At 41.6% G+C, this 144,179-nt stretch overlaps 5 protein-coding genes and 1 long non-coding RNA gene across 12 annotated transcripts; 4 read left to right on the top strand and 2 right to left on the bottom strand.

Annotated features, from left to right (window-relative positions):
• Positions 1-12,997: 12,997 nt before the first annotated feature.
• znf831 (zinc finger protein 831) lies at positions 12,998-26,917 on the bottom strand. 4 transcript variants are annotated; one of them, XM_037768208.1, is made up of 5 exons: positions 26,707-26,917; positions 26,245-26,390; positions 20,890-24,946; positions 16,709-16,974; positions 12,998-14,459 (listed from the first exon to the last, which is right to left on the bottom strand). In XM_037768208.1, the coding sequence occupies exons 3-5, from the start codon at positions 24,896-24,898 to the stop codon at positions 13,665-13,667; spliced, it is 5,070 nt and encodes a 1,689-aa protein (XP_037624136.1). In that variant the 5' UTR covers positions 24,899-24,946; positions 26,245-26,390; positions 26,707-26,917; the 3' UTR covers positions 12,998-13,664. The 4 variants fall into 4 exon arrangements, with proteins under 4 accessions (XP_037624136.1, XP_037624127.1, XP_037624144.1 ...); XM_037768216.1 differs by lacking the exon at positions 26,707-26,917 and having other exon boundaries at positions 14,074-14,249; positions 14,372-14,459; positions 26,245-26,682; XM_037768199.1 differs by lacking the exon at positions 26,707-26,917 and having other exon boundaries at positions 26,245-26,680.
• Positions 26,918-33,290: 6,373 nt separating this feature from the next.
• On the top strand, positions 33,291-41,666 carry cstf1 (cleavage stimulation factor, 3' pre-RNA, subunit 1). 2 transcript variants are annotated; one of them, XM_037768328.1, is made up of 6 exons: positions 33,291-33,419; positions 34,598-34,815; positions 35,333-35,610; positions 35,704-35,901; positions 36,080-36,470; positions 41,007-41,666. In XM_037768328.1, exons 2-6 carry the CDS (start codon positions 34,647-34,649, stop codon positions 41,264-41,266), a joined length of 1,296 nt encoding a protein of 431 aa, XP_037624256.1. In that variant the 5' UTR covers positions 33,291-33,419; positions 34,598-34,646; the 3' UTR covers positions 41,267-41,666. The 2 variants fall into 2 exon arrangements, with proteins under 2 accessions (XP_037624256.1, XP_037624265.1); XM_037768337.1 differs by lacking the exon at positions 33,291-33,419 and adding an exon at positions 33,797-33,847.
• A 3,965-nt stretch (positions 41,667-45,631) lies between these two features.
• Positions 45,632-62,854, top strand: cass4 (Cas scaffold protein family member 4). The gene is made up of 7 exons (XM_037768289.1): positions 45,632-45,870; positions 56,091-56,504; positions 57,695-57,778; positions 57,870-57,986; positions 59,595-60,911; positions 61,034-61,108; positions 61,908-62,854. The coding sequence occupies exons 1-7, from the start codon at positions 45,868-45,870 to the stop codon at positions 62,325-62,327; spliced, it is 2,430 nt and encodes an 809-aa protein (XP_037624217.1). The 5' UTR covers positions 45,632-45,867; the 3' UTR covers positions 62,328-62,854.
• Positions 62,855-67,072: 4,218 nt separating this feature from the next.
• Positions 67,073-90,854, top strand: LOC119487406 (constitutive coactivator of PPAR-gamma-like protein 1 homolog). Its single transcript, XM_037768264.1, has 17 exons — positions 67,073-67,785; positions 70,765-71,011; positions 71,097-71,179; positions 73,201-73,329; positions 75,065-75,155; positions 75,962-76,053; positions 76,132-76,376; positions 78,688-78,775; positions 78,854-79,075; positions 79,266-79,437; positions 80,609-80,858; positions 81,030-81,144; positions 84,448-84,657; positions 86,803-87,001; positions 87,562-87,700; positions 87,780-87,876; positions 89,704-90,854. Exons 1-17 carry the CDS (start codon positions 67,345-67,347, stop codon positions 90,034-90,036), a joined length of 3,153 nt encoding a protein of 1,050 aa, XP_037624192.1. The 5' UTR covers positions 67,073-67,344; the 3' UTR covers positions 90,037-90,854.
• Positions 90,855-95,888: 5,034 nt separating this feature from the next.
• On the top strand, positions 95,889-136,787 carry phf2 (PHD finger protein 2). Of its 3 annotated transcripts, none has more exons than XM_037768239.1 (22): positions 95,890-96,339; positions 112,393-112,478; positions 115,066-115,180; positions 115,544-115,704; positions 116,791-116,932; positions 117,031-117,217; positions 118,590-118,752; positions 119,451-119,538; positions 119,866-119,972; positions 121,212-121,303; positions 121,410-121,499; positions 122,448-122,822; positions 123,734-123,850; positions 127,013-127,128; positions 127,326-127,504; positions 129,065-129,132; positions 130,137-130,303; positions 131,693-131,988; positions 133,889-133,984; positions 134,068-134,177; positions 135,298-135,616; positions 136,420-136,787. In XM_037768239.1, exons 1-22 carry the CDS (start codon positions 96,242-96,244, stop codon positions 136,506-136,508), a joined length of 3,261 nt encoding a protein of 1,086 aa, XP_037624167.1. In that variant the 5' UTR covers positions 95,890-96,241; the 3' UTR covers positions 136,509-136,787. The 3 variants fall into 3 exon arrangements, with proteins under 3 accessions (XP_037624177.1, XP_037624167.1, XP_037624162.1); XM_037768234.1 differs by having other exon boundaries at positions 131,672-131,988; XM_037768249.1 differs by lacking the exon at positions 123,734-123,850 and having other exon boundaries at positions 95,889-96,339; positions 131,672-131,988.
• Positions 97,915-98,394, bottom strand: LOC119487498. The gene is made up of 3 exons (XR_005206711.1): positions 98,350-98,394; positions 98,174-98,193; positions 97,915-98,068 (listed from the first exon to the last, which is right to left on the bottom strand). It is a non-coding gene; the product is annotated as an uncharacterized LOC119487498 (long non-coding RNA).
• Positions 136,788-144,179: the final 7,392 nt, after the last annotated feature.

Raw genomic sequence — 144,179 nt, 5'->3', positions numbered from 1 at the left:
AGACATCAAGCAGCAGAACTGTAATAACCTTCTACAGACACACAGCTGTTCAGAGGTGCATCAGCGTATTGAGACTGAATTAAAGGATTTGAAGGCAGGTTTAGAAAGGGTCTGGCTTCGTTCAGCCAGTCTCTATTTAAGCGGCTCTCTACAGAGTTAATGATAAACGCTCCATCACATTACAGTCAGTCATTTACAGTAAAATAAAGCTGGTCATCAGAGCAGCTGTAACAATAGTTATTTAACATACAGTAAGTATTCTTTAGGATCCAACCTTAAACTGAGATCAGGGTATAACTGAGTTTCACACCTTCACAGGAGGACCAACTGTAGGATTGTTCAGAGTTCAATGACGGATATGACTCAGCTGTAAACAGCCGACACGTCAAAAACACTTCAGGACTTTGTTGTTGTATATTTTTCATGCCTCAGCAAGACCAGAATACCTTCAGACTGAGTAATCTGTCAGTGTGTCTGTGTGAGCCTCACATACGATGTCGAAACACACGATATGCCCTTATATGTGTAGCTGTAGACGTGGCCGTGGATCCAATCAAGGGTTGATGACTGTGATCGGGACCACACAGGTTCTGATGGGCCGGTGGGCTCCACACTGAGGAGTGTTTTAGTGGGATTATCTTCTCCCCCTTGGATCTGTGAGGAATGGGGGGGCTCTGACTGCAGGCCGTGCACTCACATGCTTTTCTAGTTAACCTGTGAAAGACATTCCTCTATTAACCTCATCCAGCGCTGCACTCCAGATTCATTACCGCTGAGTGTTTTCTGTCTAAACACCGCCGGCTCCAGCGTGAGCCTCCGGCTGACGGAAAACAAATGCAATTGAAGATAAAATCCACAAATCCTCCATTAGTGAAAACGTAGCTCTTAAACGATTAACTGACTGTGAAATGATTACAGTTATAAACGGTTTGAATTGGACGTCTCTTGACCTGCAACTGGCCTCATCATCATAGACACACGTTACATTAAAGCTGCAGCGGGGAGAAATTAAATGAAATTTTAATAGTTAATTTTATAAAACGCTATATCGTGACAGTCGTGCATGAGACGGGTAATCTCAGGAAATCACGTTCCTCTGTTTCCTCCGGTGTCCTCCGGTGTCCTCCGGTGCTCCTAACGGCATCTGCAAGATTTCACAGACCGGAGGAAAACAACCAATCGGAGCTGATCTGGAGCCGGCTGTCAATCACTCTGAACTCCGACCAAACGGTGAAACTAGGCAGCGCTGATCAAATATGAATCAATATTCTGTTACGTTAATGCCTATTTCTCTCCTCACATGTTCTCAGAATCATCTTGTAGTGCACAGTTTAGCTGGAACATGAGAAAGTTTGTGACCCGAAAGACATGTTGAGATCTGTTGAGGAAATACCAAGCACCGCCCACCAGTCAGAGCTCAGCCAATAGAAACGCTCTCTCTCTCTGAAATGACCTGTGATTGGTCAAAGTCTCCCGTCCTGGGCTAGATGTTCTAAAGCCTGAAAACAGAGCCATGAGGAGGAGCAGAAGTCTAGTTATCTCTCAGAATACTTGAATTACAATATGCTGAAAGGTTATTATGGGATTTTTGCAGAATGATGCAAGACTTGGACTATTATCTCGGTGTATTACATATTCGTTTCATTCTTAATACTGTGAACCTTTGTACATGTTTAATATATCTCCTTTCATTTTTCAAGTTATATTATACATATTTTTAAAGGTCCCATATCAGCTCATTTTAAGGTTCATGTTTGTATTTTGGGTTTCTACAAGAACATGTTTACATGCTTTAATGTTCAAAAAACACTTTATTTTCCTCGTACTGTCTGCTTGAATATACCTGTATTCATTCTCTGTCTGAAACGCTCCGCTTTAGCGCATTTCAACGGAATTGCGTTGTTAGGCAACAGCTTGGGTCCATTTTTACTTCCTGTCAGCTGATGTTATTTACATACACTGCAACAGGAAATAAACTGGGACACATTTAGAATGTTTACGTTTAAAACTGTGTAACGATCTAAATATTATATATTTGTGACATCACAAATGGACAGAAATCCTAACGGCTTGTTTCAAACGCACAATTTCTGAATACGGGCTGAGTGTGTTTCTCCATATATTGAGCGTTTTGATATTTTAACAGTATTTATATAGCACTTTAACCTGCTTTATAATATTAAAGCCATGAAAATGTCACATTTTACACTATAAATAATTTTAAATATTGTTTTCTATTCTATATTTATGGAACTTTACTCCTACACTTTACATTGTATATTTATAAAAATAAAACATACTGTTTTATTTTTCTGTGGAGTGAATGTAATGAGTCTGCCACCTCACTGCCCACTTATTATTATTATTATTATTATTATTATTATTAGTGCTGTGTATAAAAGCTGGTGTCTCTAAACTGAAACAGTTTCCTCACCATCCTCTCTGAGCTGTTGCTTCATATTAAGGAACTGAACCTGGAGGGTGTTTGTGTGTTTTGCCCAAACAAGCCTCGAAGAAATGGGAGAACATTTCACTTCACAGAATCGACTGTCTTTGAGTGCTGCAGTGAGATTTTCTAACATGCTACTGTTTGCACTGAGAAGGCTTCCCACTGGGTCTGGATCAGAAACCGCTGCCACATGAGCTCTTTATCTGGAGACTAACTCCTCCTGTCCTCATTGCACGTCAAACCTCTCCATACTCCACTACTGGAATGTCTGATTTCAGCCCCAATGACCCCCAAACACCATCAGATCCTGTTTCCCTCCCAAACACATCCAGTACAGCCTCAACATCCTAACCTGGACCCCCTCAGTATACCTGCCAACAAAAACACATCTGACCTCTGAAGGGCTGATTATTTAAAGAAGGAAGCAGAAAAAGGAAAAAGAGCGACTGCAGCAACTATGAAAGGCGAGCAGAAAACCAGGAACCAATCAGGTGCGTTCAGTGAGAGGCTACGTCACCGCTTTAACGGCCAGTTGAGAGGAGCAGCGCGTCCTCTAGTGTCCTCACCGGACCTGCTGGACATGTACCGCTGGATTTAACATTATAGACACGACCACTGACTTTAGTGGAACTAACTCACAGACTGACCAACACGGTGCAGACAGACACTCAGTTTGGACCGAGGCTTGTTGTTTGGTGGAGGTGTGTTGCTTGGCGTGGCGAGGATGTTGCCCCCACTTTCTCCAGTTGGTAAAGGATTTTCGTCCATAATGTCTCTGGTGTAGTCTTGGTGTTGCGGAGGCAGTGGTTGGTGTATTTCTGCTGTGTTCCTGCTTGTATATTCTGGGCAACATTGTGGAACCTTTTGCATTCCCTCAGGAAGAGCGCCGGTCGTCGATCCCAACTTTCGTAGTGGCCAAACGGCGGTACTACAACTTCCGTGTCCGTCAGGTGATGCCGTTGGGCCTAAAAATACTTTTTCCCATAGACTTCTATTGGGAAAGAGACATCTGTAACTCAGAGGATCATTTATTTTGAGGTGAATCAACTCCCCAGCACGAACACTCTAATAGCCCTTATTTAAATCATTACGTTCTTAAAGTTGTAAAACGCACTAACAGCTGAATCCAGAGTTATTTCCCTTCCGCCATTCATGTGAGACCCAGACCGAGGCTGGAGCGCCAAGCCGTGACGATGGCGTGATGTTGGGACCCCGTGACTGAGCCGTGTGACTGAGCGGACGCTACTGCGCATGTCCGATGTGCCCAATGGATGTGGAAGATCGCCAGAAGATACTGAGGTTACTTTTCCGGACGGAAGTCGAGCCATTTAGGCTTCATTCTCCACTGAGACACTTTCACAGGAATGACCGGGGCCCCGCCTCCAACGCTGGATCCAGTTCTCTTTATACATCCATGTTATTTTGTATCACCCCCCCCCCGTGACCCTGTCACTAAGCAACCATGACAAAGTATTAGTCTAATGCTGCCTTCAAACGGGGTGGTGTTTACCGTGTTCACCAGAAGAGTCCACATGAGTCCACCTCTTGTCGTATTCACAACCTTTGAAGTGGAATGTTTCTGAAAGCTCCGAGTTCACCAGTTGTGACTGGTTTGTTGACATTATCAGAAATGACGGAGGCAATGGAAGTTCATTTTTCAGGGTGCATAATAAGTGAATATATTGTAACTTTAGTCCTAGCCGTAATAAGCACTGCGCGTCGGGGTGCAGCGTCGCTCTGTCCGGGATTCTTTCACAACAATGACCCGCTCGCTGTACATTATCTTACAAACTTAATGCACAACAGGCCTTCAGTGCTCTCCCTCTGCTTACAGTGTTACAGGGCTATTGGATTGCCAACTAGACTAATAAAGCTAGAAGGGAAAATTATTTTTTAATTATTGCGTAACAAGTGCCAACGGCATGTCTGAAATGTCCTCATCTCTCAGGTGAGAAGGCTATGAAGGGCAACAACTGCATACCTCCGTCTCCTCCAGAACATCGTTCATGTTAAGGCAAAGATTGTGTCGGAATGCACAGCGAGAAAAGATGTCTGGTGGAAATGTGGATGGACCTGCAGGGCCTCCGACGGTGTGGCACGCCAACGTGTTTCCATCAGAACAACAGCAGAACGAGGCCTGGAGCCATGCAAATGATATCTCTCCTGGACCCGGTGCTTGCACGGCAATTGGCGTTTCCAGGCACGGATAACCATCCCCCAAGTAGCCAGCTGGAAGGTCGCCTATATAGGGCCTGGCAGAAGATGGGACTGTTGTTCAGAAGCCTGGCGTCATGTACCGAGCCTGGAAACACATCTAGGAATCTTCCTCTTGTATCACATGGCCTGCATCTGTACAGACAGAAAACGCTTATAGTTCATATATTCAGCACGGTGCTGGTTCCCCGGAGTTTTAATCCCTATGTGGCATCCATCTGTGGCTCCAGCAGCATGGGCAAGAATGTACTAATAGCTGAATCCAGAGTTACAGCCGGTAAAATAAGTATTGAACACGTCACCATTTTTCTCAGTAAATATATTTCCAAAGGTGCTATTGACATGACATTTTCACCAGATGTTGGTAACAAGCCAAGTAATCCATACATACAAAGAAACCAAAACAAACAAGTTCAGAAATGAAGTTGCGTGTAATAATGTGAAATGACACAGGGAAAAAGTATTGAACACGCTTACTGATATTTATTTAATACTTTGTACAAAAGCCTTTGTTGGTAATGACAGCTTCAAGACGCCTCCTGTATGGAGAAACTAGTCGTATGCATTGCTCAGGTGTGATTTTGGTCCATTCTTCCACACAGACAGTCTCTGGGCCTCTTCTATGAACTCTGATCTTCAGTTCTTTCCATAGATTTTCAGTTGGATTCAAGTCAGGTGATTGGCTGGGCCATTCTAGCAGCTTTATTTTCTTTCTCTGAAACCAATTGAGAGTTTCCTTGGCTGTGTGTTTGGGATCATTGTCTTGCTGAAATGTCCACCCTCGTTTCATCTTCATCATCCTGGTAGATGGCAGCAGATTTTTATCAAGAATGTCTCGGTACATTTTTCCATTCATCCTTCCTTCAATTCTGTGAAGTTTGCCAGTACCGTATGCTGAAAAGCATCCCCACACCATGATGTTCCCACCTCCAAACTTCACTGTTGGTATGGTGTTTTTAGGGTGATGTGCAGTGCCATTTGTCCTCCAAACATGGTGTGTATTATGGCATCCAAAGAGTTCAATTTTGCTCTCATCTGACCAGACTATATTCTCCCAGTATTTCACAGGCTTGTCCAAATGTTGTGCAGCAAACTTTAAACGAGCTTCAACATGCTTTTTCTTCAGCAATGGAGTCTTGCGTGGTGAGCGGGCATACAGGCCGTGGCGGTTGAGTGCATTACTTGATTTCTTTGAAACAATTGTACCTGCTAATTCCAGGTCTTTCTGAAGCTCTCCACAAGTGGTCCTTGGCTCTTGGACAACTCTTCTGATAATTATTTTCACTCCTCTGTCAGAACTGTGAAATGGTCTAAATATTGTATCACAAATGGCGGCTTGTTTCAAAAGCTCAGTTTCTGAATACGGGCTGTGTGTATTTCTCTGTGGATTAAGCGTTTCGATACTTTCACAGTATTTATATAGAACTTAAACCTGCTTTATAATATAAAAGCCATGAAAATCTCACTTTTTACAATATGGGACCTTTAAAAGCAGTGGGCACAGAATACGTGGTCGGCTCCGACTCAATTACATTAATTCATTTAACAAACTCAAAAATGTTCCAAACTTCGTCCTAAATCAATTTCATGAAGAAACAAAACAAAAAATCCATTGATGTCATAACAAATAGTCAAATAGTGGTCGAAAGACTACGACTACTACTTCACTGAAATCGTAAGTCAAAGCTGAAGAGTCTTAAACCTGCATCCTGTCTACCAGCCAGCAGGGGGCGACTCCTCTGGTTCTATAGAAGTCTCTGAGAACATGAGTCTACTTTATGACCTCAGTAAACATTGTAAACATGAGTTTATGTTTCAAGTCTTCTTCAATACAGCATGATGTTCATTTAGTAACTGATGATCCCATTTAGAGTCAGATAGACCATAAAGCAGGGGATGCTTTAGGGCGGGGCTACCTGCTGATTGACAGGTCGCTACCACGGCGTTGTCCGGTCTGGCAGTTGTCCGTGTTTTCATCTTACAACTTTAACCCTTTCACAGCGTGTTTTCACTTCATCACAGTTTATTGTAACTTTTTTGGTCGCCCAAAAATGTCTTATTCAGCGTTCGGTTGCTCTTAGCTCCACCCTCTCGTGTCACTCGTGCCTCAGTGGGTGTTATGTAGAGTTTTACAGCTGAGATCAGTATGAACTGAGTCAAAGTTAATGTCAGATCAGCTGTTACTGCTTGTTTTGTGAAATCTTGCAGATGCCGTTAGGAGCACCGGAGGACACAGAGGAACATGATTGTTTCAGGTTACTTGTTTCATGTTCTACTGTCACGATATAGCGACCGTTTTATAAAAATAACTTTTTTTAATCATATTTGCTCCAATCTGCCTACTGATGCTTTAAGTTGGCAGTTTTATGTCAGTGTTGGTTTGTAATGTGTCTCTTCAGAACTTGGTGGTTTATGTTGGTAATTAACCATTAGTGTTACACCAGCTGCATTTGGCAAAGGATGCCTACAATTTGCCCCCCCCCTCCCACTTCACAGGTGAATCAGGTGTCTGATATACAGTTTTGGGTTTTGGTGTCCAGACTCTGGTAATTCTTCCTGAGTCAGATCCTGCTGCAGTCAACTCCCGGTGTGACGAAGAACGTCAGGATAACATTCTGAACTCTCACGAGACGCCGTCAGCGCTCACTCACTGTTTACAGCAGAGGTTATAATTAATCACTCAGCGACTCCAGTGACCACAGTGGGTGTTATAAAGAGTTTTACAGCTGAGATCAGGAGTTAATGTCAGAGTTGCTTTGTTGACACTTTCCAGAGAAACATTTTGTTTGTGAGTAACAGTGTTTATCTGTCCTCTATCAAATACAGCTGCAGTTACAGATGTGTTCATCCTGTTGGACTAGTAATGTGTTTCTGTAGTTCTTGGTGGATTGGGTCCAAATTAACATGTGCATGCAAGTTTAAATTAAAGGAATAACTGAACAACAGAATCCAGCTCCCATCACCTCTAAAACATATACTCTATATCAATATCTCATTTGTTTAATTCCATAATTCCGTTTAAGTCCAAAGTTGCTGGCGCAGCCAAGCAATAGTCCAACAGATAACCCTCCGTAAAACCACAACGTGTCGTTTGTACATTTTGGGTTTTGTACAGATTAAACAAACAGAATGGGAAGTGTTTATTAGTGAGCTTTAGGGCCTAGACCGCTTGCGATTCGAATGCAGTGAGAACACAATCCGACCCAATTGCAGGAAGTGAACCAAAACGCAGGCTACCTGTGCGGGCACTTGTTGAGATGGACACAGGTAAACGACAGGTTAACATGAGTGGTAGCGGACGGACTTGGACTTCTGCAGAAGTCTGATGTTGATTGACATCTGGGCCGAAGAGAACGTACACAATATTCAACATGTTCTCATCTCAACTCGTCATATACTGATGCTTTGTCAGAACCATGACGGTCGGTCGGCTTAATGTTGTGAATCAAACAAAAACACTTGCTTAGAATTAGGCAACAAAGCCGCTGTAGTTAGGGTTAGGAAAAAAACACATGGTTGGGCTTAAAATGACTATGTTTGTTCAGTGAAAATGTGACTTGATGTTGTGATCATGGGACACAAACGATCAGCTGATGAAAAAAAAGTCTGAAAAAAACAGTCTGAAAAATGTTAAAAAAAAAAAAAGTTCTGAAAACATTTGAAAAATAAGTCTGAAAAATAAAGTCAGGAAAAAGTCTGAAAAAAAAGTCTAGAAAAAACAGTCTGAAAAAAAAGTCTAAAAAATAAAGTCAGGAAAAAGTCTGAAAAAAGTCTGAAAAACAAAGTCAGGAAAAAGTCTGAAAATAAAGTCTGAAAAAAGTCTGAAAAATAAAGTCTGAAAAATAAAGTCAGGAAAAAGACTGAAAATAAATTCTGAAAAAAGTCTGAAAAAAAGTCTGAAAAATAAAGTCAGGAAAAAGTCTGAAAAAAAGTCTGAAAAAAAAGTCTGAAAAACAAAGTCAGGAAAAAGTCTGAAAAATAAAGTCAGGAACAAGTTTGAAAAAAATGTCTGATAAAAACAGTCTGGAAAAAAAAGTCTGAAAAATGTTCGAAAAAAAAAAGTTCTGAAAACGTTCGAAAATAAAGTCTGAAAAAAAAGTCTGAAAATAAAGTCAGGAAAAAGTCTGAAAAATAAATTCAGAAAAATAAGGTCTGAAAAATAAGTCTTAAAAATAAAGTCTGAAAAATAAGTCTTAAAAATAAAGTCAGGAAAAAGTCTGAAATTTTTTTTTGAAAAAAGTCTGAAAAAAAGTCAAATTCTTTGAGGTGAATCAACTCCCCACTATGAACACTCTAATAGTCCTTATTTAAATCATTAAGGTTTTAAAGTTGTAAAACGCTGAATCCAGAGTTATTCTCCTTCCTCCGTTCATGTGAGTGAGATCCAGACCGAGGCTGGAGCGAGGAGTTAAAGGAAACGCTACCACGCCTGTTCTACAGGTCCAATGTATGAGGAAGATCGGGGTCATTTTCGCCACTGAACAACTTTCATAGGAATGAACGGGGCCCTGCCTCCAACGCTGGATCCTCTTTATACATCCATGGAGCGGACACGCCACGCTAGTGTCTCGGTTGAGTTGAACAGCATACTGATGTTTAGCAGGTATAAAGTTGACCCTGTTCACCATCTTAGTTTAGCGTGTTAGTGTGCTGAATTTGCTGATTAGTTCTAAACACAAAGAGCAGCTGAGGATGATGGGATGGGAGGTATCTGCTCATAAACCAAACTATTCGACAAATTGTAACTTTAAGCCAAAGTTATTACAATTCATCCTCACACGCGATGCGTAACAGGGTCATTATGCACCCTATACGTCTCTCTTGTTCTCTGGTTTCTGTGATTACGCTAAATTGATCTGGTTACACTTTATTTTTTTACTGGGAGAACCTCCAAACTCCACGATGTGTGAAGTTCAGAGCCCCTCCTCCTCCGTTTCTTCTTCTGTGGTCCCTACTGTAAATCCCCTTTAGTTCCACTCTCCTGAAATGGCAGAGGTGGGGGTGATTTCTTTTGGCTGATCTATTATCCTTATCCATCCCATTATTTATCCTACTGTTTTGTTTATATTTTTGTTTCTTATAATATTATAACGTCCATCCCCACATGTCAATATATTGAGTTCAACGAAGTGCCATTTAGGAAGAGTTGTTTTAAGAGTAAATGCTGCTGAAGCTTAAAGTTACGGCGAGTTAAGATAACTTCCGTTTTGTATTCGTGTGTGTGTAGGAGCTGGAGCGGGCCGTGGATTTGACACGGAGGTTCTGTTTCCCTGTCTGTGTTTATCAGGTATGTTTTACTGTATATTTGACTGTATTCTATGGTTATGGTTCATATTTTGCCACGGCGCTCGGCCCGTCTGTACAGTTATCCTGTGGGAGAGGAGCTGGAGCGGGCAGCAGATTTCACACGGAGGTTCTGTTTCCCCGTAACGTGTTCATCAGAGAATAAACGGAGAGCGGAAAAATCATGCAAATAGTAATACAAGCAGCAGATTTTCTCCTGCTGGTTTGTCTCATAGAAATTCATCCAGTTGGTCGATCTGAGTGATCTTGGTGTCAAATGATCTGTTCTCTAGCATGCTGAATCTAATTTTGATAGTTTTAACAATTTTTAACTGTAATATGGCGTCCATTCTGTGTCTGTTTACTGTCTGCTTCCTCATGAGAGCATGGGGGGTCACAGCATCCAGGGGTTCCTATTGGTGCTGATGGCTTTGTCTCTTTGTGTCGCAATGACCGTGCAACATATTTCAGCTTCACACACACTTTCTCGGCGGGAAAATGAAACCGCTGGGTCTTGATGCTTGATTCCCTAGCCGCCATATCGCAGTTAAGAATTATCAAAACCATCAAAATTAGATCCAGCATGCTAGAAAACAGATCATCGAGCCAAATTTGGTGCTTGTATCAGTATTTTCACAATTTGACTAAAAAGTTGATGTTATCCGCTCCACTAAGAGGCCGACCATGCAGAGGTCACGGCGTCACGGCGTCTTTACCATCTAACCAACACAACGCAGAAGTCCACCGGTTACAAATGCACAGCTGAGGATGACGGGGATGTCAGTAGGATTCATCCTCTGGGGACCATGAATGTCTGCACAAAATCTCCAACAAAAGTGGCGGACCGACCGTCCGACAACGCCGTCCCAATGAGCTCGGCTGCTAGCGTAGCTTCAAACTCAGAAATGTCAACTCTTTCTAATATCCTGTCTCCTGAAACAGAACACGAGACCACTGACTGAGTCACTAATACGTACGACGGGCTGTGAAGTGATTTCTGTAATGTACTGGACATGTCTGTCCAGAGATTCAGGATCAGATAACATCAGTACATCAGCTCCCTGCAGAACGTTAACTATCAGCTTACCAATATGTGAATGTCAGCTCCGGCTCCAGACTGTTCAGAGGAATGAGGAACAACAGCAGCTCGTTGTATTTGATAGCTCACCTGTGCAGTGAGCTCTAATTATAACGGAGAACCCTACAGGAGACCTTATAGCGATGTGGACACAGCAGCAGTATTTCATCAAGGATGTCCAGCGAGATACGTTCACTCAGGCAGAGTAAGTTAGCACCGACAGATTTAATAAAACATATTGTTTCTTATCAAAGCAGCGCCGAGATGAAGAAAAGAGTACACGCTCTATGTAAGGTATGGTGCCTTCATCTGTCAACGTATAGCGTGAGGAAGAACACATGAAAAAACAAAGTAAAGACCTCCTGGACCCCCTAAAAAAAAGACAAAACCGGGTGTATTGTGGGTCTCAGAGGGTTAAAACTCTGACTGTAATCTGAGAGGAAACTGAATTGAGATTGCAGTTTAGTTGTACGGGATTGTAATGTTGTTGGAGCCAGAGTTGGATGACCAGACGCACGACTGGACCGTTAACTGCTAACAACTTAATCAGATAACTACTTCAAGACTGCGGCAGCATCTATGAGCCACCTCGGACCAAGTCAGAGGTTTGAAACTGAAGAATAGACCCACACATTCAGACCAGGAGGGAAAAACAACGGTTTAATTTACCTCTCAGGTTGTTCAAATGGTTGAAAACACAAAATAATGTGCAATAAATTGAAGATGAACTCATTTGTTCTGTCAGTGACGGATACTTATGCAACTGAAGGATATAAAATTAGAAAACAAAACACATATTCATGACTCAGCTTGCTCTCCTCCTGCACACACACATACACCTGTCGACTTTTACGACCACTAATCGGCTGCAGATTGACAAGCTAGTCAGCGTGAGCCATCGCTGGGGAATTATGTACAGAAATGTTCACTTCCTGTTGCCGTGACAGCCGCTGCCTAATCCCAGCTGCTGACTCACGACTAGAACCCAGACTGGGGAAGAGGGTCACGCATCCTCCAGCCGATGCCCGCTTCACCTGGCTCATCTGAGATCTACTTAACGGGTATTTGGCAGCAGTGTACGTGAGTCACACACACACAGGTGGTGTCTGGGGAGGTTACGGAGTGATACAGAGAGAGAGAGAGTGTGTGGGAAGGTAGACACAAATTATGGCAAATTATGTGTGTGTAAGCATGTGTGTGATTGCAAGTGATTCCTAAGTGGTGACTGTTGGTGTCAGGTATTCACTCTCTCATGAGTTAAAGGAACAGTGTGTAACATTTAGAGAGATCTATCGGCAGAAATTCAATTCAATATGTTTAATAAGAATGGTTGTGTTTTGGTTACCTGAGAATGAGCCGTTGATATCAGGGCTGTCCGTAGTTACAGTTATAGTCGTAGTTATGATTGTCCATAGTTATTCGCAAATTAATCGCACATTTTTCATCTGTTCAATCGGGTCCGATGCTGTGCTCATGTGCTCATGTACTCGTACTTGCAAAACGGCTCCAATACCACTTTACGGCAGCGTGACGTTAACCTCTCGTCACCATCTTTCGGGTCCTATCGCACACGCTCACGCTCCACCTCAGCCGGCGCGCACCGGCCCTCACTTTCATTGCGCCACGTGGTTTTGCTTGCACCCTCTGACTCGCGCGTGCGTTAGACTCATTGGTCCGTGTTTCAAGACGGGCCGGGTGGGTTGCCAACATCACCGCAGACCCCCTGGCGCCTTTTACGTGAGAGGACGCAGCGAGCACTGTGGCCACGGGAAGCATCTTCGCCCCGAGCCTTGTATTTGACGTGCTGGGATTGAGACCATGTCCCATCTGCTAATATGGATTTATGAGCTATACTGCAGCCAGCCACCAGGGGGCGATCCAGATGTTTTGGGTTCACTTTTAGGGATCTGTCACGTCGTTCATCTTCATATTCAATCTATGGCAAGTCCCTGCATATATAATTCTGCAATCATCTGCATTTGTCTTAATAAACTCGGGAAAAAAAGTTTGTAAACTTGTGTTTGGTGGATTATTTCTCTGTTGTATCAATGCTAATGGTCATTGTATTTTACATCGTTGGAAAGCCTGTTTATTTACCTTCACAATGATGTCCAACTTGTAAGGATCATGCATTTGTGGGATGAGCATCATTGTGAAGGTAAATAAACAGGCTTTCCAACGATGTAAAATACAATGAGAGATGATCCACCAAATGCTAATTTCCTTACTTTTTTTCAGAGTTTATTTGCTTTTCTTTGTTTGTGACTGCTTTGCAGCTGTTTGGTGATGGCTTCAGTGATTTCTTGTGGCTTTTGTTGCCATGTGGGAGATATCAGATCTGTAAATTCCTGACATTCACACTGGGAAGAGGCTGACCTGAGTGTTTTTTTTCCTACTTGGCAGCTTGTAATTACACTTGGTGGTACAATAGGACATGAATGCAGCATTAGCTTACACTTGACCTACACTTTTCATGCAAAGTTCCCTACTGACCTTTTAAAAATGAGTTATGCATAATGAAAACAGTTAATTTTGTACTCATATTTTGACTTATTTTGAGTTAACACATGTGGTTCTGCATTAAAAAAAAGTATCTGCAGCAGATAGAACTCCAAATAGCTTATGTGTGTGCGTGTTCCCCTAAAGCTCGATGATGAGCTTTCCTTCGTCGTCACTACTGCTGGTGTCTTCCGTGTAGTCCTGGCAGCTTTGCACCACCGGCCGTACTCCAGCGGGCAGACACTCGGCCGGCTGGTAGCCGTGCAGCTGGCCAGACAGGAAGAAAGACTGGTATTTGTTGAAGTCATTTGGTGCCTTGTCCTTGGTGTCCTGATAGTCACCAGGTTCTGGGTACGTAAAAGGCTCCAGTGGCGGCGCAGTATTATTATCCAACGCTGTCGATCCGGCAGCAGCTCTACTGACGTGAACAGAACAAGAGAGGTGGCCGGGGTGAGCGGAGGGCGATGTGTTGACCTGATCAGGGCTGCCACATGTTAAAGCACTACAACAGCTCACTGCTGGGATGTTGCTCCCTGCAGCAGCATGTTGCTTTTGGTCCTGATGTGGGAATGTTTGCTGAGAGCTGGACTGAAGCTGTGAAAAAGTATGTTGTGTTTCTGTTAACTGGGCCGGTGCTGTGATACGCTTACTTGAATGAGAGTCACATAAGATGTGAGTTTGTTGGTTATGGAAGCTGCTGCTGCTGCTGCTGCTGTTCTCCCAGTGCTGTTGAGAGAAATAGAAGTTGTTCATCTCCAGGCTGGTCTGGCTGCAGCCGGCGGAGGAGTTGAGGTGGTTTGAGGTGCTCGGAGTTGGCTGAGGGCTCTGTGGGGGGTATTCAGACATGCCTGAGTGCGTCTGTGACGGATGCTGAAGATGATGCTCAGATAGCCAACAGTTTTTAAAGGAATCCACGTTTGCCGTTCTGTCTTCTCCCTGTTAATAAAAGAAGAATATTACTATCATAACAATACAGTCATTGTCCTCCCTTCACTGAACCTTCTCATTAGCTTCCTGCATTGCTCAAATACCAACAAGGGGGGAGGATTTGGTAGGGACGGTGAGGACATGTCCCTATGGTTTTGAAATATTATGACAATATTATTCTCATAAAATTAAGTAATTATCCTCATAATATTACAACTTTTTTCTTGAAATATTTTTACTTTATTATTTTAATTAAATTGCAAATTTATTCTTATAATATTACAATTTTATTCTTTAAACATTATGACTATTATTCTCATTAAATTACATTATTCTTGAAATATTACAACTTTTTTCTTAAAATATTACGAGTTTATTATTCTCATTAAATTACAACTTTATTCTGGTAATATTACGACTTTTTTTTTAAATATTGTGACTTTATTATTCTCATTAAATTGCAACTTTATTCTCATAATATTACAACTTTTTTCTTGAAAGATTATGACTTTATTATTCTCATTAAATTACAACTTTATTTTTGTAATATTACAACTTTTTTCTTGAAATATTTTGACATTATTTACTAAATTAAATTACGACTTTATTCTCGTAATATTACTTTTTTCTCAAAACATTGCGACTCCTCGGAGAACACAGATATTTGTAAAATGTTTTGAATGTGCAGAGAGTTTTGAAGAAGAACAGAAATCTTGCTGAAACACAAATTAAAAGCTATTAAAGTCCAGGAGTTTATAAATTAATTAAAATGCATTAATGCATCATTGAAGTGAGTCGGTGGAGGGAGTGAATCACGCCTACATGGGTTCTGATTCAGCAGAGATAACATTAAATGAGAAAAGGAAATTAAACTTTGCAGGGGGAGGACGTCCAGACCCCCCCGCTAGCGTGTACGTCCTCCAACACCACAGAGCTCAATGTGTCCAGTGAGTTATTGGGATGAAACCATCAGCGGGGAGTTGATGATGAAACCATCTGGGAGTTCTCTTTTCTTATAATGGATTGCTGATGATTCAAATTTTGGCAAAAGGTTCATAAAGCCTCATAATTTATACCTGACTTGCCACCGTGTGTGGTTCTGTAATGCATTTACTTACGCAGCATATCTATTCTGTTGTGCAAATCTTTTTCTTTTTCTAACCACATTCTTCTCTATTAAACACGTCTTGGGGATCGTATATTTATTGTGCTGCAAATATTTCATGAGAAAAACACAAACTCTGGCTTCTGGGTGTCTTTAAAGAATGAAAAACAATTCTGTAACAGAACCGCCCGAAACCTGCATCCACACATGATCCCCAGATCAGCTCAGTCTGGATCTATCTGGCTGGGAGGGATTCGTGGAAAGTTTTAGAGGAGTTTAAAAATAATTAAAACAATAAAAGAACGTATTTAGAAAGAATGCTGGATGGGAAAGAATCCTGTAAATGTTGAGTTTGTTTTGAGACATTCCGGCGTCATTTCACGTCAGCCTGTGTAGTTTAGAGGGTTTATACGTGTGACGAAGGAGGCGGGGGGGTTGGTGTGTTACAGTCACAGAGTCAGTGAGGAACTGAGTTTACTTGTTGTGTCTGGGCTGGACATTTATCTTATAAAGGGACTGTTTGTAAGAATCAGAAATGTCTTGTTAACAGCTTCACCTGTGTCCGTTAAGTCAACTAAAGTCAGCGTCCTGTTGCTGGCGCTTGTGCTCGTTCTACATAGACATGAAGGAGTATTGCTCAACACAGTGAGGAGCTGCAGCAGTTATTTCTGCACAAACGTCCACTGAACATTCACTAGATATTCTCAGAGCTAAACTAACTCTTCTGCAGTGTGGAGTGAGCAGCATGCACGTGAGAGGTGGAGAGAGAGAGAGAGAGAGAAGGAGCGCGGTGTGTGAGTGAAGGCAGGCAGAGGAGCAGAGGAGCAGAGGAGCAGAGACTCCGGTCCTGGAGACCAAAGCTACGGTCTCCCCCGCGTCCTCCGACCGCGGCCAACACTGTTTAACAGCTTCACTAGATACAACCAAGAGGTTTTGGTGCTTCACTGGAGTTCGTGTTGGAGTCTGAGTCTGAACAGCGGAGACACGCGAGAGACCATGAGACACACGAGAGACCATGAGACACCTACCAGCAATGATTTATACCTGGAAGAAGTTACAAACAGTCCCTTTAATGATACCAGTGTGTGGAACGTAAACACTGAAACAGAGAGAATAAAAGAATGATGAACATCCAGTGAGCGGTGAATCTCACCTCTGGCGTCGTCATATCTGGTAAACACATTGTGTTCGTGCAGTTAGATTCGGCCTCGTCCCGCCGTCCCGGCACCTCGTCCGTCCTGATTCCTCCGCTCGGATCCCCTCCACCTCCACCACCTCGCCCCTCCATACATTGGAGGTTTGTGTTTCCCGCCTCTCGGCTCTGCTTTGACCTCCAGTCGGTGCTGTCGGGCCGCCCGGGGGTCTCTCCATGTCCCGGTGTCTGCAGCTCCTTCTGGGCTGCACATCCCTCCATGAGCTCTACAGGAGGAAGACAAACAGATGACAAGCAGCTGTTTTCTTTAGATACAGTGAATCTACAACGTTAATGTTTATCAGTCCGGAGACCAGTGTTCTAGTACCAGACAATCTCAAGGCCACTTTTTGAAGGTCTCGGCCTTGTCTCAGAATCGACCACATTTTGACTCTGTTTTGTCTCGAGACCGACATGTTCTCATCAGGGCTGTCAATCGATTACAATATTTATTTGTGATTAATCGCATGGTTATCCATAGTTCATTGCAATTAATCACACATTTTTTATCTGTTCTAAATGAACCCTGAAGGGAGATTAGTCAAGTATTTAATCCTCTCATCAACATGGGAGTGGACAAATATGCTGCTTTATGTAAATGTATGTATATATTTATTATTGTAAATCAGTTAACAACACAAAACAATGACAGATATTGATCCAGAAACCCTCACAGGTACTGCATTTAGTATAAAACAATATGTGATTGGATGTGATGCAACCAATAACTCGACTCATATCTAACTTGAAATTGTTCACACGCACTCCAAGAAAGTGATCGTAGGAGAAGTCAGCTACATCTTCTGTAATCAAATCTAGCTCCTTAAACCACAAAGACTTCAGCGTTCAAAAGAAAACACACACAATCCACTGCTGACTGAGACAGCTGGAACCAAACATGCAGCGACACCTATTGCTCCACATTTTATCAGAAGTGTGTCGTGCAGTGTGGGACTCGCTCTGGTCGGTCTTGACTTGGTCTCGTTTTTGGTCACGACTCAACCAAATTAAAGGAAGCAATACTAATATTCTTGTGGTGGACAGATGTGGTCCGATATGATATAGTATTGTCTTGCATATGGGCTCAAAGACTTTCTCCAATTAGAATTTCTTTGGTCTGCCAAGAAAACCCATATGGACCAGCGCCACCCGTCCTCCTCCTCCCCTCCGTCCACTCCCCTTAAATCTGCACAGCTTCCATGTGGCTTCCGTGTGACCAGACGGGCCTCTCCAGGACAACTAGAGACTTAGTTTGTTGTTTCACCAGCCAGGAGGCGGCGGGTGGAGGTCACTGCCCTTCTGAGTAGTGCTCCACATGACGGCTTTTTAACGTAGTTAAACAGCAGATAAAGTGGGTGTTGAGTGACACAGTCAAATATTGCAGGACACTACCGCTCTCTGTGATGGCCCGGGGGGGGCAGCCCACCGGGGCGTTAAAGGTCCAAATTAAAGCCACATGGACTGTGAGGTTTCACCACGGAGAGATCTTTAAGAGAACCGTCATTTGATTATTTTGTCTATAATTAAAATTCCTGATGCATTACATTTCTCAAATATTAGAAAAAAAGACCTCCACATGAACTGAAGGTGATTCTGCAGAATACATAAAAAGACAGGTTCAGGTTCAGACGAGGCCGACGAGGTTCTGCAAAAACCAGTGATCACATGCTGCCATCTCCTGGTGGAAACTGTTAGTAAAAACAAATCCAGTACAGTCTGCACGTATTAGATTAGACTGGAACCTAAACAACGACTATGAGGTTCATTCACATCCACCAGATGAACCAGACCAGGGCTCAGCAACCTTTACTATCAAGAGAGACATTTTAGGCAAAAAAAAAGAATAAAAATCTGTCTGGAGCTGCAAAACATGTGATCATTGTGATGAAGGTAACACAGTTTATAGTCTGAGTATATAGTATATAAGTCTAATGCAGTGAGGGCCAAAGAGACAATGTAATATGGATTATTAGGGCCACATTGAGGGAAACAACATCTGAGATTTACACAATAAAGTCGGAATATTACGAGAATAAAGTCATAACTTCACGAAAAAAAAAAAAATAACACGGAAAATTACTACTTTATAATATAACGACTTTCTTCTCTAAATCTCAGATTATTTTTTTTTCCTCAATGTGGCCCTAATACTCTGTCGTACCAAAGACCTACAACAGCTGAAGAGCCGCAGGTTGCTGACCGCTGGTCTAGATGAACCAGATGAACAGTAATTGTGATTATTTTTACACATAAATGTTTTGTACAAGTTATGATGAATGTTGTTAAATCATATTTATGTTTAAGCAAATCTTTGGAGGATACTTTGGGCCAGAAATGAGCTGCGGTGGGTCCCTGCTGACACTCTCAACTAAACAAGTTTATAATATGCTCCATGTCAACACAATATGAACATAATGAAGATATTAAAAATAGTTTTTGACACAAACAAATGTGTAATAACAGAGGACCCCTGTATAAAAACAGTAAACAACCGGCAGCAGAGTTTCCATTAAGTTACTTTTTTTTAGATTACTTTCACAGTATTTTACAGTTAACTGACTTGTTTAAAATACATCATATAACTGATTTATTTTTTTTATTTTTTATTTTACAGTGTCTTACAGTTGACTGATTTGAATGTACTATTTAGTTATTATTTTTACTAGAGCTGTTAATGAAATAATAAGGCGTTAACTTGTGATTTTTAGGTTGTAGCGGCTCAGATTTAAAGTTAGAGTGAAGATACTGGTATCATAGTAAACTATAGAACCTGATGAATCCATCGGTACCAACCATGTCAGACCAGCTGGTCATGAAGGAGGATAAATAACGCTCCAAACTAACACTAAACTTTGGCGAGAAAAAACGGTTCTATGGGTACCCACGAGTCTCCCCTTTACAGACATGCCCACTTTATGATCATCACATGCAGTTTGGGGCAAGTCATAGTCAAGTCAGCACACTGACACACTGACAGCTGTTGTTGCCTGTTGGGCTGCAGTTTGCCATGTTATGATTGGAGCATATTGTTTTCTGCTAAATGCAGTACCTGTGAGGGTTTCTGGATCAATATCGGTCATTGATTTGTGTTGTTAATTGATTTACAATAATAAATATATACATACATTTACATAAAGCAGCATATTTGTCCATTCTCATGTTGATAAGAGGATTAAATACTTGACTTAAGTTTTAAAGATTCTCAATGAAGTCTCTCTCCCTCTGTGTGTGTTGTAATCAGAGCTTCTCTGTGCTTTGTTTACATAGGCGTGCACGCCTTTAAGTGCATGTTATTACATGGCTGTGTTGAATACTCGATTCTGATTGGTCAACAGACCGTTACTATGTATAACAGACTGTTGCTACGTATAACAGACCACCGTTGCTATGTATAGCAGACCGTTGCTACGTATAACAGACCGTTGCTATGTATAAAAGACCGTTGCTAGGTATAGCAGACCGTTGCTAGGTATAACAGACCGTTGCTACTTATAACAGACCGTTGCTACGTATAACAGACCGTTGCTACGTATAAAAGACCGTTGTTAGGTATAGCAGACCGTTGCTACGTTTAACCGACCGTTGCTACGTTTAACCGACCGTTGCTACGTATAACAGACCGTTGCTATGGATAACCAACTGTAGGTATGTATAACAGACCGTTGCTACGTATAACAGACCGTTGCTATGGATAACCAACCGTTGCTATGTATAGCTCGTATATTGAAAGAATCCCCTTCAGGGCGTCACCCTGTCGTGGTTTCTTTCACAACAATGACGCGCTAGCTGTACATTATTCCTTACTTAGTGCATGTGAGCGTGTCCCATCGGCTAGCTCGCGGCCGCCGATCTCTGCAATGCCTTCATACGGCGGTTACAGTTGACAGCGCCGTACCGACCGACGGCATCAACATGTAGGCGTAGCACCCACCCTCCAGTTCCCCCCCTCAGGTTAGCACTGTTAGCTCTGTCTGCACTGTTAGCGCTGTTAGCTCCGTTAGCTGTCGCTATGCTCTGAATTTCATATTGAGCACCTTTAAATTCAATGTGCTGGACTACAAAATGACAAATTCCCACACTGCCCTGTATATCATCCAGATCATATGCAATATGAATAATATAATTCAAATAGTCATATATACCTGTGGTCGGACTCTGAATGCTCGTAGCCGGGACGTCTCCGGGTCGTTCTACCGGGACGTTAGCAGACTCTGAAATAAACTGTTGTTTTTCTGAGTGGGTTGAACCGATCACATCCGGCGAGTCACTTGGAGTCGTGTCCTGTGACGGGGACGAATCGTCTGGCGGTCCCACCGTGTCACATCCCACGTCTGCATGTTTAGATGACTCCAGAACCTCCGATGATGTAGATTCCACTGGATTACTGCAGCAGATGGACGCGTGTGGGTTCAACTGTTTGCATTTATTGATGGAAAACGAAGACCCAGAGAATTCATCGGCCTGACCGAGCTCCACCTGCGGAGGGGGGGGTGTTTCTCCACAGGCTTCGGCTTCCATTGTGCCAGCATTACACGGAGCTGCCTGATTTTTAACTTTGCTTTCTTTGCCCAGTCTTTTGCCTCTCGCGCTGTCGTGATTTGCTGTGCTGGGAGAGAGCGAGGTCACGCTGAGCTCGGAGAGCGTTTGAGAGATCGGTCCAGCCCGGCTGACCTGACTCCTGTCTTCAGCACAACGGTTCAGAGACAGTTCACGTTCCTCCTCTGAAGTTTGGCTCCTTCCTGACTTTACTCCTTCATCTGACATAACATCGCCCGTAGAGCTCTGAGTCACAGCGAGCGTGTTTACATGGCCGTATTTGTGTGGGCGTAGTGACGAGCCTTCGGGAGGTGTAGATTCAGCTGTAGCCTGAGTGGAATTACTGAGTTCAGTCAGGTGGACATTTGGCTCTGCCTTCCCAAATTGTACAGACGGTGGAGGTTTAAGTGTGGGAGAAGTCTCGCTTTGGTCCGCCTCCTGTTGGTGGTCCCTTCCATCAGTGACAGATTTATCCTGGATCACTTCCAGGGCCGACGCGTCCACGTCACGCCGCTGCGAGAGGCCGCTACCTGCGTGCCTCTCGATCTGGGGTTCAATGAGAGCCAGCTGCTCGTCAGATATGATCTGGAGGCAGATCTGGAGGTCTGCTGTGTGAACGTGAAACACATTCTGAGCATCTGGCTGCATCTGGTCAAACGGTGAAATGTGACACGGTACGACTGAGCTGTTTACAAGGCTCAGCTGCTCTGATGCTGACGAGAGTTGTGTGTGGTTATGGTAGGGTTGTGAGAAAGCTGTAACAGCAGCAGCAGATGACTGATTGTTTGCTCTGGTTATGGTAGGTGTAGCAGAGAAGTGCGTAACCACGGGTGCAACAGGTCGGGGCGGCTGCACAGGCGCCGAGCCCCCTGCAGATTTCGAGGGCTGTATCAAAGCGCTGCACAATCCTGCCTGATCATTTTGTCGGCAGGTTGTGGTGACTGTGGTTGCTGCAAACTGCTTGAGCATTACAGTTAGACTACATGTTGCATTCGGAGCAAGTCTTGATGTTTCAGCCTGACAAAGCGTCGTGGCCGTGCACGGTGAGGGGAGCTGCTCGTGTGTGGAGCTGAAAGTGTCTTTAATATCACAAGACGGTGAGGTGATGGGATCGCCACATTTCTTGTCTGAACTTTTGACCAAGGGGGAGGTTTGCTCAGTGTGAGAAGAGCGGCCATCAGTTCCTGTCGGTTTATCCACAACATGCGGTGAATCAGGCTCAGCAGCGTTGGGTAACTTGAGCTGGTACTTGGGCAGGAAGCTGGCCTTGGCAGTGGAGGGTGTGGAAGTGGCTGGCGAGCAACTAACAGACGGTGTGTTTGCATTGATTATGCACGTTGGGAAGAGAGCTGCTTGGAGCTGAGTGTGTTTGGGATTATTTTGAAGGTTGATATAAGTGAGATTTGTGTCCTGCTGAGGCGCGCTGCCAGCGACAGACGGACGGGGATGAGTCGGAGTGTTTGGGTCGGTTTCCATCCCCAGAGGGCAAATTATTTTATCATCAGTTTTCTGTTTTTTCCTGTCGGAGGGAATGTGGGCTCCGCAGAGCTGCGAGCTGGAGTGTTTTTCTTCATCAATCATCCTCGCTGCTTCTGCTCTGCTCATGCTGTCTGTCTGCTGGCTAACCAATGATCCAAGTGAAGACAATGGCAGTACTGACAAAGACGGGTTTCTCTGAAGTGGAGTCTTGCTAGTTTTTAGATTCAAATCAACAGCAGAGACGAGGGAGAGTTTGGCAGGAGGGCAGCCTGGATGGCCCACCGCTGCACTGCTGCTGCTTGGGAAGTTTATTGTTGTCGTCACCGCCTCCTTATGAACCGCTGACGACCTCCTCGGCAGGCCCTGGACCACCTCGTGCTCTGGGTTTGTCGTACATTTCCTGCCTTTGCCGCCACCGTCGTCGCCACCTTTCTCATCACCGTAGAGCTTCTTAAATGTCCCTCCTCCGTACATGTACCACTTGTTGTAGGCAAACTTTTGTGCTTTTTTCCTCCGAAACTTTCTGTTGCTTGGCTCTCCAGAAATGTCGCCACCATCCCCGTCGCAGCTGAAGCTGCTGCACGCCTCCTCCACAGATGAATTCATGAGGAGACCGTCTGTTGCGTGGTTGCCGTCTACGGCTGTCTGCCGGACCAGTGGGCGGTGGGGGGATGAATGCTGGTTCACGGGTTTCATTGCGAAACCTGTTGGATTGATCTGGCCAGAGCTTCCCCTCCGGACCAGCGTTTCATAATCGCTCTGATAGGGAGAGGTTGGGCTGCTCCTCTCGGGCTGCAGGAGGGTGACGCTGAAAGGGAGGGAGTTGCTGCGGGTCAGGGGGGCGTGCTCCACGGTGTTGGATCGCTGGGTGGGCACAGAGCTGTACAAGTCCTTCCTGTTTCTTTGTAACCCAACACTCGGAGTCTTATTGTTCCTCATGTCAAACTGAAAGGAGTCCTTGTACGTGTACGGCATGGGGAGGTCAATGCTACCCTGCTTCGACAGAACCGTCTTCCGCGGCCTCACGTTCTCCAGCTGTTTGTCCTCCACAACAGCTGTGTTCTCTGAAATCAGCTTGGATATGCGCTCCTCCAGCGTCTTCTGCTCCTGCTCCCTTGCAGTGGATTTGGGTTCCTGGCCTGGTCCTGAAGGTGTGTCTTCCAGATGCTCCTTAGTGGATTCGGTGAGGGAATCCATACTGTGGTCGGGTAAAACGCTGCCGGGGCTCGGGTAGTGGTCGCTGCTCTCACTGAAGCCCGAGTCTGTGCTCTCGTGGCTCTGTGATTTCCCTCTGGACACTGAGCTCTCCCACTGCTTGGAGAACAGAGTTGCTTCTTGTCTCTGGAGTGGAAGATGTCGACTGGCAGTTGCCGGAGGTGTTTCGCTTTTTTCTCCTTCTGTTGTCACCTTTGCACTTGCTTCTGTCTCCTGACCTGCAGGGGTCAACGCGTTCTGTTCACTGACAGAACCATGCGTCCTTACAGAGTAGACCTTGGTGGTACTGGTTGGACAGGTGATATCAGCAGCAGGTAGCGTGGCATCCTTTTCCACGCTGCCCGACTCATCCAGAGACAAACCGGAGGCACAAGTGTCTCTGGAGCTGGACATGCTGTCTAGGCTGCTCAGCTCCGACTCGGACGAGAGGCGGGCGTGAGCCTGAGTACGCCTGTGTTTGTAGAGGTTGCTCTGAGTCTTGAAAGAAACTCCACAGGTGACGCAGGGGTAAGGCCGCTCCCCGGTGTGGCAGCGGAGATGCTTCTCCAGCACGCTGGGCTTCATACAGTCCCGTCCACAGTGAGGACACACGTGCTTCCCTGCCGACTTGGGTCTGGCTGCAGGAGCGGCAGCAGCTGCCAGACTGAACCCCGGCTGACACTGCAATCCACCAGCAATGTGGAGTGTCAGAAAGGGAAGCGTCTCCTTGGAGTAAAGCGGCGGCATGGCCAGATGGAACGTGGCTGGCTCCCGGGCGGCCGCGGGCGGCTGGGGGGGGTAAGGCTGCGCCTGCAGAGCGGGCACCGCGTGGATGTAAACAGCCGTCAGCGGGGCCTGGATGTCCATGCTCTTCTGTGTCTGCGCTGCGACGGAGCTGATGTGCACCGGAGCACTCGCCAATCCTGGCTTGCCAGTCTCCATGGTAACCCTGCTGCTGTCGTGATGTACCAGTGCCAGGTCTCTAATTACCTGTAAGATAAGAACAGTTTGCATTAGACCTCTGCTTTGCCTCAGATCAAACGGGGCAGATCCATCTCTTTGGATGTTTCTAGGTCTTGCTCTTAAAGCAGTTAATGATGACAGATAAGCAGTAACCCTTTAGGACAGATGGCTAATATAACACTTAATCCAGGATGAGAAAAATCCATGGAGACGTGGTTTGCAATGTACCAAAATAAAAACACATCTGAGTGATATCATTGTTGTGATGAGCAGTAATACCCTTGGTGACAGAGCTTGGAGGAAACAGAGGCATTTCAATCTCTGCTGTGTCATTTCCAGAGCAGGTGGTGGAGGAATACAACTCTTAAGATGTGGAAATATATACAAGACACACACACATGGATGGAAACGTGTATACAGAGTAGAGGGAGACGGGGAGTGATGAAGGAGAGTGACTCACATGGGGGAGTGAGATCAGATATTCATACAGTACATCAGAGGCTTTTATCTCCCCCAAATGAAACGTGTCTGCTGACATTAGCGCTCGCCTCTGTCACCAGTCGGCACCAATTAAACGGCACACCCTTGATGTTCACAGTAGCATGTGGCGGCTTTGTCTCCTGACAACAATGTCATATTTGTGCGGTAATCTAATCAAAGCGTGAAAGCCACCTACGTGAAAAGAGGAATATAGCTTCATATTAGGTCAGGCAAATTTCATTTCCTGTTGCCGTCACGCCGCTCCGTCTACATGCATGTTTTACATGATTTTTGCATAATTCACCCACAGACGTACAGCTGGCATGGAGCACACGCTTTGCTTGGTTGTAACAGCATGAGCACGCCCACGTTAGTGACTTTTTAGTGTTGCTGTGAAGTGACGAAAGTTTGTCTCATGTTCATGTTAAAAACGAGAAGCAGCGAGTGAGTGTTAGATCTACATACCCTCTTACTTTAATGCACTTTCACTTCCTTTCAGCTAATTAGATCATATTGTTGCACGTGGTGCACCTCCATAAAGATATACAACTGTAGTGTGGACCTTTTGTTTTATCCTACAGTGATGTCCTGGGTGGAAGGGGTTTAAAAAAGAGGTCAAACTGAAGTGAAAAACAGCTTCTGCTTGTAGTAAGAACGAGCATCAAGATGTAAACAAACAGGAAGACTCATCTTATCTTCTCTATAAATCTGATTTCCTGCGATTGCTCTGACAAGGGAGTGTTTGAAAAGAGGAAATATGTGATGGTGTTGCCATCACAGAGTGGAGGTAAGAATAACACAACAACAAGAAACCAGAACTCAGACGTAGCAGTAAAGTCACTTACCTTCTTTGCACTTCAATCAGCAACAATCCTCAGCTGAGAAAGTCTCCCACTCCGAACAGCCTCATCCTCGGTGCTCATTTCAAATCTGTTCTGTCATCCAGGCCGTTCTGTGCTCCTCTCCAATCTCTCACAGCTCTTTCACGTCTCTTGTTGAGGAAGCGGAACAAATGCAAATGAGAGAGAGAAGATGCAATATGAAAGTGTCGAGGCAGAGAGGAGGAGAGTGAGGGAAGGAGAAGGGCTGGCTGGCTGGCTGGCTGGCTGGCTGGCTGGCTGGCCGGGTGGGTGGGTGTGTGGCTGTCAAACAAAGACTTCCGGAGGACAAGTTGAAAATTACACAGAGTGATCAGCGGGAGTGAAAGAGGCCCTGAGCACAGATGGAAGGATTTATAACACAAAGTGTTGTGCAGAAGTGAAAGCGAATGCTCGGCAGAGGAAGTGCAGTCACAGAGGAGAGCTTACCTTCACGTTGGCTGGTCGACTTTACCAGCAACAGTTGGAGGCAGCACCTGACTTCTGGCTCACTCATATACTTGCTCCCCCCCCCACCTACCTACTTCCTCCCACACACTGTATTTCATACACCCACAGAGACACGGGTGCAGCAACGCTAATGTTGATGTGGCCGCTCTGCTGCATGTGCACGGCTCTCACTCTCTCCGGCAGAGAACAAATGGATGAGTGGCTGGAGTGAATCTCCCACCTCCAACCAACCACAGCCCCCCCATCGTTACAGCGTGGCAGAGATACACCGGTTCACGCTGCACGTGCTTGTACAGTTGCCCTTTCTCTGAAACTCTCTCATTTCTTTGTTGCATTTACGGCTGCTGCTTTCAACAGAACACAGATTGTGTTGCTCCGTTTCAAACTCAGGAATCTGACAAACCCGGAGGAAACGATGTGGGATTTTTAGGCAACGGTTTTCTTCAACTTGTCAAAAATTAAACCAGTAAAAACATAAAATGTATGATCAGCTTCTTACACAGCTACACACAACCAGCTTACTTGTTTGACTTACAGACAGATCATTGATATTTTATTTTTTTTTACAGTTCACGGCGGCATTTATTCCACCTAATAGCCAACGTCAGCGCCGGTGACACAGTTAGGAGACATCATTATGTGGACAGTTGTCTCATATAGCCTGTTACAAGATAATTAAAGGGACTATTTTTAACATTCAGAAATGCTTGTTAACAGCGACACCTGTGGCCGTGAAATCAACGAAAGAGTGTCTTCCTGCTCTCTCCGGCTGCGGGCGGAGAGAGCAGGAAGACACCGGCACCCGGTCTGTAACGAGACGATAAAGTAACTCTCTGCAGAGCCCCGTCACTTCACAAGACACGGGAAACCTCTGTTGGTCTGGAGGAGCTGCAGCAGTTATTTCTGCACAAACGTCCACTGTACATTCACTAGATATTCTCAGAGCTAAACTAACTCTTCTGCAGTGTGGAGTGAGCGCGCGTTCACGTCTAGAGGTGGAGATCCAGATGTTTTGGCTTCAGTTTTTGGAAGCTGTAATGTCATGTCAGTCTATGGTCGGTATTCACTCTTCTTTAAGCTCTGTTTTGGTCTCCACCACCTCCTGAGAAAAATATATCTGGCTCTTTAGCAGCTAGATGCTAGTTGCTAACTTAATTTTTCTGCAGTTTGGTGATGGGGCAGGTAGTGTACAGTGAATTTATCAGAGTTTTCTTTTTTTGTTGTTGCAGAAAACAGCTGCCTGCTGCTGCTTGAAACAACGCGGTTGTGTCTAGAAGGTAACCTGCAAATTGCAAAAACTTGCAAAAATGTACAAAAAAACGCTAATGCCAGGTTCAGACTCCACGATATCAGCCAGGTTACTGCCCGACACAGACGTTGCAGTGGATCGGGAACAATAAATGTGTCGTGTGTGAAAATCGATCCTCTTATCTGGTGTAGTGTGTCATAGTACACGACAACCGACGCCACGTCTGGGACGCCCCACGACACCCCGAGGAAAAGTCTAGCCTGTCAGAATGTTTTCATCTCCAACGACGTGTTCCTTTGCGTTGACCAATCAGGTACTCTCTCCGGCGCGCAGTCGCAGTCAGGTCACTTGGTAATAAACAAACATGGAGAAAAGGAGGAGGGATGTTTGCTGCCGTCAGGTGGACAACCAAACTGACTGAAGTATGGACAGCCCGTCCCGTCCTCTCTGTGCCACCCAGGAGCATCCATAACCCTTTCTTCTTTCTTTTCTTTTTCTTTTCGCAACACCAGACCGCCAGCATCACACACAGCGCTTCTGTCGCCATGATCGACAGTTGCTTCAACCGCCTCCCTGATGACGTCTGAACCCGCGCACGATGGTGGAATATGACGTGCCGTGATTGGTCGTGGTCATACGTGTAGTCTTGCCAGTCACCCGACCAAGACAGTGCAAGAGTTTATGGAGCTGTGATCGTTAGATCTGACATGGTGACCAAAAATATCCTCTAGTCTGATCCCGGCATTACGTGACTCGCTGCCCGGCAATCTTAACCTTAACCATTCAAGGTCAATGCTTAACAATAACCATCTCACGAGAGCTTTGCAATTCGTGCTTTACCTTCTAGACACGACCAAACGACGCTGGTGAGAGCTGTGAGACTGAACCTAAACAGTGAATTTGCAGGCTGTAAAACCAAAATAATGAGCTAAAAGAAGCCAAAATGCTCCATATGAGGGGAAGTGTAGAGTTGGTGATAATTCTCTGTGGGTTTGTTAAAATGAACAACTACTTCCATATTACACTTAGTCATTTGATCCTTGTTAATGCAAAATGATTGACCATAGCTGCTTTAAGTTTATTCTGTTTAAATGTGAACACATGAAAAGAATGTTAACCATGTCTACTCTTTATAGTTCTGATATAAGTGATGTTTTCAAAGCTCAGATTTTTTTGAACAGTATGTCATCGTGTGGGATCGACTGTGCAATTATCAGACGACATCTGCTGAAAGAAAACAAATACTTTTTATATCATTGCTCTGCTACAGACTCTAGCTGGTCTCCAAGGCAACTGCAGGCTGGTCCGCTGAGAGCATGCTTTGTGTTGACATGGTAACAAGACACCTCCTACCACGCATGTTTGCTACCAGCTCACACAGTCCTGCAGGGTGGAAGACTATAGTTTCAGGCATGTTTGCATGTTGGTAGAGAGACTGAGTCAGAATGTGTATATATATATAGTCTCTGTATGGATGTCTTCTCCAAACCAGTCCGTTTAATGTTGTTTATATTTTGGTATGTTACTCAGGTTACTATGGATACAGGGTTGAGTCAAGCTTTACAGCTGATTGTCAGCAGCGACCAGAGACCAAGAAAATGTGTTCTGCTGCTCCTCCTGGTCTCCCAGATGTTGAACCTCTGCATTGTTAAAGGTCCCATATTGTAAAAAAGTGAGATTTTCATGTCTTTTATATCATAAAGTTGGTTTAAGTGCTGTATAAATACTGTGAAAGTATCAAAACACTCAATCCACAGAGAAATACACACAGCCCGTATTCAGAAACTCTGCCTTTGAAACAAGCTGTCAGGATTTTTGTCCATTTGTGATGTCACAAATCTACAATATTTAGACCATTTCACAGTTTTAAGCATTCTTAATGTGTCCCAGTTTATTTCCTGTTGCAGTGGATGTGAGTGACATCAGCTGACAGGAAGTAAACATGGACCCAAGCTGTTGCCTAGCAACGCAATTCTGTTGAAATGCACTAAAACGGAGCGTTTCAGACAGAGGGTGAATACAGGTATATTCAGACAGACAGTATGAGGAAAACATTAAAGCATGTAAACATGTTCTAGTAGAAACATAAAATACAAGTATTAACCTGAAAATGAGCACGATATGGGACCTTTAAAATAACTTTTTGACATCTATTTTGACATTCATCCACGTGGATACAGCAGTTTGTGTATTTTTTTCCATTGCGTGAAAATGTGAGGCACATGTTGAGGGGAAAAAACCCCAGGTGAATAGGGTGAAAACATTTAACTAATATCACCATGAAACTTCCCCATTACTTGTACAAGTTTTCTGAAATGTTATTGTTTAAATATGCAAATGAGGCATTACTTATTAAATGTGTGCTAATTAGCATAAACTTCCAGAACAGAAATCTGGACATTGGATAAAGCCAGGTTCAAATTCTTGTTTCTTTTTGTTGACGTATTAGAGTCAGAGAGAACTCTTTTATATCACTCCATGAATCAGAAAATACTTTCAACAGCAATAATAAAAAAAAACATTTGGAAATGAGGAATTATCTAACAGTAACTTTTGGTGAATTTAGGAGAAATCTACAGATACATATAAACACCTAAATGTGTTTTTTGGATGTTTTCTTTCCACTAGTCTGAAAGAAGACGTGTTATCGAAACAAAATAGACCAAAATCTCTAAATTGACCAGTGCATGAAAAACAATGGGGTGTCTCCCCTTCAGTTAAACCCCTAGTAGTCACAAATACATCTTATACAATGATCAAAAAGATAACGTCATCATGCAAGAACTATACAACTAAAGCACATCTTCCTCGTCCTTCACTCTCACATCTTGCTTCATTTTGTGAGAACTGTGAAGTTGGCTGCCTCTGCATACTGCGATGGATAAGATCTTTTCAAGTCATGGCCTGCAGATCGAAGGTAAATATCCAGCTCACTTCATAAGTGTTTGAATGGGTCCCTTGCTGCATATTTTCGCACATCAAATGACAAATGACGAAGATATAGTCCCATCTCTCTAAAGGGCTCAGCTACCATCATCCATCTGCATGTATTACACTCCATATGTGTCTTTTTTTGCCAACAACTGATGTGAAGTGATGAGCCACATTGCAGGAAGTGGCAACTGAAAGAGAGAGACTGTGTGTGGGTGGGTGCTGAATTGCTGGAGGCCTATATCCTCTTACATGTTCACTTGTGCCTTTTCAGTGGATAAAGAATAGCAGTCTCCTGCCCCACTTTTGTCTTCAGCACCACTAACACCACTACTACAAGCTGCCAAACACAGTTTGTGTACCTGTGTATTTGAGCAGAAGCGCTTTTCAAGCTTACAACTAACTGTGAAACCAAGACCGCAATCACAGCAACAAAGCTGTGCTTTCTATTCCTGCAGCAGCTCATAGCTTCTCTGTCTTTGAGATGCTGTACTGGTGCACCCTCTGCTGGATCATTACAGTAAGCCGACATATCGGAGGTTGTTTTATACACATATACATAGAAAGGATTGAAAGTACACATATACACAATACACAAAGTATCAACACGTTTAAAGTCGGGCTGACTAACAGTTATTTTATATCGTTTAGACTATAAAATGTTAGAAACAACAGAGAAATTCTTATCACAGGTTCCCAGATGAAGGTGACTTTTTCATATCGCTATTTATTGCCTGAATAACACTCCAAAGCATTTGTATATTATATTAACCAGAGAGAACCAGCAAATCATCACAATTTAGAATCTGGAAACATCAAATATTTTTATTTATTTATTTATTTATTTATTTATTTATTTATTCATTTGTTTATTTATTTATTCATTTATTCGTTTATTTATTTTTGATTCATACACCTTAAATTTAGTGTTGATAAGTTTCATGTCAAACGACGTGGACAGGAAAAGAAAGAAAGAAAGAAAGAGAAGAATGAAAGAAAGAAAAAAAGAAAAGAATGAATGGAAAGAAAGAAAGGAAAGGAAGAATGAAAGAAAGAAAGAATGAAAAAGAAAGAAAGAAAGAATTGAAAGAATGAAAGAAAGAAAGAAAGAAAGAAAAAGAAAGAAAGAATGATTGAAAGAAAGAAAGAAAGGAAAGAATGAAAGAAAGGAAGGAAGATAGAAAGAAAGAAAGAAAAAAGAAAGAAAAAGAAAGGAAGGAAGAGAGAAATAAAGAATGAAAGAATGAAAGAAAGAAAGAAAGAAAGAAAGAATGAAAGAAAAAGAAAGAAAGAATGAAATAAAGAAAGAAAGAAAGAATGAAAGAATGAAAGAAAAAGAAAGAAAGAATGAAATAAAGAAAGAAAGAAAGAATGAAAGAATGAAAGAAAGAAAGAAAGAATGAAAGAAAGAAAGAAATAAAGAAAGAAAGAATGAAATAAAGAATGAAAGAATGAAAGAAAAAGAAAGAAAGAATGAAAGAATGAAAGAAAGAAAGAAAGAATAAAAGAAAGAAAGAAAGAAAGAAAGAAAGAAAGAAAGAATGAAATAAAGAAAGAAAGAAAGAAAGAAAGAAAGAAAGAAAGAAAGAAAGAAAGAATGAAATAAAGAAAGAAAGAAAGAAAGAAAGAAAGAAAGAAAGAAAGAAAGAATGAAATAAAGAAAGAAAGAAAGAAAGAAAGAAAGAATGAAATAAAGAAAGAAAGAAAGAAAAAAAGAAAGAATGAAATAAAGAAAGAAAGAAAGAAAGAAAGAAAGAAAGAAAGAAAGAAAGAATGAAATAAAGAATGAAAGAATGAAAGAAAAAGAAAGAAAGAATGAAAGAATGAAAGAATGAAAGAAAGAAAGAAAGAATGAAATAAAGAAAGAAAGAAAGAAAGAAAGACACAAAGAAAGAATGAAATAAAGAAAGAAAGAAAGAAAGAAAGAAAGAAAGAAAGAAAGAAAGAATGAAATAAAGAAAGAAAGAAAGAAAGAAAGAGAATGAAAGAAATAAAGAAAGAATGAAATAAAGAAAGAAAGAAAGAAAGAAAGAAAGAAAGAAAGAAAGAAAGAAAGAAAGAATGAAATAAAGAAAGAAAGAAAGAAAGAAAGAGAATGAAAGAAATAAAGAAAGGTGCTGAATATTTATTCTGGACTACACTGAAGGCATGTTGCCTTCAGGTACCTTCAGTCAGGCTCCTACATTTATAGCTGAATGACAAAAAGACCTTTATATCAACGTAATGTTTCATTTGGTTTTATTTCGTTCCACAGACAGGGAGCTACTTTGTGCCGCAGGATAAAACAAAGAGCACAAATCGGATTATACACCAGAAGTATTACACCGATAATTATTTATGTATTATTAACTGTGAATTTGAAATTAGAAAAATCTGTTTACTCTGAACGCAACCTCAGTGTGTAGCTCTGCTGTTGGCCAATAGGATCTCTGCTCTGTCCTCCAGTCCTGTGACGTAGGACGCAAACAGCGTAACGCACGTTGGTCCAGCAGCAGCGCTGGAGTCTGGAGAGGTTAGTTATATTTCATGTTTTCATGTTTTCATGTGATTACATGTTAAATATCCAACTCCTGTCTGCTGGTGCAGAGTTACAGACATCCAGTCAGTTCAGATCTGGAGTTTAAATCCGCCCGTTTACCAACGAGACTGTTGTTTTACATCTTTATTAACTATAGCAACAAAGCTAACGCTGTTAGCACAAGTTCCATTCATTCACTGTAGCTGCTACCAGCTAGCAGCTAGTTAGCTAACAGCTAGCAGCTAGTTAGCTAACAGCTAGCAGCTAGTTAGCTAGCAGCTAGTTAGCTAACAGCTAGCAGCTACACTGTTTACCATTGGGAGAGCATTTTGGCAAATTGTTCTTGGGCGCTCCCCACATCATCAGCTGTGCTGCTCATCCCACAAATACATGATCCTTACAAGTTGGACATCATTGTGAAGGTAAATAAACAGGCTTTCAACCATGTAGAATACAATGACCATTAGCATTGATACAACAGAGAAATAATACACCAAACACAAGTTTATCAACTTTTGTTTTCCCAGTATGTATATATATGTATGTACATATATATATACATATATATACATATATATATATGTATATATATGTATATACATATATATACATATATATATGTATATATATATTCTGCTGCACTCTGGGAGGATTTGCAGGGCTGGCTGTCAACCAGAATCTAACTATTTGCTCCTCTCACGAGAACATATTGTGTTTGGTATCAACATGAAGGACATTAAGAGTGACTTGATTTTGAACAATCTGATACTGCCGGTGAAATGTTTTCATCCAAATGGAGGAAAATGAAACCTCTATTTTCCGTTTTCAAAAGGGACCTTGTGGACAATCATCTCAGTGCTTTCAGACTAATGAAAGGACAACATGCAAAGTGTCTCCTCAGAGCTGATGAAGAACTGAACATATATGATGATGACCTCTAGAGCTGCTATGGAAGAGTGCAGTCTTATTATTATTATGCATTTATTTTTTGTTCCTTGAATTATTTTCTGCCCCCTCTTTTATTTTTGTTATTATATTATTTTTTATAATTTAAGTTATCTTTCCGATCCAATTGTGCCTTGTATGTTAGAAGTATTGAGTTTAGATTACAATGCCTTAATATTTGTAAATTAATTTGAGTTTAATTGTTGACATTGTGTCTTTTGTTCCAGCCAGCTAACTTCTAGCTAAGTCCCTTCTGGTCCCACGGACGGACCCACCATGTACCGACCCAAACCCACTCTGAAAGACCGACAACAGCTCTACAGGCTCATCATCAGCCAGCTGCTCTATGACGGTTACACCAACATCGCCAACAGTCTCATCACTGAGGTCAAACCTCCCAATGTGGTGTCGCCGTCTGAGCAGCTGATGCAGCTGGCAAAGATAGGTAAGACCTCCATGTCCCCTCCATGTCCCCTCCATGTCCCCCTCCATGTTCTCTCCATGTCCCCCTCCATGTTCTCTCCATGTCTGCATGTTTGAGAAGGGCTGCATGATTATTTGGATCAACATTGAGATCACGATTATTCATTATATTTAAATAAACAGAGCACTTCCATGTTGGGTGACCAGATCTCAACAAAATAAATGTGGGACAAAGAGTATGTTTGTGTGGGACAATGTGGGACACTTTACCAATGCTGAGAGGTAGTCTACAATTATATAACTTAAAAATAAACATTTCTATTCTTTGCCCAAATGCATCCACTGTGTCGCTTTGCAAATTTTGCAAAAAAATCGGAGAATCTCCGAATCTCTCGGAGTCCAGTCGATCATGTACATTTAAATGTTGGAAGCCAAAATCGTGATTGCGATTAATATTCGATTAATTGTGCAGCCGTGTGTTTGAGCCATGTTTGATGGTTCCAGATGTCCTAATTGTACAATTTCCAACCTTTTTCCAGGGATGGAGAATGACGACAGTGCAGTCCAGTATGCAATCGGGCGCTCGGACACAGTGGCTCCCGGCGTGGGTATTGATCTGGAGTTTGACGCCGACGTCCAGACCATGTCTCCAGAGGCATCAGAGTATGAGACCTGCTATGTAACGTCCCACAAGGGTCCATGCCGCGTCGCTTCTTACAGTCGTGATGGCCAGCTGATCGCCACCGGCTCTGCTGACGCCTCCATCAAGATCCTGGACACTGAGCGCATGCTGGCCAAGAGTGCTATGCCTATTGAGGTGAGGCAGATTTGAGATCAGAGCACACTGCACATTTTTAATCCAGCAGGCTAACTGTATGTTTACTGTTTTTTTTGTGTCTTTATACGTCAGGTGATGATGAATGAGACAGCGCAGCAAAACATGGAGAATCACCCCGTGATTCGAACGCTGTATGACCACGTAGACGAGGTCACCTGCCTCGCCTTCCATCCCACTGAACAGATTCTTGCTTCTGGCTCAAGAGATTACACCCTGAAACTGTTTGACTACTCAAAGCCCTCTGCAAAAAGAGCATTTAAATACATACAGGTCAGGCTTTGTACACAATTTCTCTGTTTTTGGGGAAATAATAATTCTGTTTAAAGTGGAAATGCCAAGTTACATAGAAACTGACAACGCTAACGTAAACACGGCCGGGGAATTGTAACATTTCAATTTTGTAAAACTACTCTGACTATAGTTCCTCTCTTCTTCCGTTTCCCAACAGGAAGCAGAAATGCTGCGTTCAATCTCCTTCCACCCTTCAGGTGACTTCCTGCTGGTGGGGACGCAGCACCCCACCCTCCGCCTCTACGACGTCAACACCTTCCAGTGCTTCGTGTCCTGCAACCCTCTGGACCAGCACACGGACACCATCAGCGGCGTCGGCTACAACCCCAGCGCCAACAGCTACGTCAGCTGCAGCAAGGACGGCAGCATCAAGCTGTGGGACGGCGTCTCCAACCGCTGCGTGACCACCTTCGAGAAGGCCCACGACGGAGCCGAGGTCTGCTCCGCCATCTTCTCCAAGAACTCCAAGTACATCCTGTCCAGCGGCAAAGACTCTGTGGTCAAACTGTGGGAGATCTCTACGGGCCGGACGCTGGTCAAATACACAGGTAAGGAGGCGGACGGGTTTCACTAGAACCACAGAGCAGATTCATACAGTTAGAAGTGTTGTGAATGATTCATATTTAAAGGGAAAGTTCGCCACCTTTTATAAAGATGTCCATTCAGTGTTGATGGAAAGTGTAGTTCATTGATGCAATGCATTCCTCAGTGCGTTCTCCCCCGAAGCCGTGCCGGCAGTGCCTACATGTACCAGGATGCATTGCACGTGAGCTACTGACACACAACCAAAACATAGTGAAGCAGAGTTGCGTTTATACTTACGCAGGTTATAAATTAAAAACATGAAGGCTCCGTAGTCTGAACCAAGACAGCAGCAACTCTTTATTATTTTCCACATATTCATCCTCAGCGTAGTACAGCTTCACTCCTTCCATTTTTACATTTCATAATAAAAGTGCAACTTAAATTCATAATAAAAGTGCAACTTAAATTCACTCAGCATTTCGCTGAAGGTCCTGACACACCAAGCCGACGGTCGACCGTCGGACAGTTTGGGGTCGTCGGTGAGCGTCTGTCGGCCGAGTTTTTGTTGTGTGTCCCGCATCATCGTCTCTAGTCCGCCCGAGTGAGAGTTTTTTTCGGCCGATTCAGTTTGTTGAATCGACAGCAGAGCCCGTCGGTGAGAAATCACTCTGATTGGCTGTTCAGCTTAAACGAATCAGCGCACATGAAGAGAAACGAAAGTGAGCAAAGCAAGCAAATCAGTGAAGTCAAGAGGACAAACACAGAACACTCTTCTCATGTTTCATCTTCATCTCATCTGATCGTTCCAACACACGGATATTTTCACAGCGACATGAACATCTGGAATGAAGCTCAGTTGTGAGTAAGAGTGGTGAGAAAACGATCGGCAGACACCGCTTTGTTTCATGTACGTATCATAACAACTACTTGTATATCCGCCGTCCTCGGTCTTCCAGTTTCCCTTTTAGAATGATGAATACAGACTACCGCCGCCTGCTGGTGTGGAGAGTTATTTCCTCTCACGCAGGAGCAGAACATACGTGATAGTTGGCCATTGCTTGTAGTCTTTGCGGTGTGTTCAAATGCAACTTTTTGGCCAAGACAAAGGCGACATGAGGCGACGCAACAGTCGGCCTTCATCGGTGCAAGATCTTCATAACAAAACAAAGCAGCTTAAACAGCGTTAGGTGACAAAATACTCTCTCAGTGGTCGTCTGCCCTCTCGGCTCTGCTGGTCTTAGTTGTATTTTCCAGTTTGTCTTCAGGATCCTGAAGAAGCTCTCCAGCACACCTCTGTTCAAGTGAGGAGTAAAATTTTCATGCATAGTAACACACACACAGCATCCAACTAGAGCTGCCCACGCTGACGTTCATCAGAGCAGAATGATTCTGATGATGTTTCTGTTGGAGCATCGGAGGGCATTTTGAGCGAAGCCTCCACCAGTCGGTGTTTGCCGTATACTCTGGCTCGAATAAATACCTCTGATTATTTGAGTCAGCCAAAAGATCTTAAAATGTACCCTCGTCCACAACATCCTCTGCACTCGTATTTTGGGATGCCATTTACGCTGTTGGAAATGTAGCTAGTTTGCAAAACAAGCAAAGAGAAGCAAGCTGTGGTTTTATTTTTTTTATTTCTTACTTTCACGCATTTTAACTTCTGACAGGTTTAACAAGTTTTTGAGCAGCATCAAGAGCATGCACGACCCCAATACACATTTTAAAACAAAGTGTTTGAAAATCTCAAAATGCAAAAGCCTATTTTTGTCAATTAAGAATGCACTCGACAAGATGCAACGCATCATTTGACCTTTTTTGATTTTCATTTTCCGTCATTTGGAGGAATTTGAGGGTTGATGTTCGTGGTGTTCATCGGCCTGTGAAGACCAGTGTTGGGGAAAGTTACTTTCAAAATGTAATATATTACATATTACAGCTGCACCTGAACATTATTGTTTTAATTATTATTTTTTCGATATTTTAAATTCTATTAAACGATTTTACCGGCTGTAACTACAGTCTATAACATTAGTTCAAGCCATTCTCTCACTCATACATGACCGTTAAAGTAAACAAACGATATAAAACAGCCGAACAACAACTTTAGATGAAGCATGTTGTAACATTACGTTACCATGACAGCAGCGGTGCAGAAATATATCATGCTTTTTTAGTAAAAAAGACACGATACCTTCTTGCTGCTGCTGTGATGCTTTTGCCTTTGGAGTGTTCGTACTTACAGTTTTTCCAATTTGCAGATTTTACAGAGCACCACGTTGTTGGGTTCCTGTCTGAAACACTTCCACGCTTTAGAGAATCCCGGGTGACTTTTATTAGCTGCAGCTTGTTTCCTGGGGGGTTTGTGTTTTGACACGCTGACACACGTTCTGCAAATTGATTTATCTTTATGATCGATGGCGTCAATTACATCGTTGAATCGCCCCAGCCCTGTTACATACAAGTTGCTTTACAATATTACTGTCTGTGTGGAGTAATATGTTGATGAAGATGCTGATTACACCACTTAAGTTACTTTCACCACAATAACTGCAGCAGTACGACTGGCATTATAAAATGGAAGAGGAGGATAATGTTGTTTCATAGCAGCTTATTAAAGCACAGAAGTTAATTGCAGTTCATTACAAATCCAGTTGGGGGCGATGTTGTGGAGCCTAACAGCATATGGCGTTTTTCTCTGTTTCTACAATATGTAATTGCTGTTGTGTGATGGACTAGCATCGCTCATTTGTGTTTTATGATCTCTTTGGGCTGCTATCAACATTGTTTTTTCACCACGAGCACACACTTGCAGCCGTTGTGTTAACAGGAAATCAGATTACGGAGCAGGAGAAGTGTCAACATTTCCACGTATCTTCTACCACGTTACAGACAGTCTTTCTTCACTCTGACTGACCACATTATCAGGAACACGCAGAGTGTTGCAGCTTCTTCTATTACTTGTTTTCTGAACGATGACGTCATCTTCTTACGTGTCTGCAGTTCTTTCTTGCAGTAACAGACGGACACGTCTTTCCTGCTTCCATTTACCTTTCCTTTTTTGAAAGGTGGTAGAGTGAAGTGCAGGTGCAGTTCTCCGTCCGTAGTCTTTTCTTGGCCGTGTCGTCACGTTGTTTGTGTTTCAGGTGATGGAACAAAATGCTCCCGTTTCCTCTAGAAGACACAGATATTTCCCGACAGTTTTAACGTTTTAGTTTCTTTTGGTTCTGTTTGTTTACTGAAGCCACAGTGAGCCCAGATGACAGACACAGCCATCCTGTATCTCTGTGAGCTCTTCCTCATCTGTACTCGTGCGATCTGGTCTGTCGGGATTTAGCTGATTAAAATCTGTCATTATCTTCATCTCCAGGGCATTCAGGGAATATTCAGACCGCTTCACTTTGTTCACATTTTGTTATGTTTCAGTCTGAAGGCCTTTACACACCGCAAGTCCATTCACCATTTAACTACTATTTTCCAATTTTTTGCCGCCACGGCAGAACCTTACCAGCAGAAACACTTCAGCAATATCTGCTGCTGGCATACGACACGCAGCTCCGCTCGCTCACCGGAGGAGCTTTGGCTGTCAGCCTACAGTAGTGTTGATAGGCTATTACTCGTGATGTTCAGCCAATCAGATAGTACTGTGGGCGGGACATTGAGTGAGACTACAGCGTGGTGACTACAGACAGAGGCAGGCAGCTGCATTAGAGCCAAGGTGGTGAATTCTTTTGATTGTTTTATATGCAATCACATCAAAAAAAGGATTCTGCTGAATGCTGAATATGGCAGCCGATAATTGGTCGACCCCTACGCTCCAGTAACCCCGGCCAAACTACATACGCCAGATAGCATTCGCCACACATCAGTTAGTCCTAAAAGCTTTTTCTCTTGTAAAGTAAACTGAAATATGAACAATAAACATCAATCTAACATCTGTCTTGCTCGTCCAAACGTGTAAGATAAGCAGGCAGACGAGGTTGTGTTAAAATAAACAGTCTGATGTCACATTTCTCCTTATTCTACTTATATAATTATAGCAGCTCAACACTGCAGTACAAGACCAATGCTGTGTCTTTAATTCCATGTCTTCTACATGGATCATCACCTGGTGAGGATGTTAACCTTTAACCTGCTGTAGCCTCAGTCTTTTAGCACGCTGATGTGTGTTTAGCCATCAAATGCATATTCAAGATTTCTTTACAGTTTTCATTTTGATACGAGTGAAGTTATACACATTAAAAAATCAGCTGGAGATTCAACCAACTCATGAAGCTAACGTTAGCTTCATGAGCTAGCTAGTGACGGTTGTTCACTAGAAATGAGAAGAGCGTTTTTGTCGACCTCTGTCAACGACGCATTGTTTGGAAAACTACATTTACTTTCATCATTTAGATAAGATAGAAAAGTGATCAAACGGAAAGCTTGATGTAGCAACAGTAACGTAGGAGGGTGAGTTTGTGTGAATGGTCGAGTAATCGTAAATGAAAATGCGCTCTGATTTGATTTAAATAGTCTCCGTGTTGAAGTGACCATGCCCCCCCCCTTCTGTCTGTTTATAGGTGCGGGGCTGAGCGGCCGTCAGATGCATCGGACGCAGGGCGTGTTCAACCACACGGAGGACTACGTGCTGCTGCCAGACGAGCGGACCATCAGCCTCTGCTGCTGGGACTCTCGCACGGCCGAGAGGAAGAACCTGCTGTCTCTGGGACACAACAACATCGTCCGCTGCATCGTCCACTCGCCAACCAACCCCGGCTTCATGACCTGCAGCGACGACTTCAGGGCCCGCTTCTGGTACCGCCGCACCACCACGGACTGAGACTCACTTCATCTCCAACGTCTGAGAACCAAACAGGATGCTGGACTCTCTGTGACCTCAGTGAACTCATCACTTCCTTCTGATCTGTGGTGTCTTTCATTTTGATTTCATTTGAAACTGGACAGGACTTAAAGGGTAACTCAGGTATTTTTCAACCTGGGCCCTATTTTCCCATGTTTGTGTGTCTAATGGAGACAACACGTTGTGAAACTGGTCCAGTATTGAGGGAGAACGCTGCAGACGGCAGCCGCTAAACGGGCTGTGATGTAATCCCTCGGGGCAACTCCTCAGCACAAGTTCTTGTTTTTACCGTTGACAGGCTCAGATTGTTTTTATACATGTCTGACAACATTATGTAAAGAATCCTACAGAGAAATAAAACGCTTTTCTTTACGTTTCACTTTCTGTGACTTTGTTATTGTGTCATGTGACTTGTTGCTGTTTAAATACTTGTTTCTTGTTACATGCAGAACACAGAAGGACAACTTCAGCTGTGTTTATTTTAGCTCAGATGCTTTAGTTACGTCTTGTTGCTATGATACGGGATATCTGCATATAAGTAAAAATGTCAACACGAGGTAGAGTTCTCTCTCTGGATGAAGGGAAGCCTGAAACACAAAGGGAGAGAGGATGTGTATTAGCTTCTCCTCCGTTGTTGTTGTTCAGCCTTTGTACATGTAGGCTGTGATGGTTGGTCTTTGTAGTATTTGTCCCGCCTCTCCTCCACTGTGATTGGATGGCTGGGTAAAAAGTGACGGCATTTTTCAACCCTCGGCGACCAGAAAAAAAAACACCAAACGTGCAACACTCAGCGCAGAAAATACGCTCTCTGCCTCGTCACGCTGCTGGCGTTTGGAGCATAGCAGAAATATCTGGCGCTCCCACTGCAAAGAATTCAAAAAAGAAAAAACGTGACCATGGCGGTTGTGGCGGTTGTGGCGGTTGTGGCGGTTGTGGCGGTTGTTGCCATCTCCAGCGGTTGGCTCATTAATTAATCCGTTGATTATTATCTTGATCATTCGATAAATTGTTAGTTCTATAAAATGGTGAAAAATGTTTCCCAAAGCTCAAGATGACGTCCTCAGATGTCTCGTTTTGTCCACAACTCAAAGATGTTCAGTTTACTGTCACAGAGGAGGAAAGAAACCAGGAAATATTCACATTTAAGAATCTGCAATCAGAGAAATTTGTAATAAAAAATTGCTCAAGCCGATGAATCGATTAAAATAATAGATGACAACTAATTGATTAATTGTTGCAGCTTTAGTTGTCAGACACGGATAATAACAGTCTGAGCCTGTCAGCGGCGAAAACGAGCACTTTCAGTGGACGTACGTTGACGGTGAGGAGTTGCCCCGAGTGATGACATCACAGCCCGTTTAGCGGTTGCTGTCTGCAGCGTTCTCCCTCGATACTGGACCAGTTTCACAATGTGTTGTCCCCGTTAGACACTTAGACACAAAAGCAAGACAATAGGGTCCATGTTGAAGTCCCCATCTTTAGAGTAACGCCCGTCTTCTCTTTTTGATAACAACACTGAGTGACTGATACGCTGAACCTCTCCTCCTTTCACTGCTCTGAAACTTCAACTCTTCTCACGTCGTCATCGACAACCGAGTTGTTTTTGTTTTCTTTTCTGCTTCTCTATTTTGTCCTTTAGTTGTAATTTTTATTAAACATTTAAAAGGAACAGGCCTCTTCTGTGAATTATTAGGCGTGGAGAAGAAGTCCCCTTCAGAACTCATAACCACAGCGATGCTGATATCCTGTAGATATTTTAAGACCACAGTTGTTGCTGCAAAAAAGTGAGCAACCTGCAGGGAGCACAGATGGACACGATATACCACAACACACACACACACACACACACACACACACACACATGCACGCACAGTCTGTAGATACACATTGAACCTAGTGTGGTATCGGTTTCCATCCGGCTTAATTCATAAACTGAGAAGAATAGCAGAAGTTGAAATGTTGGATTATCTGTTGCCAAATCATTCTAATCATAAAATGCTTAGTGTTTAGTGAAGAGCTGTCAAAGTTAACGCAATAATAAGGCGTCAATGCAAATTTGTTTTAACGCCGCTAATTTCTTTAACACATTAATGCAACTTGCGATTTTTAGGTTGTAGTGGCTCAGAAGATCCTGGTATCATATGAAACTAGAAAATTATAAATAACGCTCCAAACTTCCTCTAAATTTTGGTTAGGAAAAACTGTCCATTTTCCAAGGGGTTCCTTGACCTCTGACCTCCAGATCAGTGAATGTAAATGGGTTCTATGGGTACCCACGAGTCTCCCCTTTACAGACATGCCCACTTCATGATCATCACATGCAGTTTGGGGCAAGTCATAGTCAAGTCAGCACACTGACACACTGACAGCTGTTGTTGCCTGTTGGGCTGCAGTTTGCCATGTTCTGATTGGAGCATATTGTTTTATGCTAAATGCAGTACCTGTGAGGGTTTCTGGATCAATATCTGTTATTGATTTGTGTTGTTCAAATTGATTTACAATAATAAATATATACATACATTTGCATAAAGCAGCATATTAGTCCACTCCCATGTTGATAAGAGGATTAAATACTGGACTGATTTCCCTGTAAAGGGACTGTTTGTAACTTCTTACACGTATAAATCGGGTCGGTGTCCCATGCGTGCTCGCATGTGGCTACACTGTTCAGACTCAGACTCCAACACAAACTACTAGTGAAGCCCATCTGTTAAACAGTGTTGGCCGCGGTCGGAGGAGATCGTAGCTTTGGTCAGTATCAGCACTGATTCATGGAGAGACCTTCGTCTGGTCAGCTAACATTCATGATGATCTCATGGGAAGGCTTATAAATAGCACTTGATACGCATTTTAAGCTTGTTGCAAGTCATTTCACACTACAGGGTTAAAGCTGAAGTAACTTTGAGCAAATATGATGGAAGAAATCCTTGTTATAGTGCTGTCAATCAGTTATAATATTTAATCGTGATTAATTACACATTACATCTGTTCTAAATTAACCTTAAGGGGAGATTTGTCAAGTATTTAAAGGGACTGTTAGTAACTCGTTCCACGTATAAATCCTTGCTGGTCGGTGTCTCATGGTCTCTCGTGTGTCTCCGCTGTTCAGACTCAGACTCCAACACAAACTCCAGTGAAGCACCAAAACCTCTTGGTTGTATCTAGTGAAGCTGTTAAACAGTGTTGGCCGCGGTCGGAGGACGCGGGGGAGACCGTAGCTTTGGTCTCCAGGACCGGAGTCTCTGCTCCTCTGCTCCTCTGCTCCTCTGCCTGCCTTCACTCACACACCACGCTCCTTCTCTCTCTCTCTCTCCACCTCTCACGTGCATGCTGCTCACTCCACACTGCAGAAGAGTTAGTTTAGCTCTGAGAATATCTAGTGAATGATCAGTGGACGTTTGTGCAGAAATAACTGCTGCAGCTCCTCCAGACCAACAGAGGTTTCCCGTGTCTTGTGAAGTGACGGGGCTCCGCAGAGAGAAACGTTATCGTCTCCGACTGGATGGCGGTGTCTCCCTGCGGCTGTGGTTGGAGACGATAACGTTTCTTTTCCACGAGGATCAGCATTGATTCATGGAGAGACCTTGGTCTGGTCAGCTAACATTACTGCCAAGCAGCTGAAATATAGAGTGATATTGTGCTTTTAGCTGACGTGTGTCTCCTCACTGTGTTGAGCGATGCTCCTTCATGTCTATGTAGAGCGAGCACAAGCGCCAGCAACAGGACGCTGACTTTAGTTGACTTAACGGACACAGGTGTCGCTGTTAACAAGACATTTCTGATTCTTACATAGAGTCCCTTTAACTATGGACAATCATGCGATTAATCGTGATTAAATATTTGAGTCGATTGACAGCTCTAGTTTATTGACATCCTCAAAAAAAAAATCTGATAAACGTAAATAAAACAAACAGGAAGAAGCTCCTGACTTCCTGCTTTCCCTCCGGCCTGCACCCTCCGATTGGAAGGTCACGCTGCCCCCATCACTCCTCTGCATTCCCCAAATCCTCCCCAACCCCCCCACCAGACTCTCCCAGACGCTGTTGTCTCTGTTGTCCAGACAACAACGAAGTAAAGCTGCAAGAATTTCTGCTTCAAACAAACTAAACTCCCCCCCCCCCACCACCTCCACAACCCCCCCCTTATAAATCCGTCACACGTACGGAGGAATGTGTCCGACTTATACGAAAAGAGGAAGCAAAATAAAACCCCTCCAGTTAGTTGGAAAAGTAAACTAGTGACAACTTGAGAGATGTACTTCTGCTTTATCAGGAAGATGGAAGAAAGAGAGCATGAAGGAGGAGGAGTGGTGGGGTGGGGCAGCTGCAGAGAAGAGACGGGGGACCAATGGGGCTGCAGGAAAGCACCCCCGTCAATGACATGGCGCTCAGTGACCCCGCCCCCCCCGGGTGTAAAACAGTGTGTCTGTCAGTGACAGCTCAGACAATATGCTGGTGAGACACAGACAAGGAGTAAGTCCACACACACTCATGGAGACGGTTCATTGAGACAGACGGTTCATTGAGACAGACCCTCCGTGGACGGATTGATTCTCTGTGTGGACACGACCGCCTGTAAACATGGTGAGTGTCCTGCAGCTGACAAACACTACTTTCTGAATGATTTCTCGTCTCAGTTTTGTCTCTTGTATTGTGCACCGTTCTCTCGTCCAGAGGAATGTCCCTGCAGACCACCTGCTTGGATTTCACTTTAATTTGCGGTGTCAGCTATACGGCCTATTTCTACTCACACAGCCTCTCTGACCTGCTCTACTGTAGTCGGCTGTAACCTGACACACAGCTGAGAGGGAAACTTTACGAGCCTCATTAACACACCAGTCTTTAGAAGGACAGATCATCAGCTCAGGCTGCTCACTAACACATCATTGGAGGACGTTCGGCAGATGTTTGATTTCTTAAATGTTGCACATGGATGGGTTCATCTGATCAAACTGTTTCTGACCTCTAAACCTCGTTCACACTTGTTGCTGTGTGAACCTTTTTGTTTGAATGAACCTTTAGCGGTTGCTTGAGTTCCCTGTTCTCGCCTGTTGAAACTTCACGTTCTCAGTCCAGCTTGACGTCTCTTTAACCCTCAGCTGCTGTCACTCACTGGCCCGGATGAGCTGCTGTCACTCACTGGCCCGGATGAGCTGCTGTCACTCACTGGCCCGGATGAGCTGCTGTCACTCACTGGCCCAGATGTTCTGATGAAATATGGAGTTGAATTTTAAGTTTGATTATTTCTCGTTGGTGAACTTGTTTTCATGAAACTGTTTGCAGCTTCACCAAGACATGATCAGTGTGTGTTTGTGTGTGTTTGCAGCATTTTGTCTCTAGGAGTGGGTGTTTGTTGAAGGACAAACCCCCCCCCAGAGTAACTAGATGGACTGCCAGGTAGCCGCCAGCAGATTATATTTAGTACAAGAAAATCAGAAAATGTTCTTCTGCAGTTTATCAACCAATTTATGTGATTGGTTGATTTAAAGAACAGACAAACTGCAGACCAGCACGGTCATTATTCCACCCGGTATCACGCCAAAGCATGTAATAGACCCGCCTGTCCACCAGAGGACAGTCAGTGTCACGTTTTGCCCGTAGACTGTATGTAAGAAGCGGACGTAGTCCCCTTGACGTCACCATAGGTATGTTCACTACAGTTTTGAAGCCTCGAGTTCGGCATTTTTGGTGTTGCCATCTTGTTTTTTTGCAACCAGAAGTGACACGAGAGGGTGGAGCTAAGTACAACCGAGGCTAACCATGATGTTTTTCCTAAACCCAATTTATGCCAGGATCAGACTACAGGATGTGTTTGACGGTTCCGATGGTCACTATGTCAGATCAGACGATTGAGAGTCGGAAATTCTTGTCGTGACTCGGCCGCGTCACATGACGGACTACACGTCGGTCCCCTGTTCCGACAACACACACTCTCCCGGCACCGCCGTCTTAATATATACGGGCTTACCGGGGCTCAAGCACCCCCCCCCGAGCCCGACCATGTAAAGGGGCCCGACCATGTAAAGGGGCCCACGAGGCTCCGGGGGAAAACAATACAAATATAATTCACAGGGAGAAGAGAAAGCGGGGCGCTCAACGGGATGCTCCATAAACAAAGATGCAACGGCAGTGATATTTTTACTCTTAACACGACCTAGATTGAATATCCTACAGCCATGTCCGACGTGTTTCCGTGACGGAACACGTCGTGGAAAGCAAAAAAAAAAATCAAACATGCCAGACTTTCTGTCGGACGTCGTGAGGTGTCCCAGACGCGGCGTCGGTTGTTGTGTACTACGACACACTACACGAGATAAAACAATCGACTGTCGCACACGACACTCATTTATCGTTCCCGATCTGAGTTGACAGCCTACGGTGGCCGTGTCGGGCTGTAATCGGGCTGTAATCATGTAGTCTGAACCAGGCATAAGTGGTTTTGTTGGCCCCTGCTGGTGCTGAACCTTCATACATGCATGTAATATTCACGCCTCAGCGAGGCAAAACGTGACCCTGACACGCTATCCTCTGGTGGACAGGCAGGTCTATTACACACTTTGGCGTGATACCGGGTTGAATAATGTTTACTCAATGTTTACTGAGGGAATAAATCAAGTGAGAAGTAGACTCATGTTCTCAGAGACTTCTATAGAACCAGAGGAGTCGCCCCCTGCTGGCTGGTAGACCGGATGCAGGTTTAAGACTCTTCAGCGTTGGCTTTACTTTTCAGACCCGCAGGTTGGCGCCTGGTTTTGTCCCGCCGAAGCGTGAATATTAAACATGTGTATGAAGGTGCAGTACCAGCAGGGGGCAACAAAACCACTCACTTAGGTTTAAGAGAAACGTCACGGTTAGCCGTAAACTAAGTACAATCCGTACGGAAACACGTAACTTAATCACGGACAACACGTCACAATCGCCATTAATGTAACTTACAAAACAAAATAAAACACGGGTCTCCTGGTTGGAAGTCCTGTGTTTGTTGGACCTGGCCACCTCCCCTCCCACCTGTCATCAACTTGAGTCTTTCTCACTTTTTATTCTACGTCACCAGCTCTGAGCGTAGCAGATTAACACGGATGCATTTACATCACAGTCAGTCCAGACTACGTGGCGTACAGAAAGCCAGAATGGCGTTCTTATTGCAAGCTTTTGCCTTACGCCTTTTCGTGTGACTGGGCTGCATTATTTATAATAATAATAATTGTATTTATACAGCACAAAAGCAAAAAGTGCTTTCCATAGACGGCATTAAACAATAAATTAAAAAAAACTTAAGAACAGCACGAAAGAAATTTACAAATAAATCCTCCAAAAGGTGGAACAAGTCAAAATATTAAAATAAACTTTAAATCTCATTATTTGTGGGTGGAAAAATGTTAAAAAGCCTCGACATGATTGATGTAATAAAGCGTAATCTTCCCAGGTCCTATCTGCAGCTCACAGTAGAGCGAGAGGATATGCATCATCCTGACGTTATTCCATGCAAAGCAACTCTGCAGCTGAGCTCATCTTATTCATCGCTTCTTTAAAAACACACAGACTGGTTTGGTGGGTGACTAACGGTCGCTTTAAGCAACCTCATTTCCGTTCTATAAGGTTGTTTTGTATTGGAATTTATTCCTTTTTTTAGTTCATTGACAGCTATTTCTGGGCCGCCTCGTGTGCTGCTGTCTGTTTTAATCATCTGAGAGCAGCAGTCAGTAGACAGTCATGAGGGTTTATAACACAGCGGGAGGCTGGCATGGAGAAGTGGCAGCATCCTCACAACATCCCACTCCGGGAAGTTCAAATAAGTTTAATTCTCCATCTGTCCTGTGTGTTCTCCAGACAGCTGTCCATGTGTTTAACTGCTGAGGATTATTCATCGACCTCATCGTTCATCATGTAAGGATATATGCCAGTTGAGCTATATAGGCTCCTGAGTATGAAAACACAATTAACTGAGTCAATGGCAGGCGTCAACCTTTTGACGCCTGCTGTCAACGGCACAATTAGCCTCTTTTTATTCTACGTCTCTAGCTCTGAGCGTAGCATATTTACACGGATGCGTTTACACTGCAGTCACTATAGACCACATGGCGTACAAATGGCATGCCTAAAGCAAGAACAGCGTTCTTATTGTACTTTTTTCTCTTGCGTATTGTCAATCATACACCTTCTCATGCGACCGGCCTTCATTATGTGCCATCGCTTGTTATCACTGCCTCTGCTGTCGCTTTGCTACGACTTTGCAGGGATAAAACATCGCTCCATAGCACCAATCATGGTCAGATGTCCTGCAAATCTGACTGTGTTATAAACACATACATTAACATAAAGGTTAAAGCAGTGTATCGCCAAATTGCCCCTATTTGTTTAACGTTATTAAAATGTTGTCTCATCTTTATATGTTTAATGTAGCAGCATTAAATTCCCAATAGGTAAAGATCCTGTTAGTGTCTGTGCAGGGAGAAAGACTGGTCTGACCATAAGTCAACAACCTCAACACGCTCCTTAACGCTGTAAATGTAGCAGCTACAAGTAAAGCAGCACAGTGACCACACAGCGAATATATACCACTGTGACAGAAAGCAGAAGACGAGACTGAGGAAGTGTGAGTATAAATAAAAGCAGAGTGTGAGCGGTGAGATAAGTTCCTGCCGTGGAGCAGCGAGCCGGCTGTTATCTGCTGCTTCTCACCCTGTCGGTTACAGTCCCACCTCTGGGAAACACATCTCACAGTATTACTTCTAATTCTGTTTAACATCTTGTTTTAACTCCAACCTGAAGTCCAACACTGAAATAAAGCTGAATCAGCTGAATGTGTTGGCCGTCTTTCATACTTCTCTAAAAACCTTCAGGCAGCTGCAGCGCTGCTCTGATCTCCGTCACTGCTCGTTGAACGTGGTCCATTTAGTTCCACTCATGATCTAGTAGTGAACTCTGCAGCCTTAACTGTGGTTCAGCTGTGTAATATACTGTGTTTAATACGGTAACTTACTAGTTTACAAAATTTAATTCAACAAACAGTAACAAAATAATCTAAGATCAAAGGTCCACTTACTAGATTTTGGAGCTTTCAACCACACGTCACAGTCTTCCTTTGTTCATATGTTAAAGCCATAGACTATATAAGAAGTGGACGTAGTCACCGTGACGTCACCGTTTGTGGACCGCTGTTTTCAAGCCTCCAGTTCGGCATTTTGGCCGTCGCCATCTTGGTGTTTGGTTTCGGCCATCACCATCTTGGTTTTTGGTTTTTGGTCATCGCCATTTTGGTTTTTGGCCTTCGCCATTTTGGTTTATGGTCGTCGCCATCTTGGTTTTGTGCAACCAGAAGTGACACCAGAGGGTGGAGCTATGTACAACCGAACGCTGTATAAGACATTTTTAGGAGACCAAAACGTTATAGTTAAATTAGCTTAGATGCTATTTGCTTGGCAGCGCAGTTACAGCTGAACTTCACCCTTTGTGGATGCTTTGAGAATTACACGGCTTCTTTTTGTCTTATTTGTGCCGAATTAGCCGCCACAAAAGCTGCGTTATCACTTTAAGAATTCGCCCGAGTATTGAGTGTTTTTACTATAAATCAAACAGACGTATTTATTTTAACATTAACAGTCCAAAGAACTGATGGAAGTACATCAACATTACATCAGTTCACCATCTTTAATAGGCTTTTTTGTTTAGTTTTGAAACATATCAAGTCCAGTCTTTGTTTGGTTAGTCTTCTATAGTAATAAGAAGATTAGCTGTCTACGTGGAATGTCCACTAAACGGTCGTAGGAAGGTTTCATCACTCGTGTGCGTTTGTTTATGAGATTTTGACATAGTTCTCACCAGTTCCCATACAGGAAATACCAGGGCAGCTGCAGCGAGTCGGTGTCACTGCCACGGAGCCGGAGTTAGTCTCCGCAGCCTCCTCCTGGATCTGTTTGGGTTGGAGAGAACGTTGGCAGAGGTGATTTTTCCATGGAGCACATCTGAGGATCATATGAGATGATAAAATTGATCGACCAGGAATGAATTCCAAACATGTCAGAGAATAATTTACCAAATCTGTCTCCCGGTGTTTTTCCTTCTGTTTATCCCAGTCCCCCCTGCCGCCCCCGTCTCTGTATCTAAGATACTGTGGGAACGTCTAATATGTCATATTTACAGGCTGACTTCCTGTCCACATTCAAGAAAAGAGATTATCTCAACTATGTGCTCTGCTAACTCTAACACCGCTCCGTCTGGGAACATTCTTCTGAGTTTTACTGAAGTTTTAATCGTGTGTGACAGATTGGTTCACCGCCACCGTGGGTGTTTTGCGCCGGGCCCGGCATGTGTCTGGATGTATAATGGATGAGGCGCTGACCTGACCCCCGGGGTCGTGCCCGGGCTGTCAAGGGCCAAAAGGTCAGAGGGAACCAAGGGGCGTCGTTCAAACACTGGGAGCCACTTCCTGGACTGGTTCCTGTTCCAGTGGCTCTCTGGGACTGGATGATGTTATTATGTTGATGAAGTAGTGCGTCTCTTCAGGTGCTCTCTGATTTTATGGGAAAAAGTTTACAATTACCAAACAGCTCTTTCAAAAAATGGGGATTTCCATTCTTTAGAATTTACAAAATATCTGATTAATGCACGTCAATGGCTGCAGAATAATCAGATGAATTATACAGTTTCAGTGAGTCACTTAAAAACTATTTTGATAATCGATCACTTATTTCTTTTACAAATGAAAAAACATAACTTTGCTCACTTTAATGCTCTCGACAGTTTGATGCTACAGCCTGACCTGGTCCGACCAGCAGCCATGTTAGCTGGTGTTAGACATCTTTAGGTAAATACTACTGAATAACTGAGTCAGTTCATGGGCGGATTATTAGACATTAAGGGTTCCTGGGCACAGACATGCAAAGGGCTCCACAACCTCTCCTACAGAGGAGTAAGACACACAGACTTTATAGTTCAGCCTCTTTTTGTTGTTGTTTTGAGTTTCTTTGAGGTTGTTTTACATCTGTTTGTAGTCATTTTGTGTCTCTTTGAGGTTGTTTTGAGTCTCTTTGAGGTTGTTTTACATCTGTTTGTAGTCATTTTGTGTCTCTTTGAGGTTGTTTTGAGTCTCTTTGAGGTTGTTTTACGTCTGTTTGTAGTCATTTTGTGTCTCTTTGAGGTTGTTTTGAGTCTCTTTGAGGTTGTTTTACGTCTGTTTGTAGTCATTTTGTGTCTCTTTGAGGTTGTTTTGAGTCTCTTTGTGGTCTGTTTGAGTCCCTTCCTGGTTGGTTTGTGTCTCTTTGAGTGACATTTTGTAGGTGAAGGCCAGCGGGGGGGCCTGACACGTTGGGCCCGTTCAGTTCAATAATCTCTCCATGAGTCAGTTTACTGACTTTATGAGTCAGTTCTCTGACTTCATGACTCACCTCCTCCTGCTTGTGCTACTGTTACAGAACCATTTAGTATTTAGCATTTAGCATTATCTCATCATGTGCTCTTGTGGACACAGTGGAGTTACGTAGTCCGGCTTTATCAAGCAAACACTTTTCAGCTTCTCAGATGTGCACTTTCTCTGTTTTATATCATGTGAATTGAATGTCTTTGGGTTTTGGTGTGTTGGTTGGACAAATAAGTGATTTGAAGACGTCACCTTGGAGGTCCGGAGAGTGTTGATGGACATGTTTCACTGTTTCACTGTTTTCTTTTTGTTTTTTATACTAACCAATGAATCAATCAGTTGCAGTCCTACTTGAGTGTTTGGTGTCAGTTTGACATCATGTGACTGCGAGTTAAAAATACATCGTCATGAAAACAATAATCCAGCGTCGTATTGAAGTAGCTTCATTTGGCCCGAGGCAACTTATTGCCTGAACAGAAGCTTTTGAAAGCATTTCTTGCGTTGCGTCCGGCGAGCCGACGTTAATCTGTGAACAGGATGGAGAGAGAGAGAGAGAGAGAGAGAGAGAGAGAGAGAGAGAAAGAGAGAGAGAGAGAGAGAGAGAGAGAGGGAGAGAGACGGGAGAGGCAGAGACAGCTGTTCTGTTAAAGTGCTGAAGGCCAGCTGTCAGAAGGCTGATCTGCACAAGCAGGCGTGTGTCAGGAATCCAACAGAGTCACAGCTGAACCTGACTTTGTTACTGTACTCAGTTGGTCGACATGCAGACCAGGACCAGTAAACACGACCAATGGCCTCAATTCACTGGGTATATATATCAGATCTGGGTAAAGCGTCACCAATAATCAGGTCACATGTGGTTTAAATGTCATTTGTGGCTGCTGAAACTCTGCAGGCTTTTCTTAACACACACACACACACACACACACACACACACACACACAAATATCTTATTCTCATGACCTGGATGGATGAAACACAGTGTGAGTGTAACGCAGGCGGAGCTCGTAGTGATGATCATGAAACCGATCAGATGTCATCGAGAGTACGCTGATGATTCCAGGAGAAAGTACAACAACGTAAATCTTGGCGGTGCGCTCGCTGGCTGTCATTTGACCCGATGTATTTCACTTGCATGTCTGTAGCATGACCCCGAGGATTAGGCAGAGGGTTGGTGTGTGTGTGTGTGTGTGTGTGTGTGTCAGTGTGCTCCACAGGCCTGCATCCCAACAGGTGCTGAGCGTGTTGGACTCTGATGGTGAATGAGCTCTTTGTTGTCGATGATTCACCCTCAGAGAGCACACACACACACACACACACACACACACACACACACACACACACACTCATCAGCTGAGGGGGGTGTGTTTGTTTTGTTGAGGGTCTGTCTGTATTATTCCTGTAGTGTCGTGTCCATCTCTTTATACATGCCAGTGAGGGAATGTAACCGACTACTTTTACTCAGGAACTTTTTTTACTTTTTTACTTTTACATTTAAAGGGACTGTTTGTAAGAATCCTAAATGTCTTGTTAACAGCTTCACCTGTGTCCGTTAAGTCAACTAAAGTCAGCGTCCTGTTGCTGGCGCTTGTGCTCGCTCTACATAGACATGAAGGAGCATCGCTCAACACAGTGAGGAGACACACGTCAGCTAAAAGCACAATATCACTCTATATTTCAGCTGCTTGGCAGTAATGTTAGCTGACCAGACCAAGGTCTCTCCATGAATCAATGCTGATCCTAGTGTTGGCTTTTCCTGCCTCAGCCTCCCGACCGCGGCCGGAGGGAACGGGGGAGACGCCGGAGTTTGGTCGGAGACGATAACGTTTCTCTCTGCGGAGCCCCGTCACTTCACAAGACACGGGAAACCTCTGTTGGTCTGGAGGAGCTGCAGCAGTTATTTCTGCACAAACGTCCACTGAACATTCACTAGATATTCTCAGAGCTAAACTAACTCTTCTGCAGTGTGGAGTGAGCAGCATGCACGTGAGAGGTGGAGCGAGAGAGAAGGAGCGTGGTGTGTGAGTGAAGGCAGGCAGAGGAGCAGAGGAGCAGAGGAGCAGAGACTCCGGTCCTGGAGACCAAAGCTCCGGTCTCCCCCGCGTCCTCCGACCGCGGCCAACACTGTTTAACAGACGGGCTTCACTAGATACAACCAAGAGGTTTTGGTGCTTCACTGGAGTTTGTGTTGGAGTCTGAGTCTGAACAGCGGAGACACACGAGAGACCATGAGACACCGACCAGCAAGGATTTATACCTGGAAGAAGTTACAAACAGTCCCTTTAAAGAGAGGCGAAGTCCTGCCCCATCCGGTGTCCCCAATGGGACCTTATTTTGGAAAAGATATATGTACGGTAGTCTATGGCGAGAGACAAATAATTTTTCATCTTGGTTCTTTGCAACCAGCAGTGACTCGTGAGGGTGGAGCTAAATACAACCGAACACTGAATAAGACATTTTTAGGCGACCAAACATGTTCTAATTAACTTTGATGAAGTGAAAACACACTGTGAAAGGGTTAAAGTTGTAATAAATCAAGAGGGAAGTAGGCTCATTTTCTCAGAGACTTCTATACAACCAGATGAGTCGCTCTGTGTTGTGCATCACATCTCAGCTGACTGTAACGTTGCTCATCTGTTAGTGTCACATTTCGCGTGAGAACTGAAAAGGTGATGAGATAAGTATGCTCATCTGTGTTTCTGTGGTTTTGAGACACATTTCCAAAGAAGTAGAAGGAAATTAGCTCATTGTCAGTCAGTGTATTTTTGGAGTGATGACAGAGGATGCTCGCCAGCCTGCAAGAGGAAGAAGAAACATCATTTAGCTCGACGCAGAAAGTAGGAAGTGAAAACAGAGAGAGAGAGAGAGAGAGAGAGAGAGAGATGTCAAATTCAGAACAAAAAGAGATCTACTGTTTTCACAATCACTTTAACGATGAAGGAAAGAGTGACTTTACGACAACGATTTCTGTTAATCGTGATTTAGAAAATTACTTTGTGCAATTTTTCTTCGTGAATGTGACGACGACTCAACTTGCAGCAACATTTTGCAAAAGTGGAAATGTTGTCATCAGCCTACAGCAGCAAAAGAAATGCACCGTTTCAAGTAAATACTTCCATCTAAATGTGGATCTTTATGTTCAAAATACAATCTATGAAACTGAGCAGAGACCTGCTGCACATGGAGGTCTTTGTTCTTTCGTTTAAAGGGAGACACTCCAGGCAAAAACATAGTTTTTCATTCACTGGTCAATTTAGAGATATTGAGCTATTTGGCTTCCATAACACGTCTTCTCTCAGACTAGTGGGAAAAAAACATCCTAAACACACATTCAGCTGTTTATTTTACTACTTTGTTTATTTGCGTCTGTAGATTTCTGCTAAATTCACCAACAGTTACCATTAGATAACGCCTCCTAATCTTTATTTCCTGTGTTCTTTTATTGTAGAACAAACTGGCAAAGGCTCTGTACGACAACACCGCCGAGTGTGCAGACGAGCTGGCTTTCAGAAGAGGGGACATTGTCATGGTGATGGACCAGAACGTGGCGGGCACCAGCGGATGGTGGATGTGTTCTCTGTACGGACGCCACGGTCTGGCCCCCGCCAACCGACTGCAGCTTCTACCGCAAACCTGTGGAACCGCCGCGGGCACGTTAGGCCGCGACATCAACAAACACAAAGTGACCGAAGCTGAAACCGATGCTCAGAATATCTACCAGATCCCCAGCGTCCCCCGACCCTCCAGCAGCCCGGCATACGAACGCATGGACGTCATCTACAAGATCCCGTCCACTCCGACGTCGGCTTCAAAAATCTCTCCAGCACTTAGGCTCAGCACAGAGAACCCGGAGGGAAACAAGGTACACATTGTTTTATCTACAAGTCTCATCTTCAGCCTCTTATCCGGGGTCGGGTCGCGGGGGCAACAGCTCCAGCAGGGGACCCCAAGCTTCCCTTTCCCGGGCCACATTAACCAGCTCTGACTGGGGGATCCCGAGGCGTTCCCAGGCCAGGGTGGAGATATAATCTCTCCACCTAGTCCTGGGTCTTCCCTGTGGCCTCCTCCCAGCTGGTCGTGCCTGGAACACCTCCCTAGGGAGGCGTCCAGGGGGCATCCGTACTAGATGCCCGAACCACCTCCGCTGGCTCCTTTCAACGCAAAGGAGCCAGCGGCTCTACTCCGAGTCCCTCACGGATGACTGAGCTTTTCACCCTATCTCTAAGGGAAACGCCAGCCACCCTCCTGAGGAAACACATTTCAGCCGCTTGTACCCGCGATCTAGTTCTTTGGGTCCTGACCCAGCCCTCATGACCAGAGGTGAGAGTAGGAACGAATACTGACCGGTAGATCGAGAGCTTTGCCTTCCAGCTCAGCTCTCTTAAAGCCAATGCAATACCGCCCCCCCGCCCCCCGGTCCATCGTCCCCTCACTCGTGAACAAAGACCCCGAGGTACTTGAACTCCTTTTTTTCTACAAGTATTGAATAAAAAGCTAAATGTAGATGTTAGTCTGTCTGTTTGTCTGGGGTCAAAGTTTCCCTGGGAAGTGTTCATGATTAGAGGCTGCTGCAGAAATGCAACGCTGTGAACCCCCTGCTGGCAAAAGAGCTTACAGATGGGGACCGGGGGCCTCTCCGTGGGACAGGCATGCAGCAGCGGGGTCTTTATGGGCCTATAAAAGACCAACAGACACAGACTTCAGACACTTTTAACTGCAAACAGCAGCTCTTGCCGCCAGGGACCCCAGAAAGACAGAAGTGTCTGTACGGGTGCAGAAAGGTGGGGAGAAATAAACCCACATGTTCACCATTTCCTCTCCTGCTCCGGGGGGGGAGTCCTGTTCCCCTTCTGCAGTAGCCACCTAATATCCAATGAGCAGCATGGTTTCTGTTATAGAGCTGCGTTAATTGGCATGCATGACGGGGTTCTCCGGCCCTCTCGAGGGGCTTCAGAGCAAACACTGTCCCCATTAATGTGTGTGTGATGCAGAGGTCAGCGAGGTAGACGCAGCTCTGATCAAAGTGTTACAGCCTGTCTGTCTCGTCTGCAGCCTCCGTTCTGCAGCATGGGGTCCAGTCCGCCGGGGGAGGTTTACGACGTCCCGAACCAAACGAGACCAGCTCCTCTCGTCAAAGTGAGCTCCTGATAATAAACACAACAACATGCATCAGACGTAGCCGGAGACATCCGACCGCCTCACTGTTGTTGTGATGTTCTCGTTGCAGGCATCAACGACTCCGAGACACACGCCACGAAAACACTCACTGATTCCAGTAACGACGCTGGAAAAGAGATTTGACTCGCCGGAGAGTTTGAGGTGCAGCAGTCCAGGAGACTCTTATGTAAGTTTCAGACATTGAGAGGGATTAATGAGAACCACTTAGACCTGTTTTGGTCTTTTTTTAGTTTGGTGCACAGGGTCTTTAGGGGGGATCCATTTAGGGGGGACACATCCTGAGGGTGCAAAGACTTTTGTCTTTGCCTTGTTTTTATTCTCCTCAGCTTTTAATTGTATTCAACCACATATTTTAGCAGAAAGGCTGAAGAGCATCCACAATATTGATCCTGTCCTCATATCCTGGCTGATGGACCTTTTCTCTGAGAGGTCGCAACGTGTGAGAGTTAACTATGTTTTATCCAATGTTCTTTTTTCCTCCACTGGATCGCCGCAGGGCTTTATTTGTTTTATATACAAATGAGTGCCAAACTCAACACTCGAGGCGACATGTCCTTAAGTTCGCTGATGATTCGGTGATCGTGTCTCTCCTCAGTAATGACGACCCTGATCACGGCCCGGTAGTGTCAGAATTCAATGACTGGTGTAGGACGTCTTTTTTAAATAGAAATGTGTCCAGAACAAAAGAGATGATAGTAGATTTCAGGCATTGAGGGATTTGTAGGTGAGGAGGAGGATTTTGTAGGTGATGCGGGACTTGACCGGGAGCCAATGGAGGTGGATGAGGGTGGGGGTGATGTGCTGCCAGGGCTTGGTGCGGGTGAGAACCCTAGCAGCTGTGTTCTGAACATACTAGAGCTGGTCCAAGGCTTTGCTGGGAACCCCGGACAGAACTCCATTACAGTAGTCCAGACGCGAGGTGACGAAGGCGTGGATGAGGGTTTCTGCCACGGAGTCAGAGAGTGATTGCCGGAGTCGAGAGATGTTTCTGAGGTGGAAGAAAGCGGATTTGGTGATGGATTTGATGTGAGACTGGAATGAGAGAGTTGGGTCCAGGATGACACCCAGGTTGCGGACTTCCGAGGTCTGGGAGAAAGAGCAGCCGTCGACGTCCAGATGTAGATCTCCAACCTTCCAGAGCAGGGCCTTGGGAGCCACGACCATGAGCTCTGTTTTGTTGCTGTTGAGTTTTAGGAAGTTAGATGACATCCAGATTTTGATTTCATGCAGGCAGTTTACAAGTGACTGTGGCTGGGTGGATGGTTTGGTGCTAAGATACAGTTGTGTGTCGTCAGCATATGAGTGAAAGCTGAGACCGTGGTGAGACCTTCTCTTTTATCAGCTGGTATGGGTTGCTTTCCCTCAAAAACAGGAATAGGTTGCAGGGTATGGTCAAAGTGTTGCAGGCACCCCCCTCAATGACTTGACTTCTCTGATCCAGAGCAGGACCTTGAAGAAGGCTCAGTTGGTCCTAGCTGATCCTAGCCGTCCTCTGTCCGATGAGTTCAGGTTGCTCCCGTCAGGCCGCAGATACAGTTTGCCTACATCTAGGACCGATAGGCTCAGAAATTCTTTTGTTCCTACTGCCATTGGTTTCCTTAACAATGCCTTGTAATGTGTTGTGTTGTAAGCTTTTGTATTTATTGCCTTTAATAGACTATTTATTGTGTTTATATTGTTGTGTGATGGCTTTGTGGTACTGCTGACTGGACAACAAATGGCCCGGGGGGATAATAAAGTTTTCCTTGACCTTGACCTTTGTTCTTGTGTACAGGTGTATGCGGTTCCACCACCTTTGCCTCAGGACCCAAACTACGACATCCCCGTTCCCTCGGCCACAGAGGCCCAACAGACAGTGACGGGTGGATACTGCACCCTGCCCAGCCCCCGCAAGCCTGAGTGGATTTATGATGTGCCGGTAGGTCCTGAGAAACTAAGTCCACCCCCGGGCTCCTACGACACCGTGCCCTCCAACGCCGCTTGCCATCAGCTCTATGACACTCTCCCAGCGCGTGCTTGGCCCGTTCAAAGAGGAAGTCCGACTTCCTCGCTTTACGATATACCAAAACCCAATTCACTCGACATGCCGAGTCCACCCAAAGTGCTGCCGAGGCTCCCGATTTACGACAAGCCCCCGACCCAGAGGCTTACAGAAGAGTTGGTGTACGCGGTTCCACCCCAGGAGGAACCCGTCACTCGGGTCCTCGGCGACCCCTCCAGTGATCACATACCGCTAGAGTGCAGGGGCGACTCCAGCAACGCTCATGAACTCCGCAGAGTGCGTCTGCAGCGAATGAGGAACTTCCTGGCCTGCACGTCTTTCCGTGACCTCCCTGAGAGCGTGGAGTTGCCGGTGCAGGAGGACGACGGGCGAGGCCGAACCCTCCGTCTCTCTGCGGCGGACAGTCAGAGAATCAGCACGGCGTCCAGCTCTTCCACCAGCTCCTGTGACTCTCTGGCTCTGAGCTCGTCCTCTCCAGAGCCCCTGAGGGAAGTGACGCTCGGCCAGGACGAGGCCTGCCGCAGACTCCTGGACCTGCAGGAGTCCGTCTGCAGGGCCGTCCCCCGTCTCATGGACTTCGTCAGCAGCCACTGGAGGAGCAGAGAGCATCTGGAGAAACACCTGAAGGAGGTCAAAGAAGCGGCGGAGGGTATCGCGTGCTCTCTGACGTGCTTCCTGAACTTTGCCCTGGACGTTAAGGGCAACGCCCGCCGTCTGACGGACACCAACCTTCAGACGAGGCTCTACAAACAGCTGTCCATCGTAGAGGACTCAGGTGTGATCTTACAACAAACGGTAGGCGCTCTGAACATGGCGGGCTGGCCCCTCAATACGCTCTGTCAGGACCCGGGGCAGGTCCAGACACCTGACCAGCTGGAGCGCTTCGTTATGGTGGCGCGCACCGTTCCAGAGGACGTCAAGCGCCTCGTGTCCATCATCAATGCCAACGGCAAGCTTCTGTTCAGAGCCCCTCAGAAAGCTCCAGATCCTCTCAGCACCGCGACTCAGCCAGAGACGAAGACAAGTCCTGATGGAGGCGAACAAAGAGAGGACTCGGTGGAGGACGACAACGACTACGTAGAGCTACAGGTGAATGCTTCTAATCCTCTGAGTCCTTATATGTAATATACGTTACTATGGCAACTGAATGATGAACTTTGAACCAAAGCATATTTAATAATGTAACTAATTCATTTGATTTTTTTCTTCAGACTAAGAATGATTTTGAGAAGCAGCAGAAGGAAGTTCAGAAGGAACCAAAAGAAAACGTCTCCAACAAGGTTCAGGTGAGTCACATGAAGTCCATGAGCCTGACACACAAAATGTGGTCGTCGTACCACTTTGGAGGGACCAGGTCTCATAGTGATTTGTTTTAAAGGTTTATGTCCGTAGTGTTGGAAAATGCATGACAGCATTGCAGCAGTGGTAGCTTTCTATGTGCTATCACTCCTTTTTCATCCCTCCATCATTACAATCTTTCCATCTTTTTTTTCCATTTTACACATAGATCCAGAATAAAGGTCAAATTCTCCTGACCTCAATGTGATGACAATGTGACCGATGGATAGATTATAGTCTAAGCTTTACAGTGATATATGACTTCATGATATTGTGTGTTGGTTCCCCTCTATGTGTAAAATGGCAAAAAAAGATAGAACGATTGTAATGATGGAGGGATGAAAAAAGGAGTGATAACATATAGAAAGCTACCACTGCTGCAATGCTGTCATGCATTTTCCAACACTACGGACATAAACCTTTAAAAAAATCACTATGAGACCTGGTCCCTCCAAAGTGGTACGACCAACCCCCCTGGATGAAGGACTAACAGGATCTGTTCCTACTTAAAGGGCAAGTCCGTTATATTTTATGTTTTTTTTTTTGTTTTACGCAGACGGACCCGCCGTTTAATGAGCATGACAAAAACAAAAAACACGTTTGCCTCTTAGAAAATGTGATTTTTATATATCCATCGACAAAATCGCTCTACAGGATTTAAGGCTTTCCTCGTAGTCAGATAAAGACAGGAAACACTGCAGAGGACGTAATAAGTCATAATATTTGTCCCATTTCTCCGCCGCTCAGGCTGAAAACAAGTGTCACTCCTCCGAGTCCGGCGGCGGCGGCCCAGAGGAACATCGACTGGCCTCCCTGTCGGAGCACTGCCGGCTTTACTTCGGCGCCCTCCAGAAGGCCATCGGGGGGTTCGTGGGCAGCCTGCGGGACGGCCAGCCGCCGGAGAAGTTCATCTCGCAGAGTAAGCTGGTGATCATGGTGGGCCAGAGGCTGGTGGACACTCTGTGCAGGGAGGCACAGCGTGGAGACTCCTCCCAGAGCCTCCTGTGTAAAAGCAACCACCTGTGTGCTCTCCTGAAGCAGCTGGCCGTGGCCACCAAGAAGGCGGCGCTGCACTTCCCCGATAAACAGGCGCTGCACGAGGCTCAGGAGTTTGCAAAGGAACTGGCCCAACGAGCACAGCACTTTCGGATATCGCTTGACCTCTGAGCGCGTAGAGGTCAAACGTGTTGATGTGTTTGTACAGAAAAAAGACATTTTGGTTTATTCATCATCGGTTTCCTTTTTCACTCACGACGTCGTATTCAAGCTTCACTAACCAAGAAGATCATCACGTTCTGCTGGTTGTTCTCAGAATGAATGCAGCTACTGCTTATTAATATGTTAATAATATTAGAAAAGAAATCGCAGGACGAGCAGAACAATTTGTATTTTGTACTATTTAGAATAAAAGACTAAATTGCACATTTAGGAAACTCTACTTAAGCCAATTTTAAAATGCAATTTAAAATATAAAATAATTTGTTTTATATAATTTACAACATTTTTTCTATTCTCTGAATATTGTTTTGTTATGTGGATTTATGTATTTTATTACTTCATTGTGTATACTCTCCAGGGTAGTAGTTTGATACTTTTTTATGAATATCTATGTAAATATTCTAAAAATAAAATGTGTTATGCATTCCCGAACAACACGTTGGATTTTTATTGATATTAAAATGAAAAAATTAAAACGTGTTACGTTATTTTGTGAATCTGAGATTTTGAGAATAAAGTCATAATATTACGAGAAAAAAGTCGTAACTTTACGAGAAAAAAAGTCCTAATATTACGAGAATAAAGTCACTATATTATGAAAATAAAGTCACAATATTTTGAGAATAAAGTCACAATATTATGAGAATAAAGTCATAACTTTACTAGAAAAAAAGTCCTAATATTACGAGAATAAAGTCACTATATTATGAGAATAAAGTCACTATATTATGAGAATAAAGTCACTATATTATGAGAATAAAGTCACAATATTACAAGAATAAAGTCATAACTTTATGAGAAAAAGCCCTAATTTTACAAGAATAAAGTCACAATATTATGAGAATTAAGTCATAACTTAACGAGAAAAAAAGTCGTAATATTACAAATTTTGTAATAACATAAAGTTATGACTTTATTCTCGTAATATTACGACTTAATGAAAGTGAAATACTGAATAACTGGAGTTTAATAGTGTGATTTGTTTTTGTTCACTGCAGAGGAAATGATCTTTTCCACTTGACCGCCTCCACAGCGGTCCGAACAGGAACTCAGGGGTTGGTGGAGTTTTACTTAATTCTTTAATGCACACAATGTTATTTACAGTTAACCTTTTTACACCCACTTCACCTCCGGAACAGCACTATGTGAACTTCTCACCTTCAGATTGTTAGTACTATGAAAAGTTGAATGAATATGAACTTGTGATCATTAAAATAATCCAGATACACCGACAGCAAACGCACAACTAAAACCTTAAATATGAGGTTACTCCCTACTTTAAAGGCACTGTGGCAGTCCATCAATCAAACTTTATTCATATAACTTTATTTATATGGCACCTTTCAAACAAGTCAAAGTGCTGCACAGATGATTGACAAAAATGTAGTGTTAAAAAATGGATTTAGAGACTAATGCACACCAAAACAACAATATAAAAGTTCATTATAATAATAATAAAAGATAAATAAAATACAAGGAATTAAAAATAACAATAAAAATAAATAAATAAAAATTATGAAACTACACAAAATAAGCAGATTTTATTAAAATTTTGAAATTTTAATAGAAATAAAAAATAATAATGATCAGCAATAAAATGTTGATTAAACAAAATAGAGTAAAATAAACACTAAAATGATGATGATAAATAAAATAAGTATAAACAAAAAAAACAGAAAACTATAAAACACTATATAAAAGCCAGACTAAATAGATGGGTTTTTAGTTCATGTTTAAAAATATCAATATTTCCAGCAAATTAATAAATCCTTGCAAGCTTTATGTCCACATTTAGTGTTTAGTGAGTGTTAAAGAGTTAAAAAACGTCATTAAACTTTAGTTTTTTAACCCTTTGAACCCTGATTATATTATATATTATATTATATGGTTGCCTTTGAGCCACATTTAATAAATTGTATTGTAAACTTTACTATTGTCTTGCAGGTTCAGTTTTCATCGTCATTACTGTAATGAAACAGACCAGACGGCCGGTCCCGTTGATTACAGTCCTGTCTGCACTACTGCGTTAAACATCAAAATACCAAGTGTTGTTAAGCTCACAGTAAAATATTGCAGAATAAGAAAGTATAAATATAATCACAACACAATGCAGTGATACATGTTGGTGGGATAAAAGCAAATACATGAAATGGACACGAGTATAGTATAGAGTCTGGGAGTCAGAGCAGGTTTGCAGATGTTGGTGTGCAGTAAACACATTCATTCATCAGGGCTTCAGTCTGCTTCCTTAGTTAAAGGTATGTTGCTCTGTGTCACTATTAGATCTCCTAACTGGCTGAGATGATGAGAAAACACAGTTTGACAGTTCCTGGTTGTCTGCTGCCCTCTAGCAGAACTCTGTGGTATGATTTCATTTACATGTTTTTGGTGCTTTTTTCAGGCTGAAGGACTTTCTGATTATCAACACAGGACATGACTGATCATTTAAGGAAATATGTGTGTATATTTTTACATCAGTCACATTATTTATCTTCTCATAGAGTTACAATTTTATAAAGGTAGTTGTAAATCTAAATGTTCTGGACTGACACACGATGAGGAGAAATACCAGGAGATGATTCAGGTAAAAGAGAAGGTGAAACTACCAAACTGTTGGTTGATTGTTTTGCACTAAAAGTCTGAAGGTAAACCGGTGACCTCTGACCTCTGACCCCTCCACCACAAATCAGGAAACGAACCGTCAAAGACAAAGACTCAAACTAGTCAAGATAGTTCACATCCAGCCTTTTGGAAGGAATCCCCAGTTCTGTTGGACATACAGTAACACTGTAGGCTGTTAAAGAGTTATAGCACTTTGCACTGTTGGCCACCAGTGATGTCATTTCCCATTATCTATAAATAACACTCCAAAGGTCAAGGGTCGCCGAAGCTTCTGATTTTAAAGGGGGTAAGACAACTTTAAAAAAAAAGATCCATATGAAGTTGGCTTATATCTCAGCATTTCAATCATTTCTGTGAATAAAATTTAATGAAATAGATATTTTTAAAGTTGGACACTGAATTTGTCAAAACAAAATAAGCCTATTAAATATGTATGATGGTTAAAAATAAAAACAAAATACACAATACAGATATTTGTATTAAATGTACCTAAAAATAACTGATCTCTGATGCAACATTCACAGGAAATAATCTGATCAAAATTCATCCAAATCGCTCGTTTTACAAAAACGTCCTGCAGTTATTGCGTTCACTATTTGGGATAATTGTACAGTTTATCAGTACTGTTATTGTTATGCACTGAATATAATATGAAATATAAACATAAAATGTCACTTAGTCAGTTTATTCATTGATAGAAAAGGATCCCCTATAAGGAAAAAGGTTGGGAGCCACTGATCACAGAAAAACATCACACAGTTACTTCTTTGACAAAGTCGTATCCACCGACAATAATGATGTCATTTATTAGCTTTTTTTAATAATTTTTTTATTGTAAAAATGATTAAGCATCAAATTAATGTATGGTACCAAGGCAGGCATGTCTCTGCTCTTATTAGGCTAATACAGTCACCGTTATATCAGGACAAATGGTGATTATAATAAACTCTAAAAGATAATAAAATTAAATTAAAAAAAGACAATCATATAAATAATATAAATAATAACTTAACGGAGAAGGCAGGCAATAAATTACATTTCTTCAAAAAATTATCTTGTATTGAATTAAATATATTAGCACATTTCTTATTGTTTATAATTTTGATAGACTCATCGAACTTTCTAAATTCAATTCTGAAGGGTTCAAGATTCAAGATTTCAAGCCCTTTATTGTTATCGTGTAGTACAACGAAATTAGATTGTGACAATCCCATAGGTGCTAACGAAAAAATAATACAATATAAAAAGAGATAATACAATATAAATATAAAAAATATAAAAGATAGTACAATATATAAAAATAAAGGATGTATATTGGTGAGATGCCAGTTTTGTCAAATTATTGCACAAAGTGTCCATCAGATAATTATTGCACAAAAGTGACCAACACATGTTATTGCACATGTCAGTAAACAGATTCACATTGCACATTGATGATGATGATGATGATGATGATGATTTGGCTTTCTGGATGTGAAACTTCCCATATAAAATTAGTAAATTGACAGCTGGCTGAATTTTTTGGTTTTGGTTTTCATAGTATAATATTACATATTTGACTTCCAGATTAATTGAATGATTTTAGTGTTATAATAATCCCGATAAAGCAGTGTTTTTGGATGAACTCTTTGGCTCTAACTGTGTGAAACTAACAGCGGAAGTGAGCAGCAGTGAACTCTCTTGGTTTCCTCCGTGTCTCTCTCTGTACGTGCCTCTGCGTCATGACGTCACGCCACCTCTCTCTCCGACTCTCTCACTGTACGTGCCTGTGCGTCATAACGTCACTCCTCCTCTCCCCGGTCAAACTCTCTCTGTACGTGCCTGTGCGTCATGACGTCTCGCCGCCTCCTCTCTCCCCGGTCAGACTCTATAATAAAAAATAATAAAAAATAATAAAAAATAATAAAAAATAATAAAAAATAAAAAAATAAAAAAATAAAAAAATAAAAAAATAAAAAAAATAATAAAAATAATAATAAAAAAAAATAATACAAATAAAATAATAAAATAATAAAATAATAATAAAATAATAACAATAATAATAATAATAAAAAGACCCTCTGTACGTGGCTGTGCGTCAAGACGTCATGACGTCACGCCTCCTCTCCCCGGTCAGTCTCTCTGATGGTTCCGTTAACCGACACATGGCCGCAGCCGGCAGCCATGAACCCAACAACAACAACTACTGACGATGTTTAACTAGCAGCTCTACAGGTTCCTCCATAGATTATTCCTCTACCGGCCGGCTGTCAGCACCGAGCCTCCGGTTCACTCTGCTCCGGTACCTCCCGGTTCTCCCGGTTCTCCCGGTTCTCCCGGTTCTCCGGTTCTCCTCCTCCTCCTGATGGGCGTCCAGGGCTTCCAGGAGTTCATCGAGAAGCAGCTGCCGGGCTGCGTGGTTCCGGTGGAGCTGCAGCAGCAGAGAGCTCCTCACAGCCCGCTGCGGCTGCTGGTGGACGCGGAGAACTGCCTGCACCGGCTGTACGGAGGCTTCTACACGGACTGGGTCAGCGGCGGCCAGTGGAACCACATGCTGGGCTACCTGTCCGCGCTGTCCAAGGCCTGCTACGCCGGCAACATCCAGCTGCTGGTCTGCTTCAACGGGGCGCTGGAGAAAGGCCGGCTGCACGAGTGGGTGAAGCGGCAGGTGACGGAGCGGCAGACCGCCCAGCAGATCATCAGCCACCTCCAGAACAAGGGCACTCCTCCACCCAAAGTCTGGTTCCTGCCTCCGGTCTGCATGGCCCACTGCATCCGCCTGGCGCTGCTCCGGTTCCGCGTCGGGGTGAGTAGAAAACACACCGGCCTGATGGAGCCTGCATCAGCCTCCATCAGCCTCCATCAGGCTCCATCAGCCTGCATCAGCCTCCATCAGGCTCCATCAGCCTCCATCAGCCTGCATCAGGCTCCATCAGCCTGCATCAGGCTCCATCAGCCTCCATCAGCCTCCATCAGCCTGCATCAGGCTCCATCAGCCTGCATCAGCCTCCATCAGGCTCCATCAGCCTCCATCAGCCTCCATCAGGCTCCATCAGCCTGCATCAGCCTCCATCAGCCTGCATCAGGCTCCATCAGCCTCCATCAGCCTCCATCAGGCTCCATCAGCCTGCATCAGCCTCCATCAGCCTGCATCAGGCTCCATCAGCCTGCATCAGGCTCCATCAGCCTCCATCAGCCTCCATCAGGCTCCATCAGGCTCCATCAGCCTCCATCAGCCTCCATCAGCCTGCATCAGGCTCCATCAGCCTCCATCAGCCTCCATCAGGCTCCATCAGCCTCCATCAGCCTCCATCAGGCTCCATCAGCCTGCATCAGGCTCCATCAGCCTCCATCAGCCTCCATCAGGCTCCATCAGGCTCCATCAGCCTCCATCAGGCTCCATCAGCCTCCATCAGCCTCCATCAGGCTCCATCAGCCTGCATCAGGCTCCATCAGGCTCCATCAGCCTCCATCAGGCTCCATCAGGCTCCATCAGCCTGCATCAGCCTCCATCAGGCTCCATCAGCCTCCATCAGGCTCCATCAGCCTGCATCAGGCTCCATCAGCCTCCATCAGCCTCCATCAGGCTCCATCAGCCTCCATCAGCCTGCATCAGGCTCCATCAGGCTCCATCAGCCTCCATCAGGCTCCATCAGCCTCCATCAGCCTCCATCAGGCTCCATCAGCCTGCATCAGGCTCCATCAGCCTCCATCAGGCTCCATCAGCCTGCATCAGCCTGCATCAGCCTCCATCAGCCTCCATCAGGCTCCATCAGCCTCCATCAGCCTCCATCAGGCTCCATCAGCCTGCATGAGGCTCCATCAGCCTCCATCAGGCTCCATCAGCCTCCATCAGCCTCCATCAGGCTCCATCAGCCTGCATCAGCCTCCATCAGCCTCCATCAGGCTCCATCAGGCTCCAGCAGCCTCCATCAGGCTCCATCAGCCTCCATCAGCATGCATCAGCCTCCATCAGGCTCCATCAGCCTCCATCAGCCTCCATCAGCCTCCAGCAGCCTCCATCAGGCTCGAGGCTGCTGAGCCTCCTGGAGCCGCTAGCAGCCTCCATCAGCCTCCAGCAGCCTGATGGAGGCTGCTGGAGGCTGATGGAGGCTGCTAGCTGTCCTCCATCTCTCCACTGATAACCTTCATCCCCCTCCATCACCCCCCATCTCCCTCCACCTCCATCACCACCTTCATCCCCCTCCACCACCACCTCCATCCCCCTCCACCACCTCCATCTCCCTCCATCACCCTCCATCACCACCTCCATCACCCTCCATCACCACCTCCATCACCCTCCACCTCCATCACCACCTCCATCACCTCCATCACCACCTCCATCACCCTCTACCTCCATCACCACCTCCATCACCACCTCCATCACCCTCCCCCTCCATCACCCTCCATCACCACCTCCATCACCCTCCACCTCCATCACCACCTCATCACCTCCATCACCCTCCACCTCCATCACCACCTCATCACCTCCATCACCACCTCCATCACCCTCCATCACCACCTCCATCACCCTCCACCTCCATCACCACCTCATCACCTCCATCACCCTCCACCTCCATCACCACCTCATCACCTCCATCACCACCTCCATCACCCTCCATCACCTCCATCACCACCTCCATCACCCTCCATCACCTCCATCACCACCTCCATCACCCTCCATCACCTCCATCACCACCTCCATCACCTCCATCACCACCTCCATCACCCTCCATCACCACCTTCACCACCTCCATCACCTCCATCACCACCTCCATCACCTCCATCACCACCTCCATCACCCTCCATCACCACCTCCATCACCTCCATCACCACCTCCATCACCCTCCATCACCTCCATCACCACCTCCATCACCCTCCATCACCTCCATCACCACCTCCATCACCACCTCCATCACCCTCCATCACCCTCCATCACCACCTCCATCACCTCCATCACCACCTCCATCACCTCCATCACCACCTCCATCACCTCCATCACATTTGGGATCTGGGGAGCTGAGTGTACGATAATAAAATGCGGTTTAGCTGTAACATGAGAAAGTTAGTGACCCGGCAGCCATGTTGAGATCAGTTGAGGAAATACCAAGCACCGCCCACCAGCCGGAGCACAGCCTCTCATCTCACAGCTAAACCGTGCACTACAAGATGATTCTGAGAACATCTGAGGAGAGAAATAGACATTAACGTAACAGATTATTGATTCATATTTGTCTAGTTTGACCGTTTGATCGGAGTTCCCGATTGATTGACAGCTGCCTCCGTTGAATGACCTGTGACTGGTCAAAGTCTCCCGTCATCACGGCTAGATCTCTAGTTTTCTCTCGGAACACTTGAATTACAATATGCTGAAAGGTTATTATGGAATGTTTTGCTCAATGATGCCAAATATATATATACATATATATATTTGGCATCATCATATATATCATCGTATATATCATATATATGATATATATATATATAAATATATATATCATATATATATATATATATATATATATATATATATATACTGCCTACTGAAGCTTTAATCAGTCAGCTATTTCCTCCATAAATCCATTAGTTCTTTGATCTATAAAATATGAAAAATGAATCGCCAAATATTTAGATAATCCATTTAAAAAAAAAATTAAAAACTGATTGCAGCTTCTTAAATGTGAATATGTTCTGGTTTCTTTCCTCCTCTGTGACGGTAAACTGAATATCTTCTGAGGCTCAACCCTCTGAAGCTAGTTTCTCTCTGGTCTCCGCCTCTCCTCAGGTTGTCCAGAGCATGGAGGACCACCACTTGGAGGTGATGGCCTTGTGCCGGGAGAACGGCTTCCACGGCCTGCTGGCCTACGACTCGGACTACGCTCTGTGCAACATCCCGTTCTACTTCAGCGCCCACGCCCTCAAACTGAGCCGCAACGGCAAGAGCCTCACCACCAGCCAGTACCTGATGCACGAAGTGGCCCGGCAGCTCGACCTCAACCCAAACCGCTTCGTCATCTTCGCGTCTCTTTTAGGTCGGTGGGTCGGGACCCGATGTAGATGATGGAAGTAGAGATGGTTTAAATGAGGTGGACTAACACGACTGGTGCTGTTTTCTAGGGAACCACATACTGCCTGATGAAGACCTGGCTGCCTTCCACTGGAGCCTGCTGGGTCCAGAGCATCCGTTAGCATCTCTGAAGGTAAAGATCTCTTTCTCCTGTCATCACAGAACTGTTAATACATACCACTGTTAATACACTGTTAATACACTGTTAATACACTGTTAATACACTGTTAATACACTGTTAATACATACCACTGTTAATACACTGTTAATACACTGTTAATACACTGTTAATACATACCACTGTTAATACACTGTTAATACACTGTTAATACATACCACTGTTAATACATACCCCCGACCCATTTTAGTCTGTTTAGGGAGGTCCAGGAGGTCTTTAGGGGGAGATAGCATAAAACTGCTCGTTGGACAACTGATCAATCTGAAACTGTTGAGGATCTTTCTTGAAAAGGACTTTTAGTTGTCGTGCTGTATTTGCCAAAGCTGGACCACCAGCTGCCACCAAGCAGGACGTACTGATGTGATTTGGCTAAATGTTCATGCGTGACCGTATATGTAATACAGGTTACAGTAATAGGCCGTTCATGTGTCGGTGAACGGTTGAGTCAAACAGTTGTACGACAGCAGCGTCGGACAGTTTCGGGGCTTTAGTGTATAAACGGTTCAGCTGTTAGTCTTCAGATGACACGCTGTGATTCAACAGAACGCCGTCTGGTTCACATGAGCAGCCGACTGAGGCTCAACTACCCACCACACTGACTCATCACACTTTACTGGTTTCTTTACTGGTTTAAAAGTAATAACAAATATAAATATATCATGGATTATATCGTCATGTTAACCTTAAAATGCCATGGAGTTTAAAAATAACCAAAGGAATGTGAAAAGACTCCTAATGTATGAATAAATATAATAGAAAAGATCACCAGACTAATGCATATTCACATTTACAGGACGTAAATGTCACTTTATTGGTTGCTGTGTAGTCAGTATTCAACCTGGGACATAAAGTCACATCTTCAGCAAAGAGAAATGTGTTTTTATCACATGAACAAACTGCTCCAAACACTATGTTGATAAAATGATAAAATTGTGTTCAAACTAACGTAAGTATTAAAGCTTATATTTAGATACTCTGTACTAAGTGTCTGGTTCTGCAGGCAATGAGTTTATTGCTGCTCATTTGGTGAAACACACCTCACAGCTCAGGTAATAAAGTAACTAGAAGGCTGCAGAGAAACTACGGCTCACTGGCAGAACACTTAAAGACACAGTGAGGTAACAACAAGTTCTGATTCTGTGTTCCTGCGTTCATTATTTAGTAATCTCCTCTTATATGCTTTATATGTCTCTTATACGTGGCAACGGTCTGTTATACATAGCAACGATCTGCTATACATAGCAACGGTCTGCTATACATAGCAACGGTCTGCTATACGTAGCAACGGTCTGCTATACATAGCAATGATCTGCTATACATAGCAACGATCTGCTATACATAGCAACGGTCTGCTATACATAGCAACGATCTGCTATACGTAGCAACGGTCTGTTATACATAGCAACGATCTGCTATACGTAGCAACGGTCTGCTATACATAGTAACGGTCTGTTATACACAGCAACGATCTGTTATACATAGCAATGATCTGCTATACGTAGCAACGGTCTGCTATACATAGCAACGGTCTGCTATACGTAGCAACGGTCTGTTATACATAGCAACGGTCTGCTATACGTAGCAACGGTCTGCTATACATAGTAACTGTCTGTTATACACAGCAACGATCTGTTATACGTAGCAACGGTCTGTTATACATAGCAACGGTCTGTTATACGTAGCAACGGTCTGTTATACGTAGCAACGGTCTGTTATACGTAGCAACGGTCTGTTATACGTAGCAACGGTCTGTTATACGTAGCAACGGTCTGGCAATTATAGACCGCAGAACGCCATGATTGACCAATCAGAATCAAGTATTCAACACAGCCGTGTAATAATAGTTGATAATGCATTACACCTGTTTGTATGTGATGCCTACTTAAAGATAGGGTGGACGATGTTGGAAAGCTAGCATAATGTGAATGTAGGATGGCCTCAGGAGCTCCGTCTAAACGTGTGTTATCGTTGATCAGGTGCGCGCCCACCAGCTGGTGCTCCCCCCCTGTGATGTCGTAATCAAAGCCGTGGCCGACTACGTCCGCAACATCCCCGACATCGCCGACCTGGAGGCCGTCGCCAAGGACATCTTCAAGCATTCACAGGTATGAAACGCAGAGCGGCGCCGATGTGTTTAGTGTTTGGAGGAGTGGATTTAAAGCAGACTGATCACACAATGAAGGAATCACATTCAAACACTGAAACATTAAGATTCAACCAGATGAAGAAACCTCGTCACAGCTCGGATTAACATATTAACATTTAGCTTTTACATTTTTGTTGATCTTGTTTTTTAAAGTGCTGCTATGAAGCTTCATTTTTTAAAGATATTGATGAAATGAAAGCTGTTGAGTTATGACCCATTCTGCTTCATTATGTACCGTTTGGTATGAAATATAAATTCAACCATCTACAATAGAAGGTTTATTTTTGAGTAGCTGCATTTTTGCTTCCTCAGTCATTTTATCAATCAAACTTTATTCATATAGCACCTTTCAAACCCGTCAAAGTGCTGGACAGACGACTGACAAAAATATAGAATGTTAAATATGGATTTAGAGACTAATGCCCCAAAACAACCAAGATAACAGTGAATAAGAAAGCAATAAAATATAGGTATTTAAGATAATAAAAGATAAAATAAAATACAAGGAAATAAAAAAAAACAATAAAATAAATGAATAAAAATTATGAAACTACACAAAATAATCAGATTGTTTTAAAATAATGACATTTTAATAAAATAAATAATAATAATGATCAGCAATAAAAAGTTAAATTAAACAAAATAGAGTCAAATTAACACTATAATGACGATAATTAAAATAAGTATAAACCATAAAATTATAAAACACTACATAAAAGACTAAATAGATGGTTTTTAGTTTACATTTGAAAATATTAATATTTCAAGCTCCTCTGAAGGTTTTAAATAGAAGAGAAGAAGCGGAGGATCGTGGTCTGGTGCACGGCCACGTAGTGCCTTATTATAAACTAATAAAAGAACTGTAAAATCAATAGGAGAACTAACCAAGGTAACAAGCGTAAAGACTTTAAAACAGGCGTGATGTTGCTCTCCTCTTGGTCTTAGTCAGCACTCGTAGTGAATAGTGGAAGTGAGAAAATATTTTATTGCACTTTTATTGCATTTTATTGCACTTTCACGTATAAATAAACGGAGCGCTGCTTTTACTTCCATGTTGTGCTTCATTCCTAATAAGACTTAGAATAAGGTTCACGTTTCACGTTTTACCCGTCTGCTCTCTGTTGAGACGGGCAAAATGAGTAATATACAGAATATTACTCATTTGTTTATGAGCAGAACGCACATTTTACACATCAATATCGCAGTTTTATTTAATATATATATATTTTATATATATATATATTTATATATATATATATATATATATTCTATATATATATATATATTTTATATTTATATATATATATATTTTATATTTATATATTTTATATATATATACATATTTTTTATATATATATATTTTATATATATATAATATATATATATATTTTATATATATATAATATATATATTTTATATATATATATAATATATATATATTTTATATATATATATAAAATATATATATTTTATATATTATATATATATATATATTATATAATAATATATATATCTGAATGTAAAACATTTGATGTAAAAATACTCTGATATAGATTTTATGACATATATCTGACATATAAAGAGATAAATGACAAGGGATTAAAACTGGGTCTTAAACTGAGGTTTTCTTCTTCTGTGGTATCCTCTGACTGCTCTTTGTTGTGTATTCATCATATTTAATGTTTTTCTTTTAGACGTGCACCGATGACAAAGTGGTCCGCTTCAAGAAGGCGGTGGATTATTACTCAGTGACCAGCAGACCGCCTCCCTTCCCTCCACAGTTAGGTGGGTTCCTGTCTTTATGTCTTGAGGTTAAATAATACTATTATCGGTGTTGAATCAGCAGCTTTAGTCTCTTTAGTCTATTTAGAGCAGCTGCAGGGGGTCAGATTAGGTCATCATTAACCTGGGTAGAACCACGTGTTACATAAATGTTAGAGATGAGAAACAAAGACAGAAATATCAGATCAGATGCAACTTAAATACAATTAAATAAGTGATTAATAAAATAAAAATAAAATATATTAAATTTATACAACTTAAATACAATTAAATAAGTGATTAATAAAATATATCAGAATCAGAATGGTGTTTATTGCCAGGTGTAAGAGGTATACACTAGGAATTTTCTTTGGCTTTGTTGGTGCAAGACAAACAGTATAATAACAAAAGAATAGATAAAACGTTAGAATAAAATAAGAATAAAAATGTACAATTTACAAAATAAGCTATAAACAAAAATAAGTTATACAACTTAAGTACAATTAAATAAGTGATTAATAAAATATATAAAATGTATACAACTTAAGTACAATTAAATAAGTGATTAATAAAATAGCAATAAAATAGAATAAATGTATACAACTTAAATGCAATAAAATAAATGAATAAAATGATAACAGTTCTGAATCAAAGGTCTGGCTGAATAAGTAGGTTTTAAGGTTGCAGCAGCTCTCACATCCTCAGGCAGCAGGTTCCAGCAGTCTGGAGCATAATGGCTAAAAGCTGCCTCACCAAAGGTTTTAGTCCTGCATCTGGAACAGCTAGACCTTGGAGTCTCTATACTGATATTTGTTGTCTCTGTTTCACAGTCAGACCAAAACCAGCAGGAGTTTCTGCTGCAGCGCCGTTTCCCAGAACGCTCAACATTCCTCAGGTGCCGCTGCCTGTAAAGCCTGCCGGGGTAAGACTGAAACACACTGAGCTCGACGGTAACGTACTGCAGGTGGTTCAGCTTCATGTTCCTCCTCTCCGTCTGCAGGTCCAGCTCTCGTACCCGGATCCTCTGGTGGAGCGCAGCCCAGCTCTGGACTCGGTGGAGAAGGGCCTCTCGCATCAGAACAGCTTCAGCAACATTCCTCCAGAAGGGAAGCACACGCCGCTGTACGAGAGGTCCTCTCCCATCAACCCGGGCCCCAACCACACAGAGGCTGCTTTCTTCAACGCCTCCTCCACCTCCACCTCCTCCTCCTCGGAGAACGACGAGAGCTCCGGCACAACTGCCAAGTGAGTTCAGCTCAACTCTCACTCTCTGTTACCGTCTCTGGTCACGGTGAAGCTCCTTACGCCTTCACACAGGTAGTCACACCGGTAGTCACACAGGTAGTCACACAGGTAGTCACACCGGTAGTCACACCGGTAGTCACACCGGTAGTCACACAGGTAGTCACACAGGTAGTCACACAGGTAGTCATACCTCGTCTTTTCCACAAATGTATGGTGAAGTACAGGGGAATGTTTTAGCGTGCTTTCAGTCTATAGAAGCTGCTTTATTACCTCCGTCAAGGCCGAGGAAGGAGGTTATGTTTACACCAGCGTTGGTTTGTTTGTTTGTCTGTCTGTTAGCAGGTTTACTCCAAAAGTCTGCGGTGGATGTGAATGAAATATTTTGGAGGGGTGGGGTGTGGCACAATTTTCGATTTTGGTGGTGATCCGGATCGTGAGCATTAAGACCTCAGGGTATAACACATGCACAGTGTAACTGATGAGGCGTGACCTCGCCTCCTTCTGAGAGCAGAGACATACGTGTGTGGATGTGTGGAGCTGCTGTCCATCCGCGGTGAGAAAGATCAAAGCGGTAGCAGACGGGATGAGAGACAGCGTAGTGTAACGTTCTACAGACATAACAAGGCTGAGGAAAGAGAGAGGCATCTGCCGATACGTTACACGGAAACACTCCGTGGTAATAACAAGCCGACCAGCTCACGGCACCGCCAGCTGGGAGCTGGGATCTGGTTTTAAAGTCACGTATCTTGGCGGAGGTCTGCGCTCTCCAAGGGACATTCTAGTTACGTCTGTTTTACTCTGTTTAAACAGACAACACATTATCCCTGCTTTACCTGGAACTAGTTCGCTCACAGTTACAGTTCATTCGGTGGTACCATGTCGATGTCAAGATTCTGTAAACATGACGGTACAGTTTTTGACAGTTCATGCCAGTTGTTCATGCCGTACTGCAGACTAACGCCGTTCCGGAGACAATAGATAATGGATTCGGGAAACAGTAAACTTACCATCAACACGTCCACACTATTTTTTCCCCTGATAATTCTACATAGTGAACAACAGATCTGTGTTGTAATCAGCAGGGCGAGAGCTGGTTGACGTTAACGGTTAGCTCCGTGCAGTACTGTGCTGCCCAGCGGCTGCTAACAGCTAACGTTAACTAGCTCTCGCCCTGCTGATTTCAACACGGGAGGTAACACTGATTTACGTTATGATGTAAGTATCGGGTGATGGTCATTTCTAACGTTATCATGATGTGCTCAAATGTAAACCTGTAAAATGTAGTTTTTGGTGAGAAACTTGAATAAATCCAGTTCAGGTCCCAACAGGCTGTCAAACTGAGGAGCGTCTCTTGTGCTGTGATTCTGGTTTCTTTTTCCTCGTCCTGATGATCGGCACATCTGGGTGATGCCGTCGAATGAACGTTAGCATGTTGGATGTGTTTCCATTCACTGACCCTGCATCGGTGGAGCAACGCCGACACGCCTTCCTCATCTTGTACACAACTCTCTCCATAGGTGGTCTTCCCGCTACCGGCGTTTAATTTGTGCTCGCCATAGTGTGACTGACTCGCACGCCAGTCAGCTTGTTAATTCCATAAACGCTGTCGGGTGTCAGCTCCACGCAACGCAGCGGAACACAAACAGCGACACATCTCCGACAGTATGATAATAATGACCTTCCTGTTCCCGGTCTGATAGTCTGTAGATATGTAGACTATAAACAAGATATAGTTTAATAAAATACAGATGTACCGACAGGATACAGTAGAGCACAGAGGCCGTTTCCATGACGACAAGCGCCCGTGTCTACCTGTCTGCTCACCTGAGGGGCGCGGTGATCCCGCGGATCCCAGCTGGACATCAGATGAGTAGCGGTCCTTAATGTGGCTCAGGACACATTCACTACACACTGCTAACAGAATGAGGTCATATGAGGCCCAGACCACCTCTGAATGTGGTCTGAAAGATCTGCTCTCAATGCGTCTTGAGTTCGTTCACATCTGTACTTAGAGCTGTCCACTTGTGATCGGATCGCTGAGAACGCATCTTAGTACCAGGTGTGAACCGGGTCTATGACTCCTCATTTGTGGCTCAAGTGTGAAGCTCCATCCACAGATGCAACACGGTGCTCAACAGAGGTTTCTATTCTTCTGGTCACGTGGTGCATTACATGACATTAATGTTGGTTTCCACCTGTGGAAGGAAAGATATCTGACATTAGGCTGTTCTAATTTTGCATAGTTGTATTTTATTTAAAGGTGATCAATGGTTTGTCTTTATTAAACTGAGTCATATGTCTGTTTCTTTAGTCATGTTAGTGACCACAAGGGAGGATGGGAGAAAAACGGACCTACTGCAGACCCACCAGAGGGAGGAGACCTGGCGGACCAAACACAGGTGAGTGAAACATCAGGAACTCTCAAAACCTGATCAGAAACCTCTCCAGATAACTAAAGTGTCCCCGTCTGTCCTCAGGCCGACCTCTTTGTGACCCCCGCCGTGATCCCGGGGTCACAGGCCCGAGGCCTCCACGGCCTGAACGCCCAGATCCCCTCGCTGCTCTCCATGCCCACCAGGAACCACATGGACATCACCATCCCGCCCCTCCCCGCCGTGGCCCCCGAGGTCCTCCGGGTGGCCGAGCACAGACACGGGAAGGGCCTCATGTACCCGTACATCTACCACGCTCTCACCAAGGTCAGCGGGTTGGACTCACCTGCACTCCTTCTGTCTTTTTATCTTATTCGTGTGCACGTAAAACTAAAGAAAGCTCCGGTAGTCACACGTCTAGTCCGAGTGATGCTCGGTAAACACAGACGGCGAGTGGAATGTGAAGTATGTATCTGTGGCGTTGTGCAGCGTTTAGGTTAACGGTGTGTCTTTGCAGGGAGAGATTAAGCTCTCCGTCACCATCGAAGACGAAGCTAACAAAGACCTGCCTTCAGCGGTGCAGCTGTTCCGGCCGATCCGTCAGTATGTTTACGGAGTTCTCTTCAGCCTGGCCGAGGCCAGGAAGAAGGCTGAGAGACTCGCCATGAGGAAGAACTGCCTCCCTGAATGTGAGTCCTGTGCTCAGAAAGCTCTTTTTATGTCGCTGTATCACATCCTGCACGGAGGCTTTTAGAGTTTAAATAGACGAGTCGACTGCGGAGGACAGAACCTGCCAAAATCAGAACTAAATAAATAAATAACTCAATAAATTAAATAAATATGTCATTAAATATAGCAGCCCTGTGATAGTCTGGTGACCTGGACAGGGGGTACCCCGCCTTCGCCCAATACCCACAACCCTGAATAGGTTAAATGGTTACAGATAATGCAAAAATTATATTAAACATAAATGTAGCCATTAATTAATTGATGAAATGTGACATAAATTTATATTTCTGTTTTAATTTTCTTTTTTTAATTTATCTTTCTTTGTATTAATTCCCTTATGTATTTACTATTCTCTTTAATTTTCCCTTTTATTTATCTACTTATGTATTTATTTTTTATTACATTTTAAATGTATTTATTTATTTTTTAATTTATTTGTTTAGTTATTTTTTGAATTTATTTTTAAATGTATTTATTTATTTCTGCATTTATTTATTTATTTATTTATATATTTATTTATTTATTTTTCCCTTTGCATTTCACCCTGTATTTATTTCCCCAAACTTCTTTCCTTTCATTCTTTTAAAAAAATAAATTCCAAAATGTATAAATAAATACATTTAAAATATAATAAAATAAATACATAGATAAATAAAAAAGGAAAATTAAACACAAGTAAATAAATAAGGGAATTAATACAAAGAAAAAGCAAATTAAAACAGAAATATCAATTTCTGTCACTTTATTATCAATTAATTAATGGCTACATTTATTTTTTATATTTTTGCTACATTTAGTGACATTTATTTATTTACTCATTTATTTTTTATATTGACAGGTTCTAACCTCCATAGTCGACTAGTCTAAAAGTAGGAAAACACTCAAAAGAAAAAGTAGGGTTCTATAAATACTTCTAATTTATCTGATTTTTTTTTTTTATGTTTGTCTGTTTTGTTTTTCAGTTGAATTAAATTTAAAGTTCAAGAAAATCTACTGTTAAAGACTTTTTTTCTTTAAGATTAATAAATGTACGATGTTTCCAAAGTCAATGACTAATCATATTAAATAATTATATTTGTAGCCGTAACGGAGTAGCTCTGCCTGATCTCTGTGTCCCCTGTCGTCCTCCAGACACTCAGGTCCTGGTCAAAGAGTGGGCCGCCTACAAAGGGAAGTCTCCCCACACTCCAGAGCTGGTGGAGGCTCTGCCCTTCAGGGAGTGGACCTGTCCCAACCTCAAGAAGCTGTGGCTGGGGAAGGCCACCGAGGACAAGAACCGCAGGATGAGAGCCTTCCTGGCCTGCATGCGCTCCGACACGCCGGCCATGCTGAACCCAGCCAACGTGCCCACGCCCCTCATGGTGCTCTGCTGCGTGCTGCGGTGAGTTCACGGACAACATGTGAGCTATACTGTATTACACCTGGTGACATGTCTGTTCGGTTCTCCTGTGCATTTGTGTTCCACTACAACGAAAACTACAGAAAATGAAGTGCATATAAAGGGAGTGAGGATTTATTTGTAACACTGTTGACTTTCTGTGTTTTGCTTCAGGTTTATGTTACATTGGCCGGGAGTAAGAATTTTGCGTCGTAACGAACTTGACGCTTTCCTAGCCCAAGCACTTTCTCCTAAACTTTATGAGCCTGACCAGCTGCAGGAACTGAAGGTGACTGTGTAGTGTTTATGATATGAGGAGTGGCTGAGCAAACGCAACACCACGTCATCAATGTCCCGGCCGTAACCTGACATCCAATTGGTCTGTGAGCTGTTAAAGGGAGAGTTCAGGTGTTTCTCAGTGGGGTTGTATGAGGTTCTTCTCCATAGTCAGTGTGTTACCTACAGTAGATGTTCTTCTCCATAGTCAGTGTGTTACCTACAGTAGATGTTCTTCTCCATAGTCAGTGTGTTACTACAGTAGATGTTCTTCTTCATAGTCAGTGTGTTACCTACAGTAGATGTTCTTCTCCATAGTCAGTGTGTTACCTACAGTAGATGTTCTTCTCCATAGTCAGTGTGTTACTACAGTAGATGTTCTTCTCCATAGTCAGTGTGTTACCTACAGTAGATGTTCTTCTCCATAGTCAGTGTGTTACTACAGTAGATGTTCTTCTCCATAGTCAGTGTGTTACCTACAGTAGAGGTTCTTCTTCATAGTCAGTGTATTACCTACAGTAGATGACGGTCGGCACGCCTCCAGTTTAGAGAAACAGACAGAAGTTACTGCACGGGAGTAAAGTAATGTACTGATGTGGACACCTAAAAGAATCAATATCAGTTTAAAGCAGCAGGGGGTGAGATCGGACCAATATGATTAACGCTATATCGTGACAGTAGTACATGAAACATGTAACCTGAAAAACATCATGTCCTCCGGTGTCCTCCGGTGTCTTCCGGTGTCTTCCGGTGTCTTCCGGTGTCCTCCGGTGTCCTCCGATGCTCCTACCGGCATCTGCAAGATTTCCCAGACCGGAGGAAAACAAGCAGTAAGAGCTGATCTGAGGTCTGCTGTCCAGCTGCCGTCTATGAGAGCCGGTTGTCAATCACTCTGAACTCTGATCAAACGGTGAAACTAGGCAGCGCTGATCAAATATGAATCAATATTCTGTTACGTTAATGTCTATTTCTCTCCTCACATGTTCTCAGAATCATCTTGTAGTGAAGGTTTAGCTGTAACATGAGAACGTTTGTGACGCCGCCGCCACATGACCGGAGCACAGCCAGTAGGAACGCTCTCTCTCTCTGAAATGACCTGTGATTGGTCAAAGTCTCCCGTCACGGGCTAGATGTTCTAAAGCCTGAAAACAGAGCCATGAGGAGGAGCAGGAGTCTAGTTATCTCTCAGAACACTTGAATTACAATATGCTGAAAGGTTATTATGGGATTTTTGACTACTGAAGCTTTAATTGTATAGCTAGAATAATTTCACAGCTTTACTTCGCCATTCCGACGGGGAACTAAAGCTGTTGTATCCATCTCACCAAAGCCAGACTCCATTTAAAAAAAACTGTAATTTGACCGCTGCTTTGATCACTTGGTTAGTTTGTGTTATTGTGTGACTTTAGTTAGTTCAGATTCATCAAAGTCACACAATAACACAAACTAACTACCTGATGGAGGCAGTGGTAGACCAGCAGCTCCTCTGATCTGAGAGGGAAAATTACTGTTTTTTTCAATGGAGTCTGGTGGCTTTGAAGAGAGCATAGATAACGGCTTCAGTTCCCCGTCAGAAACACAGACTGTATCTCTGTCTGACGGCGAGGTAACGCGGTGAAAATATTCTAAATATAGCGTACACTTAAACTGATTTTGATTCTTTTAGGTGTCTAGAATACATTTAACTGCTGCCCCCCGTCCACAGCAGGACATTAGTTTGGTTACTCCTGTCTGTTTCTCTAAACTGGAGGCGTGCCGACCATCATCTACTGTAGGTAATACACTGACTATGGAGAAGAACCTCTACTGTAGGTAACACACTGACTATGGAGAAGAACATCTACTGTAGGTAATACACTGACTATGAAGAAGAACATCTACTGTAGGTAATACACTGACTATGGAGAAGAACCTCTACTGTAGGTAACACACTGACTATGGAGAAGAACATCTACTGTAGGTAATACACTGACTATGGAGAAGAACATCTACTGTAGGTAATACACTGACTATGAAGAAGAACATCTACTGTAGGTAATACACTGACTATGAAGAAGAACATCTACTGTAGGTAATACACTGACTATGGAGAAGAACATCTACTGTAGGTAATACACTGACTATGAAGAAGAACATCTACTGTAGGTAATACACTGACTATGAAGAAGAACATCTACTGTAGGTAATACACTGACTATGGAGAAGAACATCTACTGTAGGTAATACACTGACTATGAAGAAGAACATCTACTGTAGGTAATACACTGACTATGAAGAAGAACATCTACTGTAGGTAATACACTGACTATGAAGAAGAACATCTACTGTAGGTAATACACTGACTATGGAGAAGAACCTCTACTGTAGGTAACACACTGACTATGGAGAAGAACATCTACTGTAGGTAATACACTGACTATGAAGAAGAACATCTACTGTAGGTAATACACTGACTATGAAGAAGAACATCTACTGTAGGTAATACACTGACTATGGAGAAGAACATCTACTGTAGGTAATACACTGACTATGAAGAAGAACATCTACTGTAGGTAATACACTGACTATGAAGAAGAACATCTACTGTAGGTAATACACTGACTATGGAGAAGAACCTCTACTGTAGGTAACACACTGACTATGGAGAAGAACATCTACTGTAGGTAATACACTGACTATGGAGAAGAACATCTACTGTAGGTAATACACTGACTATGGAGAAGAACATCTACTGTAGGTAACACACTGACTATGGAGAAGAAGCTCATACAACCCCACTGAGAAACACCTGAACTCTCCCTTTAACAGCTCTAAACGTCACTTTGATTGCGAGTATTGACTCCTGTTAGAGTTCATGTTGTTGTGTTTCTCTGGACACTCCTCATATTCTGCAAACCAAACAACGTCCTCGACAAAACGCCGTTTTGTACGAGCACGTTGTTCCTGAAGCCGTAGCTTTGCACTAAAGAGATGCTTTGAGGGGTTCTCGTGTCGCGTGTGGATGGTTTTATCAACTCCATGTCTCCGACCGAGCTCTCCTCTCATTTGGCCTTCTGTTGTTAACGTAAACCATCCACACCAGCTGTTCGCTTTGGTCCTCGTGGTCTGTCTGTGTGTCGGCCTGTCTGCTCTTCGCTGTGCCACATCGTCCAGGTAGCGTCTGCTGGATGAGTAGCCGGGGAGTGAATGGGCTGCTTCCGCTTGCTCTGTGCTTTGCTTTGCACTTCATTAATGTGAATGAGCTCAGTGGAGGCTGCTAGAGGAACACTATACCGTCTTTACGTCTTGACATTTCTGGATGTTTTCTCTTCTGCAGATCGACAACCTGGACCCTCGAGGAGTCCAGCTGGCGGCTCTGTTCATGAGCGGCGTGGACATGGCGCTGTTCGCCAACGACGCGTGCGGACAGCCGATCCCGTGGGAGCACTGCTGTCCCTGGATGTACTTTGACGGCAAGCTGCTTCAGAGTAAACTCATCAGGGCCAACAGGGAGAAGGCCCAGCTCATTGACCTCTGTGATGGTCAGGTAACATCATCATCTACACGCCACCGCACGCACGAGTCAGCAAAACATGCTCAGACTTAGTGACGCCAAAATCATAACTTTGATACGATACCCGCCTAAATATCTCGCTACGATGCTGAAACGATACCAGGGCCAAAATCTAAAACATCAGGAAAAGTAATGAAATAATAAATGATGGAATGTATTTTAAATATGTTAAAATATATTAATTAAAAACTAGTGTCCCTTATACTTGAGTTTATGGGATTTCTTTGATTGTTAACTTTATATTTGCAACCAGATATCACTCATTAAACCGCATTTTTATTTATTTATTTATTTTAAACTTGCAATAATGCAATGTAACTTACAGTTTGTAATTACAATAGTTTATAAACCAGTTTTAAGTAGTTGAGCTTAGAAACAAAAATAAGTACACCAGATAAAACATCAGCATTCATAATTGAAATAAAATTTAAAAAATAATAATAATAATAATAATAATAATAATAATAATACAAAGAGAAAAAAGTAATAATAATAAATTAGATAAACAAATAAATTGATTAAAAAAAAACATTTTTAAGGCTTTTATTTGTAAAACAGCGCCCCCGTCGGTGCATCAGTAACAGTTCAGGCGGAGAGTGGTACTGCAGCTCAGGAGACAGTGAGAGGCTTTTATAGATTAATTATAAATTCAGATAAAGTTCTGTGAGAAGTTGATGAGAGAAAAGCTGCTAAAATCAGGAAGACACCACAGTAACATCCTTAGTTGTTCAAATTCTTTTTTATGCCTCCGCGCCTTTCTGGTTGTCCGTCGACCCATTCTAGTGAACACGTGTCTCAGGAACGAATAATTCCAGCTCGTTCTAGGCTGCATTATTGTGACGGGGACCTGTTCCTGTTTAAACCTGCACACATTTTGATGCTCAGCTTCCAGTTTCTTTTTACCAATAACTGCTGATTTCTTCTATCCTTATTCAACTGTTGCTCAGAGATATGGATGTTAATAATTAATCGTTCAACCGTTAACCGACATTTAGCATTTTAACCGATTAACGCTATCGGTTAAAACGGTTAAAAGAAATATGAATAATTAATTAAAAAGCTGAGAAAAACTCGTCAGAGAGTCTGAGCCGGCGTTACAGATACAGGAAGTTGGCTCCCGTAGCATTTATTCACCGACAAATAAACTGTACACTCACTGTCTGCTACACCTACGTTCACAGCTAGAACGCCACCAACAACACACACACGGTCTGTCGGTAACTCGAATCCGGGCAGACAGAGTATCGTTCCACCGGGCAGACACACAGCTGACAACCTGCTAAACTAAACTAAATGTGCGGTGGAGATTTCTACTGGGAAAGTGGCTGCATGTCTGCGACACTACACGCAGCATCGTGGCTGCTAAGTTAACGCTCCCGGACGGTGAACTGGTTGTCTGTTGTGCTCCTGCAGCTGGTACACCGCTGCATGCGAGGCACACATCTTGTCGGTTAACGGTTAATAATCGGTTAACGAGGGTCGGTTATTGGTTAAGAACCTTTTTCTAAACTAGCATCCCTAGACAGAGAGATCTTTGTCTCTTTCTGCTCTTCCTGTCGTCCGTCTGGTTGAACCGTTGGACAGCGTTTTGTTCTTCATGTACAGAACAAACCCTTCATCCTAAATAACGTCTCTTAGTAAAGAGGACTTTCTACGAGCTAAAAGACCGTTCAGAACACGAGAGTATACATACAACACCGCTTCAAATACTCCGTACCCAAACTGATCACAGCTAACGTTGACTCAGCTCGTGCTGTCGTTCACGTTATTCAGAACCTTATTAATGAGTTTACTATGCTAACCTACGTCACTGCTTTATGCTAACGGCTGAGTGGGCGTTATTTGAAAAAAACAACAGAAAATAACTCCGATGGACCCGCCTTCTCCTGGTCTTGGAATATTACCCACCTCCCCCGGTGCCGTAATATTTGTTTTATCTACAAAGGGCCCAACGCGGCGTCGTAGGATTATCATACCACCACCAATTGTGCAATTATTCTTTTTCATATTTTGGGCCGAGTAAGAAGAGGAGGAACAGGAAGTATCTCTCGTCTGTTGATGGTCATAATGTGTCTTGAAGACGACCAGACGTTAACGTTGTGACGTGTTTGTCTTCAGGCTGAGCTGGTTGCCAAAGTGGAGAAGATGCGTCAGAGCATCCTGGAAGGTCTCAACTTCACTCGGCCTCCTCACCCTCCTCCGTTCCCCCCCCTGCCGCCGCCGCCTCACGGGATGCCTTTCTACCCCCTCGCTGGCTCCTTCTACCCCCCGCCGCACCCCATGATGCCTCCTCAGGGGAGACTCAGAGGGATGCCTGGTGGGTTCACTTACTGCTCTTCAGATAGACCAGGGACCAGGATGTGAATAGTATTTGTGTTCTAGACCAGGGACCAGGATGTGAATAGTATTTGTGTTCTAGACCAGGGACCAGGATGTGAAGAGTATTTGTGTTCTAGACCAGGGACCAGGATGTGAATAGTATTTGTGTGGTAGACCAGGGACCAGGATGTGAAGAGTATTTGTGTTCTAGACCAGGGACCAGGATGTGAATAGTATTTGTGTTCTAGACCAGGGACCAGGATGTGAAGAGTATTTGTGTGGTAGACCAGGGACCAGGATGTGAATAGTATTTGTGTGGTAGACCAGGGACCAGGATGTGAATAGTATTTGTGTTCTAGACCAGGGACCAGGATGTGAAGAGTATTTGTGTTCTAGACCAGGGACCAGGATGTGAAGAGTATTTGTGTGGTAGACCAGGGACCAGGATGTGAGTAGTATTTGTGTCCTAGACCAGGGACCAGGATGTGAACTGGATCAGTACCCATCGTGGATTCAGCTGCTCAGATAAACACTTCTTGTTTTTCCTCCTCCAACCAGCACTTGAAGGAATCTCCTCGCAGGGCGGGAAGCTGGAGATAGCCGGCACCGTGGTGGGTCAGTGGGCCGGGACCCGACGCTGCCGAGGAAGAGGAGGCTTCCCCGTCCAGGTGGTGTCCGTCGGTGGACCCAACAGAGGGTGAGTACAGAGAAGAACATGAGATGTACTCTATTGTTATTATCTCTGTGTAAACTAAACGTGTTTCTGTGTTGTGCAGTCGTCCCAGAGGAGTGATCTCCACGCCCGTCATCAGGACGTTCGGTCGGGGAGGAAGGTTCCAGGCTCGAGCCTTCAAGAGTCAGGTAGTCTTCCTGGTGAGTGATGAAATGATGAATCACTCTGTCATCACTGTCTCACCAACAGTTGTTCTCAGGACTAAATGAGTTTGAAGGGCAGACGTGTTTAAACCCCACTGGCCTGGAGAACCTCAACAACAAATCACATTAAAGGAATACTTTAATAACTATATTTTATATATATTTTATATATATTTTAAGAAATATTTTAAAAATATTTGAAGCTTCGGTGAGAAATATCATTTAATGTTTGATATATTTTACATAAAAAACATTATATACACGGTAAATTACAGTGTTCGAATCACACCGTGGAGGGAGGGTAGTGTCCACAGTACTGTACTGTACTTTATCGTCATCTATAGTGGTTATTTGCATAAAAACACACAATTCAAATGATTATGAATATTTGCTTTGATTAAAAAATCTTGGTAAGTTGTTATGAAGTTAAACCAAAAACTACATTTTACGAGATTACATTTGAACACATCATGATGACGTTGTAATTTACCATCACCCGATTTTTCCTGAGACAACTTTGAACGCCTCATAATAATAACTCAATGGCACCTCCATTAACGTTAGTAGCTCCGTTATTTATCCAGTCAGGACTGTGCTGCTAACGGCTGCCAACAACTAACGTTACTAACTCTCCTGCTGCTGATTTAAACACAGGTTTGTTGTTCAGTGTCGCTTTATCAGGGAACAAATAGGGCTCACCCCCTCAGGTTTAGTAGCACCACGCTGTTGAGCGCTTCTTTTCTTCTCCCCCGTGTCTCCGGTCCCAATCAAACTGAAACAGCGTGCGTCTGCGTCATTGTGCAGCGTAACTGTGGGAAAGCATCAATAATAGGAATCGATAGTCACGGAGGCATGAGATGCCAAGAAAGCGGACAACTACGGTTTTCTATTCCCATCACTAGTGTTTTCCCTGTCTGCCAAAGTGGCGGTTGTCCTGATGATTTTACCCGCCATTGACAACAATTTACCCGCATTTGGCGGTTGTCGGGTGATCATTTCAGACTTTGCCTTTAAGCTTACAATGTTGGAACTTTAAATTGAATGCGTCAAAGGACATATGGACTAAGATACTATAGGTGAAATGTAAGTTCCTTAAAAAACTGGAAAACAACCTAGCACCTCTTACGATGCTTCAACGTAGACTGAATGTTCCTTCACAGAGTTCTAAACACAGCTGTTGCTCTTTTCACTGTTTAATCACAGAGCAACAGCAGAATCTCTAACCATCGTTGGAGCATTCAGCGCTGGATGAGTGGGAACTAAACGCTCCCTCAGCTCGTCTCTGTGCTGGTTAATACCCGTCTATTCTACTGATAATGAACTCCATAATGGCTCTCCAGTCTTTTTGGTCCTTACCAGGACTCTCAGCCCTCATCTGTATTTTCTCCATGTTGCACATGATTTAAATGAACAAAGTCAGGATTTTTGACTGTACATGTGTGCACATCTTTGATATTCAACTTGTTATGAGTTCATAGATACCAAATACTTGATTGTGCTCCTTGTAGTTTCTGAGATACATACAGACATTTCTTATCATGCTATATTTAGTATTTAGGCACAAAAGACTGTTGTTTCCTAAAATATAACGGAGTCTATTGCAAAAAGCGTAGACCCATCATGTGCCCAAATACTAGATATAATGTTATAAAAAAAAAACTCACTTTTTCAGCCAAACGGTTTGACTGACTTTGAAAATATCTTCACGTTCGAGCTCAGGGAAGCCCAGGGAACACTTCGGGCACAAATGGGTGAAAGAAGAACGGTCACAGTCGCTGTCTTTGGCATCAGATTAACATCCTTTGTGTCTGTCCTGTCCTCCAGAGTAAACCCGCTCATAAGCCGGCTCATACGTCTGCACATGATGCGGAGGAGAAGGAGAGAAAGAATCCCAAACCTGAGGAGACAAAGTCTTCCCCGGTCCCGCTCGACGACGGCTCGACCGCGGAGAACGGCGTGGAGGAGGACAAAGAGCTGGACCGGCTGAATGGAGACAAAGGGGACCGCGGGGCTCTCATCCAACCTGAAAGTGCCTTTAGCAGCGACTCCAAGACGTGCAACAACTCTAACGCTCACTTAAATGCACTAAACGTAGACGGCGGCTGCCACAGAGACGAAGGTCTGGAGGCCGCCGCCGTCTTCAAACAAGAAGAGTAATGTTATTTTTCTAGAGAGGGTGAAGGATGAAAGGTAGAGCCGGGTTAGGAGATCTGAACGCCTCCAGAGAGTCACATAAAGATGAAATCCCTCTCAGTAAACACATGAGATAGTTTAAGGAGTCGTTCACTCCGTCACCAACATGGTTATGAGGATGATACGTTTTCTTTTTCAGTAGAATATTAAAGCTCCGAGAAGCTTTATTAATTTGAGTTCTTATAGGTTGATGCTACGTCACCATAGTACCGTTGTCAATTTTGTGTTGTCTGCTTAACGAACGCCAAACGGTGTAACGAGGAAATGCAACCACTTTGTGTTTTATTGAAGCGACTCTGTCCGTCGGTTCAGAGGAGCTGAACTCATTTAGCTGTAACGTTTAAAGAAACGTCTCTAAAAATCAGACGCAAAAAGATCAAACTCTGATGCTCAACTGGAGTCAGACGTGTTAACCGCTTCAACAGAAACCTTCTGCATGGTTCACAGGTCCAACAGGTGTGTAGTTATTATGCATGTCGTCCTTTTTCTTCCATCTTTACGAGTGACTTTAAACGAGCGGCTAAACATCAGCAACGCCCCATAAAAAGGTGTTAACTGTTTGATTTGTTCTGACCTTGACGTTATCTACCCCACTTTGAATTAATAATAGTGTATTCACACAGTATTGTTCTGTCTGCTGTTTTTCTGCATTAGTCAAAAGAAAATCACATAAAAAGCTTTAATGAAAATCACCTCTTTCTGTAGCTGAAGGCAACGAGCTCGACCTTCCGATTAGCCGTCAGCCTGTAATCAACTCTGAGACTTTAGTGTTGTTTTCACTTTTATTACTACACCACAATTTAACATTTAACATTCTGACGTTCATTAGAGATCAGATAAACCAGCGGTCAGCAACCTGCGGCTCTTTAGCTCCTCTCCAGTGGCTCCCTGAGGAGTTTTAAAAACTGTTTCTTTGTTTACATTTTCATTTTTATTTATCATTGTTGTAGGTCTATGGTACGACGGTACGACGGATTATTAGGGCCACATTGAGGGAAAAAAATAAACCTGAGATTTCGAGAATAAAGTCATAATATTACGAGAATAAAGTCATAATATTATGAGAATAAAGTTATAATATTACGAAAATAAAGCAATAATATTACAAGAATAGTCATAATATTATGAGAAAAAAGTCGTAACATTATGAGAATAAAGTCATAATATAAAGTAGTAATTTTACATGTTATTTTTCTTTTTTTCTCGTAAAGTTATGACTTTATTCTCGTAATATTACGACTTTTTTTCTTGTAATATTCTGACTTTATTCTGTAAATCTCAGATGTGTTTTCCCTCAATGTGGCCCTAATACTCTGTAGTACATTGTCTCTTTGGCCCTCACTGCATTAGACTTATATACTATATACTTAGACTATAAACTGCGTTACCTTCATCACAATGATCACATGTTTTGCGGCTCCAGACAGATTTATTTTTTTTTTTGATAGTAAAGGTTGCTGACCTCTGACCCCTGACTCCTGAGATAAACGGTGTATCCCCCCCCCCTGCCGTCAGAGCTGAATAGGTTTCCTTCGGTGTACGTTGATGAGAGTTTCTTCCTAACTCACAGATTGTAAGAGAATGAACTGCTGTTGGGTTTGATTGAATATTGATGGATTGTGGCGTGGTGTATTTTGAAGGCTATGCTTAATAAAACTATATTCTTTTAGTACAAGTTGTTGGTCGTTTGTTTATTTATCCCTCGTCGTGCTGTAACAGCATGTAAGCATTAATATTTCACCTTCTCCCTGCTCGCTGACTGACTTTCTGCATATTTAAATTCCTGCATTCATTTATTAAAAGCAGTAGAGTGAGCAAATCTGCTCTAAATGCAAACGGGTCACATTATGAACTGAAATGACAGCTTTTAAGGGGTTTTTTTGCGTCGTGCAAATGGAAAAGTTGATCCTCTGATCTTAAAGACCGGCTAAGACAGACACTCGGTATCTGAATTACTGTGTGGAGGCGTGCTGAGACACATTAATACTCATTAATACTACAAATAGAGAGCCGTGAGGATGGTTAAAAATGTAGGATATCGCTAACACACTCGTTTTAAAGTGGCATGCTTTGTTGTTCATGGATCTGATTGAATTTAAATTATCTTTTAATATAATTTTCTTTTTCAATTTTTTTTATTTTCTTTTAATTTACTTATTTTCTTTATTTTAATGTACTTATACTGATTTATATAATTAAATTTATTTATTTGAATGTACTTATACTGATTTATATAATTTAATTTATTTATTTTTAATGTACTTATTTAGATTTATATAATTTTATTTATTTTTGGGGTAGCATTGGGGCAGTTGTTTATGAGTTATATGTCTTGATATTGTTTATGAGAATTTGTATATTACACGTTTAAAATTTTAGATTTAGATTTTATTTATTTACACATAAAAAAGGTACAAGCTGATATTACATAAGCAACATATTAAAAAAAAATCTAAAATCAATTATAAGAACAGAATAAAATATAAAAATGATTTGCTATATGTATTGTTCATTTTGTTTTTTTTTTACTTATTTGTTAAATGTTTGAGAACATGTTTAAAAATAAATAAAATAAGAGATAAATATACCATGACATTACTTAGTTCAACCTAAGATTTTTATCATAATTATAATTAACATTTGCCTATATCAGCAAAAGAAAAAGTGCAAATTAAGTCAATTAAAAAATTTAAACTGACATATATGTATATATATATATATGTATATATATATATATATACATATATATATACATATATATATATACTGGAAAAACAAAGTTTGGAAACTTGTGTTTGGTGTATTATTTATCTGTTGTTCCAATGCTAATGGTAATTGTATTTTACATCGTTGGAAAGCCTGTTTATTGACCTTCGCAATGATGTCCAACTTGTAAGGATCATGCATTTGTGGGATGAGCAGCACAGCTGATTATGTGGGTAGCGCCCAAGAAAAATTTGCCAAAATGCTCCGTCAATGGTAAACAGTGTATTCTCATAAGACTACCAGGAAGCCTGCAATGACTGCCCTTCACCGTCAGGCCCGTTTGCGCTGGTGTCGACAACACAGACAATGGGACCTGAACATGTGGGGGAATGTCATGTTCGGTGATGAGTCCACGTTCTGTCTGCCAACGTTGGATGGCAGGGTCAAAGTATGGAGACGACGTGGAGAACGCTATGCTGATTGTTGCACCGATGGAGTAACGGCTTTTGGTGGGGGCAGTGTCATGGTGTGGGGGGGCATCTCCCTCACTGGCAAAACAAGGCTTGTCATCATTGAAGGCCATCTCAATGCAGGGAGATATCAGGATGAGATTCAGCAGCCAGTGGTGATCCCATATCTCCACAATCTGGGACCTAACTTCATCCTCCAAGAAACAACCCCTCCCCACAGAGCCAGGGTTATCACAGACTACCTCCACAATGTGGGAGGAGAGAGAATGGAACGGCCTCCAAGAGTCCACACCTCAACCCAATTCAACACTTGTAGGATCAGCTTGGGCGTGCTGTATGTGTTAGAGTGACCAACACAACCTCGTTGGCTGACCTGCAACCAATCCTGGTTGAGGAATGGAACGCCATCCCACAGCAACGTGTGACCAGGTTGGTGACCAGCATGAGGAGGAGGTGCCAGGCTGTTGTGGCTGCGTATGGATCTTCCACCGCTACTGAGGCTCCTGACGGTGGATTCAATCAATCAATATGTCTTGTTTGTTCCTTGTTACTGATAGAGAGTTCAATTATCCACCAAACAACTCAAAACAAGAGTCAACACCAACAGGAGAATACACTGTTTACCATTGACGGAGCATTTTGGCAAATTGTTCTTGGGCGCTCCCCACATCATCAGCTGTGCTGCTCATCCCACAAATGCATGATCCTTACAAGTTGGACATCATTGCGAAGGTAAATAAACAGGCTTTCCAACGATGTAAAATACAATGACCATTAGCATTGGAACAACAGAAATAATCCACCAAACACAAGTTTCCAAACTTTGTTTTTCCAGTTCTGTTTACATTTTTTAATTGACTTAATTTGCACTTTTTCTTTTGCTGATATAGGCAAATGTTAATTATAATTATGATAAAAATCTTAGGTGCATCAAGTGCATCTTATTACATTATTATAATATATATATATTAAATATTATATTCTAATTATTGTATTTTTTTCCATAGGTCTAAAACCAGCCATATATAAATATATATATACATACAGTATATATATATATAGCCTTAAATCAGTATTTTTTATTTAGTATTATGCTTCTTTTTTTTGTAATATCATTATTTAATTTGGTTATATATTTATCATGTTAATGTAATTATATAACAGCAAAATAATCTGATGTCAGACTGAGATATTTTTAAAATGTTTATTCATCAGTTAACAAGAAGCAGTAAATTCATTATTTTGCAATTTTTAAAAAATATTATTCAGTATAATTCAGTTATATATTTATAACGTAATTATGTTAAAGAAAAATAATCTGCATTTATCTGATAGGAGAATGTGATATTTTTTAAATGTTTATTCTGATAATAATAATAATTATTATTTATGCTGTATGTGTGTTGGATGGAGGCTGCTGAGAGAATAATAACAACCTGATTGATCCGGACATTAATTCATCTAAATTTGAGCTCCGCTGATTTTAAACCACCCTGACGTAACTTTCACATATATATATATATATATATATATATATATATATATAAATATATATATATATATTTATTTATTAATTTAACTATATAACTAAATATATAAAAACGCACAAACATATAATAATTATTATTATTAGACATATATAATTATTATTATAATATATATAAATATATATATATATATTTATATATATATATATAAAATATTATATGCTAATTATTATATTTTTTTCCATAGGTCTAAAACCAGCCATTTGTTTTATTCAATATTATGCTTTTGTTTTTTTTTTAAATATTATTTAATTTGTTTGTATATTTATCATGTAAATGTAATTATGTAACAGCAAAATAATCCGATGGCAGAATGAGATATTTTTTAAATGTTTATTCTGATAATAATTGTTATTATTTATCCTGTATGTGTGTTGGATGGAGGTTGCTGAGAGAATAATAACAACCTGATTGATCCGGACACTCATTCATCTAAATTTGAGATTTTAAACCTCCCTGACATAACTTTCACATTTATATATTTATTTAACTATATAACTAAATATATAAAAACGCACAAAAACATATAATTATTAGTATTATTAGACATATATATAATTAATATTATTATAGTATATATATATAACATTTTATGTTCTAATTATTATATTTTTTTCCATAGGTCTAAAACCAGCCATATAAATATATATATAGCCTTAAATCACGCTTTTTTATTTAATATTATGCTTTTTTATAAAAATATCATTATTTAATTTGGTTATATATGTATCATGTAAATGTAATTATGTTACAGCAAAATAATCTGATGGCAGAATGAGATATTTTTAAAATGTTTATTCATCAGTTAACAACAAGAGGTTAATTCATTATTTTGCACGTTTTTAAAAACTATTATTTAATTTGGTTATATATTTATCACGTAATTATGTAATCATCTTTTCAATGTTTATTCTGGTAATAATAATTATTATTTATCCTGTGTGTGTGTTGGATGCTGAGAGAATAATATTAACCTGACTGATCCGGATATTCATTCATCTAAATTTTAAACCACCCTGACGTAACTTTCATATTTATATATTTATATATATATATATATTTATTTATTCCTCTGTGTGGCTGTATCAGCCCGCCTCGGTGTCGGAGCCGTGCAGTCAGCAGGGGGCACATCTCGCTCCTCTCGCTGCTCTCAGTAATAATAATAATAAAGCGTTAGAGGAGTCTGCTGCTGCTGCTGCTGCTGCTGCTGCTGCTGCTGCTGTCTGACCGACCAGCCTCCATCGGGCCGCGGGGTGATGGAGCTGAGCTGCTGCGTGTAGCTGGATGCGTCCGGCGGTCTGTTCGGTTCTGTTCTGCTGGTATTGGATCATATTGGATCATCTGGGATCATCATCTGGTTCTGAGGACGCGGTTCCTCCCGCAGCCCCCCCACTCTCTCCCGGTCCATCCCGTGTTACTGTTACTGCTGAACACTGAACACTGAACATGGCGACTGTACCAGTCTATTGCATCTGCAGATTACCTTACGACGTGACCCAGTTTATGATCGAGTGCGACAACTGTAAGGACTGGTTCCACGGCAGGTAAGATCCCGTCTCTCTCCCGCCGCGGCTCGCTGCTGGGCTTTTATTTATGGCGCGTTTCTGCGTTCTGTTTAAAACAAACAAAAATGGCGAAGTCTCGGTGGCGTCTGACAGCTTTGTGGCTCTCAGCAGTCAGTCGGTCGGTCGGTCTGTGTGAGAGGAAGGAGAGGCCGCCGAGCAGAGCGGAGAGGAGGAGAGGAGGAGTTACACACAGCAGAGCGGGTTATATCGACAATATCACTAAACAGATTCACCCTTTTTAAAAAAGTTATGTCGCTTCGTCTACTAACGTCTACTAACGTCTATTTAACGGCTCTTAACGGCTCTTTAACGGCTCTTAACGTCCCGCGGAGCCGCCGAGCGGAGCCGTTCCGCGGGTCGCTGTTCTCCGTAGTCTCGCTTCTCTCCCATTCTTTCACCATATTCCCGCTCTCAAGCACACATTTAACCTTTATTGTGTTTAAATGGCGTCACATTTGAAGCTTTCACCGAGCCGTTTCACCGTGTGTTCTTCACCGAGCACGGCGGGAAATCACGACCGGAGTGTGGAGCTCGAGCTCAGCCGAGCAGCCTTCCTGCTGCCGGGCAGCGATGGCTGACTAACCGCCCGGACTGAGAGCTCCAGCGGGGCTTTAATACACACATTCACTCAGCAGGTTTCATCAGCAATTTGAGATATTTATATTAATGTTTCACTGCGATGTTTATATATATGGTGTCCACCGCCTGCTCATCACTTTCCCCGCCGCTCCTGAGCGGTACTGATCTCTACCGGATCCCCGTTACCCGGTGCTGTGTTTCCCTCCCGGTGAGCCGGTTGTGTCTGCTCAGCTCTGTGCCTGCAGCCCTCTTTGTTTCGCGGTGTTTCACGCTGTTCGGCTGCACTCGGCTGGTGTTTTTGGGAACAGATCATTTAGTTAATCGTGTTTCGTTTTGGGAACGAGCCCTTCAGAGCGATGAACAGTATTTACGCGCCTGAACGTCGTTAACCCTTTAATGCTCCCCACTGCCTGCTGCTGCTGCTGCTGCTGCTGCTGCTGGCTGGGCTGGATGGATGGATGGATGGATGGCACATTATCACACTGTATACTGGATGTATGTGGTGGATAAGCCTCCTGTCACACACCAGCATATAAACCCAAAAAAAACAGTATAATGAAAAAAAGATTCTTTAAATTTAGACCCTAAATGTTCCCATATCAGATTAATACTGCTAACTATATCATTTATAATATATAGGCCTACAGTAGGGAATGTTATAAATCAATCAATCAACATTTATTTGTATAGCCCTTTATAATAACCAAAAGGTACCCGAAGTGCTTTACATTAACATCAAGAAATAACAGGAATAAAAACACAACATATCATAAAATCAAGTTATGTGTTTATGTCTGAGAGGTTTATGTCCTTTTCTTTATGAAATAGTCACAAAATTTAATGTATTGATTCGCACACAAATTTCACTTTTTTTTTTTCACGATGATCAGTGCAAAATAAATTTGTATGTAATTCACGTAATTGGGAACCGGGAAGTATAGAGAGCGGCGGACGCCGCGTAGGGAGGAGGTCGGGGTGGATGGGTGGGTCAGGTGCCCAGGAAACCGCTGTTCGTGTCCTGTTGGAACCACAAGTCAAAGTTGATTAATTTCTCACGTAATTTCCGTACTTAAGGTACGCCACTTCTGTTGTTAGTTTAACCCAAATTGCGATCTTTTCCTAAACCTAACTAAGTAGTTTGTTGCCTAAGCCTAACCAAGTTGATCTTTTCATAAACCTAACTAAGTATTTTTTTGCCAAAGCCTAACCAAGTCAGTCTATTCCTAAACCTAACAGTAGTTTTGTTGCCTAAGCCTAACTAAGTCAATCTTTTCCTAAGCCTAACTAAGTAGTTTGTTGCCTAAGCCTAACCAAGTCAATCTTTTCCTAAGCCTAACTAAGTAGTTTGTTGCCTAAGCCTAACCAAGTCAATCTTTTCCTAAGCCTAACTAAGTAGTTTGTTGCCTAAACCTAACCAAGTCAGTCTATTCCTAAACCTAACTAAGTAGTTTTGTTGCCTAAACAAGTCAATCTTTTCCTAAGCCTAACTAAGTAGTTTTGTTGCCTAAACCTAACCAAGTCGATCTTTTCTAAACCTAAGTAGTTTGTTGCCTAAACCTAACCAAATCACTCTATTCCTTAACCTAACTAAGTAGTTTTGTTGCCTAACCAAGTCAATCTTTTCCTAAACCTAACTAAGTAGTTTGTTGCCAAAGCCTAACCAAGTCAATCTTTTCCTAAGCCTAACTAAGTAGTTTTGTTGCCTAAACCTAACCAAGTCGATCTTTTCTAAACCTAACTAAGTAGTTTGTTGCCTAAACCTAACCAAATCAGTCTATTCCTAAACCTAACTAAGTAGTTTTGTTGCCTAACCAAGTCAATCTTTTCCTAAACCTAACTAAGTAGTTTGTTGCCAAAGCCTAACCAAGTCAATCTTTTCCTAAGCCTAACTAAGTAGTTTTGTTGCCTAAACCTAACCAAGTCGATCTTTTCTAAACCTAAGTAGTTTGTTGCCTAAACCTAATCAAGTCAGTCTATTCCTAAACCTAACTAAGTAGTTTTGTTGCCTAACCAAGTCAATCTTTTCCTAAGCCTAACTAAGTAGTTTTGTTGCCTAAACCTAACCAAGTCGATCTTTTCTAAACCTAACTAAGTAGTTTGATGCCAAAGCCTAACCAAGTCAGTCTATTCCTAAACCTAACTAAGTAGTTTTGTTGCCAAGGCCTAACCAAGTCAATCTTTTCCTAAACCTAACTCAGCAATTTTGTTGCCAAGCCTAACCAAGTCGATCTTTTCCTAAACATAACTAAGGAGTTTGTTGCCAAAGCCTAACCAAGTCGATCTTTTCCTAAACCTAACTAAGTAGTTTTGATCAAGTAACTTTGATATTTAAGTTACGCCACTTACGGTGATATATAGAATATTTTCACTGCTTTACCTCGCTGTCAGACAGCTAAACAGTCTATATTTCCAACAGACTCCGCCACCAGACTCCATTGCCAAAAACAGTAATTTTATCCTTGCAGAACACAAGATTCGCTGGTCTACCGCTGCCTCGATCGGTTAGTTTGTTTGTGTTATTGTGTGACTTTGGTTAGTTCGGATTTACCAAAGTAAACCCCCCCCGCCCCCGTCCACAGCAGTACATTGCTTTACTCCCGTGCAGTAACTCCTGTCTGTTTATTCTAAACTGGGGGCGTGCCGACCGTCATCTACTGTAGGTAATACACTGACTATGGAGAAGAACCTCATACAACCCCACTGAGAAACACCTGAACTATCCCTTTAATTCATTGCCAGAATAAGATAAATATTTTAAGGACCAAGCTTATTTGCTGTCATAGTCAGATAAGAAAACTGCCATCAGTTTCTCTTTGTGTCCGGTAGTGAAAACGACACTTTCCTTTTAACTTCTGAGCGGTCTTATTTCCATGGAAGATGACTCTTGGTTTCGTCCACGTTTGAGTCACAACAGAGTTGAGGAGAGGGCGTCTGAGATGCTGCCAGCAGTTGTTGTGCCCAGCTGTTGTTGATCAGGAAATAGTTCAAACTAACTGCTCCTAAAACCACAATGTCTTGTTTTTACTGTACATTTCTGTTTTGAGTGAGCAGTCCGTCCAACATGCACATAAGTCAGCTTTGCTGCATTAGTCAATATGTTTTTATATTAACATTGTATTGAATGAATGTGTGTAATGTGAAAGGGGTCAATTTGCAGATAAACTTTGAGCTTTTTAGCTCTCTTTTAGCCCATTATTTTTAGCAGACAAGCTCTGATAAAATCGGTAGGCAACCTTCAGGTCTGAAAAGTGAAGTCAAAGCTGAAGAGTCTTAAACCTTCATCCTGTCTACCAGCCAGCAGGGGGCGACTCCTCTGGTTCTATAGAAGTCTCTGAGTAAATGAGTCTACTTCTCTCTTGATTTATTCCCTCAGTAAACATTGTAAACATGAGTTTATGGTCTCAATCTCTAGTTTCAAGTCTTCTTCAATACAGCATGATGTTCATTTAGTAAATGATGGCCCCATTTAGAGTTAGATAGACCATAAAGCAGGGGATGCTTTAGGGCGGGGCTACCTGGTGATTGACAGGTCGTTACCACGTTGTCCGGTCTGGCAGTTGTCCGTGTTTTCGTCTTACAACTTTTACCCTTTCACAGTGTGTTTTCACTTCATCAAAGTTAATTAGAACATTTTTGGTCGCCTAAAAATGTCTTAGCTTAGCTCCACCCTCTCGTGTCACTTCTGGTTGCAAAAAAAACCAAGATGGCGACAGACAAAAAACAAGATGGCAATAGCCAAAAGGCGACGATCAAAATGTTCAACTAGACTGTAGTTGGACATTTTTGTTGCCTAAAAATTTCTTTCTCAGTGTTCGGTTGTACTTAGCTCCACCATCTCTTGTCACTTCTGGTTGCAAAAAATACAAAATGGCAACGACCAAAATGCCGAATTCAAGGCTTCAAAACTGCAGTCCACAAACCGATAGATGACGTCACAGTGACTACGTCCACTTCTTATATAGTCTGTGATAAAACCACTCTATGCCGTTAGCAGCTAAGCTAACTGGTGAGGAAAGTGAAACATCCTGCAGCCAAAGAGCCTTGGTGTTATTTCAGTGATAAACACAACTTCCTACAAATTCTTCACAATAAAAGTCCCTCGTTATTTTGTTAATTAACAGCTTTTATTTTGAAGATATGTCAATATTGGCTCATATGCTAGCTGATTAGTAACAAAAAAATTGCAATACAGAAATACCAAAGCTATGTTTTGGGTTAATTTAGAAAGGTTGTCCACACTTGACACGTCAATGCATCCTGATCTGATCGAATAGTGATTGGATATATTTTCGTTGTCAGAGAAGGAGCGGCTGTAGAACGTCGGATAATTTAATTTCCTATAAACTCTTCACAATGAAAATCCCCCGTTATTTAACTTTTCCTCCCTGCAGGATTAGTAGACGTGAAGTGAACTCATTTCCGTGTTTTAGGACTCATTTCCTGCAGCACTCTTTTTCTCAGAATGTTGTACCGTTCCTTTAAAGTCTGTAACAGTAACTATAATAGAAAACAACGGTCACATTGTAGTGTCACATTAACTAGACGTACTAGGGACCATCGATGGCCTCACATTGGAAATAACAATTACAAGTTCAACAGCATGACTACGTTTTTTCTCATCAGGCCTTAACTCAACACATGTAGTTAATGTGAAACCAATGTAATAAAGGTACTATTGATAACATTGAGCCACTAGATGTTGCATTCTCCCTCCCCCGTTCCATTGCAATTTACTTCACAACAAGTTGTTGCCAGGCACTTACCGTCAATCTCAGCCATTATCTGTTTTTTTTTCCACGATAACTGATGACTCAGAGATACCACATGATGCCAACGTCATTCTACTATTGGCTCACAACTAGTGATGCTAATTTTGAAAAAAATTCTTAACCAATAAGCGACCCTCGTTAACCGATTATTAACCGTTAACCGACAAGATTTTTGCCTCGCATGGAGCGGTGCGCCAGCTGCAGTGTATGAACACAACAGACAAATCCCCGTCCGGGAGCGTTAACTTAGCAGCTACGATGCTGCGTGTAGTGTCGCGTACATGCAGCCACTTTCCCAGTAAAAGTCTCCACCGCACATTTAGTTTAGTTTAGCAGGTTGTCAGCTGTGTGTCTGCCCGGAGTAATGATAGCGATTGACCGACAAACAGTGTGTGTGTTTGTGCAACGTTAGCATCTGTAGCTCTGCTGGTAGCTTCGTGCTCACCATTGTCACAGACTTATAGTCTGTCAGCACGGCGTAACTTCAGTGAGTTTCCGACAGACCGTGTGTGTGTTGTTGGTGGCGTTCTAGCTGTGAACATAGGTGTAGCAGACAGTGTGTGTACAGTTTATTAGTCGGTGAATAAATGCTACGAGGCTACAACTCCTCCGCTCAAGCGAACTACAGACGGGAGCCGACTTCCTGTATCTGTAACGCCGGCTCAGACTCTCTTAAGGTGGACTCTTAAGGTGGACCAGCTTTTCTCATTAAAGTGACACATTTTTCTCAGCTTTTTAATTAATTATTAACATTTCTTTTAACCGTTTTAACCGATAGCGTTAATCGGTTAAAATGCTTAATGTTGGTTAATTATTAACATCCCTACTCACAAGCCTTGTTAGAATGGGAACCAAACTTCAGATATCTTCCACAGAGATAAACAAAACATTAATTTTGGACCCGCCAAAATTAAAAAAAATATTAACAATCATAATACCTTTTTTCAGGAAAAGCCGTACTTTTATTTGGCACCTTTCTAAAAGCTCTGCGGATGTATAATTAAAAAATAAAGAAATATTCGTCTCTGTAAAAATGTAATCAATAAGACCTTTAAAGTCAGTTAATACAGTTAATGCCATTTGAAATTCAAATTAGTTTTGAGTGGTTCCTTTTTGTTGGCAAAACAAAGTCAGTTGCTGCATGATGTCTCTGTTAATGTCATCACTTTAGTTTACAATTTTCTTTTACCATGAATAACACCGATATTAATCTGGTGAACAAACTGATTCACTACAGTCCCATTTCACTGATGCCAGTGAGTATTACAACTTGATTTTACTACAATTATCTTCAAGCAATGACTTGATAATTACCTCAAGTGATTACCTACTACACAGCAAATATTTCCTGTAGTGTATTTGGATAACCAGTTCCAGGAGTCTCACCTAAATATCTAACCTTCTCCTCAGCAATCCTTACATTGAGATATAGTATATAATGGAACTGCATGTACTTGAAAATGTTTTCTTTATGCCAGAATTTAGTTCTGCTCTACCTGCTGTGCACACAGTATATATACTAAGTAATATATTAATTTAACTTAAAGTGTATTTCTTATTTAGGCCCTTTTTACCAAGCCATGAAACATCAGCACATACAATTAATAAACTGCACAGTGTGACTGTGACAGCAAAATAATGTATGACAAAAAGTTATGATGACGTTTGATATGCTGGGAAAATGTCATGGGAACTGTAGTTTTTATAACGCTAACAAATTAATCATTGTTTAATTTTGCTAAAATTACAATGTGCTGCAGTAGATACTCAGAATAAGGATAATAAATAAAGGATCATGTGAAAGAAATGCCCACTCTGTATTATCAACCTTATGAAGTTGCTCTCTCAGTTAATGTGCCATAAAACCAAAACAACAATGAGCTAAAACAGGTTGCAGAGTTGGATGAATATCCTCTGTGGTTTTCACACACACACACACACACACACACACACACACACACACACACACACAATGCTATTATAAAATATAGACTAATGCAGCCTAATTTCTGTCATTTCACTCGCTCTCATGGAGGTATGACTGCAGGGTAACGTGCACAGTGGAAACATACTGTAGTATAAGAGCGTTGAGCTGCCAAGCATAAAATGAACCCAAGTCAGCACTTCCTGCAGCTGCTTCACAATAAAAGTCTTCTGGTGGTTCACTGGAGGAAGGAATCTCTGGAAGTGCTGATGGTGCAATGGCAGGACATTAAGCCCAGTTCCAACCCGACCCCGACCCCCTCCGTAGTCACACTTACAGCTGAATGAAGCAGCCTTCTTTAAGGCGAAGGGTAGGGATGCACCGATAACACTGGCCCGTCTCGCCCGCACCGTCGGGGAGGTGGAGCGTGAGGACCTGAAAGATGGTGACGAGAGGTTAACGTCACGCTGCTGTAAAGCGGTATCGGTGCCGTTTTGCGAGTACGAGTACATGTGCACAGTATCGTACCCGATACCCAATACTGGTATCGTTGCATTCCTAGTGGAGGGTAGAAATACGGTGGCAAGCTTTGGGACGAACTTCTCTCTCTCCAACAGAAACAGGAACTGTCATAACTTTTCGTAACCATGGTTTCGTATCCATTACCCATCAGTTAACGCGATAATAACACCTTAATGCAAATTTGTTTTAACACCACTAATTTCTTTAAAGCATCAACGCAACTTGTGATTTTTAGGTTGTAGCGTAAGTTTTAAATCTAAAGTGAAGATCCTGGTATCATAGTAAACTATAAAACCTGATGAATCCATCGGTACCAACCATGTCAGACTAGCTGGTCATGAAGGAGGTTAAATAACGCTCTGAACTTACACTAAACTTTGGTTAGGAAAAACTGTCATGTCCATGTTCAAAGGGGTCCCTTGACCTCTGACCTCCAGATCAGTGAATGTAAATGGGTTCTATGGGTACCCACGAGTCTCCCCTTTACAGACATGCCCACTTTATGATCATCACATGCAGTTTGGGGCAAGTCATAGTCAAGTCAGCACACTGACACACTGACAGCTGTTGTTGCCTGTTGGGCTGCAGTTTGCCATGTTATGATTGGAGCATATTGTTTTATGCTAAATGCAGTACCTGTGAGGGTTTCTGGATCAATATCTGTCATTGATTTGTGTTGTTCATTGATTTACAATAATAAATATATACATACATTTGTATAAAGCAGCATATCTGTCCACTCCCATGATGATAAGAGTATTAAATACTTGACTAATCTCCCTTTAAGGTTCATTTAGAACAGATAAAAAATGTGCGACTAATTTGCGATTAACTATTTTAATTGATTGACAGCCCTATAAATAATCATCAGTAATGTGGATATAATCACTAAGTGGGCAAAACAGTCTGGTAAGTGCAGAAAACAATATCCCTTTGCTGTGTTGCAGCCTTTAAAACCAGGGAAAGACAACAACTACTGCCATATTACGATATCCAAAATCTAGGACTATATCTAGTCTCATATCACGATATCAATATAATATTAAAATAATAATAATAATAATATATTATAATATTCCTATTATAATGGTATCAGGCTATGTAGCTTTAGTTTTATTTGCCGGGGTTTTGAGCTATTTGAGGTGTTTTTGGACTGTTTCTCTTACCACAGTAATACGATGGAGGTAAATAGAAGTTCATTGGTTCACAGCACTGAAACATTGCGGGTGATGTGACACGCTCTGTTAGCCATGTTGGACATCTCATGTCCTGGCAGCAACGACTGAGAACAGCTGACTATTGTACATATCAGCTGTCTTGATAATATTGATTGCTCTATTGAGTACAGACATGTCTAGAGCTCTTTTCCCTCCGGACAAAGGTTACAATCGGCATTCATTCCTGGGACAAAAGACTCAAATGATTTTGAAAACCTGCATAATGCTGTACACGCTAATTTTGGTGTATTCATTGTTTAGATCAGTGACAATCATTTCCCTGAATATATGTTAACCATAATATTTGTTCATGCATTATAGCATGCCTGATAGCTGATATCACTTTGTGTGTCTCAAATGACGGCTTATTACAGACATTTGCTTGCTAACAAATTATTTTTTTCATACTTTATTCAAGGTTGTTTTCATATATGCAATTTACAGTTCGTAATTACAATAGTTTATGAACATATTTTTGAAGTAGTTGAGCTTAGAAACAAACACAATAAGTACACTAAAGAAAACAACTTCAGCATTCAAAATTTAAATAGAATTAAGAAAAGAAAAATAAATAAATAAATAATAATAATAATAAAAAGAAAGAATAGAATACATTTAAAAAAATAATAATAATATTAATACAAAGAAAGTAATAATAATAATAATAACAAATTAAATAAACAAATAAGTTAATAGAAAAAAATAGTCAACAAATGAAGGTTGTTTAACAACCATGAGTTATTGCTGTGAAAAGCAGTGAAGTATTTTACTAAATGATTCATTTCAAAGACAGTTGTGTTGTTGCTTCTCTACTCGTTACGTTTTTTACAGTTCAAGTAGCTGAGCTAGCAAGATGACCTAAAACTAGCCAACCAATGGTGTTTGGCTGCCTATCATAGAGCCGATGTAATGACATACTATTTACCTGTATTGTGTCCCTGGAGCTGTCACGCCACTGTCCACATTAGCTTTTTAGTTTTTATCAACTGTGAGCATCCATTTCATTTAATTTTACATTTTGAAGTTTAAACACACTGCATACTGTGTGTGGTTGTAGTCTTTGAGTAATGCAAGTCCAAAACACTTCTCTGGTGTTAAATGACGGTATCATTCTCTCCTGACATGCTTTCCCCATTTATAGTTTGACTTTAACATTTCTTTAATGATTTTTTATTCATCATTATTAATTTTTAACTCCTGCTTAGTTCGACCAGAAGGCAAAGACCAGACTGAATCAACTTTAGTATTACTTCCTAAATGCTTTTTAATCAAGAATTTAAAGTAAGGATTCAGTGAGATGCTCATGTGTGTAATATTAACCCTTTATTTGCATTTGATTCATCTGTGATTCATCGGATAGTTGATGGTAGAAAAGCAGCAATGATGGACAGAGAAATAGGAGTAATGTTAAAAAATGACGGCCACATATCTGGATGTATTATGACTGTTCATGTTCATCTCAGTTTGATATCTGAATTCACCTCCTGCAGTATGTAGCCTGACCTTTAGTACCTTTAGTACCTTTAGTAGCTTTAGTACCTTTAGTACCTTTAGTACCTTTATTATCTTTAGTACCGTTAGTACCGTTAGTACCTTTAGTAGCTTTAGTACCTTTAGTACCTTTAGTACCGTTAGTACCGTTAGTAGCTTTAGTAGCTTTAGTACCTTTAGTACCTTTAGTACCGTTAGTAGCTTTAGTAGCTTTAGTACCTTTACTTTACTGACAGAGCAGCCGATATATCAGTGAATCTGTTAAAGGGACACTCCGGTAACGTAGTATTACACGTCCAGAGAGAGAAAGAGACAGACTCTCTAAATCAACTATTTTTTATCAAAGGTAAAAACCACCTCAAGCGAGCGTAAAAAACACATTTTTAACACGTTATTGTGTCAACATGAAACTTGACACAATAACTGGAAATGATGTGCATGTGCTTCACAAGGAATATGAGCCAAATCGACCACATGGTGGCGCTGTAATTAACGCCCAAACACGCGATTTTGGAAAGGCCACGCTCCTCACACCGTAAGTCCGATTGACTTGAAACTTGACACACATGTGCAGCTCTGTGTGATCTACAATAAAGCCTCTTGGACCACTAAAGTCCGCCTAACTCGATTTTCCGCCATATTAGATTTTTTGAAAAACACATTTTTGACGCCTCCTCCTAAACCTTAGGTCAGATTTTTACCAAATTTTCTGTGGATCATTATTGGACTAAGCTCATCTAAAGTTGCATAAAGCTTGTTGATATCTCATTGCGTTTTGAAACTGTTGACCAACGAACTTTTCAATGGGAGGGGCTTAGAAGGAAACTGCCCATAATTTATTGACCATTAATCCAATCATCATAAATCTTGGTAGATATCTTCAGTACGTGTTTGGGAATAAGCATATCAAAGCATTTTCTGCTCGACCCATAGGGTGCTCTGGGGGCAAGTATTAATCAAGATCTGAAGTGTCATATTGATCGGTGCATGTGGGCGCGGCCTATTTAGCATAATATGCTACATTATGTCTGTGCTCAATTTGCTGTGAGCTGGAACGAGCTAGAGACATGAAACTTGGTACCATGACTGTACATGATGTCATAATGCTTCACATAAAATATGATCCCAATTGGCCATATGGTGGCGCTACAACATGTTTCAAGGCCAGCCCTCTCACAACATAAGTCCCATCGATTTGACATTTGACAGACATGTCCAGCTCCATATGATCTACAAAAAAGTCTCTTGGAACACAAAAGTTCACAACTAGATTTTCTGCCATGTTGAATTTTTTGAAAAACACATTTTTGACATCTCCTCCTAAATCGTAAATCTGATTGCTGGCAAATTTTCTGTGGATCATCATTGGACCAGGCTCATCAAAAGCTGCATAAAACTTATTGACAACTCATTTCTTTTTCAAGATATTGACCAATGAATTTTAAGAGGGCGGGGCTCAGCACATCAGTAGACCCAACTTCACAAGCCTTTGGCCCATCATCTCAAAACTGGCAGGATATGTTTACAAGAGTACCTGAAACATATCCTGAAAGTTTCATTCAAATCGACCACTAGGGGGCGCTACAAGTCAGACTGACCCAGTTAGTTCATCTTGGCAGATAAGTGCCATGTTATCAATAGATAGTCAGGTGACCTCGCAGTGACCCATGAACGCAACGTCAGCGTCTACTGAGTTTCGTTTTTAGTTCATGGTGAAGTGGAGAGATGAAAACACAAGGAGGTTAATGAGGCTGTTCATCATACAGAGTTGTCCTCTATCAGCCATCCAGCCATGCGTGTGTTCAGCAACACGTGAGTAAAGTGTTACACTTGGTGTCTTGAGTTTATATTGATGTTGTAATGTGTTCTGTTTGTTAGTATAAAGTCGGTTGCTAACAGTAGACTCTGATGTATAGGCTGCTCTGATTGTTGGGGCAAGTCCTAGTCAAGTCAGCACACTGACACACTGACAGCTGTTGTTGCCTGTTGGGCTGCAGTTTGCCATGTTATGATTGGAGCATATTGTTTTATGCTAAATGCAGTACCTGTGAGGGTTTTGGACAATATCTGTCATTGTGTTGTGTTGTTAATTGATTTACAATTAATTGATTTACAGTTAATAAATTTACAACAATAAATATATACATACATTTGCATAAAGCAGCATATTTGTCCACTCCCATGTTGATAAGAGGATTAAATACTGGACAAATCTCCCTTCAAGGTTCATTTACAACACATAAAATAATGTGTGATAAATCACGATTAAATATTTCTATTGGCAGCCCTACTTATCATATACTTACATTTCATCGTTCCCTGCAGAGGAGTCGTCATTTCTCTTGCACGCCACAGAGGAAGGTCAAAGGTTGAAGTCGGTTTCAGACGTGTTAAAGGATGCTGCTGCAGTGCAGCAAGAGATGATGTGGTTAAGACCCGGCGCAGGTTTAAAAATAAGTCCTATAGTCGTGAAATCAATTCTGAAACCAGCACAATGTAGAGAAGTTGAAATGGAGGTAACCTGATGCTATGATGAAACTCAGCCTGGAGCTGAGCCGCAGCTTCACTGTAGTCAAGGTGACATGTTTATATAGTTACTGAAACTTGAACTTACTCCGAAGTTTGTAAAAACACGTCTCGACCAACTTTTTTCTGCGTGACCACACGTCACTAAATTCACTTTGATACCACAAAAAGCTGTGAGTGAAAGTGTCTAAACATCTGCTTGTTTGTTCATTTCATATTTAATGTGAATTTTAGGAGTTTTCCTCCAAGCCACCAAGTTAATGATGTCATGAACACAGGCGTTTCCACAATGTCCACACACACACACACACACACACACACACACACACACACACACAAACTCTTGTATTTGCCTTCAGTGAAAGCGAGTAGGCGGTGTAGTAAAGCGCTGTGGTTCACAAGAGGGAAAAAAGGAAGCATTCTGGGAAACTCCCAGTTCAGTTGAGCTTGAGAGCAGCGGCTCCCAATGGGAGGAATTTGCTGGTGCAAAACGACAAAAGACCGTCATGATGACAGCTGCTGTTGGGAGCAGTGGGACGAGGGGTGCGTTCACTGTCATCGTGTTTTTAAATTAATCAACAGGACTTTTTTTATCTCTTATTGATGTCATTTTTTTATTATTTCTTTTTTCTTTTTTCTTTTCTTTTCTTTTCTTTTCTTTTATTCTATTTAATTTAATTTAATTTTATTTCATATTATTTAATTTAATTTAATTTTATTTTATTTTATTTTATTCTATTCTATTTTATTTCATTTCATTTTATTTTATTATTTTCTATTTTATTTGTGTTATATTGTGGTCACACATTAATACTCTCTCTTCTCTCCAGGGCCTCTTGTCTCAGTTTATATCCCTCATGCAGTTTTCTTTTTTTTGTAATCATATTTTATTGTCATAGTAGGCTACAGTAACAGAGATATTAGCGTCACAAAAAGGTTTTATATATTAACCCCTAGATGTGAGATGATTAACCACAGTTTATAGTGCAACAGGGGATGGTTTGCATGTTCAGATACAGAGCTCATACACGTTCATATGACCCGTATTCAGATGTAAAGCCTACTTACTCACATATATGAAAATACATCACATATATAAAGTAAATGAATAATAAGAATGAAACAAATAAATAGAATAAATAAATAAACATATCCATAAGAATAAATAAACTAATAAAATAAATTATAAAACAAATAATAATAATAAGAAATACTAGATAAAAGGTAGGATATGTGGTGTTATACAAGATGTTAAGTGCTCTTCACCCTCTCAGCGACTGCTTGAAGCTTGATGATATTAAATAACCAGTCAGAGGAGAGACAGGATAAAGTCTTAAAGTAGGAAATAAGAGGTAGCCGGTGAATCTCATGCAGTTTTATTTTTTACATTTGAGACTTTTGCATTGATGATCACATTCCAGTAATAGAAAAATGTTTCTGATGTAAACTGTCAAAAGCAGAAAAGATTATTACATGAAAGACAGAAATGGGTGAACACTTCCTGTAACAGCAGCTGTAAACCACCGCGCTATAATGTCAAATACTTCTGCATCTACAGTGAAGACGGGTATTTATTTATAGTCTACTGTCTGGTCTATGTATTATTCTGTCCTCCTCTGTCCTCCTGTCCTTTTGTCCTGCACTGTGCTGTAAATGAGGGGCTGATGCCCTTCTGCTGTGGACCATGACTCATTTTTAAAGGACTATTACACTGTTTTTTCATGGTACATATTACATTTTACTACAAATTACAAACACGTGACGGAGAAAGTGAGATTTACATTCCTTTTTATGCATCCACACCGGTGACTGCTGTGGCCAGAGGCATTATGTTTTCGGGTTGTCCGTCCGTCCGTCCGTGCCATTCTTGTGTATGTGATATCTCTGGAATCCCTGGAGTAAATTTCTTTGACTCAACGATGAACTGATCAGAATTTGGGGGTTAAAGGTCACTGTGACCTCACAAAACATGTTTTTGGCCATACCTCAAGAATTCATATGCTAATTATGACAATTTCACACAAATGTCTAACAGGATAAAACGATGAAGTGATTTAGTGTTTTAGATTTTAAATGTGTTTTTCTGGTTTCTGTTCATGTCACTTCACTGCAAATATCAGTTTGTTTTATTTTATTTATATATTTTAGAAAGAGCCAAAATCAAAATAAATGAATAATTAATAGATGATTCATTAAATAAATAAATATGTCATTAAATGTAGCAAAAATAATATTAAAAATAAATTTAGCCATTAGTGATTAAATGTGACATATATTGATATTTCTGTTTTAATTTGCTTTTTTATTTATTTATCTTTGTATTAATTCCCTCATTTATTACTCTTTTGTTTAATTTCCCTCTTATTTGTTTATTTATGTATTTATTTTTAATCATTTTAAAATTTATTTATTTATGCATTTATCTTATATCTATTTTTGAAAAAATACATTTATTTTTTTATGCACAATTTTCCCTTTGCATTTCACCCCTTATTTATTTCCCCAAACTTATTTATTTCTGTATTCTTTTCTTTATACCTTTTACTTTTTACATTTCTTTATGCATTTCTGCCTCATTATGCAAATGAGGGGGCTGAGTCATTTATTTATTTATTTTTGATTTTGGCAGGTTTTGTCCTCTATATTTTAGTATCACTGTGAACTGAATGTCTTATTTGTGTTTTGGACTGTTGATCAGAAAAACTCGGGATTTAGGAAAGTGTGATGGATGTCCTTCACTATTTTCTGACATTTATATTTCCAAATGATTAACCAATAAAAACAAATGTCAGATGAATTGATCATGAAAATAATGCTTATTTGAAGCCCTGTTGTCAAAGCAGTGAGAACTGTAACTTCAGGCAGGTTGACTGTTATTTATTCTGCAGGGAAACGGAGAGAGACCAAAGAAAACCTCACAAAACTAAATCTATCCTCCTTGAAAAAATGGGTCATTTAAGGTCACATTCCTGATCATTAAAACGTGTGTCTTGTGTTGTTTCAGCTGTGTTGAGGTGGATGAAGATGACGCTCCAGATATCGACATATATCACTGTCCAAACTGCGAGAAGACTCACGGCAAATCCACACGTAAGTAGCAGGCTGTAGTGACTGAAATGTTATTTATCTTAAAGGGATAGTTCTGGTGTTTCTCAGTGGGGTTGTGTGAGGTTCTTCTTCATAGTCAGTGTATTACCTACAGTAGATGTTCTTCTTCATAGTCAGTGTATTACCTACAGTAGATGTTCTTCTCCATAGTCAGTGTGTTACCTACAGTAGATGTTCTTCTCCATAGTCAGTGTGTTACCTACAGTAGAGGTTCTTCTCCATAGTCAGTGTGTTACCTACAGTAGATGTTCTTCTTCATAGTCAGTGTATTACCTACAGTAGATGTTCTTCTCCATAGTCAGTGTGTTACCTACAGTAGATGTTCTTCTCCATAGTCAGTGTATTACCTACAGTAGATGTTCTTCTCCATAGTCAGTGTATTACCTACAGTAGATGTTCTTCTCCATAGTCAGTGTATTACCTACAGTAGATGTTCTTCTCCATAGTCAGTGTGTTACCTACAGTAGATGTTCTTCTTCATAGTCAGTGTATTACCTACAGTAGATGTTCTTCTCCATAGTCAGTGTATTACCTACAGTAGATGTTCTTCTCCATAGTCAGTGTGTTACCTACAGTAGATGTTCTTCTTCATAGTCAGTGTATTACCTACAGTATATGTTCTTCTCCATAGTCAGTGTGTTACCTACAGTAGATGTTCTTCTCCATAGTCAGTGTATTACCTACAGTAGATGTTCTTCTCTATAGTCAGTGTGTTACCTACAGTAGATGTTCTTCTCCATAGTCAGTGTGTTACCTACAGTAGATGTTCTTCTCCATAGTCAGTGTATTACCTACAGTAGATGTTCTTCTCCATAGTCAGTGTATTACCTACAGTAGATGTTCTTCTCCATAGTCAGTGTGTTACCTACAGTAGATGTTCTTCTCCATAGTCAGTGTATTACCTACAGTAGATGACAGTCGGCACGCCTCCAGTTTAGAGAAACAGACAGGAGTTACTGCACGGGAGTAAAGTAATGTACTGCTGTGGACACCTAAAAGAATCAATATTAGTTTAAGTGTACGCTATAGTTAGAATATTTTCACTGGTTTACCTTGCCGTCAGTGAGCTATGCAGAATATCCATACTACCATACTATTTAGTAGGAAAGAAAAATATTTAGTATGTCACAAAACATAGTTTGTCATATGCTGTATGCTTAAAATACCAGGATGTCCTACTACATCCGGTCGCATATGACCGGCAGTCCTCTGTAGTATGTCCCATAAAGTATGTGATTTGGAACGTAGTCTTTGTTTCTGACGAGGAACTGAATCAGTTCTCTATGCTCTCACCAAAGCAACCAGACTCCATTGAAAAAACAACAACAATAACTTTACCTTGCAGAACACGGGAGTTATTCGTCTACCGCCTCGATCGGTTCGTTTGTTGGAGTTATTGTGTGACTTTGGTTAGATCGGATTCAACAAAGTCACTCAATAGCACAACCCAGCAGTCAGCAACCTGCGTCTCTTCAGCTCCTCTCCAGTGGCTCCCTGTGGATTTATAAACATGGAAATGAATAACTGTTTTTTTGTTTAAATTTAAATTTTAATTTATCATTGTTGTAGGTCTATGGTACGACGGTACGACGGAGTATTAGGGCCACATTGAGGAAAAAAAATTATTCTGAGATTCGATAATAAAGTCATAATATTATAAAGTAGTAATTTTACGTGTTATTTTCTTTTTTTCTCGTAAAGTTATGACTTTATTCTCGTAAAGTTATGACTTTATTCTCTTAATATTACGACTTTATTCTTGTAATCTCAGATGTTTTTCCCTCAATGTGGCCCTAATACTCCGTAGTCCATTGTCTCTTTAACTACTGCATCAGACATATATTCTATATACTTAGACTATAAACTGTGTTACCTTCATCACAATGATCACATGTTTTGTGGCTCCAGACAGATTTTTTATTTTTTATTTTTTATTTGCTTAAAATGGCTCTTTAGATAGTAAACGTTGCTGACCCCTCGCCTAAACAAACTAACTGATGGAGACAGCGGTAGACCAGCTACCCGTGTGTTCTGAAAGGTAAAATTACTGTTTTTATCAATGGAGTCTGGTGGCTTTGGCGAAAGCATAGATGGATGTAATGGCTTCAGTTCCCCGTCGTAAAGGGCTGTCTGACGGTGAGGTAAAGCAGTGAAAATACTCTAAATATAGCGTACAAGTAAACTAATATACATTTTCTTTAGGTGGGTCTTTCTTTTAGGCGTCTAAACTACGTTTAGCTGCTGCTGCCCCCCCCCCGTCCACAGCAGTACATCGCTTTGCTCCCGTGTTGGTACTCCTATCTGCTTCTCCAAACTGGGGGCGTACCAGCCATCATCTATGAATACGTATCTACATACAACCCCACTTCAAAACACCCGAACTCTCCCTTTAACAGAGAAAGGAGAGAAACAGCTGCCGTGGTGATGTCATCACTTCACGTCTCTGTCACGTGATGTCAAATTCTCAAAACGGATCAAACTGTTTTCAGGAAAACAAGATTTGTTTTGTCTGAACTGTGTTCTTGGTGACGGTTGTTTTTTAATGTTTAACTTTCTTTCTGTTCTTCAGTGAAAAAGAAAAAGAACTGGAGCAAACATGACACGGGGCAAGGCACAGATATCAAAGCTGTTCAGAACGGCAGCCAGGTCTTCATCAAGGAGCTCCGCAGTCGGACCTTTCCGAGGTAAACACACATCTTAGACTCTTCTAGTACGACTCGTTGTTGACCTGTCGACACCACAAACAGTCTGATCATGTGAGATAAACCTTCTATGTCTCTGAAATACTCCGACTTGATGCTCTCTAATTGAGATCACCTTTAATGGATCTAATTATAATGAAATGAGATGATTCCTCCTCATGTTGATGAGGCCTCTTGAAATGTCCTTAGAGACTCTGGTCAATATTATTCTCCACATGATGAGTGACTCCACTAGAGGGCACCGTGGGGTCACGTTTCAAGCTCTGCCTTCAGCTCGTCTCACATACTACCATACTGTAGTAACCCCGGCTCCTCTCACTGTGTGTGTGTGTGTGTGTGTTCCAGCGCTGACGACGTGGTGGTGAAGCTGAGCGGCAGTCAGCTGACTCTGGACTACCTGGAGGACGGCGGCTTCAACGAGCCCATCCTGGTCCAGAAGAAGGACGGTCTGGGTCTGTCCATGCCGGCTCCCACCTTCTACATCAGTGATGTGGAGAACTACGTCGGTGAGGACCTCACTGATACTACTACTGATACTATTACTACTACTAGTACTACTGCTACTGCCACTACTACTACTACTACTACTACTACTAGTACTACTGCTACTGCCACTACTACTACTACTACTACTACTACTGCTACTACTACTGCTACTGCTACTACTACTACTACTACTACTACTGCTGCTACTACTACTATTACTACTACTACTGTAAGCGGTAATCACAGTAATCACTGTTATAATGTGATTATAACTTATTCTAAGTGGTCATTAAAATATTAAATCTATGCAAGAACACACAAAATGTTGTGAAATTAATTTTCGCTTTACTGAAAGCAAACAACGACCACTTAGAGGAACTTATAATCACATTATAACAGTGATTATAATGTGATTATAAAAAAAGATTAGAATATAATATAGCTATGGGAATTATAATAATATAAAATAAATAAATTTAAAAATTAAATAAAATTAAATACATGAATAAATAAAATTAAACAGAAGAGTAAATAAATAAGGGAATTAATACAAAGATAAATAAATAAAGAAGCACATTAAAACACATATTTTTGTCAATTAATTAATTAATTAATTAATGGCTACATTTATTTTTAATATTATTTTTGCTATATTTAATGACATATTTATTTAGATAGTGAGTCATTTATTTATTTATTTATTTATTCATACATTTATTTTTTATTTTGGCATGTTGTATCCTCCATACTGTTCCTATTCCCTGTTTTATTCATAATTGACAACTGATAAAAAGACCTTTGAAAGAAAGAAAAGAAGCAGAGGATAAAACATGTATTATACCATTTTGTGTTCAGTAGGGGGCGCGTCTGTCCTTTATTTAACGCTCTGGTGTTCAGTGATGAGATCACTTGTTACATATCAACATCAGTCTGCTGCTACAGACACATTTTGTCCTCCAGCTTCCTGTTTAAAGAAAGTGTTTTAGCTTGTAGGCGGTTAGTTTTCCTCCAGCTTGTTTAACCGTGTCCTCTCTGTCCTGTGTCCTCTCTGTCCTCTGTCCTCTCTGTGTCCTCTGTGTCCTCTCTGTCCTCTGTTGTTGTCTCAGGCCCTGACGTCGGCGTGGACGTCGTGGACGTCACCAAACAGACGGACTGCAAAATGAAGCTCAAAGAGTTTGTGGATTATTACTACAGCACAAACAGGAAGAAAGTGTTGAACGTCATCAACCTGGAGTTCTCCGACGCCAGGTGCTCGCTCTGTATATTAGACATGAAGTCATAAAGATGACCTCCTGGATAAACTCCTGGTGTTGATCATTTCTTTTTCTGTTTCTTTCTGGGGACAGGATGAATTCCATCGTGGAGAGTCCGCAGATCGTGAGGCGGTTGTCTTGGGTAGAGAACTACTGGCCCGATGACGCTCTGCTCGGGAAGCCCAAAGTCACCAAATACTGTCTGATCTGTGTGAAAGACAGCTACACAGACTTCCACATCGAGTGCGGCGGCGCCTCCGTCTGGTACCACGTCCTAAAGGTCCGTCACACTGCTGGTTAGACCAGCATGTTGAGTCAGAACCAGATGGTGACCCGAGAGTGGATCTTTACTCCTGTCCAATTGCAAATTAATCACACATGTTTTATCTGTTCTAAATGAACCTTAAAGGGAGATTAGTCAAATATTTAATCCTCTTATCAACATGGGAGTGGACAAATATGCTGCTTTATGTAAAAGTATGTATATATTTATTATAGTAAATCAATGAACAACACAAATCAATGACAGATATTGATCCAGAAACCCTCACAGGTACTGCATTTAGCATAAAACAATATGCTCCAATCATAACATGTCAAACTGCAGCCCAACAGGCAACAACAGCTGTCAGTGTGTCAGTGTGCTGACTTGACTATGACTTGCCCCAAACTGCATGTGATGATCATAAAGTGGGCATGTCTGTAAAGGGGAGACTCGTGGGTACCCATAGAACCCATTTACATTCACTGATCTGGAGGTCAGAGGTCAAGGGACCCCTTTGGAAATGGCAATGCCAGTTTTTCCTCGCCAAAATTGTATGCAAGTTTGGAGCGTTATTTAACCTCCTTCATGACCTGCTAGTCTGACCTGGTTGGTACCGATGGACTCGTCAGGTTTTATAGTTTACTATGATACCAGGATCTTCACTCTAGCTTTAAAAGCGAGCCGCTACAACCTTTTAAAGACAGTAATGTTGGCCGGGATCACCGCAATCGCGCGGGTCTCAGAGGGTTTGATAATTACTTTTTATGGGTGCTGAGATGAAATGTTCAGTTGGATAATTTGTAAAATCCAGTGTACTCTTTCAAAGTTTCTCAACATTACCAACCCTGGCTTTATTACATGTTATTTAACACTTAGAAAAGCTTGTAAAGCATTCATAAGAACAAGTTTTGAGTGACCAGGTTAGCTGGTGTTTATCCTCCTCCAGCACTTTCTGGACCACAATCTGTATTAATGATTAACATTTATAACAGCTGATTTGGTGGCTTATAGGAAAATGAGAACCCCATAAACATTTACAGCATCAATGGATTGGCAGCAATTATTAACTGCATTATTACAGAACTACAACCTTAAAATCACAAGTTGCGTTAATGCGTTACAGTAATTAGTGGCGTTGATATGAATTTGCATTAACTTTGACAGCCCTAAAGTTAAGTAAATAAAAAAATATCCATACAGGATCTTAAAACATAAAAAGTCAATACTCAAATGAATCAACATTCTCTTGCACCCCGAGTTTATCTGGATCAGGATTTTCTTTCAAGACTAAATGTGGAGAACATTAACCTCCATCTCTCCTACGATGATGATGATGATGATGATGATGATGATGATGATGATGATGATGATCTGTTTGTGTTCGCAGGGAGAAAAGATCTTCTTCCTCATCAAGCCCACCTCCGCCAACCTGTCTCTGTACGAGCGCTGGAGGTCGTCGTCCAATCACAGCGAGATGTTCTTCGCCGACCAGGTGGACAAGTGTTACAAGTGCACTCTGAAGCAAGGCCAGACGCTGTTCATCCCGTCAGGTCAGAGCTGCTCTCTACTCGGGGTCATATGAATACAGCTGAACGGGATTTAGAAGAACACTTAATAATAACTAGAATGGCACTCGGAGAGCGCAGACCTCCGCCAAGGTGCCTGACTTTAAAAACAGATCCCAGCTCCCAGCTGGCGGTACCGTGAGGTGGTCTTGTTATTAACACGAAGTGTTTCCATGTAACGTATCGGCGGATGCCTCTCTCATTCAGCAGCCTTGTTATGTCTGTAGAACGTTACACTACGTTGTCTCTCATCCCGTCATCTACCACTTTGTTCTTTCTCACCGCGGACGAACAGCAGCTCCACACATCCACACACGTATGTCTCTGCTCTCAGAAGGAGGCGAGTTCAACGCGTCATCAGTCACACTGCACATGTGTTATACCCTGTGGTCTTAATGCTCAGGCTGATCAGAATCCTTAAGAATGTTTCTGAATCCGGATCATGATCCGGATCGCCACCAAAATCGAATGGATTGTTCGTTGTGCCACACCCCACCCCTCCAAACAATGTCAATCAAATCCATCGCTGACTTTTGGAGTAATCCTGCAGGTGGATTACAACTCAAAAGTAAATTTCAACAAGGAATACTAATGATTTTTTTCCCATCATCTTTCATTAGAAATATTGAATGAATCTCTATTCTATTTTATTTTTGATGGTTGAATTGTGATCGTCTCCTCAGGTTGGATCAATGCAATACTGACTCCGGTCGACTGCCTGGCGTTCTCCGGACACTTCGTCCACAACCTGAGCGTGGAGATGCAGATGAGGTTTGGACACCTGTCTCATTACACACTCACACATCCTTTCTGCTGCCTTGTTGTCATTGTCATATTTTAATTCTAATCGCTGTGATCCGCCCATTCCTCCTGCAGACACTCATGTCCTCATTTGGAGGATTTAGTTTGTCCTCGGCTGATCTGACCCAGTAGTTTCCACTGCGTCCTCCTCATCATTTAGCTCCAAAAATTCCACCAATCTTGTTTATGAATCCTCCACATTTGGAAATACCTGGTGAATTGCACAGTTTGTTGCAGTAAACCTGTTTTTTAAAGCATGACGATGTTTAGCTGAAACATGTTGGCGTGTGTCCTCAGAGCGTATGATATCGAGAGGCGGCTAAAGGTCAGAACTCTCACCCCCTTCCCCAACTACGAGACGGCGTGCTGGTACGTGGGACGACATCTCCTCGAGAGATTCAAAGGTAAACTCTTTAAATCAGTGGGATGTATTTATAGATGCTTTAATATGTCGTCGTTTAAATTCAGAAGAATTCACGAGAAGCAGAGAAAACACAAACAGAGTCAGGAGCTCGGCTGCATGTCTGCTGCCCAGATGAGGAGCTGGATGCTCTGATATTATTTCAGTCATTAAGTCGGTGAAGTTCACAGATGATTAGCTTCAGAAGGTTCGGACCGGCTAGAATCACTTGCTCCATTACGAGTCCCGTTTTTTAAACTTCCCCTCAGCTGGACAACTGTTTATGTTTCCACTATTTTCTGTGATGCTCACGACTACACCGTTATTCTCTTTAACGTCAAGGTCAGCAGGAAAAACAGACTCACTGAGTTCTCTGCTGCTAATTCGCCTCGATGTTGTTCATAATTTCCTGCTTTTTTTTGGTTGTAAATCGATTTCAGTTGATTCTCAGATATACAGACAAAGAAATTAAAGAGGAAATCCACATTAAAGCTGCATCATTTCACATAAATCAGAGCTGTAGTTGTCGTCTCCAACCAGGTGCCGGTGTCTCCCTGTTCACTCCGGGCGCAGTCGGAGACGGTAACGTTTCTCGCTGCGGAGCCCTGCTGCCTCAGCCCCGGAGGCTGAAGCAGGAAAAGCCAACACTAGAATCAGCATTGATTCATGGAGAGACCTTCGTCTGGTCAGCTGACATTACTACCAAGCAGCTGAAATATAGATTGATATTGTGGGCCCAACGCTGACTTTCGTTGACTTAACACAGGTGTCGCTGTTAAGCATTTCTGAAAGTTACAAACAGTCCCTTTAAATAGGTTTTATTTCATTGTACTGCGAACACAGGAAACCTGATCTTTCAGTGAAGAATCAGCCTCATCCTGTACTCACTGTAGTTACATCTGACCTTTTAGTGATGCAGCTGATCCAGAGTGAGATGTTGACCGTGTTCCTCGAGAGCTTTAACATGTCACTCGTCTGTTTGGGTTCTCAGCTCTGCTTCATTTTGCTAACAGGACAGTTTGTCCAAACACACTTTCACCAGCTGACAGTTGACTTCACACGGCGTCTCTCCGTCAGCTCGTCTGTCCTCGTGTTTGTTGAGAGGCTTGTTCTTTTCCATCCTGTAAATCTCTGCAGAGCACTGAGCGTATACAGCACGCTGTATTTAACAGGCTTTGACTTCTCAGAGATTAAAAGTCAGGATTCATCCAGTGAGAACATTTGCATTTCTTTTTTTCTTCAGGTTTACATAAAGCAAACAAGCAGCCAGCGGCGTACCTGATACATGGTGCCAAAATCATCAACGGAGCCTTCAGAGCTTGGACTAAGAAACAGGTATGGACGCGTCAGGACAGGACAGGACAGGACAGGACAGGTGTGTGTGTCAGGTGTCTGTTCAAGCTTTTATTATGAAAACTGATGTCTGTTTTCCTGGTGACAGGCTCTCCTGGAACATGAAGATGAGCTTCCAGAGAACATGAAACCATCGCAGCTCATTAAGGACCTGGCCAAAGAGATCAGACTGTCCGAGGTATTCTGGTTTCATTTGAATATAAACGCGATCAACCGTTAAAAAAGATCCCGCTGGTTTTACTCTTTGGTGGCAGTAAGAGGAGACGGTGAAGATGGTGATGTTGGTCAGACTGCAGGTCAACATCTACTGTGGATATTCATGATCCTTAATGATTCTGATGAGCCCGCCGACTTTTATTGTAGCACCAAAGTCAAGTACAAATATTTCTTCATAGTGGTCCATGTCAAGTTACCTTTGAAAACTAATGACTGTGGATATTCATAGTTTTCAGAGTATGAATCCTTTTCTTTTTGGACACTTCATGGATTTCCTTTAGTGCCAAACTCCGATCGAAATGTAAACTTTGCACACAAAATATCACATAATCTATGAAATCTGCAAGAACATTCATGCTCCACTTGGTCAGTGCCCCTTGGCATCAGATACCGACGCACGGAGGCATCCTTTAGCAACTGACGTAGTATAAAGAGCATGAAAATCTGCTAAGGGCGGGAACAAATAAACAAACACAGGACTTTCATCCTGGAGACCAATGTTTGTGGCCCGCGTGATTCTAAAAGTAATATTGACTTATTTTGTCACATGAGTCAAGTGAGTCTCTAGTCAGTAAAGTTAACGTCAACCACGACCGCTTCCTAACCCTAACTAAGCGGTTGTGTTGCCTAAACCTAACTTCCTGTGAAAACGGAGGTGTAAATGTGTTGTTGTTTTTATTATTTTATTTATTCTATTTATATATTTATTTATTTATTTTTTTATTTATTCATCTATTTATATATTTATTTATTTGTCTATCTATTTATTTATATATTTGTCTATTTATTAATTAATTTATTCATTTATTTATTTATCTATCTATTTATCTATTTATCTATTTATTTATTTTGAGTGGGGTTAAATTGCAGATTACAAAATTATTGCTCATTTCCCTGCTTTTGTTTCCAGAATGCAACGAAAGCGATTAAGAGCGAGCCCAGCATTAAGGTCCCCCCGGTGGAGGAACCGCCGTCCACCCACTCTGAGCCCGAGGAGCCCGTCTCCCCGGCCCACGTCCCCTCGCCCAGCAGAGACAAAGCCAGAAAGAAAGTCTCCAAACCACCCAAACCACCCAAACCTCCCAAACCTCCCAAACCCCCGAAGATGCCCAAGGCCCCCAAGCCCCCCAAGCCCCCGAAGGTGCCGAAGGTCAAGGAAGGAGGGAAGAAGAAAGCGAAGAAGGCCAAAGAGTCGTCGCCGCCTCCCAAACCCTCCAGCTTCGCGGCTCTCGAGTCCCACGCCAAGGACATCTTGAGCAAAATGGACCAGCCGAAGAAGACGAAGGTGAGCGGACGGTCACGTTAGCGGGAATTAAATAGATCTTATTTTGTTTGGAGGATTATTTGCATCCTTTAGTTTTCACTTTACCTGAGCCATTTTGCATCCCTTCCAGCAGAAAGTTTTACCTCTTTATGCAGTAAAAGCATCCCATACAGTAGTCGCTCTCGGATGAATTTTTCTGTTAATGGTATAGTTTTAGTTTTGGGTGTTTCTCAGTGGGGTTGTATGAGGTTCTTCTCCATAGTCAGTGTATTACCTACAGTAGATGACTGTCAGCACGCCCCCAGTTTGGAGAAACAGACGGGAAAACGTATTTTAAACACCTAAAATAAAAGCCTACTTAAAAAAATGTATATCAGTTTAAGTGTACATTATAGTTAGAATATTTTCACCACTTTATCTCGCCGTCAGACAGCCCGTTCCGACGGGGAACTGAAGCCGTTGTATCCATCTATGCTCTCGGCAAAGCCACCAGACTCCATTGAAAAAAACTGCATGTTATTGTGTGACTTTGGAGAATCCGTAACCAAAGTCACACAATAACACAAACAAACCAATCGAGGCAGCGTTAGACCAGCAACCCCCTGTGTTCTGCCAGGTAAAGATTTATGTCTTTTTCAGTGGAGTCTGGTGGCTTTGGCGAGACTTTCCCCGTCAGAAATGGTGAAGCGGTGAAAATATTCTAAATCTAGCGTACACTTAAACTGATATTGATTCTTTACGTTGTGCTGCTGCCCCCCCCGTCCACAGCAGTACATTACTTTACTCCCGTGCAGTAACTCCTGTCTGCTTCTCTAAACTGGAGGCGTGTTGACCGTCATCTACTGTAGGTAACGCACTGACTAGAAGAAGCTCATACAACCCCACTGAGAAACACCTGAACTATCCCTTTAATAACTTGCGTCTTTCTCCAGGCTGTGAAGAACGTCCTGAGTATATCAGAGAAGGAAATATCAAAGCAGAACAACGTGGAGAAGTTTGAAATGAGAGAGCAGAACAAAAACAAGACTGAAGCTAAGTGGAAGTATAAGGTATGAGCTGGTTTTAATCTAATGGCTGCTTGTTACGGGCCAAAATAAATAATATCACAGTCAAATAAACCTCCGAGTGAAGAAGTGAAGGTTACAAGCTGAGCAGAAAGAAAAGAAAAGTAGGATCATCCAAAAGTGATTTGCACACTTCGCTTCAAAGCAATCAGCAGAAATAATGATGCGGCCCGAGTCGCACGTTTGAGGCCTGCAGCTCATCAGAGCTGCTCCAGAAACATCCAGAGTTTACCTCATGGAATTATTCCATATGCACTGCTTTCCATCTAAGTATTTACATATGCACTCATCTTTAGAAAGGAAATCTGTTCTATCATTATAGCTGAACAACGGGGGCGGGGGGCTTTTTCAGAGCAAAAGTGTTTGATGTGTTGTTGATGGCTGTGTGTGAGATTATAATTTCTCAATTTTGGAGGTTTTTTTCTCGTAAATTTGCCACTTTAATCTCAGAGAATATTCAAGCTTTTTTCTTGTTAATTTATGACTTTAAAATCTTGCAAATTGGATTTTCTTTCTCGAAACTTTGTTACTTAAATCTCAGAGAATATTCCTTTTTTTGTCATTTATTTACGATTTTGTAATCTCGCAAATTTTGGAGATTTTTCTAGTAAATTTGTCAAATTTGAGATTTTTCTAGTAAATTTGCCACTTTAATCTCAGAGAATATCCAGAATATTTTCTCATAAATTTCCGATTTTATAATCTCACAAATTTGGGATTTTATTTTCTCATAAATTTGCCACTTTAATCTAAAAAAAAAAAATCCAAGTTTTTTCTCATAAATTTCCGACTTTATAATCTCACAAATTTGAGGCTTTTTTCTCTTAAATTTGTTACTTTAATCTCAGAGAATATTAAATTTTTTTTCTCGTTAATTTACGACTTTATAATCTCGCATATTTGGGAGTTTTTTCTTTTAAATTTGCACACTTTAATCTCAGAGAATATTCAAGTTTTTTTCTTGTTAATTTATGACTTCATAATCTTGCAAATTGGATTTTTTTTCTCGAAACTTTGTTACTTTAATCTCAGAGAATATTCCCTTTTTTGTCATTTATTTACGATTTTGTAATCTCGCAAATCTTTGAGTTTTTTTCTCTTAAATTTGTTACTTTAATCTCAGAGAATATCCAAGTTTTTTCTTTGAATATTACTCCCTTCCCCCGGCTCCATAATTATTATTTTTTTTACCTTAAATGCGCCGTTATAGATATTTCGTAGTCTAAATTAGTCTGTGTGTAATTTTGTTGAGCGGAAGACATCGGAGGGTTTTGGTTTCATGGAAACTTCAATGCCAAACTGCTGAGGAATGTTTGCAGGATCCATCCAGCTGCTCCTTCACATCAGGCCAAGCATTAACAGATGGAGTTAGAGACCGTGTTAGATGTTTACCAAGGTCAGCGGAGACCACGTCTTCACTGGTCATCACTGCAGAGTCATGTAAATAGTTCACAGCTCCTCTGTGTAGCAGAGACATACTATCATATATGATCGTCAATTAAAAGAAGGCATGTGACGATGTGTCGGCGTCAGGTTACCCTGCATGTCACATGTCTTTAATTTAGGAGTCAAATGGTTGCGGGGTGAATATTTGAAAAATGCATATTCTTGGATTTCACAGTTAATTACAGACAGTCTGCTCAGTGGTGATTTCTATGGCAGCAGTTTGCATTCTTCTCTTTGGTTTAGTTTAAATTGGGTCAAATCATCTGTGGAGATTAACATCATGATGATTTCAGCCTTTTAAACAGAAATGTTTTTATTTTAATTAAAGCTGTCAATCGATTCAAATACATACACACATTTTGTATCTGTTCTAAATTAACCTTAAAGTCCAGTATTTAATCCTCTTATCAACATGGGAGTGGACAAATATGCTGCTTTATGTAAATATATGTATATATTTATTATTGTAAATCAATGAACAACACAAATCAATGACAGATATTGATCCAGAAACCCTCACAGGTACTGCATTTAGCATAAAACAATATGCTCCAATCATAACATGGCAAACTGCAGCCCAACAGGCAACAACAGCTGTCAGTGTGTCAGTGTGCTGACTTGACTATGACTTGCCCCAAACTGCATGTGATGATCATAAAGTGGGCATGTCTGTAAAGGGGAGACTCGTGGGTACCCATAGAACCCATTTACATTCACTGATCTGGAGGTCAGAGGTCAAGGGAACCCTTTGGAAATGGACATGACAGTTTTTCCTCTCCAACATTTAGCGTAAGTTTGGAGCGTTATTTAACCTCCTTCATGACCAGCTAGTCTGACATGGTTGGTACCGATGGATTCATCAGGTTTTATAGTTTACTATGATACCAGGATCTTCACTCTAGCTTTAAAACAAGATTCAAGATTCAAGATGTTTATTGTCACACCGGTTATACAAGTACAATCATGTGAAATACTTTTTTGCTGGGAAGCTCCATTAAGAAAACAGTAAGTTAAGTAGTATGTTTATGTAAATATATATATACAAGCATTTTTTTTTTTTTTTTATATTGCAGATATTGCATTGATTGAAACCGAGCCCATTATAACCTAAAAATCGCAAGTTACATTAATGCGAATTTAGTGACAAATTTGCATTAACGTATTATTATCGCGTTAACTTTGACAGCCCTAATTTTTACATATTAATAGTAAGTAATACTCAATACTAGTACTCAACACAAACAAAATATGTGTCAATAGGAGGAAGAGCAGAAAACTGAGCCGCTACAACCTAAAAATAACAAGTTGCGTTAATACGTTAAATAAATTAGTGGCGTTAGAACGTTAACGTGTTATTATTGCGATAACTTTGACAGCCCTACTTTTAATAAAATGACTCCCTTCCTCTATTTTACAGAATAGTGATCGTATTAAACTGAGTTACTGATAATACATTTTTTAGTTTCCATCATTTAATTTTTTTAGTCAAATAAAAATAAAAACAAATTTACCTTTTAATGTGTTTACTCGATACGTTAAATCTGCACATTTGTGTGTTTGGATTTGTGCTCACTTCAGAGACAACGTAGTAAAATAAACACCTGAATGTGTAAGAACGCATGTCAAAATCTATCTTTCATTCTTCTTAATGAAAATGCTCTGATGTGATAAGTCAACGTTATTTCCTTTTGAACTTTACAGAACAGTAAACCAGACTCTCTGCTGAAGATGGAGGAGGAGTGCAGATTTGACAGAACACCGCTGTCGGGCAATAAAGACCGATTCAGCTTTACGATGTCTCACAAGAAAATGCTCGGGTACGTATGGAACGGCTGTGATCGACCATGTAAACGGTCTTTGGAGGGGAGAGCGTGTTAACCTTCTCATGTGGCGTGTTGTGGTGATTATAGAGCCATGTGGCTATCAGCACCGTCTCCATTAGAGACCAACTCAAGGACTTCTCGCTGCTGAGCCTTGTATCGCTCCCTCATTGTTCCTGTGGTTTCCTTTTCAGCTCCAAGACGCTGAAACCTCAGACCAACTCAAGTGTTTTTGGATCATTACAAAACCTAAAAGAGGACAAAACCAAGCCGGTGAGAGACGAGTACGAGTACGTCTCCGACGAGGGGGAGCTGAAGATTGACGAATTCCCCATCAGGCGGAAAAAGAACACCGTCAAGAGGGATCTGTCCTGTGAGTAGTGGTTCAGTCTGGTTCAGTCTCGGGCCGGGTATCAAACCTCAACACTTTTTTTATTGTTGACTTAAATGTGTCGCATTGAGTTTAGAAAAGTGTTGAAAATCAGCATTAAATGATTGGTCAGATTCGTAGGTTTATTTATTCTTTGATATGATATCTACGATGTTTTTTTAAGATCATTGTAGGTAAAATAAAATAAAAATAATTACGGAGAGGGAGGTAATATTCCGATAATTAACTGAACTGAATTTCCAAGATTAAAGTCGTACATTTACAAGAAAAAAACTTGGATATTCTCTGAAATTAAAGTGGCAAATTTACGATCACAACATTTTTGAAAATATTGTGGGATGCAAAACCGTGGTAACGCCAGCCACCGTCTGAATTTCACTGCTGTGGTTCCTTAACAAAAGAAACCCCCCACTATTTTTCACTACAATGGTTTTGTTTTCCACTAATTAGTTGTTTTTCTTGCAAATTTCCGACTTTAAAATCTTGCACATTTGTGAGTTTTTTTTCTCGTAAATTTTCCACTTTAATCTCAGAGAATATCTGAGTTTTTTCAACATAAATTTACGACTTTAAAATCTCTCAATTTTTTTGTTTTTTTCTTGTAAATTTACGACTTTATAATTTCACAAATTTGTGATTTTTTTTCTTGTAAATTTGCCACTTCAATCTCAGAGAATATCTCAGTTTTTTTTTCTCATAAATTTACGATTTAATAATCTTGCAAATTTTAGTTGTTTTTTCTCGTAAAATTACCAAATTTGAGATTTTTCTAGTAAATTTGCCACTTTAATCTCAAAGAATATCAAAGTTTTTTTCTCGTAATATTACGATTTTATAATCTCGCAAATTTTGGATTTTTTTTTCTCGTAAATTTTGGATTTTATAATCTCACAAATTTGCAAATTTTTTCTGATAAATTTGCCACTTTAATCCCAGAGAATATCCACGTTTTTTTTTTATTACATTTCCGATTTTATAATCTCACAAATATTAATCTCAGAGAATATTCCTAATTTTTCTCGTTAATTTATGACTATATATAATTTCGCAAATTTGGGAGTTTTTTCTGATAAATGTGCCTCTTTAATCTCAGAGAATATCCAAGTTTTTTTCTCTATTATTTGTTTTACCTACAATACGCCGTCGTAGATATTTCGTTGTCTAAATTAGTCTAAACGTGAGCCGCCGAGTGCTAAACCGTGGTACCGCCACCAGCCATCTGACTTCTGTAGTTCCTAAAATAGTGTTATTATGGTATGGATGGCCTCTGAGCGAGGCAAACGGCGTTACTACGGTTTTGCACTCAGCGCCTTACGTTACCGCAGTCTTGGAAAAGGAGGAGTGAACGGAGGGGTACTGAGTTGGTTGCAATTTGCAACCACATCGCTAGATGCCACCACATCCTACACACTGCTCCTTTAAGTATTGTGTTGTTATGAGTACCGATGATCAGGTGTTGCATTAGCACTGATACCCAGCCCTACGATCAATAATGAAAACATATACCGTGGATGAACAACTTTTTTGTTTTGTTTTTTCCAGTTTTGTCGGACATCAAAGAACCCATTCAGCCAGCCAAGAAACCAAAGTTCCAACCGTTGGTGGCCAAGGTACGTACATCACACGACATGTGAGCAGTTGTAATGCGATTATACGACTCTATATACATGACGAGGCTGTATACCGGACCCAGCCAGCTAATACTGTTCCAGGCGTTTTCATGCACAAGAACATGCTGCAAAACTCAGATCATAATAAAAAGAAAATGTTTTGTGGGTGAATCAGCTCTCTAAGCTGTGGACCACCACACCCTGATGAGGGAAATAGCTGTGGCATGAACGGAGGACGAAGAATAAAGAAACAGACTTGTACCAGATGCTGTTGTGTTTACTAGTGAGAGTGGAAACTGGAAACCACATCATAACAGAGTCTTACAGTTAACTTCAGATCCATCAGGTCCATCAGATCCATCAGGTCCATCAGATCCATCAGATCCATCAGATCCATCAGGTCCATCAGGTCCATCAGATCCATCAGGTCCATCAGATCCATCAGATCCATCAGATCCATCAGGTCCATCAGGTCCATCAGATCCATCAGAAGCCTCCAATTTATTCTGTAGCGCTTATTTTGTTGTTGTTTTGTCATGTGTCAAAATTGACATGGTGCATATTTCAAAGTAAATTAGATGTTAGACATTAAAGGGATAGTTCAGGTGTTTCTCAGTGGGGTTGTATGAGACTCTTCTCCATAGTCAGTGTATTACCTACAGTAGATGACGGTCAGCACGCCACAGCAAGGTAAAGCGGTGAAAATAGTCTAAATATAGTGTACACTTAAACTGATTTTAGGTGTCTAAAATCGGTTAACCCCTCCCCCCCCCCCGTCCACATCAGTACATTACTTTACTCCCCTGCAGTAACTCCTGTCTGTTTCTCCAAACTGGAGGCGTGCCGACCGTCATCTACTGTAGGTAACACACTGACTATGAAGAAGAACCTCATACAACCCCACTGAGAAACACCTGAACTATCCCTTTAATTCACCCTGTAAATGTCTGCTTCTCTCTCCTCATGTCTATTTCTACTTTCTCCACTTTGTCCAAATCAATCAGACCGTGGAGTCCTCCGACGAAGAGACTCTTCACATAGACACGGAGGCCAAGCCTGAGGTGAAGGGTCGCAACTCTAAGGTGAAGAAGAAGACCGGCAGCGCCGCGGGGATCCTTGACCTGCTGCAGGCGAGCAAGCAAGTGGGCGGGATCGACTACAGCGCCAACAGGTAGACTGACCTCCGCTGACGTCGTTCTGTTCCTCCGACACCGATCTAAACACACTCTCTCTCGGGTTACAGCACACGCACAGCTCGGTTAATTAATTTCAGGTCTCCTTAATGGGGCAACCCACTGACAAACAAATGGCCCCGCTCAACGACAATGTCATTGGATGAAAAAGCTGAATTTTATGACTTCGCTTCGAGCTGAAAAATCAAACAATTTACGCAGAATCTGTCAGCAGTTTGTGTTAAGTCAATGTTTGTTTCATCTATCAAAAAAAAGCTCTGCGTGGCTGCAGGCTCTCCTCCCTCCGCCCTTCTGCTGTTTGCTGTTTTCATTCAGCTCGTGATGGTCTGTTTCCACCACACTGAAAGCTACAAATGAGCAATGAAAGAAGGAAAGAAACATCGGCTGAAATATGTTCATTTCTCAGATTGTTTGGGTGCTTTGGAGAGGGAGAGACCGCGGTTCATTCTGGGAGTGTTTGACAGCTCATTGTTGCAGCTAATTACTTAATATCTGCCTCTTAAAGTCATCACAGCTCCCTGGAGAATATTTACATTTGACAGTTTTACTTTGCTCTTCCCGATTCGGAGCAGTTTTGTCAGACGGTAATGATGCTTAATGGCACAACTGCTTAATTTGCCACTTTAATCACAGAGAATATCTAAGTTTTTTTCTCATAAATTTCCGACTTAATAATCTCGCAAATTTGGATTTTTTTTTTTCTCATAAATTTGTTACTTTAATCTCAGAGAATTTTCAATTTTTTTCTCATTAATTTATGACTTTATAATCCCGCAAATGTTGGAGTTTTTTCTCGTAATTTTGCCTCTTGAATCTCAGAGAATATCTGAGTTTTTTTCTCATTAATTTACGACTTTAAATCTCACAAATTTGGGATTTTGTTTCTCGTACATTTCCGATTTAATAATCTTGCAAATCATTTTTTTTCTCGTAAATATGTTACTTTAATCCCAGAGAATATTCAATTTTTTTCTCGTTAATTTACGACTTTATAATCTCACACATTTGTGATTTGTTTTCTCGTAAATTTGCCTCTTTAATCTCAGAGAATATCCCAATTTTTTTGTATATTTCCGACTTTATAACCTCGCAAATTTGAGTTTTTTTTCACGAAAATTTGTTACTTCAATACGTCGTCGTAGATATTTCGTTGTCTAAATTAGTCTAAACGTGAGGCGCCGAGTGCTAAACCGTGGTTAACTTAATGGCTCAACTGGTGACATTTCTATGGACTTGAAAGCTTTCTTGTCAATCATTCTCTCTCAGTCTCTCTTCTCCTCTGCCGGCGTGCTGACTGCTGTGTAATGGCTGCTGTTGTTGTGTATTTCTTATTGACGTACTTACAGTCAGCCACCTGCATCTCCCAGCACACAGGAGGCCATTCAGGGCATGCTGTCCATGGCCAACCTGTCGTCTTCAGACAGCTTGCAGCAGCCGTGGAGCAACAGCCAGTCCAAAAGCAACAGCCAGTCGAAGGGCAACTCGCAAGGCGCGCAGGCCGGCAAGAAGGCCGGCGGAAGAGGAGGAGGCGGCGGCGGCAACAACAGCAAGCGGCCCACCAAACGGCTCCCGAAGAAACCCAGGAAGAGCAGCAGCATCGAGAGTCTGGACTACGACGACGACCAAGACCACATGGACGCCTGTTTCAAGGACTCCGATTACGGTACGAGCCCGAATTATTCCTCTTCTTCCTGTTTTCATAGAAACTTAAAGGTCCTATATTGTAGAAAGTGAAACTTCCATGTCTTTTTGTGATTATAAAGCACGTCTAGTATCAAAACGCTCCACAGAGAAATGCTCACAGCACGTATTCAGAAACTGAGCCTTTAAACGAGCCGTCAGGACTTCCGTGAGGTTGTGATGTCACAACTATACAGTCACCAGTAGAAGTGCTGCTAAACTCTGTGTAGTTGACACACGCACGCACGCACGCACGCACGCACGCACGCACGCACGCACACGCACACACACACACACACACACACACACACACACAGTGGCTACGTTCCAAATCACATACTTGTTCTTTTTACTTTTATACTGCAGCTGCCCTTACAAAGTACGATACCGTTGGGACATACTACTACATACTACATACTACATACTACATACTACTTCATCCTAACATTAGGTCTTGAACTTTGACCCTCTTGCTCTGCTGTGCAGAGGATTGTGGGTCCGAATAGACAGAAAAGCGTGCTGGCTTGCTGCAAAATGCGACCGGATGTGGTAGGACATCCTGGTATTTTTGGCATACTGCTTTTGAGAAGCTGTGTATTGGGACATACTGAATCTATATTTAATTTTTTTCTCGAAATTTGTTACTTTAATCTCAACGAATATCCACGTTTTTTTCCCGTTAATTTACGACTATATAATCTGGAGAATTTTAGTTTTTTTCTCGAAAATGTGTTCCTTTAATCTCAGAGAATATCTAAGTTTTTTCTCGTAAATTTCCAACTTTATAATCTTGCAAATTTATGTCAGATTTTTGTATTTATTTTAATCTATGACGCAATTTCAACACTTTTTTCAATTATTATGGTTTATTGACGTACATAACCTTGCAGGTCAGGTTGTACAGATTTCAGGGATATGGAGGATTTGAAGATACTCCAAGAAATAACAACAAAAATACCAACGTAGGCAAACGGTTAAAGAGACTAAACGGAGCGTTTCAGACAGACGGTGACTACAGGCATATTCAGACAGACAGGATGAGAAAGATAAGGAGTTTTATGAACATTAAAGTATGTAAACACGTTCTAGTAGAAACACAGAATTCCAGTTTGAAGCACCTTTAGAACCCAGATGACCGGAGCTCGTCGAGGTCACTACGACGTCACTTGATGATAAACTAACGAGCTGCCGGGTCTGATTCTCTGCTGCTGCTAACAGGTGCTGTTAGAAACAGACTAACCCGGGATGGAGCAACATGTGGCTCTTTAATTCTAAATCTGGCCTTGAACTTTTCATTAGGAGGAGATGCTGGGGGGGGGGTGTTTATGTTTCGTGCCTTCGTTCCAAATCCGCCCTTTCGTGTTGCTCCAATTTGTGATTCTTTGAAACGTTTTTCTTTGTGAGCTCCGTCCAAACTCGTCAGTTCTGTCCCTCCCAGCTTGTTAATAACACATTAACACGAGCAGTTGTGAATCGTTGTTTTACACGCCGTTTGAACTTCTAATTAGCGTCTAAATTAGCTGCACGAACTCTCTCGGTATGACATCTCCAGGCCGGTGTGAAGCTTTTCTCATACGCTGGAACTCTTTCCTTCTTTTGTAAACATGTTTTATTTGATCGTCCAGTTATCAGATTTATATCGAGCGTCTTCAGATGAGGCGGTTGTTCTGTGAGGAGGCGGAGGAGTCCACAGCTGTCTCACAGCTGTCCTGCATGCTGTCACTGGAAACTTTTAGATGCACGGAAAGCAGAAATAAGTGTACTTAAGTCACATTCTATGCTTTACATATGTGACAATAATTGGCCGGTAATGTTTAATTTCCTACATCCTCTCATTGAAAACCTTGACATGTTAGTAATCGGTTACATCTTTCTAATTTCAGTTTACCCGTCGCTGGAGTCCGAGGAGGATAATCCGGTTTTCAAATCCAGATCGAAAAAACGGAAAAGCAGTGATGACACTCCGTACAGCCCGACAGGTAAAGACTAAAGAAAGTTATTTACACTTTATGGTTTTTCTGAAGTAAATATGTATTAACCCTTCACATGGATGTGATCGCAGCCCGCGTCGGACCGTCAGTTCCTCGACAGGAGCGGCCGGCGAGAGACGGCGCCCGAGTGGCTTCCATAGAAACGGGACTGGCTGCAGCTGCAGCAAAGCTTTCTCATCAGGTATGGCAGGACGGGATTTTTACAATCAATCAATTAAAATATTTAATATTTATTAATCGCATGATGTTCCATGGTTAATCACATTTTGTTATCTGTTCTAAATGAACCTTAAAGGGAGATTAGTCCAGTATTTAATCCTCTTATCAACATGGGAGTGGACAGATATGTTGCTTTATGTAAATGTATGTATATATTTATTATTGTAAATCAATGAACAACACAAAACAATAACAGATATTGATCCAGAAACCCTCACAGGTACTGCATTTAGCATAAAACAATATGCTCCAATCATAACATGTCAAACTGCAGCCCAACAGGCAACAACAGCTGTCAGTGTGTCAGTGTGCTGACTTGACTATGACTTGCCCCAAACTGCGTGTGATTATCATAAAGTGGGCATGTCTGTAAAGGGGAGACTCGTGGGTACCCATAGAACCCATTTACATTCACTGATCTGGAGGTCAGAGGTCAAGGGACCTCTTTGAACATGGAGTGTTATTTAACCTCCTTCATGACCAGCTAGTCTAACCTGGTTGGTACCGATGGATTCATCAGGTTTTATAGTTTTATATGATACCAGGATCTTCACTCTAGCTTTAAAACAAGATTCAAGATTCAAGATGTGTATTGTCACACCGGTTATACAAGTACAATCGTGTGAAATACTTTTTGCTGGGAAGTTAAGTATCAAAAAAATAAATAAAATAATAATAATAATAATAATAATAATAATAATAATAATAATAATAATAATAATAAATGACACAACGATAACAAAATAAATTTAGAGTAATAGAATTAAAAAAAAAAAAAAATATTTCCAAATAATATACATTACAATAAAAAGGGAAATACTTGGTATATGGTAAATATAGAAGGATGTATATATTTATAAATATATTTATATATATATATTTATTTTGATAAATAGATATTTATATATATATGTATATGTAAAAAAAAATATAAGCTAGCTTTAAAACTGAGCCGCTACAACCTAAAAATCGCATTAATGCTGATTTGGTTGTTGCGTTAACTTTGACAGCCCTGACTTTTACATAATAATATGAACTATTCCTCGTTAAGTGATGCTCAACATGAACATGTGTGTCAACAGGAGGAGCAGCAGAAAAGTAAGAAGAAGAAGAAAAGCACCAAAAAGAAGGCGGTAGTGATCGAGGAGCCCCCGAAGATCTCTCAGGACAGCAGCTCGCCGGAGCACAACGCCGACTCCCAAGACGGCAGCCTGACGGACCACGAGTTCAACACTGGAACGGTCAAGTCGCCGGGGGGGCCGCAGCCCATGGCGCCGGGGGTGTTCCTCAGCCAGAGGCGGCCGTCGATGTCTTCTCCCAACAACAGCACCAACTCCATGAGCACCACCAACAGCAGCAGCGTGGCGAAGGGGGAACGCGCGGTGTCGGCGGACGCCAAAGGTGAGTCGTAATCAAAGCAGCGTTAGTTAGGATGGTTAGAACATCCAGACCTGTACCTTCAGTCAGCTGTTTGCTTTATGGTAAACTAGTTTAAAGGGAACACCAGCTAAATTAAAACTTCCAGTATGTTCTCAACATGACCGAGGAAAGTTCATGAGATGCTCTCTCTCAGAGCCAGAGACCGGAGACGTTAAGGATGCTTTCACACCGGTAGTGGGGTTCAAATTATACATTATTGTATTTTGGTTCTGGTCCGGTTCCTTTTTATAAACGAACCAGAGGAGTAAACAGGAAGTTATACAGACTGACAGACTGACAGGTAACTCGTCATCCTGCATCATCAGAGGTCAGAGATCAAGGGACCCCTTTGAAAATGGACATGACAGTTTGTCCTCGCCAAAATTGTATGCAAGTTCAGAGTGTTATTTAACCTCCTTCATGACCAGCTAGTCTGACCTGGTTGGTACCGATGGATTCATCAGGTTCTATACTTTACTATGATACCAGGATCTTCACTCTAGCTTTAAAACTGAGCCGCTACAACCTAAACTTTGACAGCCCACGTGCAAAAACTGTGATCGTAATCCAGGAGAACATACAGGTGTGTTTCCCTCCAAACATAGTTGAGAACGCAGTTTAGTTGTATGGGGACATCATTTAGTAGGAGACGGGGTTGAGCTTGTACGTACAGTAGACGAGGCAGGTTTTAGTATTTCTTAAGCGAGTAAAGAAAGACTCAGTTGTCATCCTTCCAGCTGGACGTCGTGTCTCACCTCTTCCGTCTCTTCTCGTTCTCTCCACAGCGAAGCGGCTAAAGAAAGGAATGGCGACGGCCAAACAGAGACTTGGAAAGATTTTAAAGATCCATCGAAATGGAAAGCTCCTCCTGTAGCACGCAGCGGCAGACTGCTGCTGTCGGACTGGGAATTAATGAGCTGGGTCTCCCATCATCCCAACCTCACCCAACCCCCCAGCCCTAACCTCCCCCCCCCCCACTGAGTAAAGCCAACAACGGAAAGAAGAAAAAAAACAAAAACAAAAAAAAAGAAAGTCATGCATTTTTCAATTTCTAAGAAGAACATCACTCAAATAGGTTTTTGCCTCTACTTATACTTTATAACTTTCAGATATTAAAGTGTACAGAACCTACTATAAATATTTTTTAAGAGAACATGTCTCATTTTACTACAGCTGTCAGTTTATCAGGGGTTGCTCAGACATGAAGAAGTAGAAGTACATTTGCAGTCATTCCAAGATTTGTTGAAAGTATCCCTTGCATGTATTCAGTTGCATGTGCGCTTTGGGTTCGGGGGTTCGGGGGTTCGGGGGGGTCTACACGTTAATTCCTACTATATATGGATGCAGCTTATCATAACCACGCCGACGAGCGACGGGGTCTTTCTTCCCTCCCAGCCGACGAGCATTTATCTCTTTACGTTAACACTTTGCAGAGCACTATCAGCGCTGGTATTTATTTATTCGTGTGGAGTCATAGATAGGAAGTACGAAGACGTCGAGGAACGACTGTAAAGCACAAAGTGAAGCATGAAGCAGCAGTTAGGCTAACAGGCTAACAGGCTAACATAGGACTAACCCAGGGGTCAGAGGTCGGCAACCTTTACTAGCAAAATAAATCTGTCAAAACATGTGATCATTGTGATGAAGGTAACACAGTTTATAGTCTAAGTCTATAGGATATAACCCTAATGCAGTGAGGGCCAAAGAGACAATGCACTACGGAGTATTAGGGCCACATTGAGGGAAAAAACATCTGAGATTTACACAATAAAGTCAGAATTTAATGAGAAAAAAAGTCGTAATATTACGAGAATAAAGTCATAATTAAACAAGAAAAAAGTCGTAATTTACAAGAATAAAGTCTAAATATTACGAGAATAAAGTCATAATTTGAGGAGAGAAAAAGTTGTAATATTACGAGAATTAAGTCGTAATTTACAAGAATAAAGTCGTTACTTTACGAGAAAAAAAGTCGTAATATTCTGAGAATAAAGTCATAATTTCACAAGAAAAAAAATCGTAATTTACGAGAAAAAAGTCGTAATATTACGAGAGAAAAGTCATAATTTAGCGAGAAATAAAGTCGTAATTTACGTGAATAAAGTCAGAACTTTACGAGTAAAATTACTACTTTATAATATTTTTTTCTCGTAATATTCTGACTTTATTCTCTAAATCTCCGATTTATTTTTTTTCCCTCAATGTGGCCCTAATACTCCGTCGTAGCATCGTACCATAGACCTACAACAACGATAAATTAAAATGAAAATGTAAACAAAAAACAGTTTTTAAAAGTCCACAGGGAGCCACTGGAGAGGAGCTGTTAGACCCCTGGTCTAACTGGTCTAACTGGTCTAACAGGTAAACAGGTAATATGATGATAGGATTCGTGACACTACGTGGGACTTTAATGATAAGCCTCATCCATGTCGGGTCTGCGGTTACATGGGGATACTTTCTCTCTCTTCTTTTGCTTTCTCAGGCAGCACCGCCTCATCTCTGCGTTTCTAAACGGCTTCACACAGTATATATAGAATGTAGCTTGTACATAGCCTTTTAAATTACTACTTTTTGTATCCTTTCCCCCCCCTTCCCCCTTAAGGCTTAATTATACATTTTTACCGGTTTTGCTAATTATGAATAAATGACACAAATATATATATGGATATACAGTATAGTCCTGATTTTGTAGACTTTTATTTTCTTTAATAGCTTTTGTTTTTCCTGTTAGATTTAAAAGGTGTTGCCTGGAAAACAACTGAAGAAAATAATACATTTTATTGTCATATGGCCTTACATACATACACAAAAAGCTAATTGTATTGTGATTCTGTTTTTGAACAAGAGACGAAACTTTGAGGAAAAAATTATTATATATAAAAAAAAAAGAAAAAAAAATGTACTTAAAGTTTCTGTGACCAGCCTCTTGTTCGAGTTCTAGTCTCCTGAAGGGTTTCGGAATTATTTTACTAGCACCTTGTGAAGTGTTTATGTGTCAGTGATGTAATTTATTAATGTTTGTAGCTTTTTTATACTTGTACAATTCTTAAGAGTTTTTTTTTTTGAATATTTCATCTACTTGTGAAATTAGCAGAAACATTTTTCTTGGGATGAAACGTTTCTCACACGAGAATCTACATTAGCAATTTGTTTTTTTATCTCCATCCTGTCTTCACTCAATGTTATCATGGGAAACATTTCCAATGTGTTATTATTATTATTATTATTATTGTTAATAATATAGTTCTAAAGCAGCTGCGTCCACGCCTCCATCACACCCTTTTCTTTCTGGTCAGGACATTTTTAAAGAGCTATATACTCTCTCTCTATAAATATATAGCAGCAGTGTTTCAGATCCATGATCAAACCGTCAGTGGGACATATTTTCAGGTTTTTTATTTGTACAATATGTGTGTCGCTTTCTTTGTCGTGGTTTTATTTTTGTATGTCCGACCTATTAAAATGCATCCACTGTGCCAGGACAGTGAGTGAGACCTGTTGTAGCTGTCTTCCCTTTACTGTTATTTGCAGTACTACTAGTAAGTATTTACAATCCTTTTATGACCTGAATCTATATTTTTCTGTATTTAGACGATTCTGTTCTCTGAGATCATGGCTCACTTTTTTAAGACATCCAGAAATGGTCAAAAGTTTGCGAGGAAAACAAAGCATATTGTTGTTGAATGATATGTCCGCCTTGTTTACTTTTTTGCAATACAGTTACTGTGGAAAACCTCCGTTGTAATGTGTTCATCCTCCTCTCCTCCGCTCTGCAGCGTGACGGCTAAACATGTTCTGTTGTTTCCTGCTTCACATTGGTCTTTGAAGTTCAAATCCAGCATCACATTTTTAACTAAAAATGATACTTTTAACTAAAAAAAACGTTTTATATATATATATATATATATATATATAAAGATATATAAATTTATATATATATATAAATTTACAACTTTAATTTTAGAGAATATCCCAAAACAAATTCTCATAAATTTACAACTTTAATCACAAAAATTCAGATTTTTTTACTTGTAAATTTACCACTTTAATTTTAGACAATACCTGAGTTTTTTTTCTGCTAAATTTACTACTTTTCTCAGAATATTAGCCCCCTTACCCCGGCTCCGTATTTTATTTTATTTTATTTTATTTGTTTTTTACCTATATTGGCCGTAATACGCCTAATATAAGCAGTCACACAGATTATTTGATGTGACATACAAAAGAAAACTCAAAGTCAATTTAGTGCAAAAACAATCTCCATTCATCGAGTTATTTTCTGTTCGTATATTTGAGGCCTAAAAAAAATATTAATTTGTCCAAACTACAGAATTTTCTAGAAGTGAGGTGCGTTGCTGCAACAAGTTGAATGGAATAGTTTTATGTTAGATTAAAATATAATAATATTCTTACTGGACTGGCAGATTTTTTTCACTTGTAAGAAAGAAAAAAGGTTCTGGACTCGGTTTCGAATCCGGCCTCCCGGAGTTTAAGCAGCTGCTTTTAGCCGAGTCATTAATTAAAACCAAGCCAAAGTCAACACCATTAAAAATGTATTAATGTGAAAAAAGTGCTCTGGAGTAGTCAGACTCTTCTGACTCCAGGACGCCCTTTCCGCCATCCTGAGCAGGTGTTCATACATACATACATACATTCATACAGGATCTGCCCGGTCATCGTGTTTACCTCTACTGCACAACATTAGATTTTCATTCTTCAATGTGTGGTCAGACAGCCGGTGTTCTGCTGCAGCAGAGCAACAGCTCGTCTACGCCACTAGATGGAGTCAAGAAATATGTGAACACAGACACTGATGCATGTTTTTAAATCACCTTAAGTTCAGACCACACATGCAGGATTCAGCTGGTGTGTTTTAGTTTGATCTGCAATATTTAGACTCATTCAATAAGCTTTTAATGCATCAGTTTAATTACAGAAACGAAAGGAGATGTGAACATAAATGAGTTGCAGCACATCTAAAATTACAAAAACTAAGTCAATTAACTATGAACTTTGTGTGATTAAAGACTGAAAGGGAAGTTATGTGAAGCGGCGTAATAACACATCTGGACACAAAATGATTTCACTAAAATCAAACGCTGCTCTTCATGGTAATCTGCATCTCCTCCATGCTGATGTTTTAATTTCATTTCTCAGATCAGACTCGATGTGTGAGATGAGATGTGGGCGTGCGGTGAAGCCGCGCGGCTGTTAAAGGTCGCGACCCCCCGTTTCCACCCTGGTTACCATCACAGTGAGTTGTTATTGTTGGCTAATTGTTAACACAAGAAGAAGAACGTGAAGTGCTCCGACGTCAGCAAATGAAACAATCACATTAATTTGTCCTCTCAGGATCATTTTCACACTCCGAACATGAGAGAAGGCCGCTAAACGCGCCGCCGGCCGAGTTACACGGATTTACTTTGAGACTGTTTGAGGAGGAATTACAGATAAAAATGTGAAGTTGGCAGGAAGCTACGACGGCGTACTAAAGCCATTGTAGGTTAAAACTAAATTAATTAATTTGGGTAATATTCTGAGAAAAAAACTCCCAGGATTAAAGTTAATTAATTATTAAAGATTAAAGTTTCAGGATTAAAGTCGTACATTTTCAAAAAAAAAAAAAAAAAGATTCACAAGAAAAACAAATGTGTATGTTGTTCTCTTCTGAAGAGGCCGAGTTTATCTTTTCATGCTTCCAGATACTGATGGTAATAACACCGTGAGTCTGGGCTAAAATCACAAGTATCTCTTTATTGCAAGTATAATTTGGCATAATTCAGCGTCTGTGGTGTGATGAGGTTGATCCAACCTTGCAAAATAAAGCGATCTGGTTCCTTGACAAAAAAAACAAAACACAATTTTTTTGAGTTTTGTTTCTTGTAAATGTATAACTTAAATGTCGTCGAATTTCTGAGATTTTTCTCTTAAATTTACCACTTTTTCTTTTTTTCTTTTTTTTTGTTACAAATTTAGCAATTATCCTAGTTTTTTTTCTCATAAATGTACCACTTAAATCACAGAAATTCTGAGTTTTGTCATGTACATTTTTGAGTTTTTTTTCATAATTATACCACTTTAATTTTAGAGAATATCTAAGTTTTTTTCTCGTAAATTTACTACTTTTCTCAGAATATTAGCCTCCCCTACCCCGACATTTTTCTTTTATTTATTATTTTATTTTATTTTATTTTACCTACAATGGCCCTAATACGCCTAATATAAGCAGTTACAAAGTTTATTTGATGTGACATACAAAAGTAAACTCAAAGTCAATTTAGTGCAAAACAATCTCCATATCATCGAGTCATTTTCTTTTCATATATGTGAGGCCTAAAAAAACTAAAAGACCAGCGTAGAAAGAATAATCTCTTCTCAATGCAAATTCATTTGTCTTAATTTCTGAATTTTCTAGAAGTTGATTGGAATAGTTTTATGTTAGATTAAAATATGATAATATTCTTACTGGACTGGCAGATTTTTTCACTTGAAAGAAAGAAAAAAGATTTAAAGGAGTTTTTTTGGAGCTCATATATAATGAAGAAAAAATGCACAACATATCTTCTTTACTTCTCAAAGTTCCTCCCCTTCCTCCGGTTTCTTTGTCAGCTCCACCGCTGCAGTTGGTCCCCTCGAAAGGGGGCAAGTGGGATCACAATTTAAATGTCAGTGTATTAAAAACAATGCCTGCAGAGTGTTCCAGTCTAACTGCATTCATGGCCACGCTGCACCGCCTTCAGTGATCACAGATGTGAACGTTCTGCCCTCGGTCGCTTTGAAAAGCCCCTCCGGTCCCGTACCGCGGTCCCCAGTGGTCAACAGAAACGTGCCATGTGAGAGATGTCTTAATTACTCAGGAATGTCAGGTTAAGCTTTGCCTTTGTGTGGCCGAGCCATGATGCAAGTTACCCCCCCCCATCCTCCCTTCCCTCGGTGCTCTGCCTTTTCTTCATCCCATTCTTCTGAGTTCAGGCCTGTCACTGGTAATAATGCGTGGTGATTCCTCTGCCAACAGATTGGTAAAGCTGCAGAGATCTGCAGCCGTGTGGCGACCCCCCCCGACCCCCCCGGAGCGACGGCCTCACAAAGAGGCGGCCTGTTTGTGTGGCGGTGATGAAAAGTGGCAGACCTGAAGCTCGTGTTTCTCTGCGTGGATTAACTGCTCTGTCAGCCAACAGGAACTCCTCCTCTGCTGGTGTTTCACCGGCAACTCAGGAGTGCAGAGAGACGTTTGGCTTCGGCCGACACACACGTACACACACTTCTTTTTTCCTGTGTGTTTTGGTTTGCTTCCCAAAATCAATGAAATGACTCTTGTTAATATTATTTGACAGGTTATTATCACGGTGCATATTTAGATTCTGAATGTTGCCTGGACAGGTGACTCGTACTGGGAGAGTTTGTGGCCACAGTTTAACTTCCAAGACGTACTGCTGCTCCAACAAGTGCACAAAGGGTTAATTGTGTGAAAGTCTTCTATTTGAGGGCTTTAAAAGATCCTTCAGTAACGGAGTGAGAGGAAGCTGAAACTTAAAAAGCGATGTCAAACAAAACACGGCGTTGCCTCAGCGTAAAAAAAGAGAGCGTCCGACAGCTTGAGAAGTGCAAGTAAACGCCGGGCGGTTTCAAGACAAACACAGAGGCTCTGTTTTATGGTGGCGTGTTTCTTTAACCTTTGGCAGGCCTGAGATTTTTTTGGAATTGGAAAACAACACTTCATCGTTAATTTTTGACGCCCATCAAGGAAACGAGTGTCACGAGTGAAGCGAGAGCCCACCCAAACGAGAGTATTATTAATGTGAGCGTGATCGAGGCGCTCGTGGAAAAGGTTGTTTTATTCACTGACGGCTCACAGAGACCGCTGCAGCAGACGTTTCACTTCATTTATATATTTATATATTTATATATATCGATAGCACACCAAAGGTTTGTTATTAAACGTTCACCGTGGTTTTATGGTGGAATAAAGACTACTCTGCCCACGATGCATGTTCAAATACATGTCATTTGACATTTCTTTAGAATAAATGTTACACCATAACCACGAACATTGCACTAACTATAAAACTATAAAGTGGAATTAAACCTAATTCACTGCATTATGGCTTAGTGATGCTGCATTCAAGGAACGGGGAAACTTCACCTTATAGACCAGCTACACCTGTTCTGAGAGGTCAAATTAGTGTTTTTGTGAATGGAGTCTGGTGGCTTTGAAGACGGCAATATATAACGGCTTCAGTTCTCCCTCGGAAAGGGCTGTCTGACGGCGAGGTAAAGCGGTTAAAATACTCTAAATATAGCGTACACTTTAACTGATACTAATTTTTTGAGGTGGTTAAAATACGTTTTTCTGCTGCTCCCGTCCACCAACGCTTTGCCTTGCGTATAAATTATATATATATATATATATATAATTTATATATATATATATATATATAAAAATTATATATATATATATATAAATTATATATATAAATATAAATATATAATATAAATATATATAATTTATATATATATATATATAAATTATATATATATATATAAA

The sequence above is a fragment of the Sebastes umbrosus genome, chromosome 1 (genome assembly GCF_015220745.1).
Source record: "Sebastes umbrosus isolate fSebUmb1 chromosome 1, fSebUmb1.pri, whole genome shotgun sequence".
NCBI classification, from domain to species: domain Eukaryota; kingdom Metazoa; phylum Chordata; class Actinopteri; order Perciformes; family Sebastidae; genus Sebastes; species Sebastes umbrosus.
This window is presented reverse-complemented; position numbering and strand designations above follow the sequence as displayed.

Excerpts from the sequence above, each read along its gene's own strand:
- znf831 (XM_037768208.1), bottom strand. The coding sequence starts at position 24,898 with ATGGAGACTGGCAAGCCAGGATTGGCGAGTGCTCCGGTGCACATCAGC. Across the intron at positions 16,975-20,889 it reads CATTCAGAGTCCGACCACAG|AGCTCATGGAGGGATGTGCA; the intron begins GTATATATGACT and ends TTCCTCCTGTAG. Across the intron at positions 14,460-16,708 it reads CAGATATGACGACGCCAGAG|GGAGAAGACAGAACGGCAAA; the intron begins GTGAGATTCACC and ends TTTTATTAACAG.
- cstf1 (XM_037768328.1), top strand. The coding sequence starts at position 34,647 with ATGTACCGACCCAAACCCACTCTGAAAGACCGACAACAGCTCTACAGG. Across the intron at positions 34,816-35,332 it reads GATGCAGCTGGCAAAGATAG|GGATGGAGAATGACGACAGT; the intron begins GTAAGACCTCCA and ends ACCTTTTTCCAG. Across the intron at positions 35,611-35,703 it reads AGAGTGCTATGCCTATTGAG|GTGATGATGAATGAGACAGC; the intron begins GTGAGGCAGATT and ends TTTATACGTCAG.
- cass4 (XM_037768289.1), top strand. Across the intron at positions 56,505-57,694 it reads AGAACCCGGAGGGAAACAAG|CCTCCGTTCTGCAGCATGGG; the intron begins GTACACATTGTT and ends TCTCGTCTGCAG. Across the intron at positions 60,912-61,033 it reads ACGACTACGTAGAGCTACAG|ACTAAGAATGATTTTGAGAA; the intron begins GTGAATGCTTCT and ends TTTTTTCTTCAG.
- LOC119487406 (XM_037768264.1), top strand. The coding sequence starts at position 67,345 with ATGGGCGTCCAGGGCTTCCAGGAGTTCATCGAGAAGCAGCTGCCGGGC. Across the intron at positions 81,145-84,447 it reads ACCAGCTGCAGGAACTGAAG|ATCGACAACCTGGACCCTCG; the intron begins GTGACTGTGTAG and ends TCTCTTCTGCAG. Across the intron at positions 87,701-87,779 it reads GTCGGTGGACCCAACAGAGG|TCGTCCCAGAGGAGTGATCT; the intron begins GTGAGTACAGAG and ends TGTGTTGTGCAG.
- phf2 (XM_037768234.1), top strand. The coding sequence starts at position 96,242 with ATGGCGACTGTACCAGTCTATTGCATCTGCAGATTACCTTACGACGTG. Across the intron at positions 130,304-131,671 it reads ATCGACTACAGCGCCAACAG|TCAGCCACCTGCATCTCCCA; the intron begins GTAGACTGACCT and ends ACGTACTTACAG. Across the intron at positions 131,989-133,888 it reads TTTCAAGGACTCCGATTACG|TTTACCCGTCGCTGGAGTCC; the intron begins GTACGAGCCCGA and ends TTCTAATTTCAG.